The following is a 144,179-nucleotide window of genomic DNA, read 5'->3' on the forward strand; positions in this document are numbered from 1 at the left end:
TATTTTAAAACTAACAAATATATAGTTTAAATAGCTTCAGTCTTTTGTATATCAAAAAACCTCAATAAAGCTATTTAAAAAGCCAACTGAAATAATTTGGATTCATAATTTGGAAAAAAACAAATTTTATGTATTTGTATATGTACACACACTCACTTCCATTCCCCCTACATACACATTGGCCTGGAAGGATGCCCATTATATATTTTAAATGAAAAATCAGTTTACAAATTATTTATAGTATGACTCTATTTTCATAAAAATTAAATTCTTACTAGTCTATGTAGACAACAAAATAATGAATACCAAGATGCCAAAGTATTAGAAGTAGTTTTATAAAAGTGGTGCATTGTGGGAAACACTATTTTTTAAAAGATATTTTCCATATGTCCCTTGTATCAAGGCTGAAGCTAAGTTTCTAAGCTAGTAGAGTGGAATCATTTCTCAAAAGTGCTTTTAGTCACAGCTCACTCTGGCCAATTGGCTAACTCTCTGTTCTCTTATTTAGTGTACCAGTCTTGAAGGCATTTGGGTTTCATAACCCAGCAACCGTCCTCCAGGTAAGCATACCTGCTTATGACCAGCACGTTTACATTTCTCTCTCATATCGATGACAATCTTGTCCCTCCTGGCCACCACTGTAAATGCTATGCTCCTGCTGATTGTTTCTCTATGGCGTGTAACAATGTTGGCATTGAACTGGGACACCGTGATACATCAGCTTTGTGGAGGTATAGCATTCCTGGCCCTCTGAAAGTCTTGCCATAGCCCAGGTAGCTTTCAGCATTTAACATGGCTCATGTTTGCCTCCTCCTCCCCGTGCTTGGGTTTGGGTAGTATCAAGCAGTTTGGTAATAAACATTTGTGATTACATCTCCTAATTCTCCTTTGCCCAAATGTGTCATTGAATAATAACTCATACCTGAGGCTTGCTTTTTGAATAATAACTCATACCTGAGGCTTGTTTTAGATTGACCATTTGGGGGGAATGTTCCTACTGGAATGTTCTATTGATGTTTTATTGAAAGATTCTGGGGTGATTTGTCTGAGAGTAGTAGGAGTAACAAGGTTCTGGTGGCTGTGGCTGGCCTGGAGCATGGATATCATGGTTTACACTTGCTATTGTGAGAACACAAAAGGTTCTCTTTCTCCCAGGCTCACAGCCCATACCATGAACATGGCTTGAACCCAAATCCCGTGCAAAGTGGAGCTCCAACCAGTGGGAGTCCAGCAGGTAGGGCTGCAGTTGTATATAAGAACCCAAAGTTGCTCTGCTTTGGGTGGCAGCAGGACCTAGGCTTCAGGTCTGGGTTGAGGAGGGCATTTATTTAAATATGGCCCACTAAACATGCTCCAGGAATGCTTTGAGGCATGTCATGTATTCTGTCTATTAGGGGATGCAAATAGGGAGATTAGAGATAAAGTACATAGAGGCACTGCCTTTAAGGAATCATTGTCCAGTGGGGAAGAGATAAATGAACACACAATGCATCATGATGAACATTCATGCACACATACCTACCCACATACACATGTGTATATATAATATTTTGATATTACACAATATATTATATGCATAGAGATATCTATATTTCTGTGTGTGTGTGTGTGTGTGTGTGTGTGAGAGAGAGAGAGAGAGAGAGAGAGAGAGAGAGAGAGAGAGAGAGAGAGAGTGTCACACTGGAAAGTAACTAACTTTGCTAGGGTAGCTCACAAAAAGGTTCATAGAAAATGAAACATTTTGGCAATATCTTCAGGATGAATAGGATTTCACAAGGCAGATGATGAGGGGAGATGGAATTTCAGACATAAGGAGCAGCATTACTAGCCATACATAAATATGAAAACAAATAGATGGTATGTTAGAAAACAGCACATTTTTGTAGCTTGAGAAAATGGGAGGGCCTGATTGATAAGACAGTGAGTGTGATAGGAAGATTGGATGGTCCATCTCAGAAAGGGCCTTGGGGCTCAGACTAGCGGGTCTGATGACATAGTGTTCCTACAGAATGCTAACGTCCTGAGAAATTACAGATGTTCTGTGAAATATGAAAGAGTTCTCAGACGAATACATTTGAGAATTCCTGTATATTACACAGTTAAGCCCTCATCGAGAGTCACAATGTCAAACAAATCTGGTAGTAAAAAGAATAAGTAAATAATCTCTTTAACGGTTTCCACAAATGCTTGAAAATTGAAACCTCTCCCTCATGGAACACTACATCAACATCTCTGCGAATGTACATCAAGAAAATTTCTAAGGACACCATTATGGTCAGATGCATGAAAAGCTGAGTACTGGCTGTGTGGAAACTGAATCAGAGGAGGTTACAGTAAAGGCTGGTGATCTGGCGAAGAGGAGAAGAAGTGGGGTAACCAAAGCAAACCAGACTGGGAGTTGTTGGTATTTTGAGAACTCTCTAGAAAGTCTATGTGTTAGGACTTAATGATCAACTAGAGGTGTAGGGCTTAAAAATCATGAGCCATTTCTACAAATTAAGCTTGAATCTAAAAATACCATGATAACCCCCCAAACATGATTCCTACATCTTCCTAAAACCAGTTTCTGCCCTTTTTATATGATATCTCAAAGCCTCAGGAAGAAGGTAAAAAGATTTTCCAGCTACTTAGCAACTTCCTTTTAAAGGAACATATTATCTTTGATAACCAGGACTCTAGAGACAAAGTTGAACCAACTAATAAGGCTGCAAATTCTAGACAAATGGCCAAAATGTTCTGTTAGGGATGCGCAGACTGCTATCCAAGGTGCTGAATCAATTTGTCTAGTCATTGAAACATTGTTTCTGTTGCCCTTCTGCCTTTGACTGTGTCAAACTCGGCTCTCTGACAGAGCAGCAGCCTTGTCCCGGACTGAGCAAGACATTGTATGATTAGCATGTTGGCTGCCTGCCCTTTCCAGGACCAGCTGACTCTGACTTTTTATCAAGAACAGCCTGATTTCTCATCTGGACTTCTGGCATATCAGCCACAGTCTGCACGCTCTCTGTCCACAGAGGTTAAAAATATGCTGAGGGATAAGTAAATACTTCTTCCAAGAATAAAATTGACCATATGAGGGGGCAGATAATTTGTTATTATGAATGATTGCTGAACTGGAGAAATTAATTCTGAAAGTTTCATTTCAACACACCCAAGTTTCAGGATCCCGGAGTTTCACCTTTGCAGGAAGCCTCAATTGGCCACTGGCCTATATTGAACTCAGCCCTTTAAAAGGCACATTCTCTGTCCCCAGAAGTTCAAAATCTAATGGAGAAAAAAATACATATTTCCAAGTACTGTGAAGTGACCTATATTTTGGAGAAAATGAACTAAATGCAGTAGGGACCCCAAAGAGAGAATTTGAGCCTGGTTAGGCAGAAAAAGCCCCATAGAGAAAATGGGAGAATGACCTTGACATTGATGAGCAGGTAGATTTCAGATAGCGAGGAAGATGGTGTGCATATATGCTCCTGGAGTTGGAAATGCCTGTGGCATTTATTTATTTATTTGGGAGACAGTAAATGTCAGATTCCACCTAGTGCTCATTATGTTTTCTGTGCATGGGCCATGTCATTCTCACATTCACATACAACACCACTTGCTTTGTACCCTTTCCATGGATATTATTTAATACAAAAGGAATAAATATCGTTTTCAAAAATATTGTCATCGGAGGAAAATACTTAGATAAGCTCCCCCAACTACTTTTGACCTTTTCTAGGGTCATTCTTCTCCAAGGTATAAGGAGGCTCTTAAGACTTCTGGTCTTCAAACCCCAGCACCAATACCTTCAGCTCACAGGTAGCTTAGGAATGGTTAACAAAATGTAGCTCCTGACTTAAAACAAAGCCTGTCATGGTGCAAACAAGTTCAATTTGTAAATGAACAGAAAGTGAAGGCAGAGAGAAGGAAACCAAGAAGTGTGAGGTCCAATGGGGAAGACTGGAAAACTTCACAGAGAAAAGACTTCAAAGTGTTTACAAGAACTGTTCACCTGAGACTGATCTAGAACTATATTCCGAAACAGAAAATCCTATCACAATTTCAAGTGCATTCTGTGGAGGCATTCTGAATGCAGGATGTGTTTTCAGAGCACCACTTCCCAACCATGATAGGATCCCAGATTTTTGTGCAAGAGAAACAGGCAAGGAAAGAAGTAGAAGAAGAAAGTCATAGAGACTTGACATGGCTAAGGTACATGCTCTCATCTCTTGAGTTGACATATGAGCAGAAGCAGGAGCACCTAGGACTCCCCTTTACTTACTGCATCCAAGGGGGTCACATCAGTGAAGTTCTAGACTCATTTACACCAGGGCTTTTATATTGAATGGATTAATGTATTTAATGAATATGAATAGTTTAAATAAATTCATCAAAAATATTTAGTAGTATTTAACAGCCACTGAGGTTTTGATGCCATGTATAATAAAAACCCTTCAAATAGCAAACACCTAGCAATTCTATCTGCATATTGATAAGTCAAAGGGTGAAATTTTGTGTGAATACAGATTGCAAATATTCACATTTCATTCACAGTTGAGCCCCTCAGCCCCATCCTGTGGAGAGAACCCTGAATTACAACCAACTTTCAAACTGTTATTAAAGATCCTCTGAATCTCACATCCCTCAGTTCTTCAGTAGCTATATTTGTCTTGACAGTCTCTCATATACCTTAATCCTTTTCATATTTCTTGCTCTCAACACTCATTTAATTAGGTCTCCCTCCCTCCCTCCCTCTCCCTCTCTCTCTCTCTCTTTCTCCAAAACCTCAGTCCTTCTTGCTCCTTTCAGTTTTTTTTTTTTTACACAATTTGGCCATTTGTCAATTTACAGAAAGTTTCCTATTCTCATTCAACTCCCTTTGTGCCCCCAAATCATCCTAAGTGCCTTTGAATTTTGCACAGAGCACCATAGCACCATAGCAGGTCTCTCTTGGAGGTCCCTGACCCACTGAACGCACACATAATTAGGTATCAGGTGATCATCTTCAGAAATGCAGGGATTAAAAGGAATGCCCTAGGAATGCTTCCATGCTTAAGAGCTAAAAGAATTGTTTTAGTGCATTATCTGAAAAATGTATCAAGATGGAATATATATATATATATATATATATATATATATATATATATATATATATTTTTTTTTTTTGGCTGATGTTCCCAAATCCATAAAGTGCCAGTGCACTCAAAAGAAAGAGAAAAGGGCTTCTTGGCATTCTGGACAAGGAGGTCTCATGCAACTCTAGATAGTAATCTTGTCTTTTTTATAATGAAGGGTCCTTGCTGAAATGAATAAGGGATAGATGACACCATGAGTAGCACAATTTTGGAACTGAATTTTGCACTTGAAGACACTGAGGTGTAGGGAGATAAAGGGCAGCTGGTGTGATTTCCTCAGAGCAGGTTTAGCAAAGATCTAAGTCATCATAAACTTATCACACACTTAACCTCAAATGTCATATAACATAAAGGTGTATTTTTTTAAATATATGTATGTACCAAACTTTAATTTTCACTTCACACTCAAAACTTCTGTACAAAAAGAGGCAAAGCAGGCAAAAAAAATTACAATGACTTCAGCAAACAACATATAACAACTTTAAAACAGCTTTGGGTATGCAACAGCCTTTACAGATGTGCTGGGAAAACTGGGGTCTAAAGTTTTATGCTCTTGAAATAAAATTCCTGTAGCTATCTAGCATACAAGAATGAATGAGAAGTCTCTGAACTCTATTGCACAACTGAATCCCAAGATTTGTGGTCCTTATTTTTCTTTTGAGAAAGAATGAGATTCTTTTTCCTTAAATGTGATGATGTATCAAAATTCTAGGTTTATCCTTAATGTCTTGATATAATGGTGATGACTAAGAGCAAATATTGATGGAGCATGATATTAACTAATAATTAAAAGATAATATCCATGATCTTCTTTCTGGGTAATATTCCAGACCCAATGGGTCAGTACTATTCAAAACATCTATTTCTACCTTTTTTTTTTAAACATTAATTCCTCGTGGCACATAAAAGTTTTCTTAGAACAGAGTTAAAATGCCAGAACAGGAATGTATATGAGAAACATAATTTTTATGTTGTTGTTTGCCCCAAAATAAATATCTGAGTCATGGAAAACACTGTTTATTTGAAAACTATGAGACATCAAATATGAAAGATAGTTAACATTGACATTGACACTGTCGCTAGCATTTTCCCCTAACCCACCCACAAGTCTTGGACGTGTGTGCATGCAGCACAAACAAACTGATTGTTCAAGGGCTCCTGAGGCCTGGAGGACAGTCTGTTAAGACAATTTGTCTCCCACAGCAGCTCTGGGGTGGACCTTGAGGCCCATCTCCAGGTAGTGATCACAGACATTTAGCCTGTCCTCCTGATGATCAGAGGCAACAATTCAGACCCTGGACTTCCCAGAATCCGTGTGCTGAGTCTCAACTGTGAGACAAGGTGGCCCGGCTAAACTGAAGCAGGCCAGCAGCCCATACATATGTTTGGTCCCATTTGATAGAAAGTCTAATTAAAAATTATAAATGTGCTCAACTATTTATATATATATATATAATATTTGACAGATAATCCCTAACATTTTTTTTTTTTTCATTTAGCTGGCTGAGAGGCAGCTGTGGTGTGGACACATGGCTTGGGTTCAAGTCCCTGGGTCTGGGCCTCAAGAGCCCCATGGTGACGGGCAAGTCCTTTCTTCTCTTCAAACTTTAATCTGCTCATAGTGATGATAAGCACTGCGAACTCTGAACTCCAGGGCTCGCCAGTGTCTGTCCACACAAAGCCCTGGCTGCCATGCAGGACGTCACTTAGGCTGAATATTTAAGGACTTTGCTCATTCTGCATTACCACATTCTCTGGCTTCCTCCGGGGTTTTAGAATTCCTAGGTTTTGAAAAGCTCTTGAAGTCCATCTAGTATTTTTCTGTTTTGATGAGAGAAGCTCCATCCAAGCAGCCATGCTTATTGAACAACTCTAAGGAAAAGGGCCTTGTCTCCGTCGGTTGACTGACATTGACCCATAGACCAGGGACTATTTCCTGCCACTTGACTGCATTTCTTTGTTAAGACAAAACAAAACAGGCATTTGTCCCCTCTTCTTGGACAACATAAATGTATGTATGTACCAAATATACAAGGGAAAGTCAGCTGGGCACTAAAGTCCAGAAAGCAAACGTATCTCATTCCTTGGAATGTTGCAAATGATGCCAAACCCTGATGTACCCGGGCCCAACATCCAGGATTATCATTCACTTCCTGTTTAGGCAACTCTTCTTCTGGCGGAAATAGGCCGGACTGAGTACTTCTCTACAATGGTCCAGTCCCATCCCATAGAATAAACTCACAGGCCATATGGTGAAAAGGAAGACTGTGGACTCAGGAGGGAAGCATCCTGGTATCCAGCCCCACCTGGAGCCATCCTGGATGACCACATACACTGGCTCTCATTTTCCCACTGGAGGTCAGGATAGGCTTCCAAGATTTCGTTCTAACTTAGCTCTGCTCTGCAGAAGAATGACTATAGGCCTCGTAACGTTGGCAGTCAGTGGGGCAATGCTGACTGGCATCTACTCAGGAAGAAGGACGGCAGAGCCAGCCATTTTATCAGCTTCTAGACTAACAGGATTCTTGGAGATTGTCTGTTTTAATTGCCCACTTTAGAGATGAGGAAGCTGAGATGTAGAGAGCTAAGAAAACTTCCCAATATCATACTACGTTTCATTAGTAAGCCAAGGACTAAATCCAGGTACTTAGACCAGAGTTTTCCCACTGCAACAATCTGGCAATGTGAGCAAGAAGGAGTTGTCTCTTAAAAACCAGGTAACCAGAAATGTGGATTTTCTTCCTCTAAATTCCCCCAGTTTTTTGATAACTAAAAACACATCCTAGACTTCTGTTCCCACATGAATGGTCCACGTGGGTAGAAGACAGGGAAACCTAACAGGAGGAACTGTGTCCCCAGACCTGGAGACAACAGAGATCAGCTAATTTACCTATGACTTCAAAGTCAGAGCTTATGTTTCTGTCCCTGTATGCAGAGGGTCTATGCAGACTGGTGCCACCTCTCATGAATATTCTAAAGACAACCACCTTTCTCAGTCCAGCTGTAAGAACGCATCTCTCTACCCCCATGCTCCTTCACTATCCAATTAAAATACAGGTGATTTTCCTCTTGCAAAAGTAAAAGGGTATGTTAGAGGGACACGAACCCAGACAGAAAGTGAATATTCTGATTAATAAAACAGGTGCAAATGGAAGAGTTGCACGTCTAGTTTGCAGGCTGAGGAGAGGGGGCGTGCTGAATTCAGAACACTTGGGTTTGATTCTCCACATGCATTTTTTTCTTTTCCTGGATTTCTCTCTTCCTCTGTCAGGATAACAGTTGTATTTCTTGTAGCTGAGCTGACAAAGGAAATCAAATGCTTTGTGTTTCTATAAGCTCTACTTCCCAGAGAGATAACACATCTAGAATTATAACACAACCACAAACTATTAGGAATTTCTGATTGTTACAGGTGTCATTAAAGGACTCCAGTAGCAAAGATCAAAAATCTCCAAATTGGCCTTTGGAGAAGGGGGTTTTGTTGCAGACATCAAAGGTAAGGCTCTCAAGTCAATTTATGCTCTGCTGGGTTGAGTCAGTCAGGATACAAATTAAGGTCCATATATTTCAGTGACAGGAAGGAAACGGTTATGTAAATACACAAGTATTAACATCAATCTGTATTAAATTATGTAAACATATACATCTTCTGAGGTCAGCACATAGATCCTCTTCTTTGAGCAGTGCTCTACTGAAGCATTGCTCGAATCTGTTTGGAAGTCGACTCATCATTCAAGTGCTTTGTAGTGAACCTGAGTGGGGACAGAAAGGTGGAGGTCAGTGTGTAATAAGGAGTCCAAGAAAGTTTCCCTAATGACATCCCCATCCTTACCTTGGGAAGCTCACTGAGATAAATCAAACACAGGGGCTCACCTCTTTAGACAGAGAGCACACTTCCTGGCATCCTCAGGTAGTTTTAATATCTATCTGATCTTTCCTTCCAAAGGGATTTTGTATGACAGTTATTAAACTAAGTAGATCTTCTGCATAATCAAGTAATTACAAAAGGAAATGCAATCCACCTCATTTTTCAAGGGCATAAATTTTTGACCACTGAGTTATCCCCATTTTCTTTTTTCAATTAATTTTATTGGTGCATTATTATTATGCAAAAGAGTGGAATTCATTGTGACATATTTTTACATATCCCTGTTGTCACAAATTTCAACATGGATTTCCCCAAACTGAAAATGTTGATGGTTGTCCTCATTCCCACCACTAGGGGGCACACACGCAGATGAACAAACCCTGGGGGCCGGGAAGGGGGGTTTCAATGTACAATTTCCCCATAACTTTATGTAGAAATTGTCAGTGCAAAGGAAGTTAAAAAAATTAACAAGATAAAGTCTCAACCATGTCCTAGGCATCCCATAGAAGTTTCTATTTAGTCACAATAACTTTGCAGATGAGATAATGGCCTTAATATGATGAGAAAACAGATCTCAAAGCTAATGATTTTGATTTGTGAACAGTTTGCTACTTTTAAGTTGAACTTGGGTCTGGCTTCCCTGGCAGCCTGTGCTCCTTTCATCTCATCATGTGTCTGCAGGAGACCCAATTCCAACACTCAGATGGGACTCCCAACCTAGCACAGCACCCTGCTCTTGAGAAAGTTCTGCTTGATTGAATGAAACTAAAAAGTTCAGGAAATTCAGAAGTTAAAGTCTTCTTACTGTGTACAGAAAGCCAGCCTCGTGTGAAGTGGGCACCAACGGAGAAAACCTTGGCTAACTCGTGGAATTGGAAGGGCTCTCTATCAATACATGTACTTTGAAGAATGATGGGTTCTGACTGAGCAACTCAGAAAAACAGCACCAACATCAGTGTCATTTTAGTGTGTCTCAGTTTGCTCATTTATTAAATGAGGATAATAGGTCAGCCTTGTGTCTTCGAGTTGGGATGATTAAATGGCACAATGTGATTGGGGCATAAAACATGAGCACTGTACACAGATGAAAGAGCCCTGATCCCTTCCACTTCTGCTTCTGAACACTTGCTGTATGTACATAAGTGGAACTAGGGAAATTAAAGAAAAGGCAGCAGGGAGCATAAGCCTTCCTGATGGCAATCCGGGACTGGATGATTTGCACGGTGGCAGGAGTCAATGAACTCCTGTAGAGGTGCCACCGCTAAAAAATGAGACTCCCCTCCCTGAAGGGTCCTAAACAGACGTGTCCTTGGGACGAGAAGAGGTGTTGGGGCATTACTTGTTAGCAGTGAGCAGCTGGAATGAGCTACAGCTGGGCAAATACTTAGCGGTGTTCTCAGTTCTGCAGCTGCACATTGTCAACCACCTGGGGAGCTTTAGAACAAGCAAGCAAACAAACACAAATAAACAAAAGAGATGCCTGAGCCTCTGGCCCAGAGATCTGACTCATGCAGTCTGGCTCAGACATAACCCACAGCAGCCTTGTCTGCAGCCAGGTGGGGGAACCGCTGGAGAGGAGGGAAGGGGGACCCAGAGACTCTCCCTCTGAGGAGCCCCACTAACCATAAGGTGGCCAGCCAAGAGTCAGGACCATGACCTGTGGGGTCACCCAGACCTGGGTTTAGAGCCTAGCTCGTTCACACGCTGTGTGACGTTTGCAAGTAATTTGACTCCTTTAAATCTCATTTTCCCCTCCAAAAAGGGAATGATAAAATGGTGTTGCCCAAGAGGTTGTTGTTGGGAAGATTAAATGTGTTAAAATATGCAAGGAGGTAAGCTCAGTGCTCCAGCCCTTTGTCCCCAGCAGCGTCCACATTTGAAACAGATCTGGAGGGGTGGCTGCCCCATGTCAGTCCTCCCCAGGGCTGGCTCACCTGAGGGCGTTCAGCAGCCCCTCCACACTGTCTGGGGCCTGTTCCTTCAACACCTTTATGCAGCCTTTCATCTAGGAGAAAGCACAGTGCATTGTTAATATCCTAGTAACTCTGTCCATCCATCATCATCTCACAGAAATCAAACAAAAATGATCAACAGGCTTCCCAACTCCTAGTGCTGGTGAGTTGCTCCTGGGCTTCTAGAGAGTTCTGCAGGATTGTAGCCATTATTAACTTTTACACTATACTGCAGTTGTACATTTTACTTACTTTGGGGGACAAATACTCAAGACTTTGATTTTTCTTTTTGTCTTATATTCATAGCCAAGTGCAAGGATACAAGGGCCTCTACTCAGTCCTCAGTGGAGATTTACTAATTGATTTTATAAACCTGATTTAATGTCTCCAGAACGCTTTTCTCCCCAGTTGTTTAACTGGCAAAACCTTAACATTTTTTTTTGGGGGGGAGGGGAGATGTCAACTGAAATTCTCCAACCCCAAGAAGCTTCTTCTGACCTTATTGTCCTTAGCAGGTAGTGAGAACCACGGCCCATGCATTCCCAATCACAGAACCTTGGAGGATTTAGTGACCAAGTTAAATTGTCTCCTTCACTAAACAGGGAGCTTCTGGAGCTGCAAGTCTCTGTCACATTTGAGAAGACGGTTAAGGCTGATTGTTAAGATCATCAACCGATGAAGGTGGACACTTGGATTTCCGCCATTCTTGATTGTTTAGTATTTGCACGAACTTGGGCAAGTTTCTTCAGTTTTTGTGCCCTGGGAATAAGTTATTTATAATTTGGGCAGTGCATGAAAACTAAATTTATATAGGTCATATTAAATTATGCATACCCTGTAGCTTTTTCTTTATTTGGCAAAGAAAGAATCTATCTGCAAAAACCATCACTCATTTTAAACTCCTAAGTTTGTGCCCTACGTGTACCAGATTTGGTTATTATCCAAGTTCTTTTTTTTTAACGACAGGTCACTTGTAAACTTTTTCGGTAGGCATAATCCTGGCATGTTAAGCGTTTTATCATAAAGGACTGATGGGCCATATAAATTGATGGAGGCAGTCAGGACACAGGGTTGGAGTCATTTGGGGGTCACTTACAGGTTCATCAAGAAAAAAATGTCATGGTTAATTAGAGATGTGTGCCGGGGTTACAGGACTGGCTGTAATCATGCCAGTCATGTGCCACTCCAATCCTGGAGACAAGACATTTGGTCTCTCTGTTAAAGCTCAGGGTCTATGGGAAGACAGAGAGATAGCCCATCGTCACGGTGTGAGGCGTGTTCTTGTAAAACCCCCCAGTGACAAAACAGATGTAGAAAGCGGTGGATACTCTTGAGAAATTTCTAGGTCTGTTTCAGGATGATGACAGCTGAGGGTGTGAAGAACAAGATGCTGTTGGAGACACAGAGCAAGATGCAGGGTGGGTTCGCAGTACATTAGGAACCCGGGGACTTTTACTTGTGGAAAAGATCATTAGCAGGAATGTGGTTAATATGGAAAAGGACCAGAAAGAAGCAGGAACGAGAGCCTCTGAGAGTGTGCAGTTGGGCATAGCAGCAGGCCTGGAGAGCAGACGGAGATGGACAGGAGGACCAACCTGACTGACCACATCTGAGCGTGAAGACCAGGGAAGAAGACAGTTCCAGGGATGACAGTTCTAGGCTAATGGCTACACTGGGCGGGAGAATGAGGAAGCACGCGGCAGGAACTCAAAACGGGAACAGGCTTGTTAGGAAATGAGAATCTTTGGCTTTGGACTGGCCACATTTCAGATGTCCCTAGGAAGTAGGGTCTGTAATTATGGGTGAAACCTGGGCTAGGGATGGGGTTAGGAAGTGATTTCTTATGGGTTTGCATCACAAGATCCTAAGGAAATCATTTGGAAACACCATTTCACCACAACCACCTTTCCTAGCACCTGATTAACATTTATTCTCTAACTGGTTCATCCCCTTGGGGTCTTGGTGATTTTGTTCTGATTATTCCCCTCCCTGGAGGACCTTTCCTCCCCCTTGTCCATTGGGAAAATTCTACATCTCCTTCAAGGACCACCTCAAATGTTACCCTCTTTTTTGCCCCCACACAGAATGGGTTTCTGAAACTCTCTGCACATCTATTCTGCAAACAGGAGCATGCTCTTTATGCATACACACACAGGACCTCTTCCAGGGCCTCAGACTTGATGCCGATACACTAGGACTTATAAATCCAGTCCCTATAACTGCTGAGTTAGAAACAGATTGGTGCCTAGAATAAGGACCTTTTATGTCGTCAAAGAAAATGACCCACTCAAGTATGTGCTGTGTTCAGTAAACCTGAAACTTTCTTAGAGGCACATACAAAATTCATTCTGAACGAGGCTTTCTTAACCTGCATGAACAGATAGACTTTACCAAGACTAACTGTAAAGATCGACATTACACACTCTTTACAACCTCCACAGAAGGACTCAGTAAGACATGTAGAGCCAAGCCTTTCAAAGGTTAGGGATACAAGGCATAATTGTAGCCAGCATATTTGTAACTGTTGACTCTCTGACAAGTTAACAAATGGCTATGGAAGAATGTCTTATAAGTACCAGGTAATAAACTCAGTCCATAGACAAATGATATTTATAGAGTTATTCAGAGAGTTATTTATATTCAATATGTAGTATGTGAATATTAAGGCTTTACAAAGAACATATTTATTGGTATGAAAAATGCCCATAATATACTGTTATGCAGATTGAATATGGTTTAAAATTGCATATCCAAGTCCCAATTTGCTAAGTTTACACACACACAAAGAAGGGACATATGTATGCTAACATATTAACAACGGTCTTCTGTCTATGGTATAATTATTACAGATACATTAAATTTTCTATATTTTGGTTTCCAATATTTTAAATTTCTTATAATAAATATTTATTTTCTTATCAAATAGTTATGATTATAATAAGTGTCATGAAAGTTTTATAAAGAACCATGCCTAGGGACCCAGAACTGTGAGTGAGTAATCCAAGTTATATATTTTGTTGACGATTTTCCTTGTATTCTTCAGACTTGTGGCCCCTCTGGGCTGCAAGCTTTCTCTCGACAGTGCCAGTGCAGTAAACAGGCCATTTTGTGTAGATGGGTGAATACCAGGCACCACCCACATCACAGTACCTTATGACCAACAGGATATACTCTGCACTTAAACATCTGCACACCCATTTAAATCAATGATCATTCATTCATTCAGTAAAAACCTGAGGAACATCTATTTGAGTGGCAGGTGCTATGTGCCAGATACAGTGCAAGACAATGAAGCAGATTTTAGGTATATAGATCATGAGCCCCGTCCTTGCTCCAAAATGTGGAGTTTGTGGGAGGGTCAGAAAATACAAACTGGTGAGTGCTCTGAGGACCACTGGAGAAGGCAGACTCTATTCACGCAGGGCATAAGAAATGTGTCCCTGGATAAGGGGAGAGTTAAAGAGTACCTGAATGGAATCTGCCAAGCAAAGAGGAAAAGGAGGGTCCTCTTGGCAAGGAAAATGGATGATGCATATTGAAATCACTAGAAACAGCAGGTAATTTGGGAGGGGCTGCAGGTAGGGAGTGAGTGATGGGAGAGGAAACTAGGCCATTTGGCATTTAACCATGAGGTCTTGAAATCCAGCATCTCCCAATTCTTTTCACATTAGTGCATCTGCGATAGAAAAAAATTGTACTGGTGGGGCACATGGGGTCAGTGAAGGGGCAGCATGCAGATATGGGACAGGTCACCTGTGTCCTTAGTGTGCTTTTAGCCAAGGGACTGATCAACATCTCAGCATCCTTGTTCTACTTTTGAGATTGTCCTAAACACATGAGCATGAGCAAGAGTGGCCTCTTGCTCTGAGGGGAACCACCCCAAAGGCTTGGAACTTGGAGAGGCCGCTCTCCGTGGGGGATGGGGGATGGAGGCCAGAAGGAGAGAAGGGGAGTCTGTTTGGCCACACTCATGGGCTCTTATTGGAAAAGAACATTGCCAGCTATTCTTACATCAATCTTGGATGTCTTGCAGAAGGCTCCCACGGGGTGCACGTGGTCATAGAGGATGATGACCCCCACCATCACCCTCATGCAGAACATCAGTGTTTCTTCGCTCGTAAACCTACTCCTGTACTCCCTGCAAGAGAGAAGACGTGGCAATGGTGTCACTTCCTCAGCGGAGGAACTTCACAACTGGCTACTCTACTGATGCTCTATGGAGAACAACCCCAGGCCTGCAACAAGCAGTTAGCATGCTCTCAAAAGAGACTCCAGTGATAATTCTTGAATATATCCAGCTGGCAATTCAGTACAAAAATAAGGGAAATTGGAGAACAGTAAATTCTCTGCTCTTCTGCCTTTCAGCAGCCAGCTCATCAGTTATGCCGCTCCCTCATCCATTCATCTTGAATATTTTAAGGCAGGTCCCTTTGGCTGTTCAAGGTTATAGAGAATCATAGCTTCATCATAGGGCAAAAGGGTCAAGCTCATTTCTACAGAGAAGATCTTGTGTCCCCTGTCAGAGTAACTTCCTTTGTTAAGACACAGGCTGCAGATTGAACAGGACTGGCAAAGATATCTCAAAGAAATTATGTGTTCCTTATTGATCTGAGAGTATTTATGGAGTCTGAATTTTGTTCACTTACTTTGATAGGGTCCCTGGTGAGTGAAATGATTCAGGCCAGTTCTAGAGACTTCCTTAACATCTATTTCATTATGAATTGGTCCCACTATGAGAATGATTACTACTTCTGTCTTGAAATAAATCTCAACTTTGGTATACGTGAAATATATGAAATTAATGCTCTCTTACATTTGAAAAGACATCAAATTTGATAAAGGAGGCTTGACACCTTTGGCCTCCCCAACACTCTGCACAGTACATGATATTTGGTCTTCATTAGATGAGGAAACCAAGGAAGGCCCAGGGAGGTCAGGTCACTCAATCATAGGCACAGCATGGGGTACAGACATAAGTGTACTCCAGAATTTTAAGTACAGATTTCCCCACTCCTTTGTTTCTTCATCCTCAATAACCTCAACCATTTTTAAGCCTATAACCTAGTAATTAGCTCAGATACAAAGAAATTGAGGGGATAGAGGGAGAGTAAAAGAGAGAGACAAAGACAGAGACAGGGAGAGGGTGAGATCTATTACCGCTGTTACGACAACCTTACTTCTATTCTTGCTTCTCGTATCTCTGCAGTGTTTAGGACTGCTATCCATCTAGCCCTCCACTAATTTGGTGCTTACATATCTTTTACAGCATCTTTGAGTGGTGGTTCTGCCTTCTAAGAAGGAATGCCACCTTGGGGAAGTCAATCAAGCAATTTGGGCCTCAGTTGCTTCATCTGCAAAATGTACATGATTACATGTACCACCGAGTTCTCTATGAAATTGAAGCAGATAATATACCCATAAATTGTAACATGCTGACTCAAGTGGCATGTGTCCTCATCAGCATCATCTCAACAGGCCCCAGCTCTGCTAACGGTCAACCATGAAGTGACCTCTGAGTTCACTTACGGAGTTTCCAGCATGACTTTACAAACACTTGTCATAGTGCTGAGGCAGTCTGTGGTATTCTCTATTGGCAGGGTTTTGTTCTAAAGAAAGACACAAATGTATGTCAGCCCTGTTAGCAGCTTTATGCACAATTAAGAAAGAAAGAAAAAAAAAACCACCTGTGGCTGAACTTCACTTACTTCGGAGACAAAGTGCATTGTGGCATTGCTAAGGGTTTTCAGCATTGGGGTAGCTTCTGCATAGAAGAGGGACATTCGATTGGCCATCTCATTATTAACTTCATTCTCAATGTCTAGCTGATGAAAATAAGAAGAGAAGATGCAATTATAAAGATAAAGTCAAAATCCTCCAACACTCTCTTCTGGAAGTGGAATGACAGGCAAGGACTCTCTTCTCTCCGTGCCCTCCCTGATGAGGAAAGCCAAAGATGCTCAGATCAGGTGGCAAAGGCCAGGGAGGCCCAAGGACTCACATGCATGTTGTTGATGCGGTTGCGACTTATTGTCCTTCTGTAGTAGCTAAAGTCATTCTGAATGGCTGGGTTTCTCATCTGAAATTCAGAAGAGAGGAAAGATGGTCATCCCTTGGCATCAGGCAGGGATGAGTGTCAGGAGCCCAGACACTGGGTTTCGTAAATGTGCCAGGAATTCTCTTTGTTATTCAAGAGTCAGAACTTCTGGTTAAAACAAGGACCAGGAACTTCATTATTCTAAAATACACCCTGTTTGTACTGTGGGCTAGATTTCAGGGAAAGTATATTTGTTCTCAATAAGGAACAGACACTTGAAAAGGTTTTCTCTTATTTCATTTGGCAGATTTTGAATTTCCATATATAAATCATCATCTTAAATTACTTTTACCACATGGAATGCAAATACTTGCCACAGCACATGTCTCTGGGGAAGGAGCTGTGTTTCACTCCCCACCCCACCCCCGCCAGCAGAAGTGGCAGGTACTCAGTGTGAGCCTGTGTCCCTATCACACACACTTGGCCTAACCTTCAGCTCATCAAATCGAAGGGTAAAATGTAAAATTTCTGCAAACTCCTTTGCCAGGGCCTGTTCCCGTTCCAGGTGCTGGGTTGGTGTGTAGGGCGGACAAGTCAGGGATTCCAATAAACTCTGAAGAGCTTTTTCTGAAAGTCAAAGGGATAAATATAAATATTTTTTGGTGGCCCAGAGATATACCTCAAAAAAGCACAATTGTCATCCCCAGCTGACAGTCTCAGAGACAGCCTGGGTGGGTGCTTCCTCTCCATGTCTTCCCCCTGTCAGTGTGAGATGAGATGCATGTGATGACATAGAGGGTCCTCCCCGACTCAGCAGGCCACCTGCGCTCAGAACGCCCACGGCCACACAGTTTGTAAGTGTCTCTCTAAGCTCAGCTCACATATTTAATACTTCCATTTCCTGATGCTGTTAGAAGACCACAGATATGTGTTTTCAGGTCATGCTCATGAGAACCATTTGTGACACGGGATGCAATGTGACAGCAGCTTTGAACACATGGGTTAGATTTACCTGCTCTACAGAGAAAGAATTCTGTGCATATTCTAGCTTTTTTCCTGCACCTATATTCTAGCTTATTCACAAGAATCTTATTCACACATACACACATACAACATATGTACATATATGTGTATATAGGCATATACATTCATATGTAAAACTATATATATATCAACATAAAGACATTTAAACAATCAATCCTCTATAGCAGGATTTGAAAACTATGGTCTAAATGCTGAATCTAGTTCATTGCTTGTTTTTGTAAAAAAAACCTTTAATTACAAGATAGATATGGTCATAACTTCCTGAGTTGACTAAGGCTACTTTGTGTTATAAATTCAGAGTTTAAGCTGGGCATGGTGGCACACACTTGTAATCCTAGCGACATGGGAGCCTAAGGCAGGAGGTTCACAAGTTCAAAGCCAGCCTGAGTAACTTAGTGAGACCGTAAGCAACTTAGCAAGACACTGTCTTGAAAAAAAAAAGGGGGGGCTGGGGATGTGGTTCAGTGGTGTTAAGTGCCCCTTGGATAAATCACTGGTACCAAAAAAAAAAAAAAGGTAGAGTTTAAGTAGTTGCAAAAACACAAGACTCAAATGTTTACTATTTGGCATTTTACAGAAGAATTTCACAGCGCTGTCTCTACATAGTCCTTACATTCTTTTACAGCCTCTTTACAGGGATGCCTCTAGCCTTTCCTAAATATTCCCCCACCGTGGAAACACACTGTTTGGGGAAGCAGCCAGTTATGCCATGGCCTGGTCTAACTGATGGACCTTTTTCCTTCTCTTGAGCTGAAACTGGGCTCCTTTGGATTCAGTTCATTGGATCTAAATATATGCGTTAAGAAAACAGAAAAAAAATTTGAGTCTCCTTCCCTGGGTCTCAGCTTCTAGTCTTCTGAACACCATGGCCATTATTTCCCCAGAATATTTCAATTTCTAACTTCTGCTTGAAATGTGGCATTCATTTTATGGCGAAAGTAAAGTAGAACATACTTACTGCCTTTTTCATTCTAGAAATACTATATTAACTAATGAAATCTCATACAGCTTTACTGTGGGAACCATGATGACATCATATTGTTGGTCACCCTGAGCCTTCTATCAATCAGACTTGGTCTTACTCTTGTTCTGCAGAGCCAGGTACCCATTCAGGGGTGTGTGTGTGTGTGTGTGTGTGTGTGTGTGTTTTGTTTGCTTTTAATGCTAAAGGACAGGACTACATGTTTGCTTCCTTGTATTTTACTTTATTAAACTTTTAACATGAGTCTAGGCAAATAAGTTCTTTTGGGGTTAGCAGAGAACCTGTATCTTCCAACTTCACCGCTATTCAAAGATGAGATTATCCAACAGGAAACTATGAAAAGTTGGACATAGATGATCACAGACAATGCAAAGTCCACTTTAATGTGCCAGTAGAGAAAGACACACTCTCTAGGTGCGAATGTTTAGGGGAAGAAACTCTGGGGTACGTTAAAAGACATGACCAGAGTTGTAGTTCATGAATGACTTTCATAAGACCTAGTAGGTGGTTGAATATGAAAAGCTATTCCTGCTAAGTTTTCAAGTGGCAAAATAGAACTTCACATGTGGGACATGAAAAAGAAACACTCACCTAGGCGTATAGAAAACTCATAAAATCTCTTTAGCCTCACAACCAGAGGACACACTGCGTTCCAAGCTTTTTCTTGAAGCTGAATGTCGTTGGGGTTTTGAATGGCCTACCAAAAGACATAGTAGAAAAGTTTGTTTAAAAAAAAAGAAGTAATAAGCACCACATCAAAATGCTATAATATGGAAAAATGTTTTAATCTAAAAAATGCAATCCCTGCTGTACTTTGTGAATGTGTACTCCTAAGTTGACAATGACTCAATGGACTGTCCCCCAAGACACTCATTTTGAAAGAAAATTTTAGCTCTTGAACATAAAACAAATGGTTCTACAGATAGATCTTGCTTCATTCTTTTTTGTTGTTATTTTGAATTAAAATTTAAAAAGTATATCTGAATTGGATCAGCCCTCTCCACTATCACTGATTCTTCTAAAGTAGAGTTAGTATTTACTATAAAGTACAAATTCTTGGGTATTTTCTTTTCTATATAATATGCATTCTCTTCCTGCCAGACTGTAACATTACCTAGATTACCTAAATTAAATGGTGACCCCTAAGTAGAAAAACCCTATCTTAATAGCCTGTTGCTTTCTGAGCAAGGCTATCTTGTCTGAGTTTCAGCAGCTTGAGGATTATGAGGACGATGGAGTTCTTTTCAGAGGAATGGTGGCAGTGGCAGTAATATATGTGTGTGTGTGTGCACATGCGTGGGTGTGCATACGTGTGTGTGCACACATGTTGATGTTTCCACAAAACTAACGTGATGGTGCACACCTGTGTCCCAGCTACTCTAGAGACTGGGGTGGGAGGACCACTTGAGCCCAGGAGTCTGGGGCCAGCCTGGGCAACACAGTGAGACCCCAGGTCAAAAAAACAAAGCAAAGGCCCAAATCTCTAATGCTTTCAAGTAAAGGAGCGGGGAGCGCCTTGTCTTGGAGGCATTATGAAGTCCGAATACCCACGCTGGTTATTTTCTTTTTTACTTTGTTGTTTTGTTTCTCATTAAAGAAAAAAAAAACACAACAGCAACTCCGAAGACGACAGACCTACAGTCCACTTCACATGGTGTTTTGTGGCTGCTGTGTGTGACACTGATGAAACCTACCAAAATCATCCCTGAAAGTACATGTAGTCTCAGACACCTCCTAACATGCAATTCAAGTGTTCTTCATAGACTTTATGTGTACGTTTCCCTTACATGGAGTCATTCGCTGATGTTACTGCCCAAGTGTGAGTCCTGCCATAGCAACTGTAGGTTTGGGTAGAGAATGGCTAAAATTGCACATGGTCCCCAGCACTGTGCGCCACTGTGAATGGATTGGAATCCAAGGGGCCATTCATACATTAGGACACATTATGCTCCTTGTTCCTCTGGTACTCTAGAAAATATTAGGGTTATTACTTAACCTGTGCATGTGCACATGTGTGTGTGCTGCATGTGGTTCCCCTCCCCTCCCCGGGTGTCATCCGTTCTACATTATCATTGGCATACGTCTCGGATCTCCGGCCCTGCGCCTTTGTAAGCCTGCAGGTCTGCGAGGATGCTCTCAGAATCCTGGAGGACAGCGCTGATCTGGTTCCATATTTCCCTCTCTCCTTCCGTGGGCTGGGCATCTGCACAGCAAGGAAAGCAAGAGACACAGAGGGCTGGTGGTTACAAACAGCTGTGAAAGAGGGTCAGAGGTCAGTGTACCCACTGGGCACTTGTGCCTCATTCCTGCAGGTCTGATGGTTACTCCTACCACAGAAAGTGCTAGAATGGACAAGTAGCACCATGTTGGCCCAGACCGAGTTCACAACATCACCATCTTTCTGCACCAGTGAAGCCTAGCTGAATCCAGTGGGTCCCCATTTGTCTATTTATCTGTATAGAATACATTTTTTGCACACCTGTTATAGGTACTGAGTGGTAGAAGCAGTGACATTGTCTTTTAGGGCTAACCTTTCTTATTGTCTTTTTATTATTTTTTTGCATTAAAACTATTTTTTTTAAATTGTGGCAAGATGATATACGATTTACCACTTGATCATGTCCAATGTACAGCTCAGTAGTATTTGTAACATTACACAGTCTTCACCACCACCCAATGCCATGACTCTTTCATCTTGTCAAACTGAAATGCTACCTTGGGTCTGCTTTTAACAGGAGAAGCTATAGGTTATTTTTTATATGATTAAAAATCTATGAATCTGAGCAGAGAAAGAAAAATCAATCTCCTTCCTACTTTCATAGAAACAAATTAACAAATTGGGTGATTAACCCTTCAGGGTCATGTCCACAGCACATCATTCCAGGACAGACTGACATGGAGAAAGCACTGAGACTTCCCATTGAATGTGAACAAGAATTTTGGCAAAGACATGCAGGGAGTTAATTTTAAAGACACCTGCTCTCTTTCCAGGTGTGGTGGCACTGTGCCTGTATTCCAGCAGCTTGGTAGACTAAGGCAGAAGAATAGTGAGTTCAAAGTCAGCCTTAGCAGCTTAGCAAGGCCCCAAGTAACTCAGTGAGACCCTGTCTCTAAACAAAATGCAAAAAAAGGGCTGGGGATGTGGCTCAGTGGTTAAGTACCCTTGGACTCAGTCCCCAGTAGCCCCCCCCCCACCCCCCTCAAAAAGACACCTGCTCTCTTTATCTTTGTCTTGATTGTGACTGTTACAAAAAATGTGACACCTTCAAGCTTATCTAAACAAAGGTCATATTCTAATAGCACCAAGCACTCCCCAGCTCTTTACTGATTTCCCACTTGATTATGTCTCCAGAATCTATAGGTTTTTCTCCCACCGGCACTTTGTTCAGGCTGGTGGGTAGGGGCTGAAAGGCGGGCAACACTGGGTTTTATTTCTCTCACAGATGCTATAAAACAGGTTAGCTACCAGGTGCTGGTGAGGAAGTTAGTCTCTCCACGGAAAGCAGAGACGGTGCTGGAGGAGGATAGGAGGCGTCACCTCATAAATTCTATTTTCAAGTGTTCAAATCCTAAGATGCTAACTGCAGATGTCACTAGTGGAAGGCTGAGGCTAGAACTGTAGGGCTGAGCCTCCTCAGATCCAACCCCTGTTTTCACTAATCTTTGTGGGAATACAAAAGGCTGATCCCACAAAAGGGTGTGTTACCAGTTGCTAGTGTTCTTTTGGGGGGTAAAGGGTGGAATCCACACACCATGAGCACTGGTGTACTGACAGGGGGCTCAGAGGCCTGGTCATCAGCAGGGCTGATCTAGGGTGGCACTCCTGTCACCATCTGCCACACCCACAGGCTCCAAGCCAGACCCTTAAGGAGTAACGTCTACCTAGAGTTTTAGACTATGTTACTCACTAGATCCTGCCTAAAACCTAAGAAATTGATAAACTCTCTGGGAAATGAAAGGTGACAGTCATCAGTGTATGGTAGCTCTCTTAAAACAAAACAAAACAAAACAAAACAATAATAGGCTTTCACTCTAGACACTTTGCAAACCATGCTTTCTAGGAATAAGAGGATTTTAGCCAGCGAATAAGGAGGCACTAAAGTTCACGTCAGGGTTCAGAGAAGGAAGAGATGCAGGTGGCTGGAGAGAGTGGAAAGGAAAATGTCGGGGAAGGGCTAAAGCAGGGGCCACAGGAAGAAGTTCTCCATGATGAGGTCACTGTGTGGAAAGAGGGTTGTGGCTGTATTAACGCAGCTAGGCCAGGAGGGAGACCAGCCAGGATAGAAAGCAGAGACTTCTCAGGGCACAGAAAGGAAAAAGAAATGTATCAACCCTTTTATCTCTGTATCCTTCCTTCCTTTCCACTCACACTGGGTAAGTTTTTTCAGGAATGATGTTATCCCGCTATATGAATCACTTTATATTGTATCTTTTTCTTTCTTTCTTTTTTGGTGCCAGGGATTGAACTCAGGGACACTTGACCACTGAGCCACATCCCCAGCCCTATTTTGTATTTTATTTAGAGACAGGGTCTCACTGAGTTGCTTGATGGTGTGCTTTTGCAGAAGCTGGCTTTGAACTCATGATCCTCCTGCCTCAGCTTCCCAAGCCACTGGGATTACAGGCATGAGCCACTGCGCCCAGCTATTTTAGTTTTTTTTTCTGATTTCTCAAAGTTAAATGATGTCTTAAACAGAAAACTAAAAATCCATAAGCTAAGAAGACTATAGCTAGAGAATTCCGGAACTCCAGCTTCCAAGCGGGGAAAATGTTAGAAAGAAAACACAAGAGAAATGTGCACAGTCTAGAAGATAAACAAAAATCAAACACCCATTAATTCCATTCTTCTTTTTGACGAATGTATCAAAAAATCATAAGCTAAATGAATTTCTTATGGAGATATTTATTTGGAGAAGAGGAGAAGCACAAGTCTGTAACCAAGATTCTGAGAACCCAGACTACTGAGTGTAAGTATAAAACGGCCTGAAAGAAGATGGTACTTGGTGGCCAGGAAAGAAGCCTTCTCATCTCAGCTGTCACATGGCCCCATCTTAGCAAATCTTAGGAAAACAGAGTTAAAACTAAGTGGGCTAAAAGAGCTCAGCTGGCAAAACCAAAATACATCCCATTGGTGGTTACTTAAAAACAAAAAGAGAAAGATTTCACATCAATATTTTTTTTTAAATAGAGAAATTTCTTAGGTACTTAAAAATAAATTTTTCCAACAGTGTGGCCTCAAAATGGTGCTGAGTTAGAGACGGTCAGCTCCTCCCTCCACACAGTTGAAGTGACATTGTTTGATACAAATAGACTGGACTTTGATGTGACCACAGAGAGTTGGGGGGCCGTGGTGAGCACCTTCCTTCCGACAGCAACACTGCCCTGGTGCTGTGAAACAGGACCCTCAGCCCCTGTCTCCCTCTTTGGGAACTGTTTCTCTTGGCAGGGTCCCTAGCCTCCCATGAGAAATGTCTCTTGTGTGGTCCTGTTCAGCGGTGATGGAATGGGGTGGGAGAAACCAAATCCGTCATGCTCCCTTTCATCCAGGCTTAAAAATGTGTTGGCTCATTTTCTTCCATAATTTGTTGTTCTTAATGGATATGTGATTTCTTCCTCCTTCCCTGTCACAGAACTGAAGTCACTTCCTCTTCCAGACAATAATCAGACCCTTGGTGCTGGGAGCACAGTTCTGCCTTCTCAGCCAGAATGCGGAAGATTTTTAGGGGATTAAAAAACCAGAAGCATCAGCTTCCCAAGTGGAGAGTGACAGCAGGAAGAAGCTCACGTAGGTCTGTCTGTCTTGCTTTTCAAATGGGAAAAGGAATGCTTGACCCTAGGTCACATTTAAAATTGGCCCAAATCCCTATAGAAGTCCATGACTCATCCCCCTTTCAACGAAAGAATCAGACAATCAGAACTAACTAATGAGAAATTTATTGACTAGATGTAAGACTTTGGTCATATTTATTGCATTTTGACATCATATTTACAGGGTCTAGCACAGTACCTGGTATGTAGGACATGTTCAAGAAAATTCTGCTGAATGGATGATTTAAATGTACTCCTCACTTTGTGTTTTGGGATGGTTTTCCTGCTCGGCTTTGAACTCTGAGATCTTTGGAGAAAAGATCTGTGTTCTTATCCTCCACAGCCACACAATGCCTCACCCACTGGAGACACAATCCATGTGTTGATGAATCAGTGACTCAGTGAGGAAACTGACCAGCTGGCTGAGAAGGGTGGGCGCTGAGAGGCAGGGAGGTAAAGAAGTCAAAGAAGGTGCTGTTGCTTCCAGATCCTCTGTCTCTTCTCCCCAAGATGCTTTTATACTATCACATCTCTTATCATTAAGATACATGCCTTGACCTGCAGTTAAATTGGCTATTCACACCTTCATTAAACACACATGTCAATTATCCACCTACAGCCTCATGTCTCCTTGGTGTGGTTTGCATATCACGGGTGTTTCTTCTGTCTGGTAGAATGAAAAACTGCACTGGGTTTACTCCTCCAATCCTAAAACATTTTGCTTTCTGGAGAATTCCTGTGAGAGGCTTTGGAGGTCTACACTTCTGGCATTTTCCATATTCAGATGTAATTGGCGATCACATGTTAAAAATTTATTGTATTTTCAGATGTCATGAAATGACATCTTGAAAAGGACCCTGAAGAATTAGTGGTTGAAAAGGTCACCTATATTTAGTCCACCTATAACCCCTTAAAGCATTTGCTGAATGAACAGAACTCTGAACCACAGGCTCTGTTTTTCTATTTTTAACACTAAGAATGACCTTTCATTAATGAAGGTATGCACACATGCTCTCTCTCTCTCTCTCTCTCACACACACACACACACACACACACACACACACGGGGATGCACACCAATACTCAAGATGGAAATGATCTCTGTTTCCAGTGGCAGCCAGTGAAATCTTTGATGGCGTTTCCTCTAAGAACTGCATTCTAAACTTCAAATCATCGTCAGTTATTTCATCAAAATTGAGCAGAACAGTTAAACAAAGCTGGCTTACTCCTGCTTCACAATGAAGCTGTTAAAATCCCTGTGATTTACACAGGCAATTTCAGAAACCTATACTGGTAGGAGCCCTGAAGCGAGTGTCTCCCAGCTGGCCATTATCTACGCGATGATTTAAGGCCGTTCTGGACTTGCTGTTGTGCAAAGCATAAAAAGGAGCATGGGCGCTGTGACCTCGCACACACACCTATTATCAAGAACACACAAGGGCCACGGTTGTGGCTCAGTGGTAGAGCACTTGCCTAGCATGAGTGAGGCACTGGGTTCAATCCTCAGCACCACATAAAAAAATAAAAACAAATAAAATAAAGTATTGTGTCCATCTAAAACTAAAAAAATATTTTTTTTAAAAAAGAACATATGAAAGTCCAAGTGTCTGGGATTTTTAATGGAAAATAAATGATCTTGCTGATTAAGATAAGGAGTATTAATCTTGCTGGCAGGGGATGTATCCATCCTCCTGTGGTTGGATTCCCTGATGATGGGGAATGGTTAACCTCATGGTTTTGGTGTCACCAGGCGAGGTGGAAGGTCTGTGGAGGACTCTGAATCTTATTTAAGCCAAATGCTTGGCATTCCACTGTGCTAATGGAGAGGAAGGTGACCAGGTACTTTGTTTGTCAGGAAGGTTTTGGGGAACCACCCAGGGGAGCATCAGCAGGCCTCAAACTGGAGAAGGGCTGTCAAACCAAAGCATTCTTATCTTTGTACATCAGCCCAGGGCTCATCCTGTCTTCAAAAGTACCAGGAGCCCACAAACCTTCTCCTAACAGTCTACTTAGGACTGCATGGAGAATTTGACAGTGAATCAAATTAACCTAAAATAATATGAGGAGAAGACTCGATTTATGAGGAAATGCCTCTGGTTTTGATGGAAGCCCTGGCATTTCATCAATGGGATATATAGCTCTCCCTGTGCCCGGATGACTGCTGGATAAACAATGAAGAAAGTACAGCAAGAAGGATTTGCCAACGCCATAAATTAAATCTACAGCCCTTCTCCCCCACCCACTTCCTCAGTCCTCACTCATCCCTTTCCCCTTCAAGAGGAACTAAGAATGCAAATAATTATCTATTATTAACATTTGAGGATGTAAAATGGTAATGATTTATAGCAGAATACCAACTGCTTATGAAAACAGCATGAAGTTGCAAGGGTCCAATGGAAAATATAAGTGAGACGTGGTTGACATATTTATTTGCACAGGACATTAGTCAGCACACACCAAAGCCCAAAGCCCTTCCCATGGAAGCAGGACCCCAGGGAATGAAAAGAGATGGATATTCTGGAAGAACTGGCTGTTTCCTTCACACGACTGGGATCCCCGGGTTGGGGCAGCACTCCAGGGATGGAATTTTGAGATGTGGACTACAGCCAGCGTGCCACTCACCTCCCAGCCCCCAGGGCAAAGAAATTAACTCCCTGGGCCCAGACCAGATCTTGGTCAAGGAGAGACAAGCTACAACAGCCCTGTCTTCTCCCTACCTGTAGGGTCATAGTGAGAATTATTATATACATTGAAAATAGGAAAAAACAAAAGTGCTCGAAATTGCCATGAACTGCTTCCCTGTTGACTTTTGTCAAGTGAGGATAGTGGACCAAGTGGCCGCTGATCATCTGAAATTTTCCCCCTCTCCCCTTCCAAGGTCTCTAGCCTTCTCAGATCAACTTCAGCAGATGCAAGTGTGTCTGAGGACAGGTGAAAGAAGAGTTCAGTGGTGGCACAAAGTGGGCCTGAGTGAACAATATCAGGCCAGCCTGCCTCTTGACACTTCATTTTATAGAATTGGATGCTGCAGGCCTTTTGAGAACACAAAGATGTGGAGATTGCAGCATTTCCTGACCACCACCCCGGTGCTGCTGCTGTTCTTAGTAGTCCTCTGATATTAATAAATGTGGGTTTGTCTCATGAGAAAACCATTTGTTTAGCCACTAACTTCTGAAGAACATTTTTTTTCAGCCCAATCAAACATCTGCAACTCTTGCTAGCACAGCATCTGCTATCCGTTCCAGCTAGCAGACTTCTTCACTAACACCTGTACCACTGTCTGTCTTATTTCCTCATTAACGTGGAGAACTCCTTGAAGAAGAGGTCCTGTTCTTCTAATGCTCCTCTTCCATGTGCCGTATCTTATCCCTTCAGAGCTCCCAGCCCACTGATAACCCACCTTCACTGTTGCTGCTTCTACCTGAAGAATGCAAAGGATTCTTTGCATATCATTACTTAATTAATATCTATCAAAACCAGTAGTCCTAAGATTATCTTTCATGTCCAGTCTTATGCTGCTGGATAAGACACATAAAAATATAAGCATGTGACACCATCCAAATACTCACCTCCAGGAGAGGTATACTAATGAAGAGATGAATATACACTTGCAGAAGAAAACTAACCATGCTTGATTGCTGATAGTACCTCAGAAAATGGCTGATGTCCCTGCTAGAGCAATTATCGCCATTGCATTTAGACGCCGGCTTTGTCTTCCTCCCCAAAGAGACTGAGAGCTCTGCAGCTATTCACACCCCACTAACAGAGTGGCTGGAACACAGAATAACCTTCAGGATAACATGAATCAGGATCATAGTGACTGTAGTCAGGTGATCCATTTCCACAGATAAAGAAAATTATATCGCAATCATCTGTACTTTGTTACTTTTTTTTGTACTTTTGTACAGATGTGCAATACACACACACACACACAACCCACACAACATGTCAGCTTTTTGTTGTTTTGAACAAAATACCAGCAAGAACAACTTAGAGAAGAAAGGTTTATTCTGCGTCATGGTTTCAGAGGTTCAGACTATTGTGGGCCAAATCCATCACTCTGGGCCTAAGATGAGGAAGAATATCAGGTGAAAAAGTGGAGGGATGCTGCTCACCCCATGGTGGCCAGGAAGCAGAGAGTGAGTGGGGAGGGCATGGCAAGAATAAGCACCCTTCGAGGGAATGGCCCCCATGACCCACCTGCTCTAGCCACACCCACCTGCCTATAGTTACCATCCAGTCAGTCCATTCAAACCTGGAGGAACTGAGTAGGTTACAACTCTCGAAATCCAATCATTTCACCTCCAAAAATTCTTGCATTTACACAAGAGCTTTTGGGAGACACCTCGTATCCAATTCATAACACACACGAAGGAATATTATTCAGTCTTAAAAACAAAGAAATTCTTGCAACAATAATAGGAATGAGGTTATGCTAACTGAAATAACCCAGTCACAGAAGGACACACACTGCAGGATCTCACTAACAAAATGTATCTAAAGAGTGCAACTCATAAATGGAAAGTGTAAAAGGGTGATTGCCAGAGACCTAGGGGAGGGGGAAATGGGGAGTTATAAATTAACAGGTCTCAAGTTTCCTTGGTGCAAAATGAGTAAGTTTTAGAAATCCTGTGTCCAATATTTGCCTATAGTTAATAAAAAATAAATAGTTAATAAAACTATTGTGCATTCAAAAATCTGATAAGAGGATAGATCTCATGGTAAGTGTTCTTGTCACAATTAAAAAAAAAAGGAAAAAGCAATCAAATATATCATATGAATTTGTTTCAACCCTGTGAAGTGGTTTCAATCTTCCATCTCATTTGGAAAAACTCAGGGAAATTTCAATATGTGCTGTATATTAAATGATGTAAAAGAACTAGTGTTAATTTTGTCAGGTATAAATCTGAATCTATGCAATAAAATTTCATACGATTAAGATATAAAAAAAACCCCACAAAGAATATTGCCCTCATACTAACAGAGAACAAGTTAGATAATCTACAAAATCTTGGTTATATTTAACCTACAAGAGAGCTGAGGTTGCAAAACACTGAATGAAATACAATCCAAACAGTAGGCAGACTGTCCTAGGAGGTGAGGCCACAGGTACTTTCACATTTGGCAGAGAAGGGGCAGGGGTGGGAAGCTTTAATAAATGTAGGCCACATGTTCTTCTAGTCTGAAGGATGTGTGCAAACCGGCCTGGAAGCTGAACAGTCTTGGAGTCCTGAGTAGAAAGGGAAGCTATGTCTATCTGCCAGGGTTTTTCCACGGACCTTCACCCAAGGCTAACAAGATAAATTGAGAGCAGGAAGGAAGAGAACACACAGACAGTGCGGATCCAGGGCCCTGGCTCTGCCTCGAGGGATCTCAGATCAATGATCCCACTCTTGGTGCCACTTGAACATGAAGCAGGGGCCACCTGCTCTGAGGGACAAGAGGAGCACCGAGGGAGATGCCCTCTAAGGCTCAGGTGGCCAGAGCTGCTGTAGTAGCCCAAGCAGGAAAGCAAAGTCGTTCCTGTTGAGTTGAGGGAACAACTATCTGCGAGGCTCGGGGACAGTCAATCTACTGCTTGTCTCTACCCATCAGCCTATTCTAGATTTTTCAGTGGAAGGTGGTCTTTGTGACAGGCTTCTTTCACTTAGCGTAGAAGAGCATGCTATAGCACTTCATTGCTTTTAGCTCAATAATATTACATTAAAAGGATCTATCTATCTCATTCTGTTTGCCCATTTATCAGTTGATGGGCATTTACTTTTTTTTTAACTTTTTAAAATTTATTTTTCAGCTAATATAGATAATGCTGTTAAGTTTATTCATATACAAGTTTCTGTGTGGACAAATATTTTTATTTTTCTTGAGGGTTTATGCATAGGAGTGGAATAGCTGAGTCATATGTTAACTTTATATTTAGACTTTTGAGGGAACTTCAGACTGCTTTCTAAAGCAGAAGTACCACTGTACTTTTTAACTAGCCAGTGTATCAGATTCTGATTTCTCCATATCCTCACTGGCATGTTTTATCCTCTCCCTTTTGATGAGAACAATCCCAGTGGGTGTGCAGTCGTACCGCATCGTGGTTTTCATTTGATTTCTCTCATGGCTAATGATAGTGAACATCTTTTCATGTGTTTATCGGACATTTGTTTGTCTTTGGAAAAATGTCTACTCAGATCTCAAAGGAATCTTTGATAGAGCAAATTCCTTACTGATTGGTGGGGGGAAGCTTCTTTGAAGTGAGGTGCTTGTGCATAGATTTTAATCTACTTGAACTTCTATTGTCTCGGAGAGCCTTTACTCCAGGCTGTGGCTCTTAGAACTCCAAAGGTTTCTTGGTGTGGCTCCCCTGTCCTAAACACTAGTGGGTAGGTGAATCACTCCATGCATTAAATAAAGACAGGCCCCAAAGTGGCTGATCCGCAGAAGCACCTGGAAAGGTGGAGAAAAGCAGATTCTTTGGACTGGACCACAGAATCAGAATTTGGGGGTGAGGTTCAGGTAACTATATAAGAAGAGATCCACCAGATGTTTCTAATAATCATTTTGGCCTAGGAACCACTGGTGCCACTTCACTGGAGGGCCAGTGTTTTCACGTGGCGCATTGGGTGCCATCTTGGAGGGTCTGACTGGGCTCTTCAGCTATGTTGGACATGCTTTCTCCTGCACTCTGTCCCTCCAGCTACCATTCACCAGAGAGGCAGGGAGCCATGCTTATCTCTGACCCTTCAAAAGGAAGTAGAACAATGACCAGAATGTAGAGAAAGGAAAAGAAAAAAAAGTAGAGGGATAGAAAAAATAACAAAAAAAGACATTAAGTGTTGTGGAGAAATACAAGCCCAAGGCACAGGAGTAACTGCAAAGGTCAGCAGGAATTTAAATCAGATCTTTGCAACTCAAAAACCCAAGGACAGATGTGTCTAATTTTGTATTACGTTTTGACCCAACCTAATTATATCTATTTGACCCAGTTCAATTATATTCCATTGCTGACTTCAAAAAGAATATTCAATGCTCAAAGCAGAAGTGCCAAAGTCATTTAAGCTGTCGCTACATGCTGTGCAGCCTCGTCCCCCTCTGCCCCTCACCCTTAACTCTTTCCCATGCACCCTTCATACACAAAGCCACACATCTTCCATCTGCTTTCCTGGGGGCCACCAGTGTCAGCTCACTGCCCATTTGATCATCCCCTTCATGCTCTGTCTTTTCTGACCGCCTTGTAGCACCTGAATCATCTTCATTCCTCCTGAGCATGGTGTTCTCCTGTCTGCCTGGGCTGAGCTGGCTCTGAACCTTCTTCTCAAGACCAGCCTCTATTACCCAGGCTCACGTGTGCTCCACACCCCTGTTCAACACAGGCTAAGTAATGGGTCACAAAACTGAGCGAGGCTCAGGCTCTGTCCTCAGGAATCTCAGTTCAGTAAGTTGTCCCCTAATCTCTACAGTGTGGCCTCTTCCCAGGACCCTCTACCTACTCAAGCCCCCTCCCAGCATGAGCGTGCCTAAAGTTCCCATTTGCTCACGTCTTGTCTGCTTCCTTGCTTTTCCACAGGATTTCCACTCTTCTCCTTGAAGAAGAGAGCTGCAGCCTTCAGCTCCTCAGCTTGGCAACTGTACTCTCAGGGTCTAACCCAAGCTAGCCTTCCATTTCAGCCCCAAGTTCTTTCCAAAAGGCATTTGGTGGCTCTGTCTAACTTCTTGCTGTTCTTCAAACATACCCTTCCTATTCCAGGGCCCATGCCTTTAATCACACTGTCCCATCTGTTGGAAGACTCCTCACCCCATCTGTGCCTTCAGAAAACAACTCATCTTTCGAAGCCTTTTCCAAATGCCACCTCTTGCAAGAAGAGACCTCCTGGTCGTTCCGCAGCCTCCCATCAGTTGTGTGTTCTTTTTCCTTCTTTACTCCCATGGCATACTGGGTCTCTCTCCTTAGTTGGTCTTCACCTCTGTGCCTACATCATTCTCCACTCTTGCCTGAGGCTTCATTAGACAATGACTGTTCTCACTTAGCTCTGCGTCCCCAGCTGCGAGGCTTATATGAATGGTCACAGCTACACCCAACATTCCTTTACTAGATTGACCTGAAATCTACAGACTCAAGGGCAAATCATGCCTGCAGCCCATCTTTCCTATCCCTCCAACTTATTTATTTTAGGATAAAAAATACCCAAATTAATATTTTTCCATGGGATGTCTTAGTTTGCGGATCCGTCTCTAATTAGGAAGAGATTATGATGGCTGTGGACTTCCAGGAAGCTGCTAGTGATGAGCACTTAAAGAAGGAGGAGAGCTAAAGAGGCCTGTGTCCCCATTTCAGGTCCCTAATCAGCCTCCATGTGACTTCGGCCCAGTTAGTTATCTTCCCAGACTCTTGGTAGAATAAAGTTAATTTTCTCCCTGGGACTGATGAGAAAATAGACTTTTACACATTTTTCTAAATTTACAGTTTTATATTTTCCTTAAATCTTGTAACTCTAGCCTTAGTGGTGAGCCACCAGACGTGGGATCCCAGTCTATTCTTACTTCTCTTGAGGATATACAAATCTCCACGAATGGATGTTTTGTACCATGAACAGCATCGAAACTTGATTTCTAAATGCTGCATTTTGCCACCATGACCTTTCCTTAGATGAAATGTTCAGAAAATGCCCAGAGTATAAGACGAGCAGACCGCAGTGCTTGGCTAGAAGGGAGGGAGAAGGGGCATAGACCCTCTCAGTGCCACTTGCCTGCTCTCCAAGTGGGGAGGGGATTCCTGAGGCAGAGTCTCAGAGCTCCAGGGACCACCAGTTGAAAACCCCTGCTTTCTCCCTGCAGCCTTTACATGTTTCACTTTAAATGTTTTTATAATTAGACTGGAAAAGACCTCAACCCTGATCTTTTTTATTTTTTTGGTGCTGGGGATTGAATTCATGGGCACTGGAGTTCAAAGAGCCACATTCCCAGCCCTATTTTGTATTTTATTTAGACACAGGGTCTCACTGAGTTGCTTGGCACCTTACTTTTGCTGAGGCTGGCACTGAACTCGTGATCCTCCTGTCTCAGCCTCCTGAGCTGCTGAGATTACAGGCGTGCGCCCCTGCGCCCACCCGGCAACACTGGTCTTTATGGGAGTGTGGAAAGCCAGAGGTCCAAGAACAACCAAACAGGCAAGTGGGATCACTGACCTGTGGCAGGTGCATATGGAATTTAGGGCTTCCAGAAAGGCTACTTTGGGTGCTGATATGCCCCAGAGTTGCCAGTGAACAGAGTATTTCCTTGCTATTTTTAGCCTTGGTGTGCTGAATCCAACAATGCAGAATGCACATGATAAGAAATGGAAGGGTGCAATTAAAAATGTAAATAATAAAAAGGGCAGTAAGACTGTCCACAATTTGTTTTGTAAAAATTCTTTAAAGTTATTGATATATCATGAATGACTCATCCATCCATCCACCCATCCCAAGCCAAAGAGCAACAACAACAACAACAACAAAAGACTGGGTGAAACCAGAAGATATCTGTAGGTGAACATAATCCAGATTATGTTTTCAGATATATGGGTTTTGGGGACACTTTTCCTTTTCAAGTAAACTTTTAAACACACCAAACATCGTGAAAAGATACACCTAAGGAGCTTTCACTTTTTGTTATATCGCCCCTGGGAAAGGTTTTCTAGCACTTAATAAATCTGTTTAATCTATATATAAGGAGGTTTAATCCAAACATGAGGAAGCTCCAACTATTTTCATTAGTATTGATAAAATGCTTGAAAAAAATCAAAACTTAAAGTAGATTAAAGCACAACAATGTTAATACTGAAGAAGAGACATTCAACTGTGCTTGCTATTGTGGAATTATAATTTTAAAAGAGGGTAACACAAGTCAAAGGCAGAAACTTGAGATAAGTTGGAACAAACATAAACATTTGCACATGTTTACCATCAATAAAATAAACTAAGAGTCTGTCGTTATTCTGTCAAGATTCTTAACAATTTTTACCTGAGGGAAAAAAATAATGCTTTTGATAAAAAGACATCAACTTTTTGCATAAAATGTTTATCCCAAATCCTAAAATGATTTTATACAATCAAAAACTCCATAAAGAACAGATGGATATGACTAACAAAAAATAATCTGTAAGCCTTATTTATGGTATTGATCACTTTTTTCTTTCACTTCTAGTGATATTTGTTTTATATTAATCTACATAAATGAATATGCTTACTTTTTTGGATTATGACATAGTAATTCATGCCAAGTTTCAGAAAAGGTGAATAATGATTTATGCTACACCTGTAAAAGCTCATCATTTCTAAAATCAAAGAAAACCAAGGACATTCTAAAAATGTTTTCTACTAGGCTTCCAAAAAACAGGAAGAAAGAGAAATAAACTGATTTTAGAAATGATTTCAGAAAGAAATGCAGAATACCATTTGGATTTGGTTTAAGTATCATATAAAATCTTATTGTTAATTTCCTTACCAACAAGCTATAAAAAGCGAAAAGTTTCCATTATTATGCTATAATTTTTGGAACTTACTTTCAAAATCCAGGAAAAAATGAGGATAGTTTTCAATTTCCCTGGTAAGGACTTTGAGCAGGTTTCCCATCCCAGCAAACCTAGAAAGGCAACACAAAAACAAATCACTTAGAGATATAAAAAATAGACCTTTAACTACCTCTGAAGACCAAAAAGAAGACACCTCCATTCCTGAAGATGAGTAACTCATTCCTCAATTGGTTACAGATAAATATCTCCGAGGTGCTGTATCTCCAAAACATAGGTACATCTGGCCTAAACCATATGACAGTGATAAAAAAAAATGTGTCATAATGTCTCTCAGGAGAATACACTTGCACCTTGTATCTCTTTCACTACATATAAAAAAAATTAACCATGAACATCCTATTAAAAGAATTAGGTATTTCAATTTTAGGAAGTAGAGCTTTGTGTATTTTGCACAATGCTTCCTTTCCCCTTCACTGATCCTCTGAATCCTCACAGTTAATACTCCAGCTCTGCCTCATTTCCATGTACATGGACATTTACATTGTTGGGAACATACCATGTCAATGGATAAGCAGAAAAAAGAGGGTATTTCTAAAATATCTGTCTAGAAAGGTAAGTTTCTTAAAATTCATGGGAAACAATTCAGAAAACACAGATTAGGGGTTCCAGGGACTTGCCAGTGGGTATAAGAAACAAAACTTCTTAGAATGTAACTATAGACAAATCAAAGGTCTCATAATGGGACATTTCAATGGTAAAGAGACTGGACACTTAATGAAGAGTAAAAATTAAAAGGCTAATATCCAAAACTTACCAATGAAGCAGCAGTCTAAGACATTTAAAAAGTGTTTCAAATCAACAGAGAAATAGAAATTTGTTACATATTTTGGGGGGAACTGGATATTGAGCCCAGGGGTGTTTTACCCCTGAGCTACATCCCCAGCCCTTATGGTGATTTTTAAACAGCAAAATTTCCACTATTCTTAGATGTAGACATTAAACTGTCGTCTACACCTCTCCAGACTAAACTCACCCATTCATTCACTCATTCATTCAACACGTGTTTTTGGAGCAGCCTGCAGGCACTAGGTCTGAGCTACTTAGAAAGCAATCTTCTAACTCTGCTACAAATGAACCCTTGTGACTTCCATACCCATTTTTTGAAAGATCAATATAAAAAAATCATGACCAGTGAACTGCTGGGCTGCAATTTTGTATGCTATGGCTTCTGAGAGTAATAATGTTGATATGGAAATTTTAAAAAAATACACCACTACATGAGAAAGATGTATCAAGAGAAAAATGGACTTAAAAGATGACTCTATGTGTGAGAAGATGCAGCAAATATAATCTGGCCTCCTTGCTCTTCCACTGAGAAACCACTCATGCATCTGCAGACCTCCCTCATGGGAGAACCTACTAACACGAAATCAGAAAAGAAACCATTTAGAGAGTCTACTCCTCGCCACAAGGCCTCATCCTAATCCCAGCTCTGCTTCCTGCTACCTCTAACCATGGAGGGCAAGCCACTTCATTCCTGTGATCCTCAAGTTCCTTATCTGAAAAACAAGTTCTTGAAAAGTATCTATTGAAATGATAATGCAAAATGCTTAGTGCAGCACTTAGACAAAATTTTAAAAAAAAAGAGTTATAAGCTCTTGCTACAGGATGACAATAAGAGTTGCCATTATCATCATCATCATCCTGATTATCCTAACAGCCTTCACATACTTATTTAGGATGTTCCTACGGAAGGTGAATTTGATAGACTGTATGTGGCTCCAGGGAAGATAGGATCAATGGGGAAATAAGGAGAAAGGTCTTCATTCAATGTTCTGAAAAAAAAATATCTAGCCATTAGAATTGCCTGAATATTGAGTAATTTGCCTTATGAAACAATGCGCTTTTTCTCACTGGTGATGTCTAAGTAGTATAGCATCATCCTGAATGATGCTATAAAAATGACTTATGTGTTAGGGAACAGGTTGGACTAGATATGTCCTAGACCTCTCCTTCCTTGAGGTGCATGACTACCTGGGCATGCACATGGGTGTGCATGTGTGTGCAATGGAAAACAAGCACCATATTTCCCTCTTCCAAAAGGTCTTCCCTATTCCTGTCATTCTTCCTTTCTCTCCTGCTTTTATGCACATTTCCTTTGCAGATATTCTTGAGCAAAGCCCTGTGTGAAGTGGGTTCTGCCAAATTGAACGGCTGCAGCTGACCCAGACCGTTCCTCCACTGGGCAGCGTTCATGAGCCCCCTGCCTCTCTAGGGAAGAATATTGCCAGTTTAATGAGCAATTTGAGATCAAACCTGCAGACCCTTCTTGCGGGAAGATGATTCCACCATTTAGCAAAAGCCTTGGCTTACATATGTAATGACTTAATGGAAGAAAAATGTTCTTAATTTCCTTATTTCTGTGCTATGAATGTGTCACAAGACACTTTGGTGAATTTAGCTCTCTTGTTAAATTCTGTCCTGGGCATGATTTTAGTGTCCAAGTAGCTGGGTGGGAAATAGGCCAAGCCTTTGAAGTTTGTAACAGACGGAAACAAACATACATAGAAATGCATCCAAGTATTAGCTGTAGAATTTTCTCTCTTCAAAAGGCTGAGTTGACTGGCTAATATGGACAAATAATCTGGAGCTTGACTCTAGCCTTAACCATGTTCAGTCACCTGGAATGCCCAGGATCCTAGATGCGTCATCTATCAGAACATCTGGAGCAATGGCTGTGGGGACCTGTGTCCTGTTAGGTGTTAGGGGTCAAGTCTAGTCCTATGAAGCCTAGAAAACATGCCTTCAAACCCAATGAAAGATCAGTACAGAAGAATTTCATTCCATCTCCTTCATGGCAAAGGAATTTGATGTCCATGCTCTCTGCAAGGGTGAGAAGCATTCAAGGGAGTTTCTTCTGGTGCAGGGAGGCCTTCAAAGTAAGTTGGAAAAGGGGAAGAATAGCGGAATAGTAAGATGAGAAGAGAGAGGAAAGCAGTATGTGACCTACAGGTTATCTGGGCCATTTTCTGGGGATGGTTTATCAATTTGATCTGAGCTTCCAGGTAGTCGAAGCAAAGGAGAAAATAAGCTGGTCTCTTTCAAGGTTTAGTGTTCAGAACACAACATCAGCAGGTTACACTGGGGAAGTACATGGCCATGGTTAAGGGTCAAGACAAAAACCCATCTCCAGTTAGGAGCAGAGGAAGTTGTATCTGAGCACGAGCTGAATCACAGAGATCCCGTGGGCACAGCAGTGGTTTCCCAGCTGAACAGTGGCAGAGTGGGCTGCCTGGCAGTCCAGGGTGGTCTCTGAAATGCTGGGGACTCCGGCTTCAGTGTACTATCAGGAGCTTCCTGGCTACCCTCCTACTGTGACCTGTGCTTATCTGTCCCAGGTAGGTCAGCTACTTGCCACCCTTCTATGTGCTGTGGGGACTTACGTCAGAGGGCACACAGCAGTAGAGCCAGAACTCTGAGTGCCCATGAAGACCTTAACCCAGGTCTCATAGACAATGACAATTCTTACCAGTTTTATAGGTAAAGAAGCTGCTTCAGTAAGTTCAAAGGAGAGTAAGGTCTCCCCAATGACAAAAGAGGGACAGGAAGACCATTTAAAAGAGAGAAGTATGACAAAAAAGTACTTGCAAAAACACTAAAATACAATAGAATCCATAAAGGAGGAGGTGAGAGGTGTCACAGGCTTGTTTACTAATTGACACTAGTATGTTGCTCATATAGTAACAGTCAAGCTTCCTTTCACCACACATGGGCACACATATGTGCAGCACACACACACACACACATCACACACACACACACACACACACTGACTCCTCTGTCACCATGCAAAGTCATCTCTAGTTAAGTTCTAGTTAAGTTCTCCCTGGAATTGATGCAGTCACAGTGTTGTCCCTGATGTTCCAAGATCTAAATTTCCTCCTGTGGGGAGGGTATGACACAGACAAGGACAGAGTACAAGGCCTTGGTCATCAGGTGAAGAGACAGGAACAGATGCACCAGTTGGGTAGGTACACATGAGGAAATGGGGCACTGAACAGAGGCTCTTGGACCCACCCCCTTGCTTGGGCTGCTCCCTGTTTGGAGAACAACACTGGGAGATGGTCCTCTTATCAATGGCCACTTGGGATAGCCTTTTGCTCTCAGAGCTGCCAGTCTTTCCCCATGCCCAGAACTCTCTGGACACCAGCCCTTCTCCACCAAAGTGAAGGTACACAGACATCTGGGTCCTTGGGCTCTGGCAAGATGGCTTCAGCAATTAGCTGGGCCTCTTTTCCCACAGCACTGCAGCCTAGACTTACCCATAAAGATGAACACACAGTCTTGAGAATCTAAAGCATAAAGCAGGTCAAAATAACAAGACCAACCAAGGATGCAAAATCTGTGTATTGTGGAGCAGATGGGCAGGATCATAAAGAGGAGTGCTTGAAAGAGCCCACAAATATGAGGTGCAATCTAACTCCCCACTGTTCCTGAGCAAGTCATTTTGGCTGTGAATCTTGAGTTCCTTATCCATACAACAGGACTAGAACATGATCATTATCATCTGCATCAAACTCTTGCAAAGACTGAACAAATGCTATACGAGCTCCATGTATTCTGTAAACTGCTGTCGAATACCAGCTGTAATTACTCAACATTGAAACACACCCGACAGTCTAAGATATTCAGGGAATCAAGGAAATACATGCAACATCCCCAGAATCATATGATCTGCAGTTTTTCAATCGTTCATGTTGGCTCTCCCAAGATCCATAACCCTTTATGTGTGTCTCTTTCACACCAAGCTATAATCAGGTTAAGTACTGACAGGTGTTAGTACCTGAAAGAGATTTTTCTACATGCCAGACAGTGTATTTTAGTTATATTTCTTATTTAAGCCTCAAAATATGCATAAGAGAAAGATATATTGTTAAGTGATTACAGAATTTAGACTCATTAAAATTAAGTATAGAAGTTAATTGGAAAACACAAATCCATTTGAAAGGAAACTAGATTTTCAGAGAAACAATATTTGCACAAGTCTGTAACAATTAGAGGTCAGGATATTCAGATAATAAGATACCCCAAGTGTAAACAAATGCTTCTAAAAATATGAATACCGAGGTGATTCTATTGTAATGTTCAAACAATCACAAAAAAACTACATTTTTTAACCAAACAACTGTGTTTATATGTGCCCACTTCATAACACATTTAAGGAAAATACAATCACCTAGCGAAGAAAACCTAATCAAAGTGGCTCATGAAATACGTCTATTGAAAAGAAATGAAAACCGGGAACAGTGGCACATGCCTGTAATCCCAGAGGCTTGGGAGACCGAGGCAGGAGAATCACACATTCACAGCCAGCCTCAGCAACTCAGTAAGGCCCTAAGCCACTCAGCATGACCCTGTATTGAAATAAAATATAAAAAAGGGCTGGGGATGTGGCTTCGTGGTTAAACGCCCCTGGGTTCAATTCCTCATAGAAAGAAAGGAAGGAAGGAAATACCAAAGGACAAGGGCTGACAGCCAGCCTTCTAAAGGGACTGGGGCTACCTGAGGGGAGCCATGAGATACACTGACTGTAGGAGCCAGCACTATTTTGAGAACAGAATCTATTTGGGAGCACAGAATACCTCCTAAAACACCCTCCATCTGGACTCTGGAAAAGTGCTCAAAGGTGTCCACTGAATGTCAACATGTGAGAATGACAGCATGTACCTAGTACCCTGAAATACCAGAGTGGGGAGAGTGGCCGCTGTCATATTATGTATGAGAGACAGGCTCATCAGCGCTTTATCGAGGGCCCACTGTGTGCCTGGCAGCACGTCTGGGCTTCCTCACACTTCATTTCCTTCAAGTAGCGATGATTATCTTCACAGTGGAACAGCAGGAGATTCAGAGTGGTCGACCACTCTCCAAAGATCACAAGAGAGTGGAAGAGAGTCTGAGTGACATTGAAAGGTGGGGAACTCACAGTCTATGCTCTGTTCTGCACAGGAGGGGACCTGGAGTTCCAGAGCCCCCGTCTGGGCACGTCAGAGAGCCTGTGGTCTTCCAGAAGGCCTGCAGGACGTTGCGTTGTCGGATAGATCAGCTCACTTTTCTGGGAGAGAGTCTTAGAGCTTCCATCAGATCCTAAAGGTCTGCTCTCCATGAGCACACTCAGGGCAGGTAAGGGGAAGTATGTGTCGCTGAATTCAGAAAAGAGGAAACTGCAGAAGTCTGAAGTGAAGATCCAACAAAGGACACAAGCTCAGGGTGCTGAGCGAGCGCCTGCAGCTGGGGGACATGAGAAGTGAGAAGAAGCGAGGCCAGTGCCTGGGCAGGTACCCCAAAGCAGGTTTATTTCTCCAAGCTGTAAGATTATTTCCAAACAGGACTTTAATTTTGTTTTTCTTTTCCAGAGTCCAGACGGAGGGTGTTTCTCTTGTCACTTTAGGCTGCTGGCACAACTCTGCCAAGGGAGGCACCCGTCTTCACGGGGGGACACTTTTGGATGTACTCGTGGTATTTCCTGTGACCACTGCTTTGGCTCTCGGCTCAAAGGCACATGTACGGGGCAGGCTGTTGCACTACTGGGTGAAACACTGACTCTAAAAAAAATCATCCTCTGCTAATATTTCCAATTTCCAAAAAGAGGAGAGAATTAATATCCCTCCCCCACATACACTATTTGAACTTTATTTATTTTGGATGGAAAAAAATGAAATGATACTATCAGCTGCATTCCCCGAGCATAAAGCCAAATGAAAGCAACCAGGCCTTGTTTAAAAAAGATGTGAGAGTTGTTTGCAGGGAAGGTTTTGTTTTCTGTGAACAAGATACAACAAAGGACACAAGCTCAGGATGCAGAGCAATGTGAATAATTACCTTTGCCTGGGCACACCAAGATTTCAGTGATCAGTTTTCATGATTAAAGATCTTATAGAAACACCCAGAAGATTTATTTTTTTTAGCTATGACTAAGTGAAAGAAGAATTCCTAAGTCAACACCACCTTCTTCTACAACAAAGAGCAGAAGGTAAGAAAATAAATAAAATAGTAGCCCTACCAGGTTTTGTTTTCTAGTATTTTTTCTTAAGGTCCAAGATGACAATCTCAATCCCTCTAGCAGAAGGGGTCAGTTTGTAGCATTTTCCTTCAGCAAGTACCTTCCAGATCCTAGGATAGTTAGTGTCCCTGGTGCAAGAACTTTTAGAAAGCAGACTTGGATGATTTATAACTCAACATTTTGGGGATTAAGAAAGACTAGTTTACTCAACTTTTTTTCTTGACAACGCATTATATAAACAATAACAACATACATTTGTAATATCACATCTTTGCTAAAGATGTGTTGGCCATGTTTATCCTCAACATAAGCATGTATTGTGGGTAGGGGAGGTTTTATTAGACCCATTTACAGACAGGAGCTCCATGACCAGGTACAGTAACTGTCCTTCCCTAGGTCATCCAGATGGCTCCTGGACTCCTGATCTGTAGTCCTAGAGCATCCCCACATTTCATCAGAATGCACCCCACAGCAGAGGAACTAGAAGACTCTTTTTAAAGCTTTAATTTAGAAAAACAAAAACAAAACACACAAACACTGGTCCATGGACCTACAGCACACTACAGCCAAGGAATTAGAGAGACATGTGTTGGCTCTCAGAGCCACACTGACCCTACTGACATATCAAATCCATCTTTAAGACATAAAGCCACTGTCTCAGCCGGGCACAGTGGTGCAGGGCTGTGATTACAGTGGCTCGGGAGGATCATGAGTTCAAAGCCAGCCTCAGCAACTCAGCAAGGTGCTCAGTAACTCAGTGAGACCCTGTCTCTAAATAAAATATAAAACAGGGCTGGGGAAGTGGCTCATTGGTTAAGTGCCCCTGGGTTCAATCCTCTCTACCCCCCCAAAAAAAATAACAAACCATTGTCTCTGGAGGGTCCCTGCTCCCTGGCAGAAGGCTCTGGCTGGAGCATGCCAACACAGGGTGCCCAGGCTCCAGCAAGTGCAGCCCCCTGCTGGTTCCTAGCGGTGGTGCACCCTTCTCTCACCTTGGGTTGTATCACCCCAATCCAGACCCCAGCAGAGCCTGCCCATGTCCTGCCAACAGCTTGCAGACGGCCTTCCTGACCCAGTCCTGTCACTCTCCCACTCGTTCCATGCTGCTGGCAACACCATCTTTCTAAACATAAAATTGATTCATTTCCTAAAATGCTCCCCGATGCCTGCAGGGTCTGTACATGCAAAGTCACACCCTGGGCACAGAAAGCCTGTCCTCTGCTCACCTTTTGTCCCTGCTTTCTCTCCACCTATCCCTGCCTCGTCCACTCTGGACATACCCTGCACTTCCCTCACTGCCTCCTTAGGGCCACAGGGCCCTTGAACATGTGGCTTCTTCTGCTTAATATTCTCCGTGACCTGCAGGCCACAGTAACGACACCATCCCATGTATTATCATATTTTAATGTTCACAACAACCATATGAAATAGGAACTGTCAGTATCTTATTTTTAGAGACAGAGTTAATCTTAGGGATTTAGAACCTTGCTGATGCTGGTACAGGATAGAGCAGGGCCTGACCTCTCAGCACCAGCAACTACCCTCCCCACATGTTCCTCCAGGTATGGCTGTGGAAGTCCGGAAAGAACCTCATGAGCCCTCCCTACTCTTTTGCTCCATTCCAACAAAAACAAAACCCACCCCTGCTTACTTAACACACAGGGTATACTCTGCGATGGCACCCATCAGAAAATACCGTAATTACAGGCTGGCCCCTATGACTCCCTGGACGTGGGGTCCTGCTGTTTACACCTCATTGCATCTATAGCACTAAGAGCAGAGCCTCGTCTGTAGTAAGCACTGGGAGAGAAATTCTGAAGACTTCTCTGTCTGGCAGTTCCCAAGCACCAGTCCAAAGCAAATGAGAAAAACAATGGCTTCCTCATGAATCTTAGAAAGTTAAAGGTGGCCAGCCACTTCTATGTTACAGTGTTGTCCTTTATCTTACAGAGTGAGGCCGACGGTTATATCCAAAGTCTACTTGGAAATTTGACTGGCTTATGGAATCCAGAAGTTGAGGATTGTACAGTCAGTGACCTGCCCAGGGTTGGAGGCAGAGCTGAGTGGGATGCGGGCTCTTCTCTTCCAGACCAGTGCACCTGCGACCTGCTCACCTAGCTCTGTCATAAGTCCAATCTCCTAACTACAAGGGGGCTCCACAATTTGCTGAGGATCAGGAAACAATACCTCACGGTATGTGTGACACTTGGACGTGTTGAGTGTGTTTGCTGCTGGAGAACAATTGACTCTCTGGCCTTCCCCACACCCCTGTCTCTCACCCCTCTTTCCCTCCTGAAGTGAAGGAAGGGGCTTTCTCTCAAGATCCCCCTCCACCTAGGGCCAGGTCTGCCAGAGGATTAACTTGCAGGAAGGAAGACTAGAGTGGACCCCCAGCCTCGGGGAATGCTGTCCTGGCTATTCTGTCCTTCAGGCCCATTTATCTCCCATGAAAATCATTTACTGTTTCTCCAAAATGCCCTACAGCCCCCACTTCCTGCTCCTCTGTGAAGAGGGCACTGAAGCTCAAATACCTGGTCCTTCTCAGAGTTCCACACTTGTGTGACTCGGGGGCACCTGCATGGTAGTAAGTTTGTATGCCTTTTCTCCTGTTGGTCTGCGCATTGCTGGTTTATTGCAGGCCCAAACCTTGAGAGCTGGAGAAACCCCTCCTACTTCCCCAGCAGATCAGAGAAAAGCAGTCCAGTCTGGGTTTCAGGCAAGTTTCTGGGGACTGCATGTGATCTGGGTGGAGTGATGACACCAATGTACTGAGGCTGATAGACAAGATTCAGGTTGGAGTGATCATGAGAGGAAGCCCCTACGGTGGCCGGTGGCCGCTGTCAGTGACACTCCCCATACTGTCCTGGAAGGTCAAGGACACCTCTGGTTCCTCCCATGAACCATTAGCTTGCTTGCATCCTGCATGTTGTCCCCACAGAAAGGGACCCAGCTGACAAATAATATCCACACAGCTCAGGGATACTTCCTCCTGGTACCCGCAGAACCCACTTAGACAACCTTTACACTACCTGTTTTGAATTAGAAGCAAACCAAATCACCAGCTTCTAGTTAACCGTGAGTCTATGTTGTATAGGATGGAAAATAAGCAGTTTTAAGAAAACACTTCTCAATTAAAAGACAGTCGCACTTAAAAATGAGGCAACTAGCTGCTTTTGGTGTTGGGGGCGGGGTGGGACAGACCAATGGAATGAAGCAGCTTATCTTCTCAGTTCCAGGACACGGACTTTACTGAACCAGATTAGCAATATTACGTAGCTGGGTGGGCTGCAAGGCCCGTCCTCATCTGTCACTTTTGTGATGAAGTCATGAGGTTTTCTGTTCCGTTGTCCAATGTGTTGCCAAGAATCCAAAGATGTTTTCCTTCCAAGATGAAGGAGGGAAACTGCAGTGGAGTGAGTCTATTAAGCACTTTCATCTGACAATAAAAATGAGTTAATGGCTCAAATGTGTTTTCAAAATGTTTTAACACCACAAGTAATGGCACTCAAATGGGAAAACGCTTTGAATATTCTCATCGATCATTAATACCACGGTGTCCCTCAGAAGGGCTTGGTGTTCTCTGTGGAATACAAGCTGCTGGAGTCCAGTTGTAAGGTAATCCATGGGAATTCTCCAAAAAAACACCGAGAGACCATTATGGAATTGAACAATTAAGTGCAGGTTTAAAATAGCCCTTTCAATATCTGAGTTCAGTTTTTCTAAAATAGACTATTACCTCATCATAGCTAATTTTCCCATAAACACCAACATTACAGCAGCAAAAAGTCTCCAAGAAATGAGGGCAAATTAGGTTCCTTTTTCAGGGAAAGAAAGTCAACGTGTCCCTCAATTTCAAATGCCAGAGTATGGAAGCAATCGGGCTGGGCTGGGCTCCGGAGCAGCCCACCACCGAGAAATTCTGAGTGAATTTGTTCACTTTCACTTGTGAAATCCTGAGGACTCTGCTTGGAATGCCTGTTGCTTACCTAGGAGGCCCACGGTCCCCGCACACCCTGGCCGGTCCTGCTGAACTGCCAAGGGAAAGAGATGCCCAGGCAGAGCAAGGGGCCCAGAGACCAGGCGCCTGTTTAGGAAATGCCGTTCGCCCCCTGTGTTATGTTGGGCAGGAGGCTCAGGCTGTCTTGGATGGCTGAGCTTCAGTTTAGACGATGGCAGGGCACGCTTGAAGCCACCTAGGGCTTGGGCTGCTCGGAAGCCAGTGAACAGGACGACAGACTGTCCGCTCTTGTGACAAAAAAAAAAAAAAAAAACCCTTTCTTCTTTCTCAGTGGTTTACAAAAATGACAGTCAGGACCCTCTTGCTGGGAGAGCGGACCTGCAAGAGGGGCCTCCCCAGACCCTCCCCAGATGAGATGCCTGCTCACCTGTCTCCTGACTCATCTCCCCGAAGGTGCTGCCCTGGGTTCCACTTCCTCCAACAGCCTTCACATGTCCGGGGTTTCTTTCTTAACCCCTTCTCACCCTCTCTGGCAACACCCTCCTGTCTCCAGATTCTACCCATCTGCGGAGGATTTTGCAAACCAACTGTCCTCAGCTGCAGGCCCACACCTCCGGGTGAATTCCCCATAGGCACAGCAATTTCGGGGTGGCCCTAACACCCTCGCTTTCCACCCTCCCCAGTGTGACAAAAGGCATGCGCATTCATCTGATTATATCACCCAGGAGCCTGGGCACCATCTGCAATCCCTCCATCGGCTTTATCTTCTGGATGATTCCCCCATTGAGCCCTCTCAGTGTAATGCCCCCTACCTCCACGCCTCCTGCTCTCTGGGCCTTCTCCCTCCTGCAGTCATTCCTTATTGTCAGTACCCTCCTCCCTCTCTCGCTTCCCACCTGGGACAATTTAGGCCCCTCAGATCATTCATCAGGATCAGGACATACTGGAATTTCATGTATGAAATAAATGCTGCTGAATTAAGCCTCTTCCGTTCCTGTTATCTTACAATACGGTTTTTACAGTGTTTTCTCCTTCTCTCTGCCTGGCTGCTGCACCATCGGCAGCTGCTGCTTACATCTGTTCTTCCAGTTCCTCTGCCTCCACCCACAGTTCTCTGTCAGGCGGTGACATACGACCTGCCAGGTCAAGGCACCGGGAGTTCAGGTACTCCTGGAAGGCCCCCTGAGGAGTCCAGAAGCCCCTGGGCCACAGCCTGACCTGCCCATGGCTTTCAGATGCCTGGTTTTCTTAGACGGGGGCCCACCTGAGTACCACAGGCAGCTTTGGAATTGACATGTGAACAACATGAGGGAATTAGTTCCTAGTTCAGATGTATTTGGGAAATGTGGGTGTCAAAATTCTGTAAGCATTAAAAAAAAATTACCAAAAGCCATCTCACATGCTAAAATCCTGAAGAATCTGAGGCCAAGGGAAGTTGGCATGCTCCATTAAATCTCCAGCTTCAAGCATGTCCAAAGTGCCCAAACTCACTTGAAATCCCAGAGACAGGTGTGGCTCTGCCTTTGTTCCCAGTCTCTGAAGGAACGGTCGCTTTGGTTTCAAACTACGTTCACTGCAGATAAACCTAATGTTTCAAAGCAGAAGCCCTGGCTGGAGACCCAAGCCCGCTGCGAAGATCCTGGACCTCAGTCTGGGACAAGAAGACGGTCACAGGGACAGTTTGTTGTAGGATGCCCCGAGCTGCCTGGGTGCCAGGCTGCTTCTGAGTCAGACCCCGGAGCGGAAGCACATGGAGTCAGCAGGGCAGAAGGAAGACATGCTTCGGTATTGGGGTATTCAAGGCTGTAAAGTCCGGCCTGATGCTCCCTTTCAAGTTTCCAGCATGCTGCTGAAGCTCCTCTGTACTTCAGTCAAGACACACCGCAGACCTGCCAGCGCCTCCGCCTCCTTCCTGCTTCCACTGTCTCACTGGTGTCTCCTTGGCCTGGAATACCCTTTCTCCCTCCACCCGTGGATGGCCTGTCTGCCTTTCAACAAAACCAAACAGCATTTCCTCCCCAGAACCTCCTTCCAGACCCCCGGGAATAATTAACAGCCTTTTCTGCTGCCGATTCTTTGAAGAGCTATGTCTTACTCATTTACAGAATGTCACCAATTCAGCTACTCCCTTCCCCACCCCACCCTAGCTCCCAGCACAGAGCCAAATCTCTTCATTAACGTGCTCTTGAAATGGAACCCAAGTCTGGATAAACTGCTGGGCAGTGGCCACAAAGATGTCAACTACAAACTGAGAAAACAGGTGTGGATAAGAACAGGTGGAGAAAATAAGCCTGTCCCCAAATCTAAGCATTTTTTTCTGAGAGCTTTGACCCTTTTGTTTTAGGATCCTACACTACTTTTATCAGCCTTCTGATAAAAACACATACATATGCCGACTGAAACATTTTCGGGAGGTGCAATAAAGACCCTGAAGTCTAGGAATGGAAATCCCTCATGTAACCTAAAATCATGAATTTCAGTTCATACGCAGCCACGTCAAAGGAGGAAGGTGTGGATCATGGAGTCAACCATTCCAAAAGAAAGAAAAGGAATCATGAGGAATCAAAAGGAATCATCATGAGCGTTGGGGGCCTTGAAAGAGTCATTCTACTCTTCAGAATCTAAGTTTTCCTTGTTGGTAAAACACAAATCATAATACTTCCATTTCCGTTGTTAATAATTCAGAGGATGTATGTAAAAAGTACCTAGGGTGGTATCTGGTGTGTGGCAGGATCCTCACACCCATGACTAGGTAACACTACTTACTTGCGCCCCCTGCCAGGCATTTAAAAAAACTGCAGTCATTTTCCTTTCAGCAGTATATTCTGCACTGTGGCTTTGGAGTGGGGGAAGAGAGCCCAAGCAAACCACCACGTCAGTGAAGACGGGAAGCTGGGTGCCCAACAGCTGCTGTGGGCTCCTTCACATGGCTATTAATCATACAAGAGCTCATTTATGACAAACACAGGTCACTCCCTTTGCATGACAAGGAGCAGGGGTCCACAGAGCCCCATTATCCAAAAAAAAAACAAAAAACAGAGCATTGTGGGCGACATGGGAGAAGCCGAGTGCACACACACAAGCAGACATTGTAAGGCTGTTTGCACAACCCCGTCGTGCTCCTCGCGGATTTCCTGCCAAGGAGACATTCAGATCTCATGGAGTCGGGTGCAGACATTTGCTCATTCAACATGGCTTCAGGCAGTGGGCTGCAGAAACCCAGTGCATAATGCCCTCTGCTGGCCATCTCTAGAACTGCATGCCCAGGACACTGATGACAAAGCACTCAAGATTCCAGGCTCAAACTTTGTAGAGTGCAATGTGGTAGGAAGGCCTTATGTGGTCTAGAAACCCTATTAGCTTTGGGACCTTGGGAAAGTCATCTCAGATTTTAATTTCCAGATGGAATTCTACAGCACTCATTTGACTGATCAAATACAGAGCGTGCCTGCCCCTTGGCCAGGTGGACTGAATGCCAGCACATACCCTTTTCTGCTTGCTTCCAGTAGGTGGGCATTGTCAGAGTTCCTTTGGAACCAGGAAAGGCAGCCAACAAGTGCCTATTGGTACTGTGTTCAGGGCGGCAAGTGTTTAGAACTGACCCAAGATGGCATCTTCCTGGTGCCATCTCCCTCACTGCTGTCATCTTGGCTTTAGACGTGTGTGTCACTGCTGTGTGTTGGCACAGGCAGCGTCACGTGTTCCTGCATGCCCAGTTCCTCCTGGCATCTGACAGGCTTCACCTCACAACAGGCTCAACTCGAGGCTGCAGATGAGCTGGCAGAAATGCCCAGACAAGCTGCATGTTTTCAAACGGAGAAAAGGCCACTCCATTGATCGTAACTGAGCTGTGATCTGGCTGCCGATGTTCAGCACAGCCACCTCACCCCCAATCTATAGTTCTCTTTTTGATCTCTATCACCATTGATTGATGTAACCACTCAACTTCTAGAACAGGGCCTGACACATAGGAGGAACTCCACATACACACGTGTACACACACACACAGTGTGGAATAATTGAAAACTCAGAAAGACACCATGGCCACCTATAACACCCCCTCTTTAAACAGAACAGGTTTCCTCCTCCATCTCCCAGGAGAGAGGAGGTTCTGAGGGGTGTGCTCTCTCTCTCTCTCTCTCTCTCACTGTTCTAAGGACACCTCTAGCATCGTGTGGGATCCAGCGCCAGTGTGGTCTGAGCAGCAAGCCTCCATGGTCTTCCATCTGGACCCTGCATCTCCACTGGTGCTGCCCAAGATGGTGCTGAGAGTTTTGGCAGACAGAGCACACGGCTCATATGCATTGAGCTACAGCCAAAAAACCATGGAATTGAATGAGTACTGATCCTTTACTTAGCTGGATAATACCAACCGCTTCCATGGAGTGTGCATGTGTTCTGTGGTGGACACTGGGCTAAACACCTCAGAGATTGTCAAATTCAACCCACAAATCAACCCCCCAAGTGCATGCACTGTTCTTGTGTCTGGTTTACTAACGCAAGCTGAGTAAGTTGCCAGGAAGTTGCTCATTCTTCTGAGTAAGTCCCCAGAAGAATGGGGACTAGAATACAGAAAACCCACATTCTAAGCTACCAGGCTTATTTGCTTATCTGGTACTCCAAAGCCATTAGTAGATGCTTTCACAAACAGAAAACAGAACTCATGGCTGTGGCCTCGAGTCAGGGCAGGAGGGCGGTGCTGCAGCCGTCACTAAGCATCTGGGCCTTGAGCTGTGCAGCACTGAGTCAGGTTTCTAAGAGCAAATGGGTGCAGGTGACGCTGGGGAAAGCTTCCTAGATGAGTGACAACAGGATCCGGCATTTAAAAAAAGTAACAGGAGGCTCATGTGGACAAGAATGAAGAGAAGTGGTCGATCCAGGGGAAGGGAAATACGCAGCCAGCAGGCCTGGTCCTCACGAGGGGCAGTGTAGAGCCATAAACAGAAGGTGTGCTGGGGAGGCGCAGCAAAGGAAGAAAAAGTCAGAAAATATTGGCTATTGATTATCTAGGAACTTGCAGCCCAGTAAGCAGGAGCCGAGAGCCTATGGCATATAAATGGGGCTTGGCCCTTGGGCAGGTCAGAAAAGGTTCTTGTGTGGCCCAGGCCTGAGGGACACAGAAGACACCAGTGGTTATAACACCAGCAAGTGCCAGAGTCACAAGCTCTGCGTGGAAGTCCCATTTCAGCTGCTTGCTTGCTGTGAGACCTTGAGGAAGGTCATTCTCCAGCCCTGAGTTTTATCTTTATCATCTGTAACCCAACAGCACCAGGTTGATCAAGGAAACACTCCCTGTTCCAACAAGCCATGGTTTTATCCAAGGAGAACGTCAACAATTCCCAAGTTTGAATTCAGGCCTCCTGATGTTAGACCTTGAGCTAAGTTAATGCGGAACGAGACGCCCACTTGGATTGAAGAAACAGAACTGCACACCAGCAGCCCTTCCACGGGGCACCTGTGGACTTGTTTCCAGAAACCCCCTGTATTTCTAGTTCTTTAGGAAAGACAGCGTGAGAGAGTCTCAGCGCCTCCGAGGGTACCGTATTATGTCAAAATGAGCCATGCCGTCATCCCAGAGTGCCAGAGTTGATCTCTGTGAAGAAGTGGTAATTCAGAAATCATGTGGAATGGATAAACTGCTCTCAAGAGAAGTTGCTCTAAAGTCCTTTTATCCATTTAGAACAAAATGTCATGAGAAGTCTGCCGTGCTCACCACAAGTCATTTCCGTGTATTCAACACAGCAGGCCCAATACCTGGACAGCCTGGCTTAATCTAGTACCCAAAGGTCTCCTGTGATCCTTCTGTAACTCGTATTCTTTCCCTTTGGAATTCTGGAAGCAAATGAGGACTTGTCACGTTCCCAGGCCCAGGAGTTCAAACTAGGTCTCACTGAAAGTGAAACAATATCCAACTGTCACATTAAGGCACTGGCTTGAGGACAGTTTCCAAATACTGAAGCCATGTCCATTGGCTTTTACAAAAATTCCATTAAATTAAAAAAAATTATATATATATATAATTTAAATATATATTTTATATATATATATAATTTAAATATATATAATTTTATATATATATATATATTTAAAAAGGGGGTGCTGGGGTTGTGGCTCAGTGGTAGAGCACTTGCCTAGCATGTGTGAGGGCCTGGATTTGATCCTCAGCACCACATAAAAACAAATAAAATAAAGATATTGTGTCTAACTGCAATATATATATATATATATATATATATATATATATATATATATGACTGAATGGTGCTATTAATAAAGATTCCAAGGCTTTGGAAACCCATCAAACATTGCCCAAGGAATGGAAGACTATAGTTTGAATAAGTCATAAATTTTATCAAAAATTCTAGAAATTATAAGTCTAATTAAAAAAATCATTGTGAACTGGCTCTGCTCTGTTATAGATCTCATATTTCACCTCACATTTAATTCATCCATCTGATCCTTGCTTCCACCCAAACCCAACACCCCTCCTTGCCCTTTCATTTGTACCCAAGGCAGACCTGACCTCTTATTTCTTAAGACCCCAGCACATGGCATATTATCCTGTATATATTTCTATAAAAAATACGGAATATTCACAGGCACATTGAGTGCAGGTCTTGATCAGAGCTCCACCCTCCATTCCTAACATGATTCTTGACACAGTCTAGAAAGCTGTTGGACAGCTGCTGTACACACCTGCTCTTCACAGAGACTACAGCTACATGAACCATGGTCCCTGTGGCCTGGGAGCACCAGCTGGTAAGAGCAAGAAGCCATGTTCAAAGACCACTGTGACGGGCAGCTCCAGAGTGGACCGCAGCCTCGGTAAAGGCAGAGTGCTGGGGAAAGGGGTGCAGAAGAGGAGGAGACACATCTGGGCTGGCATGATCTGGAGAGGTTTCATGCAGAGAGGAGCTCTGGGTTGGATGGAGGAGAGGGAGGTGCTCCTATAAACGCCCGCCATCCATGAAGCCCAAGAGCTTCCGGGAGGAGTCACAGGCCCTTCCCTTTGGCTCTGCTGGGATCTCACACTGGGTGGGGCACATGGAGATGAGGGTCCTTGGAACAACAGCTGAGCAGGCTGGGCGGTGAGACCTGTTGGCAGATAGTCTTCTGGTGAGGATGAAGTGGCTGGACCAGTTTTCCCATGTGGCTATTAAACCTCTTCTGAGGAGATCACGGCAGGCCCTGATGCCTGTCCCAGCTCTGTCCTCTGTCCTCTGGGGTCAATCCCACAGTCCTCTCTCACAGCACATTCCCACGTTCCTAGTCACTCCTGCTTTCCTGCCTGATTCTCCTTCTAGAAGGACAGGGACTGGGACTCCACTACACCGGTGTCCACAGCAGGCTGTCCAGGGCATGTGTTTTGGGACAAATTAAAGCATGAGTGGATGAGGAATGGTGTGGCGCCACAGCTGGATCCAAACGCCTCCTGTTTGAGGTCCTTGTCGCCAATCATTTAGAAAGAGAGAAAACAAAGGGAAGGAGGGGGAGGGAGGATGTGTAGGAGAGGGAAGGAGAGGACAGGAGCAAAAACAAGAAGGAAGGAGAAAGGAAACAGGAAGGAAGGAAGAAGGGATGAGGGTGGGAAGGGAGGAAGGAAGAAACTTGTCCTATCACATTCCACCCTGCTTAATGGCTGGACAGCTAGAGTCGGCTGGGAAGAAGCTGTCTGGATCCCATGCTCTGCTAGAAAGTTCAAAGAGAGAAAACTTGAGTCATTAGAAAAGCAAATGATGTCCTCAATGATGCTCAAATAAACTTCTGAACATGGAGCAGGGTTTGCGAAGAGCCTGCTTCCCACCATCCGGATGAGATGGCCAGCAACTCCTGGGCTCATCTCTAGTCCTGCCTGTGGGCTTTACAAGGCTGAGCTGTGAGAAGTTCCACGTCAGCATCAGGAAAGGCAGAACGGACACCTCCTCAAAGTGGAAGTGGACACAAATTCTGTAGCTGCTCATTGAAATAAAAATGTGCGTACAGGGAGAATGTGTGAGCTGGAGAGCCTGTGGAGCTTCAGAAATGGTGCCTGCTGCTGCCTCTCCAGGGCAGGGGGCAGCAGGGAGGGTCCTGTTATGGTGAAGACATGCACTCTTGGTCCCCTTTCCTAGTACACGGCAGAGCTGACACAGAGGCCCTGATACTGAAGCCCCAGAGACTCAAAGGGTAACTTCACCTCTTCCCACCCAGGCCTCCACTTCAGTCAAATGCTCAGGATCAGATAACCAGCCCCCAGGGTGGAGCCTGAACCCACAGCCTCTGTGAAGCGCTACACAAAGGTCTCTCATTTCCTCCTCACCACGGCGGCCCTCCAACACAGGGGCCTCCAGGGTCTTCAGAGTCCCTATCTTGTGTTTTTCTGCTAAAATGGAGCTTCAATGAAAGAGCTTGCAGTTAGGCCCTTCATCCACTAAGGGGCATAATCCTCTCGCATGAAAAATGCCAGACCTTATCAGGAAGGTTCTTGGCACAAAAGCAGAAGTCAGCAAAAGACAGAGAAGCAGAGAAATCCATCCTAACGTCCTGAATCTGTACTAAAGAACACTCCTCTCAGGAAAAAGTGTTTGAACTCACAATCGTGAGCAATGTTGGCTTCATGGAGACAAACTCACTCCCTCGTTCAAAGTCATTTCAAAAACATTAATCTTATAACCAGTTTGCCAGAAATGGAGCCGATGCGTTTGAAAAGGAAAAAAAGTAATAGATTCAACCATTGGGCTTAAAATTATCCTCTCAAGCTCCTTTGACTAATTATTCTTAAGACAAAGGAAACAGCTGTCTTGTGCCTGGACCAACCAGACTCCGGTTGTGATGTCTAAAGAGGTTGAAGGGTTTATGAATGCATATGAATGTGTGTCTGTGTAGTTTGCTGTGGTGAAGCCTCCATTTAAAATTTTATTTCAGATCTGGAAAATACTCTGGAAATGCCAAGCAGGAGAGGTGGCAGTCCTCAGCAGGTCACCTGTACCCTCAGCCTGCACTCCTAGATAGACAGGCAGACAGAAATATGAGCTGCTTTCACAGAGGAGGCCCTGCAGGAAACTTGCAGTACACAAGTAGATGCAGCAAAGTCCCAGTGGAACTTCCCTGTTTAGATTAATAAACCCAGACCACAATCAAACCAAGCAAACAAACTCCCAAAGTTTATCTCTGAATTTCTGGGGGTGGGGAAGCCCTGCTGCTGATGACTTGACCGTGCTCCATCCTAACTTGAACTTCCTCTGCAGCCCGGGATCCCAGGCTAGCGTCTGCATCATACAGGATGGAATTTGGAAAGCTTTGCCCTTCATCCTCTGCAGGGCTTGCAGGCTGCACAGACAGACCCAGCGCCCTCTGGGCTATTCCTTAAATCCACTTGCAAGTTGCTGGTCAAACACCAGGTCCCAAGCTGCTCCTGAGCTCACTCCCTCTGAGAGCCCAACGCAGGATGGAAAACTCACTGAGGAGGGAGTGGGGAGACAGGGTGACCTGTCCAGCAGCCTTGGCAGGGTGCCTCATCCCTCTTCAGCTGACTCTCCCAGAAAGCCCCCTGGAGGCTGAGCCCACTGATGCCTTTTCCTAATCCCCCATAATCCCCCTGCAAAGTAATTTTTCAGATAAGGTAACTGTGTCATAGTAAATTCTGGAACTCCCTCAAGATCACACCCCCTGGGTGTCTCCAGTAGAGTCTCCAGTGCTCTGCACAGGCAAGAGCTGCTTTTACCCCTGAAGGTGCTTCAGCAATGAATTTCCCAAAATTTATTTATTTCTAACCGTGAAATGAAAAATGGCTGTCTTTTCTTTGAGCTTTCTGGGCTCTTGCCACCGTCAGCATGTCAGATGTGTTTGTCAGCAAGGCAGAATTGCAAGCCCCACCTCAGACCTACTGTCGGCCGGCCAGCAGTTCAGCAGGCCCCAGGTGCTTCAAGTTTGGGAACCACCACACTCGACTATGAATTTGAATTTGAAGTTCCAGCATCAAATCCCTTTTCATCCTCTATCTCCCAAGTGCACGGTTGTTTTAGAAGTGGCCACGACCTCATGTTGGTTTAATATACATTGTGTCTAATAAATGGGTTATTTAATTGATCCAACTTGGCACATAAAAAACATGTAACCAGGGACAGGATTTGTGGAGTCCCCATGTGGGCCAGACCTTGTGCTAGGTCTTTACACACAGCGTCTCCACCCTTGAGCCTGAACCAGGAGGCTAGAAAGCCTTCAGCCCTTCTATGATCAACCTTGCCTCCGCTCTCCTCGCCCCGGTTTACTCACAGGGAAAAAAAAGCATGAGAGAGAAGGTAGACCAGATGGTCTCTCATTTCCCTCTGAATAAGCTTGGATGAAATTTCCAAGGCAAAACTCTCCATATAAATCTTTGTTGTAACAGAAAATCCAGGTGGTTAAGTGCAATGCATGCTCACAAAAAATCAAAACAAAACAGAAAAGAATCAGCCCCTTGTCTGCAGCAATTAATTAGTCTGACCCTAATATTCTGTTGCTCACTGACCAGGCAAGGCAGCTAGCAACTCTCTGAACTGTACCAGCGGCTCAGCACCGGGGCCTGGCCCAGTGTGAACTGGTGCAGAAGTGCCCACCGCAGGCGCCATGTTCCACCCTCCACACAGCCAGCGCGTTGGCATGGTGACGCCGGAGGCAGTCTTCGCTTGATTCATCTCTTCCCTTGCGCTCTATTATCACTGTGTGAGATCTTGCCCCAGAAGGACAGAGAAATCCTGAGGGTGAGGTCTGATGTCAGGGGAGAACAAGCGGGTCTTTGTCGGGCCCTTCAAGGGGACTGGGCTAGCCCTGCACAGGCCGTGCACAGAGGAAGCCTGTGCTCGCTCAGCCTGGAAGCAGCCGCGAGACAGGCTCTGTCCCCTGCAGTGGGGACCCTCCTTGCACCTCCTAACTCCTCTTCTTCCTCTGACACCAGGACCTCGCCTGAGGCTTGCAAGCATTGACGCTGGGAAGACTTCGAGCAGAATACCTGCCCTCACCAGCACCAAAAATCATTATCAAACATTCCCCTTCTCCTTTATAATGGCATCGTGTGCCGGAGTCCCTTAGGTCAACTCCGCCACCTCCCCTGCCTCCTGATTCCACACTGACTCTCGACCTCCTTGTGTCCTCTGCAAACCTCCCTGATCAGAAAATGCCTCTGCTCTGGTCTTCTAATGGCATTCTTGGGTTGTCCCTACGGCAAACATGGCGTCACATGCCAGTGAAGTCTGAGTGTGCACATCACTCTTGCTAATGTCAGCTGTAGAAGCCCATCTAAGACTCACTCTGCACCTGGGAGCTGATAATAAGAGAGGCTTTCAGTGACTCGACCACACCTTACCCCAAGACCTCATTTGCAGGGAAAATTCAACAGAGGCTGGAGGTCAAAATAAAACTAGCAAATGCAAATTGAGTCCTTACTATGTGCCAGCCCCCATTCTGACGCTCACAAGTACTAACTCAACTAATCATCACAGTAACCTGTGAGGGTGGTGTTGCCTGGTTTCACATTAAACAGATGAGGAAATTGTCAGATGGAGAGGTTCAAGAACATGCTCAACATACCAGCCAGCAGGATTCAAACTCAGGCAGTCTGGCCCCAGAGGCTGTGCTCCTAAAGACCCTGCACAGAATTGTATAGTGGCCACACTTTAAATCAATTTGCCTGATCCACTAAGATGCCCCATATTTGTTGTGTAGGATTCTGAATAGCTAGGTTCGTGTGGTGCTGTCTCTGAAAACGTCATCCAATTTCCAGGCTCCTCACATCTGCGTTATGGCCACTACAGGTAGCAGATGAACTGTCATCTCCCTTCCTCCTGGATTAGCAGCATAGTCAAGGCTCCAGGATAGAAGAGGAGAAAGAGCTAACATGCTGGGAATTCCAGGGGCACCCTTTCTGTACAGGAGGCTCTGGCCAAGCTGCTCTCAGCTGTGACAATTCTGCATGACTCCTCTGCCAGTTTGCACCGAGTCCCAACTCTGGGTCTCTTCTTACCAGGTTCAGGGAAGTCTCCAAGCTGGGACCAGTGGGCTGGCAGCTTAGGTAATCCAACAGAGAAAGGCAAGCTCACCCTCAGGGCTCGGCTGAACACCCCAAGCTTGTTCTCGGAGTCTCCAGCCCAGAGGAAGAACAAAGAGCCACAAGGAAGCCAGAGGCCTGAAAGAAAGGAGTGGCCCAGGGATTGCATGCACCTGGGGCTCCCAGCAGAGCCTTATTTTCTGACTGTCTTTTTCCTTTTTTTCTGCTCCCTTCCTGAGGGCACAATGGTCTACAGGAGGGCAGATCAGAAGGTAGAGCGTGGGGAAACCAGAGAAGGTGGTGCTGCCCTTAAGGACAGTGCTACCCTTTCTCTAGGCCACTCCCTCTTCCCTACATCTTCTCTTCCTCTTGTAAAAATCTTTGTGAAGTTCACTTTACATGAGAGGAAATGCTTCCTTCCCCTGGGTTCAGAGGGCGTTAGAGAAAGTTCCAGTCGAGGTCCTTCCTTAGAGAGAGAGGAGAAGAAACCCAGGTCCTGGGTGTTTCCCCCAGCCCAGCCCAACAGAGGCACTAAGAGCTTCCTAAGAGCAAGAGACCAGATGGCTCTGGCTTATGGAGAGAGCAACTGGTCCTGCCCTCAGGATGGAAGGGGAGAAGGAAGGGGAAGGCACGTCTTGAGCTTAGAGATGACTCTGTATCCAGGGAGAGCTGCACCAGGCCGGAACTAGAACCAGCTTCCCTGTAAGGTTGGGGGTTCCCTGTCCCTGCTGCATTCAGAGGGCTTCCAGACAGGAGCCTCCAGATTCCAGCCCGATGCCTCTGCTCTGCCCCATGTGCATCTGGGAGTTCTATGTGAGGAGCCAGCCAGGGTGGAAGGTCAATCACAGCAGGCTCTGTGCTAGATTATAGAGTAAATCTTACGTGATATGTTCATATAAACACATTCACATATCTACAGGTGTGTGCATGTGTGTATGCACAAGCACAAACCCAGACGTGTCTCTGCAGGTGTGTGTGCTGTGCACCCTCCCAAGAGGAAGGCAGAGGGCAGGGAGTTTTCACTGGGGCGAGACTTGGCTCTCCATGGAGCTGCCTTTGCCACCGGGAAGCCACAGTGCAATCCAGGCTGTTAATCAGCATTTCTGGAAGATGGAGATGGATTCCTCCTCCTCCTCTTTCTACTTATTTCTTGGTCCCCCTTATCTTATTCCGTTCCTTAACACCTCCATGGGGTCAGAGAAGAGATCAAACTCATATTAGTCAATTTGCTTCTTTTTAGTCACTATTGAGAACAGGGTGGGAGGATGAGGAGGCGGCGACTAATGGATTCTTAAACAGCAGAGTTGAGGCAGTATCTGCGCATGCTGAGCTCTCTGGCTACTTCCTCCTCACCACCATCACAGAGGACTGAGTGTTGTCCCCTATTTATAGAGTGTAGTTCTGTACCAGGAGTGTCTGTCTTCCAGCTCCCAGCTCCTACTCATCCTTCCATGGCCAGCTCGGTGTCCCTCACATCCCAGGACAGAGAGCATGCTCCAGGGACTCTCTGGGTCCACACCACCTCGTTCATCCGCTGTGTGATCCTGACTATCAGCTCCTCTGTCTCTGAGGACGATGAATTCTCTGAGGACTGGGCTGTGTCTCATCCGTCTCGCTCACAGGTTCAGCAGCATCTGGCATGTGAAAGGTACTTAGGGATTGTCTGTTGAATGAACAAGTGCTTTTTAGAGAGAAAACTCCTGTTTTTAGTATTGAACGGAAAGAAGGTTAAAAGGTGGAATTTACCCATTTGTTTTCTGACAGGAAGAAAATGTGAAGGACCTAAACTCCCTCAACTCTACTGGAAGAGCAGGGCTTTTGCCAGCCATTTCCTCCTACCAGAAGAAAAGCTCAGGTTCTAGCATCTTCCCACAATCTGTACACGTGAAACCCTGGCCAGCTCAGCACTGGCTGGGGCACTCCACGGTTGTCACTACTATTGACAACCACCTTGCTCCATTCACCTTCAGAGGGGACTAGGATCTCAACACAGGGAGGAAGAGAAAAATGAGCATTTAAAGGAACCGGAGGGCAATGAAATCAGGCCCTTTGTTTTCTCAAACACCCGTCTTCTCAGGGTATCCACTTCTGCTTAAAAACTGTTTAACTGATCTATGCTGACCTCGGCATAGGCTCAAACCTCTTGGCTTGGCCGACAGAGCCCCCTGCTGACACCTTCAGCTTCCTTTCCGGGAGTTCCTTGGTCTCAGACCTCCCTCACCTTCCAGTGCACAACCACCAGGAGACAACATGTCCCCAGGGAGCTTCCCTGCTCCCGGTCAGGAGTTCCTCCTCAGGGCTCCCTAGGACCAGCCATTCTTACCACCGAGAAGTGTGTGTCATTTGGTCACTGGCACATCACCCTGTGAAATCATTAACAACTCAAGAGCAGGGGCGAAATCCAGTCATTCATCTCCAGGACTTGGCACCAGCACGGACGTGCAGGAGGCACCCCCAAAATATTTGCTGAATGAATCGATCCTCCCTCCACCCTTAAGGCAAGCCTTAGCTCTCTTACGTAACTGAATTCCAAAAGAAAGGGTAGAAATGACCTGCGGGAGGTTCCAGTGGAAGCTTTCTACTCTAGCAAATTGGCTCTACGATGATCAAATGAGGACAACTGTTTCCTTCGACCTAATTTATTGATGAACTTCTCCAAGGAGCTTTGAACAAGCACCAGGCCAGATCCTAAGCACTGGGCCAAGACTCATTTGTCTCCAGAGGCTAGCAGCCAGGGACCAATAAAGGTTGCTGAATGAACGACTCACGCACCATTGGGTAAGAGCGACCATGTTCGAAGAATGCTTTAAGAACTGAGTCTTTACGATGCGTTGGGGAGGAGAGAGGAAGGACAGAATCTCTGGAAAGAAAAGCCAACCAGAAGATAAACACCGGAGTCCTTACAGAGGCCCTCAAGGCCCGTCCCCTCCTCCTTCCACCGTCCCCTTGTCCCTTCTGCTCTGCTCCCACTGGCTTCTTTCCATTTCACCAAGGCCAAGAACTCTCCCTTAGAACCTTGGTCCCAGGATTCCTTCTCACCTTGTCCCTCACTTTCCTCAGATCTGCTCAAATGGGTACCCTAGCCAACACAACCATGCCCATTTGTCCAACTCCCGAGCTCTCTGGCCTGGCCTTATTCATTTATTTTTGTCTGCTTGACTTTTTTCCACAGCACTGAACACTGCCTACTGTAGTATACCTATGTCTACGACTTGCTGGTGATCCCTGACCCTATGTGGACACTGCTCCCTGAGAACAGAAACTTTGTTTTGTTCTGTTCTGTATCCCCAGCACCAAGCAGAACCTGTCAGGTGCCATAAACCCGTGCTCCATGACCAGAAGGACGATGCCCTGGAGAACGAACAAACGAGGAGGAAGGCCCCGATGAGAAGGTGCTCGAACTGACCTGTCTACTGAGTCCCAGACCAGGACAGCTGCCCCAGGTCAACTGACCTCTTCCACTGGGCCTTGGAACTATGCTGGTTCAAAGCAAATCTGTGGAAAGGGAGTTAGTTCTCGACCAACACCCCAGTGGACCAAGTATAGAGTCAGGGCGAGCAGAGTGTGGGTCCTGAAGTTGACAATGACAGAGGACCTGTGACCTGATAAGGGCACTCCGGTTAAAACCCTGGAGCAGGAAGGCTCTATGGAGGGCAAGCTCCAAAATCAAAGCCTGGTGATAGCTTCTCTCTCCTTTAACAGGCTGGGACTTAATGGTATTGTGGACAAGTCCCACTCCTAGATTCCAGGCACAAGGTTCTAATGGAATCCAGTATGGGATCAGAGGTGTGTTTAAGTCACTCTATAAAAGCTGGGTGGGGAAAGGAACATTTTCTGTGGTCTACTAGAAGCAACAAACCACGCTACTTCAGGATCTCCTTTAACCCTCCCCACCAGCCTATAACACAGAATGTACTGTCCACCAACTTCCAGGTGGGGACTCAGAACAATCTCAGCAAGACCACTGAGCCAATAAATAGCAGAGCTGAGCATGAAGTCAGATCTAGTTGCAAAAGCTCTTCTTTTTTTGAATGAAGCCAGAGCTAACAGACCACTCTAGAGAAAGAACCACAGGAGGAAGAATGGAAGGGAACAGGAGCTCACCCTGTTCACCCAAGAAGGGGAATCGGGTATAAGGGGCGAGTCTCGAGCTAAAGAGTCTGGGAAGTCAGGAGTGGAAGATGCTTTAGAAGTCACCTTGACCTACCTTCTGTCCTAGTTCAGCTGCATGAAATGTTTCAGGTTTTAGCTTTCAAGGAAACTCAAGATCATCACTGAAAAAGAGCTTCAGGACAGAAGACTGGAGCAGGTAGAACCAGCAGCCAATGAATGAGGAGAGGTTATGTGGCATATGCCTGGGCATTTCCTACATGCGTCCTGACATTGTCATTGTGGGCCCTGGAGTCTGCCTGAGGGAGCTAGGTTAACATGCCATAGCCCAGAGAGCTGAACCCCCAACAAACCTTGAGTCAACTAGGAGAGCTGTCAGCCCACATCAGGTGCAAATCCAATGAAAAGTTCAAGCAGATGGGACCATGTCCTTGCACATAAGAAGAAAAAATGTCTCTGACTGGTTGAGAGGAACTGAGAGAGGAGAGGGGTAACCAGAGACAGAAGTGTGCTGGTCTCAGGAGGAGGGTGATGGCGGGCAGAGAGCTACAACCTGTCCATCACAGGGGCTCTTGGGTAATAACTCATGAACTGAAATTGTGTCTAAAAATGTCATAGCAAGCGCGGTGCAAGTCAGGTCTCTCACATGAGACCTAAGCCCTGTCTTGGGTTGGCTGCTAAAGGACTTCTTCTCCTGCTTGTCTAAATTTGGTTGGCCCAGAGGGGCAGAAAGGCACCTCAAGGGTGCTTAAGTGCTTAAGTTCAATCTTGCACAGACAGTACATGACAAAGTCATCACAACTTTGGCTCTAGTCAGCTCTTACCCTACATGTCCCCCTGTGTTTCATGCCTGAACACCCAAGAGACTGAAAATAGCACAAAATCCCACTGAGAATACAGCTGAAGAACTCAGAGTGCTCTGACCACTCCAAATGACAGCTTCTTCAAAATGCATGCCAATTATTATTTACATGCTCTCTTTTTCTTTAGATGTATGTGGTGTTGGGAAGCACAGCTTCTAATCAAAGATGACAAATCTGGTGAGATGACCACCCTTCGTACTTTCAGGTGTTCATATAAGCATGCGTGTGACACCCAGCCTCCATGAACACGTTGGCGGTCACAGTGCTATCTGCTAAAATGAAAGCCAGTGGTTAATTACCTGGAAATCTCTCCTGTGACTCCGATTCACCAAGCCAGGCTGATGGGACGAATCAGCTGAGCAGCTGTCAGGCCTCGGCAGGTGGGGCTTCCCAAATCAGGAGTGGCTCCTCCGAGTCCTTAATGGAGCGATACCCTGCCACAGGGGAATACAAATGATGTTACTATGAGACGCAACCCCTGTCCTCCTCTGGTCACAACACTTTTTTTTAAGAAGGGCAGAGAGAGTCAAAGGATCAGAAATGACCAGGACTGGGTAACATCTATGAGATAATCTTAACCAATTCTTTCATTTTCTACTTGGGGGGAAGTGGAAGCCCTCAGAGAAGAAAATAGCCTCATTCAAGGATCAGCAATTTGGGGGTAGAATCCAGATTGGAACACATCTCTGACTCTCTGACCTTTGGAATTTTCTAAAAAGCAGCCCCATGGGCAGGCTGACTTCTCAAACAAGTGGTCATTGACCCTCAATGGGAAGCCTTATTTTTTAAACAGACTGTTAGAAAGGGAGGTGGCACTTGATCCGGAGTGCTGTTTTTGTAGTTTTATCACAAGGAGCTAAATTAGCAAAACAGTCCACCTCAGGCATGTGGTGGGGTGATTCTTCTTGTTTGTCATCAGAAAAATATTGTTATGGAATATCGTGACCCATGGACACAGCGGTGGGTGGGCTCCACTTTTCCATGACAGCCAGTCAGACTTTCTCTCCATGTTTGAGAAAAACAGAGTAACAGATACGGACTGTCCTCCCAGGAGTGCCATTTCTTATGGGATATTTCTGGCTGCCGTATATTTGAACGGCCACTCTTCTGTGCAGAAAAGCAAATCATGAAAAAAAAAAAAACATAGGGAGCTTTCACTTATTCAGTAAATCAGATCTTCCAGGCATAGCATGTGAATTTTATAGATTTGTCCTCAGAAAATTCTTGTGAGGTACCATTAATTCCATTCTCCCAAAGAACTAGGACACCGAGCTTTCCAGAGCTGCCATGGTCAGAGGAATCATAAAGAGAACACAGGGCCGAACCAGAAAGGAGCCTGCCTCTAACTTCTAAATTTACTTTCTGTCCATCGGAACTGGACTATATTTATTGAACCAAAACACCAGGATTGTCTGTTTCTTCCAAATGCATGAAAACGTTCTTGGGAGGCTGTGGTGGTCCCAAGGACTTAAAGGATTATTCTTATTTTATTAGGTTTCAGATTTGGGAACCCTGATGACCATAGCTTCCTGCTGGGTTCCCCCAGGGGGCTCTGGTGCCCCAGAGAGGCTGGGCTGGCCCCAGCTTTGAGCAGCCACAGCCTGAGGGCACCACAGGAAATCATGATTATCAATGCTCTGGGCTTTGTTCCTGTTCTCAGACTGCAGGGACATGCCAGGAGAGATGGGGTGGGGGTGGAGAAAGAGGAAGAAAAAAACAGGAAGTGAAGGGGGGAGGAGGGAAGGAAATGATAGAGAAAACACAGCAACTTTGAAATGTCCTTGGCCTGATGAGAAAGTGACTGCTGAGCCGACTGTGGGGCTGGGCCTTGTGTCTGGGGAAACCTGGCTGTGACAGGAATGGAGGGTCCCCCAGGAGGCAGCCCTTGGAGTGCACTTCCCTTCACAGAGTTGGCCTGACACAGGGCTCTTCCCACACAGTCAGTGTCGTCACTGAGTGGCCAGGTGTGTGGCAAAGGCTCTGGGGACCAGAGAGAAGCTCCTGCAGTGGCCAGGTGTCAGGGAGGTCAGGGAGAGCTAGCCCATGCCCACTGCTTTCTTTCTCAAATGTTCTTGAAACTGGAACCCGTTCTGGGCATGCCTGGTCCGGCTACCCGGGGCCAGAGTCCTGCTACCTTCTTCCCCCAAACCACCAGCCCCAGTCGGTCAGCTGAGCCTCCTCCACGTCATGATTCGAAGAGGCGGCCAAATGTTTTCCTTTCCATTTCGTCCACTCTACTAACCTGTAGAGGCTTACAGAAGTCCCCAACTGCCAGAGAAGAGGGCCGAGAAACTCAGATACTTAAAAATCGTCTATTTTCACTGACTTGGCTCTGGCCTTTGGGCGAGCACTTGGATAACAGGGATACCAATTCAGCTCTCTCCAGGGCTCCAACCCATCCTCTCTTAGAGACAGATCACAAAGGCAGTCTCAAGGTCCCATAGCTTCCAGGGATCTGCCCGGGCTCTGAAAATCATTCCCTCACTATCCAAACAAACAGAGCAATAAGAAGAAAGTGTGTCTTTGAGAGGAGTCCAAGCAGTTTGAAGTGACTGCCCAGGGTTCACTCTGGGCGCCACCCCTGGCCCCAAGTCCGCGAGGGAGAACAGGGAAGAGGAGGGAAGAAAACGTCTCAGGGGTCTTGCCTCCATAGGGTACCACCTGGCACCCTCCAGCAGCATGTGCTTCCACCATATGGCTGTGGAGGCCAGCGTGGCCTCCTTGTGCCTCTCCTCCAAGCCTGGCAGGGATGGGCACCCCCAGAGACAAGCAGAAGGACTGGCTGCTGTGGCCTCTAGTGACAGCAAAGTGCTTTTCAACGTAACCACCCTTGCTCATCTTATGAGAAGCACAAAGCCAACGGGGAATTACCCCATTCTAAAGATGGGGAAGCTAAAAACCCAGAGGCCTGAAGTGACTTCTTCAGAACTACAGAACCAAGCCTAGAACAGCACCTCCTGACAAATTCCGGTGCAGAGGTCTTCTCACTACATCAGGCCCCAGTCACTGAGCAGGCTGAGGCATTCCACCAACAGGCAGAGGCACAGTTTGGGACAGTTGTGTGGCTTCAAATCTGAGCGGTTCTGCAAGGGCAGGTAGGTCTGAAATACCCCACTCCCACCATTCAGGCTGGGCAGATGAAGGATCCAAGGCCCAGCGTGGGAGCTGACTCAAAGCCCCCAGCTTCCCAGAGCAGAGTGTAGTCTCTGAGTCAGAAGCTCTTTGGGTGGCCTCTCTCCCACAACACCAAAAGCACACACCAGTGTGGAGAAGGAGGAAGGGGCAGGTTTCTAGGCCATTACCAGCTGACAGGCATCAGGCCCCTACTATGAATTGGGACAACCACGCTAGGATGGCACCATTTTTGCCCCTTGCCAGATGTGGGAACTGGGACAAAGAATGGTGGAATCACTTGTGCAGGAACTCAGGGTTTGAGGGGCAGCTGGCTCCAGTTCTAATCTCAGCTACTGGGTAAGACTCCCAGAGCGGTTACAGGAAAAGGCAAAATAGTGGAAAGAAAGAGAATAAAGCAAATGCACTAAAAACAGATGACACTTTGTTCAGAAAGAGAGGAGGAGGTGAGAAGTTCTCCATGCATGGTACACTGAGAGGTGCTCTGTGGCCAGCACCAGGAGTTGATCCCTGGCTTCTCTCCAATGGCAGTTCAATAAGGTCAGCCAGCACCCGCAAATTACAGCCTTGTGCTGAGTATCACCAACTCCCCAACTCATGAAGGAGGAACTTGCCAGGCCAGGAAGGAATAGAGAAGACCTGAGAGATTCAGGGTGAGCAGAAGGGACAGTGCCTTGGGAACCCAGTTTCCATGTTCCAGAAAGACAGAAGAGCTGGATTGGCAGGGAAACAACTCTACTCACACACAGTCCCTGGACTCAGAGCATGCCCTCCCCTGGGCTCCGGGCTCCTGGGGAGTGGACCAGTTTCAGTCTCACAAAGCTGAGAGGCAGGGCAGGATAGGGTCATGCCTCACCATTTCACAGATGGTGACTAAAGCCCCAACAACAATAGTTTGGGAATAATTAATGATAATAACAATAATGCAGCTACCATTTGTCTGCGTCTATTATGGGTCAGGCAGTAGGCTGGACGCCTGACACAGATGATTAATGACTATGCAAACTCTGTGAGATCCCTAAGAGAACTCCTAAGTTATAGCAGAGATAAGCTAAATAATTTCATGAAGGTCAAAGCTGGCCAGCTATGAGAAAGGATCTGAACCACAGTTCATATGACATTTGGGGCCATGATCTCACCTCGCGGCCACACTGTTGTGAAACAGTGAAGTGGCTTACCCACGGCTGTGATGGTGCTAACCCACAGCCAGCTTCTGAGCTGCCAAAGCACCCAGGTACAAGGCTTAAATATATCGTCCACACTGGCATTAACCCCTTCCACTAACGTGGTCACGTATAACTAGGGTGACCTTAAAACTTACCATCCAAACCTGGATACTCCTGAGAGTACAAAGACATCCAATGAATAGGATGGCTAGGACAAGAGGAGCAAACTGGGCCTGTCCCAGACACACAATGACATATTGTCACCTAGTGTGATCCTTAGTTCCTCCCTATTCTGTGTGCAGTTGTGCTGGAACTCTTCTGGACACTTCCCCACTTTCCAATCCACACAAACACTCCTTAGCAACAGCTCATCCTCCCTGTGCACACTGTCTTCCAAGTTCCTTGAGCTCACAGGCCTCTCGCAGGAGCCCGGCTAAGCACCTTGATTACAGGGTGGTCATGCTGCGATTGAAGTGGGTTGGGGCTAGTTTCAGCAAGACATTTGAAAAAGACTGATAGGCTCCTTTTGTCCTGGTAGCCTATAAACTGAACTCCTAGTTGTTCTGATGATCAGCCTCATGGCCCTCCTATCTGGGGAAGCCTCAGGCCACTGGTTGGGCCACCAGCACAAGGAATGGCAGTTGCTACCGCTGCCCAGACCCTCAACAGAGTGCAGGCTACTGCAGGTATGCAAACCCCAGGATCCTCAGGGACCAGGGCATGGCTCCACATAGCCCACCCTGCTCCACTGCCTCCTGTCTGAGAGTGGGCAGCTGGAGCCTCTTTGGCCCCACGGGGCCTGGGGAGGACAAAGGCAGGGTTGAAACCAGCTTTTGTTTTACTTCTACCTTAAGAATCTGCATTCTTAGGAATCTCAGGCCAAGAGGAAGAAAAAATCTGCTGTTCTTTTGAAACCAGGAAATCAATCTTGAATTCAACTTGCATATCAATACAGGTAAAGTAAAATACTAATAAGAATGGGACAGGCATCTGTCCGTCCTCTGAAGGGTCTGTTCCTGACTTGTATGTAGTCACCGGCTATCACAGGACTCAGGCTGAGGCACTAGTAGAGCCTAGCAGCTCTGAATAGCCCTAAGGCTCAGTGGCAGCACCCAGCAGGGCTCAGGTCTTACCTGGGGTCATACAAACAGCAAGGCTTTTTGTTTGTTTGTTTATTAGCCGAGGAACTTCTGCAAATGATGAGTTCCAGTAAACAGACCAGACACTTCTCCAAAGCAGGGCACAAGTGTAGGGTGCAGGAGGCAGTCATGGACTTACCTTCGAATGGAGGTTGTCATTTGACTCACTATAGCTATTACTATTATTGCTACTAATATTTGCATTGAAATCTTAGAGTAGTTTGATTTTCATTTCTCTAACTGCTAGAGATGTTGAACACTTTTTCATATATGTGTTGGTGATAGGGCTTACTCAGTGAGCACTGGCTGTGTGCTGAGTACTAGGCAGATGCGTTCCTGGTGACCCTATTATTAACATCTTACAGATGAGGAAGCAGAGAGCCCCTCAGAGAGGCTGAGATGCACTACCCAGTGCCCACCATGCGCACTGAAGCATGCATATGGAGCCACATCTGATGGACATGCCCAGGCCATGACCTCTGTGATATACTCCAAGGAGGAGGATGCACACCATTTTTTCATATATTTGTTGATCAATTGTATTTCTTCTTCTGTGAAGTGTCTGTTCAGTTCCTTAGCCCATTTATTGATTGGGTTATTTGGGGTGTTTTGGTGTTAAGCTTTTTGAGTTCTTTATATATCCTAGAGATGAATGCTTTATCGGAGGTGCATGGGGTAAAGATTTTCTCCCAAACTATAGGCTCTCTCCACATGTTATGAATTGTCTCCTCTGCTCAGAAGAAGCTTTTTAATTTGCATCCATCCCATTTATTGATTCTTGATTTTACTTCTTGAGTTTTAGGAGTCTTGTTAAGGAAGTCAGATCCTAGGCCTACGTGGTGAAGACTGGGTCTATTTTTTCCTCTATTTTTTAGGCAAAGGGTCTCTGTTCTAGTGCCTAAGTGTTTGATCCACTTTGTGTTGATTTTTGTGCAGGGTGAGAGATAGAGGTTTAATTTCAAACTATTCTAAGATTTCATCTCATTCCTGTCAGAATGGCAATCATCAAGAGTACAAGAATGTTGTGAAAAAGGTACACTCATACATTGCTGATGAGACTATAAATTGGTGCATCCACTAGGGAAAGCAGTATGGAGATTCCTCAGAAAATTGGGAATGGAACCACCATTTGATCCAGTTATCCCACTCCTTGGTTCATACCTGATGCAGCCACATCAATGTTTATAGCAGCTCAATTCACAATAGCTAAACTATGGAACCAACCTAGGTATCCCTCAATAGATGGATGAATAAAGAAAATGTGATATATATATATATATACACACACTCAATGGAACAATGGAATATTACTCAGCTTTAAAGAAGAGTGAAATTATGGCATTTACTCAGTAAATGGTTGAAGTTGGAGAATATCATGCTAAGTGAAATAAGCCAATCCCACAAAACCAAAGGCCGAATGTTTTCTCTAATATGTGGATGCTAATTCACAATAAGGCAGGGGGTGGGGGGACAAGGGATGAATAGCGTTACCTTAGATTAGGTAGAGGGAAGCGATGGGAGGGGAGGAGAGGGGATGTGGGGAATAGAAAAGATAGTAGAATGAAGCAGACATTATTACTGTATGTATATATATGTGACTACGTGACCAATATGATTTTGCAACATGTACACTCAGAAAAATGAGAAATTATATCCCATCTATGTATGATATATTGAAGTACATAAATGCATTCTTATGTCATGTATAACTAATTAAAACAAATAAAGAAATTTTTAAAAAGATCACAAATAATTTCTTGCATACTACACAGATCAGAAACTACATATGGACATTTTTAATACTGAAGTACAAGTTTTTAAACATTTTTAAACTTTTTCTAGTTACTTATACATGACTGTAGAATGTATTTTGACACATTGTACACAAATGGAGCAATTTGGTTAAATTGTCAGGGGGTCTTTTTTTCCCAGAATCGCCCTTCCAGAATCTAATGACCGAATATGTAAAACTGAATTAAATTAAATTAAATCTTCACTGGATGATAGAAAAAGTTAACATGGTAAAGGGAAAAGAGATCTTACCATAAAAATAAAGCTTAAATATAATAATAATGATAATAATAATAGATAGGAGGACAAGGAGGAGTAATGACACAGGAAGGTAGCCTGTCACATGCGATGATACAGCTGAATGTCGAGGACATAATGATTTCAAGGTAGAAGTTCCATGGGTATTTTATAACATTTAGACCTCTTTCTTTTTCCCCAACACTACTATGATATTGTTTTTTCATTTCACGTTGCTGTTAATGCCTGGAAATACTATTAATTTCTGATGTGATATATATCCAGCAACTTTGTCAAATTCATTTATAAACTTGTTGGTTTATTTGTTTGTTAACTCAAGTTTTCTCTATTATTTATAAGTTTATTCTATTATGTTACCTACAATATGTCATTTTTTGTCCTTATATTTAATCTCACTTCTTTCCTTTTTGCATTATTTTAGAAATTAAAACAAATTTTGAATTTAAGCATTAATTGCAGACATGCTTTTCTGAAACTACTTTAAGCATAATATAGCCTTTTAATTTGGGGGAGGTGTCTCTGTGGGTCAGGTTCTATATTTTATTGTTTGATCTATATTCCACATCAATAACATTATCTTTTATTTTATCTAGGAGACAGTTGCATCCATTAGTTGAGTTCTTAAATACTGTTAGAATAGTTTTTCAGTACTAGAATTTCATTGTGTGTGTATGTATTCCAATTATATGGTGAAGTTCTACATTTTTAGATATTTTATTTATCTTTCCTGTAGTTATTTTGTAATTATAGATTTTAAATCACTTCATCATAGCTATAAAGCCTAAATCATCGGTAAATGTCTTTCTGCACCTTGTTTTGGTTGGGAATGATATGCTTATGTGTCTTGGTGTGTCTAGTAACTTTTTACTTAATGCAAGATGTTTATAAAAAAATCTACCAATGCATATTCTACCAATGCATACCTTATGTTCAGGAAAAAACCATATAATATTGCTCATAATAGTAATCTTTATAAAACTTCAACTCTAGATACTTTACAGTGTTATCCAATATGGGATAAATAAATTATAGTTCTTTCATTAAAAAAAAGAAATATTTGCACTGATGTTATTCAGGAGGCACCTGAGAGTGAAAGACGGGCAGGACTTGTCCAGTGCTGCCCAGCAAGCAGGAGGAAAAGCTGGGGCTGGAACAATTCTGATTCCCTGTCAAGCTTCTCAGAGTCTCATGCTGGGAAATTTGTGGTGGCATCCCAGGGCGGGAGCATGCTAGGGACCAGAGAGTGACTGATGGAGGTGGTCCTGGCTCAGGGAATCCTGGTTGGTCAGAGGTCCACCAGCTGATGACGGTCATGATGGTGACAGGGCAGGACTCTGACTTACTCAGTGAGCACTGGCTGTGTGCTGAGCACTAGGCGGATGCGTTCCTGGTGATCCTATTATTCACCTCTTGCAGAGGAGGAAGCAGAGAGCCCCTCAGAGAGGCTAGGACCGACTACCCCGTGTGCACCGTGAGCAGTGAAACATGCATTTGGAGCCACATCTGATGGACACCCCTGCCCAGGTCATGGCCTCTGTGCTGTACTCCAAGGAGGAGGATGCACACTATCCTCGTGGATGTCATTCTGAGTCATAGGATGGACAGGGCAGTTGCAAATGGCCAGGGGGAACAGAACAAGAACAAGAGCAAGGTCTCCACTCTCAGGCTCATATCTCCTCCATTTTCTAGGTTTAACATCTGTCAGATCTATGTCAACCCTGAGTGGCCATTAAGGTGAGTGTCCCCTTTCAAATGGAGCCATCAGGAAACACCACCAGCTCTTCAGCGAGTGCACATCTCCCTCCCCGAACACAATGCAGAGGTGGGTCCTTCTCCTGGGCACTGCATCTCAGAGTGCTCCTTACTCTGGTGGGCAGCAGGGGATCCATTTGAAACCCGATGAGATCAGCTTCCCCTTCTCTGACACTCTGAGAGTCCTGAGCAAAATAACACTTAAATGCCAGACACTAGACATTTATACCATCACATTTGCGGGGTGGTAAGGGGGTACAATGTAAGCAGGTTTGAGACACCAGCAGCTTACACCATGCCTTGTCCCCATTAGCTGGACAGCAATAAGACAGAAACAAACAGTGCAGACTGGAGTCTGTGCCCATCCCCAGGCGACACAAGCCAGGAGGATGCCCACAGCAGAGCATGTAACAGGAGGGCAAGGAGACTGATCTATCCCGAAGTTGGTCTTGGCTGGACTTTGTGACCCTTAGTAACTGTTCTCTGAACTTCAGATAAAAGTTTGGTTAAATGCAGATTATATGGAGATATATGCCCACAAGCCTTTCTGGGCTACTTTGAAGTTCAAATGAACTTGGTCTTCCAAAGTACCATAGCTATTTTTGTTAATATTTTAAGTCCACCTGGATGAAAAATTCCCTAGGAGGACAGGCCATGTCTTCTTATCTATACAGGCTACTGTAAGTAGCCCAGGGCTGTGCACAAATGAGAAGTGCTAATGGTTTAATTTGTAAAATTCAGCTCCTTTGAGAGCACTGAGCAGCTCCGTGTGGCCAGAGAGGGAAGACAGAGGTGATGGAGATACAGTGACTAGTAAAAGAGGCTGGTGTCAGGGTGCAGAGGACGTCACAGTATCAGAGCAGCAGGTATATCAAATGTATTCGTAAGCAGCAGTGGGACCCCAGGGCTGGTGAAAGAGCCCCGGGACCACCCCCAACAGTTTTGTACTTCAGTGTCAGCACCTATTTGAACTTCAGCAAATAGGATGTCTCTAAATTAATGGAGCAAAGGTGCCCTGGACTATCATATGCAAATAAATGCCACAGCAGTTCAAGGGCAGTGTCACCTCAGAGTAAGCAAGTGAGAAACGGTGCATGGCCGCATGCACTGAGCCAGTCTGGCAGGAGGCATTGGTTCTCCAAGTTTCCAACAACTCGGATGTGTTCCTGCATATCCCGCACAGACCTGCAGGACCCACATACCCGAAAGTCACATGGGGGTCACATGACAACACCAACCGGGCCCCACAAGCCACCCCAGAACCCTTTGTGGTCCTGGGCCTCAGCACGGTCTCCAAAGGGCATGATCAGGGGGCTCATGTCAGGTGTGCTATGTAAACAACTTATGCCACAGGGCCAGGGGGAAGGTCAAGCATACCAGGCTGAGAAACAGGGTACCTGGGCTCCTACCTCTTCTTTGACCCCAAATCTCTTCTAAACACAGTGCCAAACCACTCACTGCCATCTGAATAACGTGTTTAGGTTGTGCCATCTTTGAAGCTTGGGACTTTCCATGACTAGAACAGCCCTTTGGTGGAGCGCTTCTGACACTTTGATCTAGGATACACCCTGCCATGTCAGAACAAAATCCTCCTATGAAGCACCATGAAAATGGAGTCCTCCTACAGAATGCCCCAGTTCAAAGCCAACAAGGGCATGCTGAAGTCCAGGGCATCTCGTCTGGCCAGTTTCTGTCTGTACTGTCTCAGGGGAATTGCTTTACATGTCTGAGCCTCAGTTTCCTCATATGAACCTCAAAGGCAAGGATACCTAGCTCATCCCATTTTCCAGCAAACTCTGTTCCCTAACATGTCACAGATAGCCGGAATCTCACTGCACTTGGCCACTCCTGGGCTGCCCATCCTCCACTTTCATGAACAGAGACTGTCCCACTTCCACAGAGCAGGCAGGGGAAATGGGATCCTCCCATCATCACTCCTGGTAAGGGGGAGAGAGTCAGGGGTAATGCACCTGCGACAGCTGGGAGCCGGCTTATCTGTGGTGCTGACAAGGGTCACCCCTGGCCTCACAAACAAACACTGTGATCATGTTCCAGACAATAGCACAGCTGCTCGGTTCCTGAGCTCCCTGCTGCGAGGCAAATCGGGAGTCATATGACCAGCTTCAGTGCTTCCCTCCTCAGGACCTGAGGGGAGTCTGCCTCCCTGCAGCACAGGGCTGCAGGACGTGAGCATGCGCCCTGCACTCAGACCCTCCACACCTTGCCATGGGAAGAAGGAAAGTGGGAGTGGTGGACAGAAGGCCTAGGATCCCCAGAGAAACTGAAGACAGGAAAATGCACTTCCCAAGTGTGACCCGCCCCCTTCTAACAAAACCCACATTCCCAAACCTCCATTCAAGTCCCTGCATAAATGAGTCCATAGGAGTAGGGACCCAGCCTCTGTATGAACTCTCAGCTTAAGCCCAAAGGTGACTTACTGTGGCTTTGTGTTCTCACACCTGTTCTAGAGCCTAGACTTTTACCTCCACCCTGTGAACCTCCTTCAAGGCCACAGCAGGCCCTTCCTCCATGAAGTCTGCTCTGATACCCCCCTGATTCTGTGGCCCACACAAGTTCCTCCCCTTCTAAGCTCTCCTAGCATCTGCTGACTGTGCCACTGAGAATCTGGCACCCACGAGCCCCCTCATCCCTCGCTGACTGGACTTTCACACCAACGTCTTAACTGGTTACATTCCCACCTGGGCGGTGGCCCCGTCCTCTGTGGAAAGAACTTTCCAAAGCACATGTCTGATGATGGATCTCAGACCTCTCAAGTACATGCTATCACCTGGAGGATAAAATCCAAATGCACACTCCCGCCCCTTCCCTGGTCTACCCACATCCCAGCCTTCCAGGCACAACACGTTATTCCCCACAGTGATGTATTAGGTGTCACCAAAGACAGGATGAGAATACAGGCCTCCTGATGACAAGCTGCAGGTTCCTCCCCGATCCCGAGCTCTCCCAGGATAGATGCATACAGAAGATGACCAGGAACAGAGCACCTGGCACCAAGAAAGCCAGGACCAACCAAGTCCCAGTGAGCTCACGTTATTATGACAACCAGCCAGTCTGTCAAGCAGCAAGTGGCCAAGTAAGCATCTGAGACCAGGGGTGAGGTGGTTTCCTTGTTCTTCACATCCACAGAGGAGGGGATTACAGTTCTCCTTTCACAGACATGGACATGAAGTTTCCCAAAGTCCCGGCTCAGATCTGGACTGAAACTCCAGCCAACACCCTTCTCCTTTGCTGGGGAGTGGTCCACCCATTGGCCTTCCCCATGCGGATTCCTCCCACGCCTCTCCTACTCAACACATCTGGCCCTCAGTTTCTGCCCAGGAATCCATTCTGTCCAGTCCCACACCACAGCGGACACTGTATACTTTCTCCTCTAGAACCACAGCTGTCCCACTGGGCCTTGAACTCCTTCAATAGCAAGTCTGTGAAAAAAAAATTTCACTTAATAGACCAGAGGGAAAATTCTACTCTAACTGCTCTATACTCACCCAAAGAGGGGATCTAAGACCCTTGCAGGGCAACTGCTTTCCCCACGGCACACTGCAGTATTAAGTAGGTTAGGTGGGGGCGGAAGAATGAGGTCCATAAGAGAACCTGTATGAGCAGCAGCACACGTGAGTCCAGTGGCTTCCTGCAGCCGGTCAGCACCAGCTCACCCAAGCCAACAGAAAGCTTCTCCTTCCGAGTTATGTTCACTGAGGTCATTGCAAACACCCTGACGCCAGCCTCAGGGGGAGTATTTACACCAGGGAAAGTGGCATATTCCACTTTCAGAGGAATCAGTTTTGTTTTGCTTTTGTTTATCCCACAGAATCAACTATTAAACTTTTACCAGCACACCACCCAATGGATCTACGAAGAGACAGCAGATTTAAATCATAGCCACCGCTCTGTCCCCAGCTCACTGTTTGAATTGGACAAGGTCTGCCTGGTCTTAAGTGTGCCTCTCTGCAAAGGATAGAAAGGAATTTTGGTAAACATAAAAGACGATGAGACGTTGGGCAATGTCTGCAGATCTTTTTGGTCATCACAGCTGAAGTGTGTAGAGATTCTGCCAAATATCCCGCAACAAGGAGGACAGCCCCACACAGCACAGACCTGTTTTGCCCAGAGGTTTTGAAGCACAGTGGCTCATTCGGGCTCCCTGAACACATTGGAATCAGAAGGAAAACGAAAGGAACTGGGGTATGTTGACAGAAACCCTGGAAGGCCGTTGGGGGCAGGACATGGTAATATTTGCTACAGAGTAACAGGGTGTACTACAGAACCTTGGCCTAGGTGCTGGGCACACTGCAGGCTCTGGGCAGTGGGTTGCAGGAAAGGCAATGGGTCTACTTAAAATCATGCTGCTCTCTCCAGCATGGTACAGCCACAGCCAGCTAGGACAAAGCTCAGGCACACCCCCAAGGCGACACAGGTAGAGGAATGTGAGGAGTGTGGCTTGTCACCTCTGGAAGGCAGGGTGTGAGCTCCCCACTCCCAGGGCTTCAGGATGGCAACCCCAGGGGCAATTTTATTCCAGTCACTTTCTAATGTGAGTTGAAACGTCTTGAAAGGTGCGGGTTTCCCCACACCTCAGACCATTGTTGAAGACACACAGCAGGCGGCTTGCTGTCCACACATTCAAACCAAATAAAAGGATTCAGACAATCCTTTTATTCCCTTTGCCACTGGAGACTGAAAATGCATTTAGCAGAAACCACCCAAAGTGGAAACAGCGTTGGGCAAGAAACACCACCCACCCTGCAGCAGGCAGAAGAGAATCCGACATAGCCCAGACCCTCACTGCTCAGACCCTCACTTCCCGAGGACAAGAGCGATGACACACAACATACCTGAAGTGCCTGAGTCTCCAGGGCCTGGAGTGGGTGGTGCTGGGGGTGAAGCTTAGCCAGAGCCTTCCCGGGAAGGCCTGGCAAAACGATTGATTCCAGGGCTTTGCACGGGGAGAGGCAGTAGATGGCAACATGGGGACCTCCCTGTGTGTCTGCCTGAAGATCTGAAGCTGACCATAAACCATCTGACTCACAAAGCCTTTTAATTAAAAGCCCAGGGGCTCCGAGCTAATTCTAGATGTGGCAGGACCCACTGGCTTCTTGGGCACCGGAACTGCGAGCAGAATATTAAGGGGTAATTTTGCCCCTCCTGGCCCACAAATGATAGCTCCCTCGACTAGAAATTAGCCTCCCTGAATGCCAGAGCTGGGAGCCACCTGAGCAAGCGCCTGCCACCCTCCTCTTTGTGGATGAGGTCTGTGGCCTGGGTGGAAGCGGGGCAGACTGCCCCAGGCCTGGAAGGGACTTTCTCACTCTCTGCTAAATGCAGGTTTGCAGGTGTCCAGCACTGAGTCTCCATCTTGTCAGACAGCACTCTTTTTTTTTTTTTTTCCTTTTTGTAAAATTCACTATACTTTCTCTCCAAGGCTTACTTGGAGCTCAGAGCAAGCCGTTTACAAGAAGGTAAAGCCCAGAGTCACGAGAGGGAAGGAGGGCGGCTTTGGGAAAAGAAATTCCCATAAACACCATGTACCAAAAGCCAGCTCTGTCCTTGGCCGGACTTTGCCTCTTCCCTCCATCCCTCATCTCTTACTCATGCCTCAACTGGCAAGGTGGGTCTAATATGCCCAGGCTTAAAGAAATACAAAAGCATGCCTAGCCCAATGGCTCGTGCCTCAAACAAACTCTTTTCTTTTTTATTTAAAGTTGTAATATCTACAGCAACAATATGATTCCTGCTGGGGATTGAATGCTTGTGTTCCAAGTCCATATGCTAAAACCTAAATCCCCAGCGTGACAGTGTGTGGAGGTGGGGCTTTAGGGAGGAATTAGGTCACGAGAACAGAGGTTCATGAATGAAATTAGTAGCCCTATAAGAAAAGACCAAGAGAAATGACCTCTCTCTCTCCCTCTCCCTCTCTCCCCACCCCTCCCTCCCTCTCCCTCTCCCTCTCTCTGTCTCTCTCCACTATGTGAGCATACTGTGGGAAGATAACCGTGGGCACTGGGAAGCAGCCCCTTACCAGACACCAGAGTTGCGGGCACCCTGATTCTGGACCCCAGAACTATAAGAAATACATTTCTGTTGTTTAAGCACTGGTCTGTGTGTTCTGTTATAGCACGTTAAAGTAAGACAATAGGTAAAGGGAAAAATAATTTTCTATATTAATAATAATCCCGATTACTAAATTGCAAGCTTCAAATTTTTCATACTAACGATAGCCAATGTTTCTGTACGTTTTATGTGCCAAGCACTTTACAGAATAGTCTCTCCTTATCAAAATATCTTCATGTAGCCACTCTGCTTTTACTGATAGACATACAAAGGTTCAGAGTGTCTAGATGAATTTTCTGAGATCACACAGCCAATCAGTGGCAGAGGGCATCTGTATCTGAACACTCTGTTCATTCTCCTGGGAAGATCTGCTCCCTCACCAAGGACTGCATGGACACAAGGTTGGATCAGATGCCACAGACTCCAGACACCATCTCCTGTTCAATACATCAGCTGAGAATGGTACTGAGAGCCAGGGCCACTGGGAATAGTGAATAGGGTGGTGGTTATGAACTCATCCTGGGGTTTGGATGTAGCCACACCCTGAATAGCACACAGGGCAGTGACAGAGCCCCACCTGGTAGGTTGGATCCATGTATAGGGGCATGGGGGACAGTGACAGGGAGGAAGGATTTCTCTGATGCCCACCCTGTGGACTCCCACTAGCTTCCTACGTTGCTTCCACCTCTGGACATGAAGATTCTTAGACCAAAGAGTGGTATGGTACTTCACCCTTGTTTGCTAACAGTTCATCAGATACCAGCAAATAATACATCAAATAATTAAATACAGTGTGGCAGTTGCTACGGTGGGAAGTGGAGGCTAATGTAGAAGCCCCAGTGGTGAGCACCAAACCCACCTGCATGGTGGGAATCTGGCCAGGAAGGGCTTCCTGGAAGGGCCAGTGCCCCAGCTGAGACTGGAATCCACGTGGCACTGAGGCAGACAAACGGGAGGGACATGTTCAGGCAGAATGCACCCGGCAACACAAAGGGACAGCACAATGAAACCCCCAGGCTGAGGAACTTCATATCATCAGGTGTGGCAGCAGTGTCAGAATCACCAGAGGGGGACAGGATTGATGGTGACCAGAGGCAGGGGCTGAGAAGACCATGGAGGGCCTGGCAAACCCTCCTAAAGGATCTGAATGTAGGCCTTTGCCCTTCATTATGTGGCAGGGACAGGCTGGTCTTGTCAATTCGTATTTATCCTGTGCCCAGGTCTGTCTCTATCACCAGCATCTACGCCCATATCCCTGCCGTAAGAGAAGACAGCTCAGGCAAGTTTACTTCTCCTTTCTGATGGCCAGTCATTTTCACCTCTAGAACAGGAACACAGAAGAACCACGAGAATAAAGTGAGACAAATGATGAACAATTACTAAAAATTAAAAAAGAAGCCCCGCAGCCAACATAAAGAATCATGCCTGGCTTCCCTCAAGGGTGCAGACAGGAGACCTCGGGACTCTCCAACATTTGCCTGAGCAGAGTGAACCGGGACAGGGAATCTGAGGCATGGGGTGGAGAAGGTGGCATCCAGCCACAGCCATGGCTGTCATTGCCTAGAAGCCTCCGCCCAGCTCTTCCCTGGTAACCACTACTCTGCAGCAACTGTCTCTGGGTTAACTTTCCAATATATGCACAGCAATAAGGGAAAAAAAAACACCAGAATCCCCAAATCCACTGTTCCCACTTATCCAACAAATGTGTCCAATATCAAGTACAAGGAGGATTTTCACAAAGTCTTTTTAGAATCCTAGTTAATAAAGAGGTGGGCAAAGAATATTGGATATTCAGATGATGGCAGGGTCTTTGCCCTAAAGGATGGGCACGGACTGCCCGGCTGCTTTCAGCCTCCCTCTCCATCAGCTCTCGCTCTGAATTTCTTTGACTCCTGATGAATCAGGGCAAGTCAAGTAGAGGGTGGGAGACACAGCCTCGGCCTGAGCACCCGGATCACAGGCAGTGTGTGGGGGACAAAAGCCTTCTTTAAGTAGGGAAGGGTTTCCAGCCATTGCACAACCACCTTTATTAGCATAACATCTCATTGCGCATTTTGTAAAACACCCCTCTTCCAATGCAGTGACAGAAACTGCTGTCCCTAGGGGTGGGGGAAAGGTCTGTAAAATTTAAACCATGGGGCACAGGTTTGAGACGCCTAGGCAATGATCGTCCTTGATATATAATTCATGATAGCCTTAAAGCTTGGCCTACTTCTGACGCAGAGATCATATATTTTGGAGAAGCCAGAGCAGGGGAGGGAGAAAAATCACTTTGCCATCATTCTGTTGCATTTGATCTCTTGACGAAAGCCAGGCAATATTTTGGACCACTCTTTTCTACCATAAGGGCCTCCCGTTAAGAGCTTTTTCATTTTATTTTATTTTTTCTTTCTCTCTTAAATTGAAGAGGCAGCATGTCATCCAGTTTCAGTTTTATCTTCTGTAACACCGGATAAAAGATGAGGCTGAATCCATCTGTTAGCACATACAGGCTGCAAACTGTGTGGAATGAGGCGCTCACGCACACGCACACACGCCTTGCAAAAAGGGGGAAAAAAATCCACGCTTTAAAAAAATTTATTATCAGCCATCCTACCCAATGCCGACCAGATAGCAGCACTTTTAGCCTTTTATGGGCAGATTCAGGAGGAAGCACCCTGGCCTGCCACAAAGACTCCCCCTGCGTTGCCACAGGGATGGGGATGCTGGGGCTGGCTGCAGGCCAGGCCCTTCCCCCTCAGCGCAGGATGCCGACCTCCAGAAATCCCTGAGGATGCCCCTGGGGGCTGTTACCTGTGCGTCCCAGCAGGCTCTAAGAATCCCAGGGCACTGAGCAGGTTTCCATCCTCTGGCACCAAGGCCATTCTCCTGGGTCTGGATTTCTAAGTAAACGAGCAGGAGGCAGTCTGGGCTGAGCTGTATGCAGGTGGACAGAAAGCCCCACCTGCTCCCTTGGTCTTTTCTATGGCCCTGCTGGCCTGGTGGCTCTGTGTACTGCACTCTCGGGGTCTCAAGAGCTGCTCAACAATTCCTGACGGTGCTGAAAATACTGCATCAGAGCAGGAGCAGGAGAAGATCAGAGAGTGGAGGCCAGAGGTAAGGGGAGGATGGGCCTGCTGTCAGGCTCCACAAGTTTTTTTGTTTTTTTTTTTGTTCAAGCGGGCCTGGTGCAGGTGGGGAATCCTGACGTGCACAGGGCTCTTTGGTTTCTTTAACGCAGGAACTGTGCTAACCACAGAGTCCCCAGATAAGCAGACTTCACATCGTCAACTAGGTGAAGCTTGATCACACAGGGGTCTGGGGTGAGGGTGACAGGCCAAGGTCTCTGCACTCAGAGGGCTTAAGTGAATTTCAGGAAGGGCCCTGAGCCCCTGGTCCCTACACCCTTGCGTAGGGTCTCCCATCGGCCCCCTCCTCTTTACTCCACGGTGGTTGCCCTACTTTAGACCTTTATTATCTCTCTGCTGGTCGGTTAGGCACACACAGACAGATGGCTCTTCCTGCAGTGGCACGGCTATCACTCATCACTCCATGGCACAAACCTTTAATGAGTCCCCCTTTGACCAAGAAAGAAAGCCCAGCCTCCCATTCCTAAGACTCTCTTCATTAGGTCCTTAGCCAGATTTCTAGCCTCATCTCCCCACTCCTCTTTCTCCTCCCCACACCATTCTCCCAGGACCTTTCCACCTGCAAGCACTTGCTCATACCTACCCTCTTCCTAAAATATTCCCTCCACTCTGCCTCCTTAATTCCAAATCCAGTTCATCTTTCAGAACCAATCTCAGAGGTCACGTCAGCCAGGGACTCAAATTTGATGCCCAGGAAAATGTCTTTGTCCTCTGCATTCTCATAATTTCTGCTCCTCTAACACATTCTGTTCACCTTGGGGTTTTTTTGTTTGTTTTGTTTTGTTTTTTCAGACCACAAAATATCCCAGGTGGAAGAGTATCCAGTTCATCTTTGTGGACTCACTCTACCTAGCATAGCTCCTAGTCCATTAGGGGTGACCACGATGGCATTTAGAACCATAAGCGGGTATGTCTGCAGGGTTACAGAAGGTGCAGGCAGCCACATAAGCAGACCCATGTCAACTGAGCAGGTAGAACAGGCAGGCTGGACAGGTGGGGTCACAGCAGAGGACAAGACGACCTTCCAATGCTAAAAGCCAATGGCCAACTCTGGTCTCCATCTTTATTAAGCCAATGGTAATATTTGACACCAGGGAGTCATCACTGCTTCTCGAGTCCACTTCTCCTTGATCTCTAGGTCACAGTCTCTGACTTTCCTCCCAACGAATGGCCAGGGGTTCCTTCTCTTTTTCCAAATTCTGAGCACTTCTTCTTCGGGATTCAGTCCTTCAGTCTCTCTTCTCTGTCACGATTTGCTCCTGTAGTTTTGGGGCTTTCCATATCACTATATAAGTCCCAAGCTTATATTTCCAGCTTTGTCCTCTCCCTTGCTTACAGTAACTGAGAGTCAACCAGAAATGTGCACTTGGACATCTAAGTGCAGCTTCACGTGGGCCTGTGGCCTCATCTTGCCTCCCAGTTCTGCTTTACCCACAGACTTTCTCATCTTAGCTAATGACAATTCCATCCATCCAGTTTCTCAGGTCAAAGTACTGAGTCATCTTAGCCTCCTTTTCATGTCATGCCCCACTTCCAATCATTCGGGTGCTTCTTCTGGTTTTACTTTTAAGATATATCCAGTGTCCCTCCCTACCGTTGACTCCTGAGTCTAGCAGGGACATCCTCCCCTCCCCAGGCCTCTGTGATTTTGTCCTTGACCTCTGGGTCTACTTCTCCTACAGTAGCCAGAGGGACACCACTAACAACCAGAGGCAGCCTGGACTCTCCTCTGGTTTAAACAGTCCAGTAGCTAATCTTTTGCTCCATTTAAGGGTACAAGTCCTGGCTCACTTGACATACTGCTCTTCCTCTGTTCTTGGGTTCGACCGCACCGGTCTCCTTGTTGGGCCTCAAGTGCCTCAGCCACACAGTGTTCTCTCTGTCCAGAACACTTTCCCCCAGACACAGATATGCCACAGTCACCTTTAATAATTTGTGCTCAAGTGTCACCTTTTAAACGAGAACCATCCTACCCACCCTTTTAGACTGCAACCTCCCCCCACCTTATTTTATTGCATTTCTTTCCCACGGGTCTTTTGACCTCTAATAGACTAGAAAGTAATGAACATGACTTTATTACCTTTGCCTTAAAAATTTTACTGTTTATATTATATATCATTATTTTATATAATAAGTATTCATAAATAACAAGTTTATATATTACATTCTTGCTTTTTATCTTAGTTATGATTAACATAATATTATTATTATTTTTTAAATATTTATTTTTTTAGTTGTGGTTGGACACAATCTTTATTTATTTATTTTTATGTGGGGCTGAGGATCGAACCCAGGGCCCTGCACTTGCTAGGCGAGGGCTCTACCACTGAGCCTCAACCCCAGCCCTAACATAATATTATTAACATTACTTTAATGTCACTAATGTGATTCATTTTCTACTTTCTTTCATTGATGTTTCACACCCAAGGCCTAGCAAAAAGTAGGCACCCGGTAAACATTTGCCAGACACATGAATTAATGATTCTAGTTCAAGATCTCTCACCGTAGCTTGAACAATGCGTAGCCAGAGTGAAAGGTGGCTGAAAAACACCTGTAGGCAGGTGAACTTAAGAAACAAGTGCCTGGGGACAGAGTCTTCTTCAACCTCTTAAGACTTGATAGTCTTGCCAAAGTCCACCTGAATAATCCGATACCACTAAAGAAGGACCACCAAGCAGTTTCAGACTTGCTCAGATCAAGCAAGGAATGTTTTCAGGGACTTCAATGTACAGCTCTGCTTTTTATATAAATGGAATACATCAAAGTTGATAAATAGGTCAGTTGATAAATTGGTCAGTTGGAGCCCTCTCCATCCCCTCTACAATTCTGTTTATATTACACATTTTTTTCACACATTTCTTTTCCCTGAAATCTTACTAAGACAATATCCTTAGTTCTATCTTGATTCTCTCACAACTAGACACCCTGAAAGCATGCTTTCCGGGCCAGTCCCTTGTCAGTCTTGCTCACTGTCACAGGCTCAGTTCCCATCTGAACACAATGTTTTTAAAAGTATCTGGTGGATGAACAATGAATGCCCTGGGAACATCTACCAGGACCCGTTCCACGAGAGCCAACTATGTTCTGAGACGCAACCCCCCACCAGACTGGCCACCAGAGCAGAAAGCACACAAACGGGGACTCCTCCCAGTGCCTGGCATGGTTTCTGGCTGCAAGAGACATTTGACCAGCCTTTGATGGCAAGAAGTCAAGTTCAGCTACCTGCAGGCCTGGACATGATCAAGGGCACTTCTAGATACACACGCTGGAATCTTGGGACTCTCTACTCTGATGCTGTGGTTGGACCCTAATTAGAGAGCTAATGTGGGGCAGGTCAAACACCCCATTTACTGCAGCGTCCACCTGTCATACAAGGGGGTTACTGTGGGAATCAGAAAGACTCCACTCTCACTCAGGTCCCTCCCTTTAGAGCAGGGGCTGAGGCATGGAGGACGTTTGTTGGTGTGGGATGGTCATCACAGCAGCAAGCCCCCTGGCTGTGGGAGGATTTGTAAGACCCTCGAGGACCGACTTCACCATAGTCTGGCCTCAGATGACCATTTATACTGGGGATATTCTCTGCCATTTCCTCCTGTGAGCTAGGTGGAGCTCATCATGTTGATCCAGGCATCTGTCAAAGGGCTGCTGGGCTAACTACCACTGTCTATCAAAAGCTTCCTTTAACCATGTTTTCATCCCAGATGTTTGCGAAAGACTTGCCATTACCAAGTTCAGAAGCATGATTAGGGGCTTTCGGGCTCTGATTAAAGTCAGGAATTAACTGAGCTTCAGAAGTAACTGCCTTGGAGGCCACGCATAGATAATCACATGGAAGATGATTCCAGGGTCAGTGCATATACTTTCTTCTACCTTTGGGGAGTCTTTAATATGGAAAGGGGTCAATAATTGCTATGGGAAATAAGAGCAAAGTAGAGCATAAAAACAAAGCGGGATGCATGTAGCCTTTACACACACACATACACACACACACACAGGCACAACCACTGAGTTTCCTAGACATCAGCAGCTGATTGGATATACCTCATAAATACAAAACTTCTCAAGAAAAACTGGTTAACACCAAAATGAAAAAGTATTAGGTCCTGTTTTCATTGTGGTAGAAATCAGGGGAGAAAGACTTGGACAGTGACAGCATTCTTTCATCTGAAAGTCATACTTCAACTGAACTGGCAGGCATTCCAGGGGAGAGCAACAGAACAGAATTGATCCACGAGCACCAACATTCTTTTCATTTTTTCCCCCAATATTTTTGTAACCTCAAACAAATATCGCAAATGCCTCAGGTTTTTGCATCAACTCACCTATTCTTAGCTTGTATATTTACTCCACCAACATTTGCTAAATAAGTGAGGGAGTATCCTGGGCTTGTGCAAGGTGTGGCATTTGAAACCAGAGGTCTTGGCTTCAGCTAAGTGTTGCCCTGAAAATGGAGAGGGCTCCAACTGACCAATGCAAGAATCTCAGGAATCAACAGACGCTGGCCAGTGCAGGCGTGATGGGCCATGAAGCCATCCTGTGCTTGGGGCGTGTCAGAGCCTGCTGCTGTGACTTTCCATTGTCTTTCATTCTATCACATTTGTTCAAATGCTCTCTGTGATGGTTCATTTTGTGCATCAACTAGACTGGGCCCTCAGGTGTCCAGATGTGGGGTAAACCTTGTTCTGTGGTGACAGAAGGTGTTGGTAGATGAGATCAACACCTCAACTGGTGGACGGAGGAAAGCAGATGGTACCCCTCAAAGTGGGTGGGTCTCATCCAATTGGCTGAAGGTCCGAATAGAACAAAATGCTGAGCAAGGGAGAATTCGCTCTCTGCACCTGCCTATCTTTCAGCTAGGACCTGGGCCTTCTGCCTTTGAACTTGTACTAGCACTGGAACTCACACTGTCGGCTCTCCTGATTCTCAGCCCTTCAGACCCAGGCTAACTCCACGTATCATTAGCCCTCCTGGGTCTCCAGCTTGCCAACTGCAGATCTTGTAACTTCTGAGCTTCCGTAACCATGCGAATTAATTCCTTAAATTAATCTCTTTATATGTATCTATGTCTACATATATCTCTTATTGGTTTTATTTCTCTGAAGATCCCAGAGTAATACATACCAGATAATAGGAGATGTGTTAATGTTCAAACGTCACAACCGCATCTGGTACATTCCTCCTTCCAAATACAATTATCAGTTGGGTTAATGCAAATTAGCAACTGGAAATTTCATTTCCTTGTATCATATCAGTTGCTACAAAACAGAGAAATGAGCAAATGTATTCAGATATTACATAATCAACAAATGTCTAAGTTTGATGCAGGTCTTGAGTAAGCTCTGAAATTCAAAAGACTGTCTAAGTCATGATTTTGCCATTTATGAGCTATCTGGTCACAGAAAGGTACACAAGCTCTGCTTTCTTACCTCTACCAACTGTACCAGATACCCTGGTCAACTTATTAGAAAGATTATACCCAGACCAAATTCAGCACACTCTATGTCCTCATGTTGTTTTTTCTCTCTCTTTTTAATACCTGTCCTACAAAGCCTATCAGGTCCCATCCACCCTCCTCCCCAAACACACTGCCCTCTTCTGTAAAATTTTGAATTAGCAAAGAACACAATCTCTGGGGCCCTCCCACTTTCTTCCCTTTTGCCTTGGACAACCAACACTTTTCCTTCAGATATTAGCACCCCAACTTTTTTGGGTGCCTGGTCATCAGACTGCCTTCTCTGAGCCAACAGGTCACTCCTACCTCGTTGCACAGCATTATGTCTTCTCAATATATTCTGAGCTCCAGACACCACACTGCCCAACACAACATATAAATGATATGTATATATGCATAAGTAGGTAGTGGCTGGATACCTAGGCACACATACAGAAAAGCAGGAGCCTTGTTTTGTTCAGTGCCAGGAGAACAGTAGGTATACAATAAATATTTTTCAATTGAGAAAATGAACGAACAAACCAGACCCAGATGTCCCAGTCCCTTCAAATTCTCAGAAGTGTCAAGGGGTGGACATTCAGTCTCAGGTAGAAGCTAATGACAGCATAGGTAGGAAGAACTCACCTACTGGGGGGCCAAGTGGGAGGAGCCCTGAGTTGTCCCTGTTCTCCATACAGCACTTTATGGTTGAAACAGGTCCAGGAACCTCTCCTGACCACAGGAGCCTTCTGACACAATCTCCTGGAGCCACATTATAAAGGTGTTCATAAACACTGACCCTTATCCACTCTGGCAGAGGCAGCTGGGGAAATGAAAGTGCCCTTGGAAGATTGCTCGCCATCATGCCACTGACCACCTACGCAAGGCCAAGATCATTATGCCACCGACCGCTACCCTATGCAAGGCTGGATGGAGCACACGCACTGGCTTGGACACACTCAGCACTCAGGGTTCCCCTGAACCCTCCATTTGCTGGTAGTGTGATCTGAGCCAAATGTCTTTGCCTCCAGCCACAGCTCCTCTTCCATAAAATGGGATAAACAGTGAGATATGATTCCCAGGATAGTTATGACGATCAAGGAAGGCAGTGTGGGTGGGTAACAAACTCAAAAATCTGTCTTCATGTCCTCAGAGCTGTATAGAGTGCTTACCACTAACGCTAACAAAAGGGGAAATGGTTAACACATAAATAAAGCCTATATTTGTCTACTTATTACTAAAATACACAGTTTTATTTGATTCATTTATTTATTTATGAAACACAACATTTTGAATGAGCTCTTCTGTCTTGCTCAAACTTGTTAATCCTGGTAAGAAAAGGTTTAGAGATTGAAATGGATTTTGAAATGTCTGGACCCTCAGGATGAACTTATTTCAATGCAATATGCTATAATCGCAATTACAGCATAAAAAGCAGAACAAGATTTTACTATTTTCAAGTTCACACTGGCCTTTGAGGACACTATCAGTCAAGGTCTTAGAGAGAAACAGACAGTGATAGAGCACTCGGTGGCCTTATCTGTCTGGGAGACGCTCCACCACGAGGAGAGCCTCTGCCACACCCACTGCACCAGCTTGGCTCCTGCCCTCGCATCTCTCTGCCTTCGTTTCTTTCTCTGAACTAAAGAGTCACTATTGCTTCCCAGAAAGGCAGGGTAAGGATCAACCACAATTAAACAAGATATGGTGAGGTGTAAGAATTCTGAACAGCCCCAAAGAAAGACACAACAATGGTCAAAAAGTCCTGTGTGATTACCGTCCCTGTCAAGGACATCGCTCATCAACAAGGCTGGGGACCTTGAGTTAAGTTTGCACCACAAGAGCTCTTTGATACAGGACACGAGTTTCAGCAGAAGGGGGAGAAAGGGCTTCAGAGATGCGATCACCATAAATTTAAGAAATAAATTGATAAACCCATGTATCACTCTAGAGCACAATTGAAATTATGCTTTTGCCAAATTTTCTAATCTTAAATAGACTGCAGAGACTTTAATTATACAGTCATGCCTCAATATCCTCTAGGGATTGGATCCAGAACTCCCCTCCCCCACAGACACCACAGATGCTCAAATCCCTTCTGCAAAATGGCTTAGTATGTGCAAAAGCCTATGCATACTTCCCTATTACTTTAAATCAACTCTAGATTCCTGATAATACATGAAGGCCATGTGCATAGTTGTTACAGTGTATTGTTCAGGGAATACTGATAAAGAAAATGTCCATAAATGTCCAATGCAGCTGCACCCACCATGGACCTAACACAGTAGTGCTAGCAAAGTGAAGACAGTAGCAGTATAACAGTTTTCCCAACATATACTTTTTTTTGTACCAGGGATTGAACGCAGGGACACTTAACCACTGAGCCACATCCCTAGCCCTTTTTATGTTTTATTTTGAGACAGGGTCTCACTAAGTTGCTTAGGCTTTGCTAAGTTTCTAAGTCTGGCTTTGAACTTTTGATCCTCCTGCCTCAGCCTCCCAAGCCACTGGGATTACAGGTGTGGGCCACCACGCCCAGTTTTTTCCACTATCTTCCATCTGCATTTGGTAGGATCTATGGTAAGGGCTGACTCTATTTGACTTTCTTGGGTTCCCAGAGTATTGGAGCAGCTATGATCTCATATATCTTTTTAAGACAACTAGTGTGTATTAATTACCTATTGTTTGCCAGGCAGAGTGCTGGGTTTTACCCCTAAGATCCAGGAGTAAATGGTACAAAATTTCTTCCATCACGGAGCTGCTACTTTCTAATGTGACAGCTTCCACTAAAATATCCACACCTGCAGTAAACTCCATTCCCAGGATGCCATCAAATGTTATCTTACTAAGAACACAATGTTCACATCTTCTTCAGTAAGTTGCCAGTTTGTGGATTAGACTGTATTCTTTTCCCAACTGCAAAAGATTATAGGGCTTGAAGAGTTGCTGTGTAACTTGCATGTACACCTCCTCTTCCATGGAAGGGGATGCAATTTGTAGAAGATGACTTGGACAATTGACATGTTTAAAAAACAGAATGTGAGCAGAATAAAGAATGCCACTTCCCAGAAGAAGCTTTGAAAGGCACTTCCTCTCAATTTTCTGCCACCTTGCTCACTCTTTTTACCATCATGAACACAACACAATCCAAGAAGCATCAGCTCCTTCAGCTCAGGTCTCAGAATAAGAAGACATGTGGACAAGGTCAAGAGTCCCCCTACAACACTTTACATGTGATGTAAACAAAATGGTTGTTACTCCCAACCATTGAGGTTGGAAGACTTACTTGTTATTGCAGCAAAACTGACTGATACACCACATCTTCCCAAGTTAAGTGGTTTTCTATGCTTAGGTATTATGTATGAGAAGAAACTATGTCCCTGTGTAGATAAGGTTCCTAGGACCGCACAGTGGGCAAGCCACAGCGCAGAATCAAACAGCAAAGATGAAAGCAACAGGAACAAAACCATGTATTTATCATAGCCTACTGCAAAGAAAAGCAGGCCTGGCTCACCTTTCATGGAGAAATCTCTTCTGCAAACTGCAGATCAGTTAAATCACTAGCAATTATAAAGGTTTCATTGGTCTCAGGATCAGTTCCTGATATCAAGGACAATGGAGCGAAAGACCTACAGGCAACAAAAGCTGCACAGAATCAGAGGACAGAGCTTCTGTCCCCACTAAACTTACAGGCTGGCAGCCTCAGAGACTCTCCCAAGACTGAGCAGCTCCAAGAAGGGTGGCTGTTCCTCCCTGGCCATGAGAAGGTTGCCTGAGCTCAAGAGAAGAGCCACCTAGCACTCCAGGTGCCCGTCACATGCCTGGAGGCAGCGCCAGGAAAGGCAACAATCAGGTGTGTGATTTCACCAGGAAACAAACATCAAGAGCCCCTGACCTTAGGCCTAGGGAAAGGGGCAGGCATCCAGGACAGACGCTCCGGATGATGGGACTGGGTGACTAAAGCAACTGACTTCTTCCTGTTGCTTTCTTTTCAAGTGTCCTTTTCCTTTATTTTCCTTTCCTTTTTACTTTCACTTTAATAGGACGAGTCACCTTGATCACTAATTCAGACACACGCCCGCCCCAGCCTGCTGGTCGATGTGGAAGGGTTCCGCAGCAGCAGAGTTATTTGCCAGGAAGTTCAGTACTGACAGCTATTTCTGGGGGGTCTGAGAGAGTTGGCACCCTGTGTGTGGCTTCCCATGACAATTCACACCTCTGTGGACTCAGCTAGGCTGCTCCTGACACCTCCCTCCCCTTTCTGCCTACAGATGTCTTTTCCATATAGCACCAGGACCCCTCTGGGCTTCCTTCACTACAGTAATAGTAATTCAATAAACAATTGCCCCTAGTCAGCAGGAAAACATGCATGTGTGTGCTTTAAAGAACGGCACTGAAGCACAAATATTATACGAATATAAATCAGGAAAGTAATTCTGGAAGCCCAAAGAAAGCCCAAACAGGCAGCTGTGGACACATCAGGAGGAGCCAAGAAAGCTGATAAAAACCGAGTTGTGAAGAAATGTCAGACTTTATCCCAAACCTCTCACCAGGTATCATGTGTGAACAGAGGTCCCTAACCGGCATGCGATTCACACCCTGTAAACTGTACAGAGCTTTTCACTTGTTTCCAAGCTTGTTATTTCACAATATTCCTGGGAGGGAGGGAAGATGAGCTCCCCTGGAGGATCAGGAGAGGAAGAGAGGCTCTGGGTCCCGGCCTAGAATGGCTGCTCCTTTCCTCCAACATCAGGGGCCTGAGGGCGGTGGTGGTACTATGAATATCACCATTTTAAAAACTTGAGCATGCATTTAAACCTGGGAAATTCAAGTGATCTTCTCACAGGTGCTTTGGGCCCACCATCATGAAGGCCCCAAGAGGTTAAAGTTGATCTGACCCGAGCACCCAGTGGTGCCTGTGCACGGACTGTTCAGTTCTCAAAACAGCTGTTGAATTGGGGGTTGGGGGGGAGACAAACCACCAGCTGAAAGAGAGTAACTTTGCTCCCAGCTGCTCTGTTTTGTAACTGGCATGCCCTCCTGGGTATGCACCCTCCGACCAGAAGTCCAGTTGGTTCATCCCTCCCTCATGAAGAGGCCCTAAGGGCTCCCTACAGACTTCGGGCTTCAGGATGTCCTCTAGCTCCAATCTTCACCCACACTACCCCTCAAGCTGCTCTAAGTTGCTGCACGTTGCTAGAAGCCCCTTTGCTGAAGGACGCGTGATTCCGACGGGAAGGGATGTGGAGTGGAGCAGGCCTCCTAGAGGCTCCTGAGCCTGGAGTTCCTCTCTCCCCCTCTTTAGCCCTCTGCATTCCCTGGTACTTCCTGCCTGAGAAGAAGCTGAAGCCTCTCAGAGACTCGTGCTCTGTCTGCAAGGGGAAGGGCCCTGCCAGGGGACCAGGAGTTTTTCTTTCTGGAAAGGTCTCCGGAGACAAGGCCTTCTAGGTCCTGTGGGCTCCCCCTGCTCCCCTCTGAGTCACAGAGTGGTGAGTGGAAAGTCCTGGCTGAAATCCCGACACGCTTTAGGGTTTCTGCAGAGCCTCCTGGTTCCAGCCTGCGGTCACTCTTTATAAACACAAGTCCCCAGCAGCTGTTCATCCCTGGGGCTTCTGGAGATGTCCTCTTTCTCCAGTTAACCCTCTCCTCACCATGCCCTTTATTCCTCCTTCCTATCCTCTCCTTCACTATTCTACCTGTCTGGCGGCTGTCCCCCAGGGAACTGGCTGAGTGGGGCTTAGAGCCCACATTCTTTCAAAATTCCCAGGTTTCAAATTTAACTAGGACTTGTAGCCTTTAAAAGGGAAAGAAAAAAAAAAGGAGTAGAGGCATTAATAAGAGCTGAGCTCTCTCTCTATCGCAGGCCTTGAGCTATGTGCTGGGGTTGTGACAATTAAGGACAAGCCCAGACCTGCTGTCTGGGTGCTCAAGCTAGTGTGCGACAGGCAGCGAACCAGAGACAGGAAACATAAAGTAAAGGCTCTTGGTCAGAGAGAGCAGCAGGAAACACAGCCCCCTCCACCTACCACTGGCCACTTGGCCACTCAGCTATAGCCCCAGGCCTCCTTGCCGTCCTCTCGACAGGCCAAGCAACCTCCACTCCTGGCTTGGCACTGGCTGAGGCTCTGCTGAACACAGTTTCCCCTGATTGTCCACAAAGTTCATTCTCTTACTTCCTTCAGGTCTCTACTCAATACCACCTGCCCCTGAGGCCTCCCAGGCCACCTTGCTTAAAAGAGCATCCCTTCCCCACTCTCCACCTTTACTCCTCCTCACCTCGACACCCAGCTCTGCTTTGAAACTTATCATCATCAAACATAATACTCATTTGGCTTGTTTATACATTTATGGTCCATATTTTCCTATCAGCTCCAGGGGGCCAGGGAAGGACCTGACTCATTGTGGGTACTCAATAACTATGTGTTGAATGAGTTCTTGGATGGATGGATGAATGGATGGATGAATTTGGTGACCTGCTGGGGAAGGTTTCCAGGAGAAGGGAACTCTGGAGCGAATCTGAGAAATCTGTCTCAGTAAAGAAAGAGCATTTTAAAAAGAGGATGCAGCTCGTGTGTGGTTTTGGATAAATAACATTACCATTTTCTCTTCTGTAATAGGAAGCTAATGTATAATATTTGCAAATCTATGATAAGCTATGAAACCAAACAAAAGAGAGTTTGAGCCAATAAAAGTGAGCTACCAATGGTGCAGGCTGATGCATCCTGGGGAAAGACAGGGGAAGCCTGTCATGCTCCACAACCTTGGGCTTGACTGGTGAGTAGCCGAGGGAAACTGGGAAGCCCAGCACAGCGAGGGGGGCGCTGGTGGGCCAGTGAGACTTGATCTTGTGTTGACAAGGGCGCCTCAGTTCCAGGCCAAGGCAAAATCCCAAGCACCCTGCGGAACTGTGCTCTCTGAATTGTTCATTCACAAAGCAAACCCAGCGCCTGGCATGCGATCTGCCTTTGAGTGAAGGATTCCATGGCTCTGAGTCCTGGTTTTGCTCTCTGTGTCATGAAGGCCACATCTTCTCCCATTAATCGATACATGGGAAAGTTTTCAGAACAGTGTCTGGCACTTCCGAAACACGCAGCAAGAGTTCATTAGATGGAAACAGACGTTACTTGCACAAAGCTTACATCTAGGCGGGGAGAGTCCTGCAACTCCATGCTGGAAAAAGGCAAAGGAACCGATCTGATGGTTTTTCTGAGGCTCAAGGGACTCTAATCATGGCAGAAAGGATTTTATTACCTAAAAAAAGGTATGTCCTAGAAGCAGCGTGAGCTGTATGGTACAGGAGCGTGGAGGACTTCACCCAAACCCTGGTGCTCTGTGTTCACTGCCATGTCTTAAGGAAAAATTTAAAAAATGTTCTTAGCATCAACGTCTTTATCTTCAGAAAAGGAATAAAAATATGTGCCTTGCAAGGTGGTCTGTGGGTGCAGAAATGTCTACAAAAAGACTGGCAATATAGTGTCAACGGGTGTTAACTGCATTCTGAATTCCATGATTCATTTTTATTAATGTAATTGAAAATTTGAGAATACTTTGAAAAATGAGGGGCCACATTGGGTCTGAGTAACCTGTAAATCGTTGGTTAGAAAGAAAGCAAAAAAAAAACTATGTGCATAAGCCACAAAATAACAAGCACACTGTAGCTATTTTAGTTTATATAAGCCACTCAAACTATTTCCTGAATCTGAGGTTTAACAGATAAACTTACACAACCCTCTACCTTACCAGTGAGTAGCAGAGTATACAGTAGAGAGGGAACAGGGGGTACAGGGCCTCTGGCACATGGCAGATTTAAGGGGGACACGAGGGGGGCATGTGGAAACCTCAATCTGTACTCATGGGGAAGAGGACTCCTGGTTACGGTCATTGCGGCCACCACACCACAAGAGAGCCTCTGGCCTAGCTTTAGAGGGCACCTTGTCTACCCGCTCATAGAGACAGAGGAACTGAGGCTCAGCGAGGGGCGTAAACACAGATCCAGTCTCAGTGCCTCCACCCACACTGGACAGTGCTCTCTCCTCCACCCGTGGGGTCTTCCTAATCGTCACCAGCTCAGGAAGCAAAGCTGTACAGCTATGGTAATCCTGCTCTCTCCTTCCCCCCCGTCCAGTTCCCCTACTCTGCTAAGCCCCATGTCTGAGAAGACTGGCAGGGACGTAGGCACAGCAGATCAGGCGTGTCCTGGTCCCAGGGGCTGAGGCAACTCAACACTTTCTCCCTCTGAGTTTCCCTTTCTCCATTTCTTTTTCTCTTTCTCTATCTTTTCCTACCTCCCTGCAGCTGACGATATTAAATAAAACTGAATATATTTTTGTCCCTTATTTTTTGAAAACTTGCGTGAGATTTTTCTTTCATCTACTTTTACTTTTAAAGCAGCATATCAAGTGATCTGAGTTATTTTTAATACATCTAGAAAAGAGTTTATAGGGTTCTATGTTTCTGAAGCAGAAGAATCCGAAATTTCTTCCTAACGAGCGTAATTTAGTTGCTTCCTGACACTTAATTGATCTCTCCATGGTCATGGATCCCTCAGCCTCAACCTGCAGGAGCACTTGAGAAGTCGGCTGTGTTCAGGAGCCACACTGGCCAGGGGCTGGCCTGAGCCACAGCCTGGTGCAGACAGCACCCTTCAGGGCCTTGCTTGAGAAGCTCCCTCTGGAAGGACCTCCAACCCAACACGCTCATGCCCACAGCACACCCATACACATGCTCACACTCATGCACACGCACTCACACACCACCCACACTCAACAGCATGCTGGCTCACATACACCCACAGCAGAGTCACACACTCTCAAACCACACACACGCTCACCCCTGCCCCACACAACACATCCATACAATCTCTCACACACCCCACACCTGCCACACATTCACACTCACACCCACTCAACACACACAGTCAAACCATGCACACACCCACCCCATACTACATCACCCACCGTACAAGCACACTCACACTCATACACTAGGCCTCTCCAATTGATGAGGGCCACCCCAAAGCAATCTTCATCTCCTTATGCCCTGATGTGACATATTTAACGCCTCAGTGGCTTCAGCTGTCTGCGCAAACGGAAGGCCTTAAAGATGCTGCACTCCCCTGTCATTTCCAAAGTGGAAATCACCCTCTGTGGTCAGACCCCTGGTTCCTGTTCTAGTTGCTGATGGGGAGAACCTTCCAGAGAAGCAGGGTGGAACCTCAGAGACATGCAGGGCCACTGACTTGTCAAACTTCATCAAATTCTGGAGGAAAGTTAAGCTTTCAACAGGGCGAAAGACAGAGTTATGTGTTACATAGCATAAACTCAAAAGGCAAAGGAATTAAAGGGGAATGGGAGGGGGTGGAGGTTGTCCACCGTTTGTTCTCCAGTCTCTTAAATTCTCCATGGTTCAATACCATACAGCCACAGACCAGAACAGCACATGCCTCCATTTCCTTGGGCAGATGTTGAACTGGTCCTGTGTTCTCCAATAAGGAACTCTGACACTCCTCTGATCCCCTGAGCAGTGCTTAGCCATAGCCTTAATTATAGGCCCAGAACACAGGGCAACCACTGGTGACGGCTATTACCTTCACGGCTATGGTCATCCTCCTGCTTGGTCCAGTGGCCAACAGGCCCTTGCTGGCCTCAGAAATATGAATGGCAGCAGAGGTGCCATCAGACACACACAGCCAAAGGCAATGAGAGATCAATCTCATGAAAGAAACAAAGAGCCTGGCGGAAACCAGGGCCAAGCCCTGGAGCCTCTCCTCAGCCCCCTGCAGTAGTCTGCCTGGAACGGAGCAGGCAGCTCCGTGCTCCCGGTCCCCTCTCCCCCTGGCCTCCACTCTAGACTCTCAGAGAGAGAAGGAGAGGTCATCTGCTTAGAAACTCAGTTCCCAGGGGAAAGAGAAGTGGCAACCCAAGACCACTCAACAGAAGCAGACCCAAGAGCCAAGGCCTTCTCGCACCCCTCTGGGACCTGGGGCTCCTCACTTCCCCATGCTTGCTCTTCACGCCCTGGTTCCTCCTCACAAGCTGAAATGATGAGTCAGAATGAAAAAGTCCCATCTACCTTCCCCTAAGGCCAACGGTGAAACTTGGTTATAGGCCACACACTCAATCAAAAATTCCCAGCTTATTTTTACTTCTAAGGAAGCTTTAAATATATATATATATATATATATATATATATATATCTGTACTGGTGAAACTTTGGAACCCATGTTTTAACATATTCTTATTGTTTTGGTTTTGGGTCAAGAATGGTCATTTTGATCATTTATTATTGTTTAAGTTGATAAAATATAAAACTGGCCATGTTTGGTTTTGATCAGCACAATATGAACCATGTCATCACACTCTAAATCTCCAAAGGTGGGATTCTTGCCTCTGTCTCCCTAACTCTAGGGGCACTGGGACCACCTTAGGCACTCTGCAATGGATGCATCAATTTTTTAAAAAACTCTTTGTCCCAAAATGCTTCAGAATACAGAATCCTTTACACTCTGAAGAGGCGGCAGAATGCATCAACCATGTATTCCATTCACCCCCAGGAGGGTCTGGGACACTGTCTTTCTGCCGAAACACTCATTCATCCTGAGTGGGCTAAATAAGAGCTATAAATACTCTCGCGTAAGATGGAGCCAGCTTTTGCTTTCAAATGACTGATGAAAAGAATTCGTTTTCAGAGCTTTTGAGATTTTGTACGTAACAATAAGAGAACACGTATGCGTCAGAAAACAGCTTCCAAAACCCATGATTCAAGGGCCCAGATTTGAAACCTCCATACTTCAGAAAAAAACACATTTCAGAAATAAAGGAGCAGAAGATCACTAACACGGTACATACAGAGCTTGATTCTTAGCCAACCTTGTCACAATCCAGTGAACACTGCAGAGGGGTTTATTTCAAGTGTTGAGTGAAGACCCCCAGGCTAGAGACAGGAGTCTGCAGAAATGGGCTTTGGGGGGCATTACCTGAGGTGATTCAGAAAAGCATTATCAGAGGAAGTAGAAGGAGAAGCTCCAAGTCATTTCCCACTCAGAGCAATAAAGAGGAACCTAAAGGACATGGCCAGAACTTTTAAAACAAATTTTATTCATAGGTCAGGCAAAAGGGGAGGCTGATAAATATTTAATTCATTCATCCTTCACAATATTCCTGAGACACAAACATTACAAACATCAGTCCACAAATTGGAAAACTTGGCAAATGTAGGGAATTTGCCCAAAGAATGAGCCAAGATTGCATCCCAGGTCTGCTCTCTGCACAACATGTGGCTCAGCAACTTCAAGGTACACATGCCATTTGTCTGGATTTCAGAGCTGTAGAAAGTTCGTGCCCCCTGCCTGGGAAAAGGCACTGGTCTCAGTCTCTCTCTCATTCTCTCCCCACCCCTTTCATTCATCTGTTTCTTTCTTTCTCTCTTTCCCTTTCTTCTTTCTCCTTCCTTTCCTCCCTCCCCCCCGTCTCTCCTTGCCTTTCCATCTATACATCTGTCCATCCGTCCTTCTATCCAATGACCCTCAATTTCTACAGAACAAAGGGGTTACACCCTGGGGTTCACCCACATGTCACTCTGTCATTCTGTAAGCTGAGAACACAGCTGTTTTGTGATCCCATGATCATAAGCTGTCCCAGGAAGCATCTGAAAAACAAGTTATATAGCACCTGCCTCAACTGGGAGGATTCACAGCTCAGCAAGGCCATATGCTTCAGGCGCTCCAGGCACAGATCCTTACAGCTGGATGGCATCTTCTGACAAACTGGCCCAAGCAAAGGACACCCTGAAGGATGCCAGTCAGCCACAGAGAAACACTTAAAACTCAAGCCGTATTTTATTTGACTTCAATTTGAAGGCATGGAGGCACTATGGCTACCATGAACTTCCACCTCTTGGAGATGAGCATTTTACCACATCACATCTTGGAACCCCATGCTCCTCATGCACATGTGGCCTTTGTTGTAGTGTGGCTGGTGGAGGAGCAGGCTGTGAAGGTGCACACCATGGTTTCAGACACCAGCTTGCAACCTCGGGTGGGCCTTTGTAGCGAGGCAATGTCATGCATCTTCCTTACAGTGGGGATAACATCTGTTTTGAACACTCTTCAGAAGATGGCTAAAAGTGGGTACTAAATGCTTGCTACTATCATCCTGGTGGCAAGACCCTATATTGTTCTGTAGGTACTGCTGCTCATGTTTTACCAAAGGGGACATGACATTCAGCAAGATGAGACACCAGCCAAAGGCCAAGCTGCTTGTGAATAGGCAGCATGGGCATAAGATCCTGGGCCTTCTCTGTCTCTCTGTGCCCCACCCCAGTATGCTGCCTCTCTATACTGGGTGATTGGAACCAGGGCTCCTCACTGCTAGCCAGCATCTGGTTGCTAGTAGGAATAAGAACTTGCAGAGTGCTCTGATAGGTGTGTTGGTCACTGATCTTCATGATCAGGTTGTGCATTTTATTTAAAACACAAGAATATTTTATTTAAAACACAAGAACATCAAAACAATTTTGTAAAAGACATTAATTTACAAGAGAAGAGCACATCACAGAGAGGCATCTGTGCAGTTGACTCCCTTTCCTATTCATGTGAGTAAAGATTCTGGAACATGGGAATACCTTGGTGCCTCTGCTGGGCTCCTGCATACTTTCTGGACTCTTCCTGTTAGCATCAACCTTGATGTAATCACTTATTGGGATGTTCAATCGGAAAGTGGTTCCCTTTCTGGAAGGAGAACAAGGTTCCTCTGCTCTTGGAGAGGATTCTGTGAGAACACATGGGGTTCTCCCCATCCCCAGCTCTCTCAACAACCATGCTTATGAAAGCTGCCACATTTTCTTTCTTCACCTGTCACTCAGAAAAATTAGCCCAAGAGCTTATTAAAATCATCAGGCTAGATGCAGAAAGGTCCTTTTAATTCATTGACTCAAACCTTCCCATTTTACCAACACTGAAACAGAGCACAGAAGCCTTTCCTTCCCTTACCTGGGAAGTGAGGCACAGAATTAAGAGCTGAGCCCAAATGATCAGCCCTCCATGATACATGCTTTTCTGTTTCATGCACTTTGTGCAAAAAAGCAGAGAAACCTTGGTCTCCCTCCCAGAAAGGAAACCACTTCCTAATTGAGCATCCTGATAAATGAAAGTCAAGGCTGATGTCAACAGGACGAGTCCAGAAAGGATGGCCACGATCCACTTGGGCATGTCCTTCCTCTGCTGAGTCCCCCATGGAGAGAGGGCCACCTGAGGGCAGGCAGGGCAATGCCACATTGACCACTGCACGCTTACCTTCTAGCGCGGCATAGGACAAGGAGCCACGCCATACACATTTGTTATATGAATGACTGATTCCATTTTCATGCTTGATCCATCATAAAACTGCAATTACACTCTTTGGGGCACTCTATTTCCCTAGTTTCATTTTAAAAATCTAATTATCTATGCCATACAGAATTTTTATTAGAAAGTGAAGTCATTAAATAAGCAGACATCAGACTCAGGCCCTGAGATAATTGCAAATAGAAACACATCTGTCTGCTGCACTGAGCTGAACCTGGTAAACACACTGCTGGGAAACACGGTGCCTCCTTTCAGCACTTGGGTTGGTTAAGGCAACAGGATTCTTAAACCAAGGAAATTAGACTCCAAATTATCCAAGAAAGGCTAGGGAGCAAATCTGTAATCTTCCTAGACATGAACCCACATCATCCTTGCACTTGAAGAGTCAACCACCCCCGTGGTCTAACCTTGTTGAGTCTCCCCCGTCTCTGTATCTCAGGGAAGCACCTGTCAAGCTTTCCATTCAAATGTTCAATTACAAAATCTTGGGCTCTCCAGAGGCTCAGGTCATTTCAATGACAACCTAGCAATCCATTCTTGTGCTAAGGAAACTACTTCTAGAATCCTCAAATGTTTTCTCTTAACGCAGACATGTCAAACTCCTCTTCTATTCACTTATAGGAATAAATCCTCAGCTGACTGCAGAAAGTCTCGTTAATGTTGTGCTGAGAGCAAAACCCTAATAAAGTCTCTAAATATTTACTATGAGTCTGAGTTACAGCACTGACCAGTTCCACCCCTATTAAAATCCGCTTGCATTCTCCAAACACAATTATTTTAGGTCACTGACATGCCAGCCAAGGAAATGACAAGACTGTGTACTTCAGCACAAAGAGCAAGCAGGACCTAGTTTTAAATTCTGGCCCTGCCACTTCTAGCTGCCAGATGCCATGCAAGTGACTTTTACCTTTTTCCCAGTTTCTTTAACTGTAAAATGGGGACAATGATACTAATGTCACAGAATTAAAATGATGATTATGGAAAATGCATACATATATATGCTAACTTAAAAGGGGAGGTGGTGAAGCTAAATATGTCCATAATGAAAAAAACATGAAGCCTTCATTTTAAACTGTGCTCACAGACAAAGCAGGTTTCTGAAATTTAGTGGGTCTGCTGCCATTTCCAATTTCTTCCTCTCTGAGAAAACAAGTATTGGAGATTTTGCCTCATTGTGAAAATAAACACTGTTTATCTGGTAAGAGAGGACTCCACTAACCAGTAGTGGCAGTGGCCTGAGCATGAGCACTTTGTAACCTTCCCAGATGATGAATGGAGCACCAAAGGCCACAATTCATCCAAAGAGCTTCCTACCAGGGTTCTAACGAGGACCCAGGGTATCAATAACTGAGAATGTTTTTCTAATCAATAGAACTAAAAAACAGCAAGTCTACTGTGAGGTGGGCACCATGCCAGACCCTACTAACATGACATTTAATTTCGAAAAGGCAAGTATAATTATTGCCATTTTACAGATACAAGCATTGAGGTCCAAAGAGATTAGATGTACCTGTTGAGGATCTCACAGCCAGAACAGAGCAGGAGGGGAGTTTCCACTCATGTCTGACTCCAAAACCCTCTTTCTTTCCAATCACCATGTTGCCTTGACAGGAAATTCATTCAGCTCCATTGAAGTAGAACCAGAGGCTACTAGGAGTGGATGAATGAAAACCCAGAATCAGGCAGGACTGGCTCCCTGCCACCTGCTCCTCTCCTGCTCTGCTCACCAGAGCTGAATGAGGGGCTCTCCAGCAATCACCCCACTGCCATGAGGGCTGGACCAAGTTTCCCACGTGGGCAGTAGAACTACTATGCTTCACAAAGCACTGGCCACCTAATTCAACCCTAAGGGGTGACCTGGTCAAGAGGCCATCATTGGGCCCAGTATCATCCTTCCACTTATCATGCCACCTTTCTGACTGTATTGCAAGAACTTCTTTTTCAGTTCTATCTTTTACACCCAACTATATTCTTTGAAACCAGAAATGGTGTTCATATTTATAATCCCCAGTATTTGTTAGACAGAGTAGGAGCTCCACACATGTGAGGTGTGTAAATGAAGTATGGATTGAATATCAAAGCCAGAAGAGGTGACTTCAGAGGATGCCTCTAACTCTGAGGTTTTATGGCTTAATTATTTTAAGTCAGTTATGGACCTCCAGACAATAGTTCAGGGGTCTCTTTAACACTGAGCTCTCCCAACAGAACCAGACATTATGGGTCCTTTAGCATTTCAACCATCCAAAGCACTCCCTGCAGCCTCTTCCATTTCACCCCCATAGCAAACAGCCAGCAGGAAAGATGCTCTCAACTCTTTTAGAAACTGAGGTCCATATGAGTGAACGGACTTCCTCATGGCCAACATTTGACAATGAGGCTACTGATCCCCTTTAATTTTCAAGCTGCCATAATACATTTTCAGCCTTTGATTACCAAGCCCGGAGCATGTCGGTAGAAAGAAGGAGAGGGACAGGGGTGGAACAGAAGAGAGTGCAATGGAGAGAAAAATAACCAGGAAGGGAGGAGGCAGCTTCACTGGAGTGTCATTGACAGGGGACAGTGGGTGACCCTATGGCCCTGGTGAGCTCAGAGCCCTCACCCAGGGCTGGCTCTGTGTCCCTGACTCATCCGGTTGCATGGAGGCCCTGGGAGTAGAAGCAAACTGAATTCTTCTCAGTGCTGAGTAAAAAACAGGAAGTCACAAGTGGCTTCCCTCTGCAGTCTGCCTTCAACCTGGGTTTCCAAAAGTTGGGGTCAAGGGTAAACAAAGGACATGACAGGCAGCTCCCTGGTGGCATGCCTCCACAGGGGACCAGAATCTCACCTAAGGAATTGGACTGGAGGAACTCACCAATGAACCTCTAGAAGCATGGGTTTAGGGGGCTGAGGCCCTGGGAGCAGAACCTGGGAACCGAGCAGGGTGGGAACCAGGGACATCCACATACCAGTTTCACTTTCCCTTCATTCAATAAAAGTTGAGGGCTGACTCTGCTAACATTAGTTGACCACAGGGAAAATTTCCCTTGATCTGAGCTTAGTTTCCCCATCTGCAAATTGGGGATAGCCCCTCCCCAACAGCACTATTTTGAAGATGAATGGAAAGCACATCAGTGAGCTGCCAGCCACTGTGCACCATTTGGGATCTATTATTACCACCCAGGCAGTGTGCTACCCACTGTGTACTCCAGCCCAGGATGCTCTTGAGAGCAGGAAGGAGTGCGGGCAGATCTGACCCCACCTCGCTCCCCTACTCTCCCCTCACAGGATAACAGGAGCCTGGGCAGCAGGAGGTGAAATTCTGCCAGCCCCCAGGCAGGGCCCAGTGCCCATGTTTATGACTGTTTATTTCAGAGCAAGTAGAAAGGAGAAATTAGAGCCATAAAAGACAGGACAACAGACCAATAAAAACCAGCTCCCAGAAGAGTCAGAGGGAGGAAGAGAGGCAAAACTGTCACCATAGCAACACAAGACAGTCAGAAACACGCAGGAAAAACAGCCGCTGCTCTGCCTCTTCTCTTCCCTGCAAAGAAGCCAGAGAACCCCACTTGGAGCCATGTGAGAGACAGCAAGATCCACCCTAGGACCTCTGGCCTCCAAGCCCAGACCTGGCCAGTGGCCACTCTCCTCTTGCTGCCCAGCCCAGGTCCCAGCCCTGTACGGTCCCAATCCAGCTCTCTGTGCCCTGGGAACACAACACTGTGCAGATGGCCAGGCCCATCCAGAGAAGGTGGTGGCCAGTGACAGTGGGGAAAGTTTCTAACAGGGAAAGGAGGGAGGGCTGAAAAGCTGTGGGGGAAGCCAAGACTTTGAACTCCAGTCCCATGACCTTGCCCTGGGTTCCCTAGGGAGCAGAGGCGGGGGGGAAGGACATGGGAGGGGAGACCAGGCAGACCCAGACTCCAAAAAGGTGGCTTTGTCAGTACTGGGTCCTGTATCCCCAATAGGGCTTGGGGGAGTTCTGGGTATCAGAATTCTGGGTGGGTGAGCAAATGGCTTTGGAAACCTTAAATAACAAAGCTCTTGGACCTGGCATCTAGGGACACTGACAGCAAGTCTAAGCGGGTTGGAGAAGGACCCAGGAGTGGCTGGCTCGTTTTGATAGAGGTGTTCTTTAACTGGCAGACAAGACAGGTGTCTCCAGCAAAAAGCGTGACTGGCCAGAGAGAGAACAGCCTCTTGGGAAGTGGGTCAAATTGTTCCCGGAGCTTAGGATCAGAAAATCTCTTTTTCCAGCCTGGAGTTCTGCGTTCTGAAGGAAAGGGGGAGGGCACAGACGGCAAGCAGGTTGGGTCCTAGGCACAGCAGCTTGCACACTGGCTGAGAACCTCTGCGGCAGGTGGCAGCAGAAGGGTCCAGGTGTACAGGGGCTGGGAAGGGGGGGTTCTTCCCTGCCTCTGGGGCTGTAGAGAGTGATAAGGAGCAGAGCTGAGCCCCTGGTGATGGGAATGGGGAGGCAGAAGATTGGGGTCTCCTGGAAGAATGGCTTTGGAGCTGAAGATACCTGGGGGGGGGAGTGGGAGTGGCTGACGGGCCAAGGGGGTGATCTGGAAAAGGAACACATCAGGGACAGCCCTTGAAGACAGGGAGCAGACCGTGCACAGAAATATCTCTGGCGGGCAACCGCTGGAGAGGGGCTCCAGGAGAGGGGCTCCGGGACCCGGTCCTCCACGCCCGCTCGCTCCCTCCCCCAAGGCTGCAGGGGCGTCGGGAACCGGGCAAGGGTGGCGAGGGTCGCCTGCACCAGCCCCGCCCGCGGCTGCCCCGCGCCTCCCGAGCACTCCGCCTGGGATCCCGCCCGCGCTCCCCGGGCCTCGTCCGGGCCGCGCTCACCGAGTCGCCGCCGCCCTGCTCCACCGCCCGCTCCGCCGCCGCTGTGGAAGCCTCTCTCCGCGGCCGCCGCAGCCTGCGAGATGGCCCGGGAGCCCCGCCCCACCCCGCCCCGCCCCGCCCCCAGCCCTGCCCGCCGCGGCCGCCCCGCCCCGGCCCGGACCCCACCCCCGTTGTCACCCGCGTCCCCAGACTCGCTCGCGCGACTCCTTCTCCTCCCAGGCTCTGCCCGGGGCGCTCCAGGGCTGGTGATGACCCTTCTCATTCCCTCTCTTAGCCTTGGACACTTGGCCTTGCCCTTCAGGAGGAAGCCTGCACCAGCCCTATGCCCACACCCCGAATTCCTTCATACCCATTATTCCCCTGCATAAAAAGAGAAATCCCCGCAATCGAGGCCCGCACACCCATCTTCAAAGGCATCCAACCTCTAGCCCTGCTCTAAAATTACTTTGGATTCTGCAGGAAGCTTTGCTCCCAGACCTTTGCTGCATATCTTACTAACAGAATCCCAGTCTCTTTCCAGGGTTGCAGTTATCTGATGGAATCACCAAAACAGTATTTCCAAATGCTTAATATAAATAAATAAATAAATAAATAAATGTGATTATCCTAAAGAGTAAGTCTGCAAAAACACTTTTTAAAATCCTATGATGCGAGGAGAAAGTGGATCACACATCATTGTCATGATCATTGTTTTAAAACATCTGCCATAGAGGTTTTTTGCAATACAGAGAGGGAGATTCAGGAAACCAGAAAGGTCTAAACTGAGCCAAACAGGTTGTGAGTCAGAGCTCCTGTTTGGGGGTGGGTGCAGACCCCAGCCTTGCAGCTTCCTTTCCCAATCAATCAACTAGAGCACCATCCAGCTCTTATTAAACCTTCACAGGTATGCTCAGCAGTGTGTTGTGCCAGTAGCTGAATTCCTTGGGAAGTATGTGGGCTGGGACCAGAAGGAGGCAAAGCCCAGGTCAGGAGTGTAGGAAGCATCAGGAGAATTTCATCAGTCCCTTGACTTCCTAAGTTTCAGTGTGTGACCCATGGAAGACTTGCTCTGTCCAAGCCTCCACAGGGTCTTGACAATTCATGTGTCTAAAAGGCTTTCATGAACTGACTGGGGAGGCTCCTACTCAGATTTTGGTAGGAATTCACAGACAAGGAGCATGAAGTCACAGCCTAGTTAGAATAAAAAAGCTTACCAGTTGGAAGGGGTCCTTGGGATCCAAATGAATACTTTCCCCTTCCTCTTTTGAGTCTCTCAAGGCCCTCCTTCCCTGGCCCCACTTCTGTTGTCAATTCCTGCAAAGATAATTTATAAACACACACACACACACACACAAAAGAATTTCTCACTCGGTTCACCTTGAGCTTGCTGGACTTTGGAAAGGGTAAACTCAAACCAGTCACAGCTGCCACTCATCCTTGCAAAACACTAACATTTCGGAACATGGCCAGACTTTACACGGTCTGTCTCTAATAATATAGCTTATGTCGGAAAGCAGAGACTATTTGTTGTATGAGATTTCACTTCCACACACTTAGAGATGGCTTCTGTTTCTATAATTGAGGGATACCTGCCCGGTAAGGCCTAGCCCATTGTGAAATAATAGGGTTTTCTAATTATTGGTGTGGAATTTAATAATCAAGTGTTTCCTAAGACACAATAATCAGATGAAATAGTCTTTCAACTTCATCAGTAATGCTAATAACAAGCTTAGAAGTTAAAGATTACAGTGAAATTAAACTGTCATTTAGGGGGACAGGTAAGTTCAGATTGAATTCTGAAGGTTTTCATTCACATTATAAGTTGGCTAAAATGAACCTTACTATCTCAATTAAATGATGTGTAAATAGAAGTGTTCTAGTTGCAAGGACATTTTTCCTTGTAAACTTATTTTTCTTTTCTTTTTAAATTTTCTTGCATCACTCTAGGCAAATTCTCCACCGCTGAGCTACATCCTCAACCTTGTGAATTTATTTTTCAGGAGAGATCTATTGAGCATTAACCAAGTGCCAGACACCACGTTAAATGATGGAATAAGGACACATGTCCCTGGCCTTGAGGGCACAGACAGGCTGCCAGCCTGGCTATGACAAGGCAGAATAAGAAACAAGCTAAAATGGAGGTATTTTCTGGGTGGGTCCAGAAACAGAAGGAACTCATTGTGCCTGGGGAAACTAGGAGCAGGTTCTGAAGAAGACAGCTTTTAAGCTTAACCCTGAGAGGTGAGCAAGACCTCAACAGGTAGGAAATGAAACACGGGCACTGCAGGACAAGGTGGAGGCTACAGTCCAGGGGACTACACAAAGGGTGCAGGACCAGAGTTTCCTGAGAAAGCCTGGGAGCCTGGGTGGCCCCAAAGTCATGAAAAATGGGCATCTTCTCTAGAGACACAGCCACAGAAGCTGATCCTGTCTTCGGCTCTTCCATACCCTCTGAGACCCAGCCTAGGGCAAGGAGAATATGTCCTCTAAATCTCATATCAAATCAGATCTGCCTTTCTCAGCATGGTACCTTTGTTCCCTGCGGGATCATTTCTGTTCCTGAACCTCTACGTGCATACCCACCAGGGATGGCTTCCTCTCTCATCTCTAGCTATCAAGGATCATCTGTTCCAAGGCTAATGATTCTTTGGGGACAGAGCAGCACTATGAGCTCAGACTTCTGTCCTCTGAGTATTCCTAATAAAACTGACAGTCTGGGCCACTAACTCCTCTGACACTTCACATGCCACCATATGCACTGGCATTGGGACTTTTCACATATGCAACTTTCTGAGGTCAGGGATCTTTTCCAAGGCAAGCTTTGGAGTCAAAGCTGAACACACATTGTGATTCTGCCAGTCAGTGGCTATGTGAACTCAAAAAGGTTACTTAATCACTTGGAGTTTTGGTGTTTCTTTTCCATAAAATGAGAGTAATAAAACCTACTTCCAAAGGCTGTTACAAGGCCTGATATAAACTGCTTTGTATTTATAAATGCAAAAAGCTGTGTAAAATCTTCCACACCCTAGTATGTGTGTGTCACCTTGGGATGCCTTAAACTGTGCAGGGCATACAGTAGGTGTTCATTTCAGACTTGCTAGTAGGCAGGTTCATTCACAGATGAGGACAAGGTGTGGACAGCAAGGGCTCCGGTGTCCTGCAGCCTCGTGCGGCTTCTCCTTGCTGTGCTATGAGAAAAGAATCTATTTTTGTCCTCCCACCTTGATGATCTTTAGCAAAAATTATATAGTATTTTTTCTCTGGCTTTACTAGAGTGGCCTCCCAAGGTGGTGGGTTTTCTTGCCAATCACTGTTCAGGGACCCTTTTCATAACTGGGGGTTTCTACAGAAACATGGGCCCAGCTTCAGGAGAACATAATGGATTTGATTATGAATATTGAGCCAATTTTCACAGCAGATATTCTGCATCCTTCTTTATGGCAAAAGCCATAGCCTGAATTATGTAGGGAAACTTCATATGGTTGAAAATTCTTGCCTGCAACCAAGTCAATGCATGGGTCTGAATTGCGCCAACTATCACTCCGTCTGATCCCTCAACATGTCAGGTATTTCAGATCTCTCTTCCTTTCTATGTGGTTCCCCTCTGCATTGGATGTCCTTCCAAGCCTGTCCACTCGTTGAGTTTCTCCTCATTTTCAAAAACCTGTCTCCAAAGCATTCCTTCCATACTGATGCCTTTAATTCTCCAAAATCAAGTCAGTTGCTCTTTCCTGTGTGCTTCTGTAGAATCTCATTCACACCCTTACAGTAGGTCTCACCAAGCTGTGCTGATCGGATTAGTCCATGCAGTTGATTCTTTTTTGCAGTGGCTGTGTGCTCTAAAGTCACCATGAACACAGAATAAGTATATTCCAAACCACAGCTTCCATGAGAAATATAGGGTTACTTTCTTGTGAGTCTCTTGTCACATTTTGCATCAACTAATCAACTGGGAGGCTTGCTTTATATGTGCTTCTGTTTCAAGACACCGTACTTAACATATATTGTTGATTCATTTGCATGGAACTCACGGTCAACAGCGCCGTCACTCCTGCCTGAAGGAAGATCTTCCAAAACATGTATTTTCCCTGTAAGGAGCATCCCAGCCTCCTTGTGTTTAGGAACACTGAAAACCTTTCAGCACTGTGCTTTTGAGTGGTAAAAACATGACTAAAAAGCACAAAAATGAGAAAAGATGTGGCACAAAAACAATCACACCGTATGAGAGCTGAAAGAAGAAGGAAGAACAGTGGCTTGCTCAGCCTCACTAGGAACATGTGCACCAGGTGACTGAAGTGTCCCCTGCATGCTGCATAACAGCAAAAGACCCCCCCCCCAAGTGCTGAGACTATTGATTCAAGGGGTACTTGTAACTTTCAGCAAATAGGCAAATTCACAAATATGTAATCCTCTGATAATGAACATCAACTTATGTGCCTTCCCATGAGATCATGAACTCCGTGAGGCCAAGATCTCTGCTTTATCGGTCTTTGTATCTTCCCAGCACCTCAGAGAGGTCCTGTCACATAAAAAGTTAAGAGTCAATAAAGGCTGGTTGAATGAGTGAATCAACCTGGCCTCACTTTTCTTGACATATTTACAAACAATTTACAAGCTGACATGAATAAAGAAGGAACAGGCTTGTCGGTTCTCCCACAGGAATGTCAGAGACCTGATTTTCTCCTCTCCCTCTACCCATTATTTGACAAGAGCCCTGAACTCTGAATGTCAGGGGCATGGAGTAGATTTCTTATGTGTGACACATCTGAGTAGTACAGGTGGTGGCTCCCAGTCAGGTGGGTAGTATAAGCACCATCCATCCACCCATGTGCCCTGAAGAGAAGAGTGGATCTGGAAAAATGGGTCTAATGACAGTCAGTGTTAGAGAAAAATCACATAGCTTAGGAACAGAGAGGGACACGATTGACAGGGTGTTAACAGGGGAGGAGAGTGGACTCCTGGAGACAGAGAAGTCAGGGGACTAAGCCGGAAGTTTGCTGTAAGGCAAGATGGGCTCTTCTTCCGCACTCTAAGTAGCAGGGCTTTGGATGGGTTTCTCAACTTCACTTGGCTTGGTTTCTTACATTTACAAACTGTCGATCACAAAGGGTTATCTATGCCACAAAGGGTTATCTATGCAACTGATGCTTACTGAGTGCCTACTGTATGCTAGACAGAAACATGAATGAGATTATAAATGGGCAGGTAAAGAATAAGTACTGAGTACAGTGTCTGAAATTACCTAGCTACTAAATCTGTGATTGTAGTTATTTTCACCCATAAATTTATTTTTGCTCTTTTTCTATTTAGCAAGTTTCCAAAATATGAATTCTCTCTTCTAAGTACAGATCCTTTTATAATTTTTCAGAAGTCAGTTGATTTCAATCTTTGGCTGGCCAGGTAAATCCAGAAATGACTGATTGCATCAATTTAGGGTGCCTTTGACGGATGAGTCATTCCTCTAAGAGACTCAGCCTCACCACCCGCAAAGCTCACAGTCTCCCAAATCACTACCAACAAAGTAATGACACATCTAGGAAAGCCTTTGAGCAAAGGCTTAGAGCATTTTACGGGCATATCTACACAGTGTCATGAATAGGTAAGTAGGTGTCTCTTTCAACTATACCCATTTTATAGCTATGGAAATTAAGGTTTAAAGTAACTTGAGTTCATGTCATCAAGTGTATCAGAGCCCTAGCCGAGAAAATAAAGCCGTCATGACTCACAGTTGAGAACCATGTCTTAAATCCCTTGGATAACCACATGTTCTTCCTTTTCTTTGCAAATAGTTTATTTGCTTTTCAGGAAATATTAATGAGCAATTAGGCAGGTTTGATTCAGACACAGGCCAGCAGGTTCTTTCTTGATATCATGGATATTGTCAAACTTAAGCAACTGAAAAGAGTACACCGTGAAGACAATGCTAAAATTCTCATCTAAGTGAATGGTTGTCACCACAGAGCTTCTTTGCAACCCATGTTACCAATATATTTCACACTTACATGCTCATAGCCCTTGGTGATAACTACATAAATGGTTATGTAAGTGGTTTTCAACCTTTTGTGTTTGCCTTCTAGCCCTTTATCCCCTTGGGAAATGCCTTAGCATCGTGATGCTCACAGGGAACACACTATGTTTAAAAGTCATATTTATCTTCTTCTTTACCCTCAGTCAGTGCCCAGGTCAACCCCTTATCAACTCTTGCCTGAATCATTTCAAAGCTTTCTGATAGGTCTCCCTGCCTACGTATTAGACCATCCATGCTGCCTCTCCAGGGATCTTTCTAAAAGACACATGTGATTATGGAAGCCCTACCACTCCTCAGGGGCCCCACGTCGTACTAGGACAGCCTTGCATTGTCTGTGGAACTCATATCGACATTTATAATCTGCCTTTGCAGGTTAATTCTGCTGCATTTCTTTCCAATCTTAAAATCAAAATATTACATCATTCCTGCCTGCTTTTGTACCTTGTGATTTCTCTTCTGGGAACCACCCCTCCTTCTATTATCAAATGAATAAATTCCAACTTGTCCTTCAGGCTGCTGAAATATCACCTTGTAATGAAGTCTTTGCTGAACTCTGGTCCCCAGTACACCTCCTGGTGTTTAACTCTGTCTATTACTTCCTGAGCTCTAGGAATTTAGAAAACACACACACACACACACATGCATACACACACAATGGCCTCAGTACTTGACATCTAATATGCACTTAATAAATACTCACTGATGAATCCTCAAGACCCAGACATTAGTAAAGTTTTTTCATTCAAATTATTTCTGGAAAAATAAAGGATAATCAAGCCTAGAAGAATATGCAAAAACTTCCTAGCAGAAGAGAGATGTTAAGTTGGTGTATTTCTTTTCTCCACTACTGGTGAATAAAACAATACTCCCACAATGTTGTATGATCCAAAAATAAAATCCACATTAGTGATAATTAATCAAATCCAACAAAGAGTTCTCAGCTTCTGATGTCGACGCTTCCTGTTCTCATATGCCAACACCTCTACATTTTCTTTGTTTTAATTATACTAAGCGTCCTTTTGTTCTCCCTGGGACATTTGCCTAGGAGACTGAGGCAGGCTATAAATAATAATCATCATCATTAGAAGATATATTATTTACACGGCCTATTTTTAGAGCTGATGACTAACCCATAAATAAGCCCACTGTGACCCTGGCAGAGCTTTGGTGGTTTCTTGAGGCGAGTCTTGGGCTTTTGAATATTTCACCTGTCTCATTAGTGTCACTCATGTGGTGTGACTGCTAAGATGACAGCTGCTTCATCTGATCAACTCCATCAAACTGCGTCCCATCTGTTAATGGGAGAAGAAGTGGAAGATGGTAGAAAAATCTGGCAGTTTTTATGTTTTTATATATAAGTGCCATTTTCTAATTTACATTCCGTTTATACCCAGGCTTCAGTGAATCTATTGAATGAGATATGTGTGTGTGTGTGTGTGTTTTCTAGAAGGAAAAGGGACATTACCTTTTATTGCACATATTTAAGCATTTTGAGGTCTTTAAAGAATCTCAGAGAGGAGAAAGGGCTTTGCAGATAATCTAACTCAATTTATTCATTTCACAAATGGATAAGCTGAGGCCCAGAGAGGGAAGGTGAGGTCCTGCGATCAGGAAAAAAATGGCAGAGCTGAGCTACAAAACCTGCTCAGCTGGATCAGAGCTGCTGATTTTTGCCCTCCCTGACTCTGAACACATATTCACTCCATCTCTGATTTGAAGGAATACAGCTTGTTGTGTATCTAGCATTCTTGTCTTCTGTTTGTAAATCACCAAGTTTATGCCACGATTTTTAAAATATTTCCAAACTACTCCATGGGCCTGCATTGGATCTTGTCTCCAAATGGGATATGTGTCCAGAGTGAAAGGATTAGGACAATTTTGGAGATAAGAATCTGAGACTGCCATCACCAATTGGCAGAGCAATCTGGTAGGAAAAGCTTATCACTCCAAAACCTGGATTTCCAGAGCAGCTCTGCTTGGAATTTGTTGTATGATTTGGGCAGGTCAGCAAACTTCTCGTCTCAATGTCTTCATTTATTCACCATGGGTAATAGGTACCTGCCCTCCATCCTCACATCTCACAGGAATGTCAAGAGAATCAAAAGAAGTGACAGATGTGAAGAGACTGAGAAAAACTGCTTGCAGAACCATTTTTCCTGTAACAACAGAAACACAGAGTATTTTGCCTTTATCTGTTGTCAAAGTGGCATGCATACAAATTCGATTCTAATTTTCTGCAGGTGGTCAATTTTTCTCTCTGGCCATTATTTTTATTGTCAATATATCATTGACATTGGGGACAAGTTCTATATTTTCACATGTGTAGGTTGAATACTGAGTGATCCAGGGGAAACAGGGGTGTTAGGAATGATAACAAATGTACCAGGATGTGAGTTTACTCAGGACAGTAAGAATAATTCTGACTAAAGCAATGGGAAATGAGATTGTTGATTTAGACAGTGGTCCTTACAGATAATTTGTTTAGTACATTCTAAGGATCTTATCCCGATTATTCAAAGCAATGAGGAATTTTTCGGTAACAAAAGTTTGAATTCAGCCTGCATCTACTTGTTTTCTATTTCATGTCCTGATCTAACAAGACTGATAATCTAATTCATACTAAAGAGTAATGATTTAGAGAGGAGCTTTCCCTAGTATAGGGAATATATAGATAAAGATGAATATAGCAGGCATCCCGTGTTCCCATCACACAGAATGTTAATATTTTGTTATTTGTGCTTCAATATTTTTCTATTAAATAGTAGAATATTAATGATCAAATGAAAATCCTAATGCCCCCCATGGCAACCCCATACTAGTACCTTCTAATACTAGATTTCTTCTAATACTAGAACACATTCTGGGTGCTGGGAAGACTGTATTTCCTTGTTATCTTTGCAAGATCATGTGACTGGTCCTGACCTGTGGCAGAGGGCAGTCCTAAGTTACTCCTGGGCTGCAACATGTGCAACCCTCTCATTGCATTTTGGAGTTGTTGTTACCGCATAGCCTTACCTAATCCAACTGGCCCATCCTCCAACCCTGTTCCCATTCTTCCCCATCTATAACAACTACTCTAAAGAAATTGTCGGCAATCTTTCCATTTTCTAAACATTTCCTGAATAAGAATGCACATTTAATATATAGCATAACATTGTATAGATTAAATATTTCCATAAATCCTATCTTTTTTTATCATAAATCCCATTCTTTTTTAAATGTTTCTTCATTCTCAGGTATGGATTTTTACAACTATCCATTATGATAACTATATAATTCTGTAGACTATGTACATATTCAGTTTTACCAGATATTGACAGATTTCCTTTTCAAAATAATCCTATGATTTTAATACTCATAGTCCCAATATTTGATGAAATTAATTAAATTAAATTAAATATCAGTGTGCTGACTCACTCATTTTCCAATAAGAAGTTTTTCTATTGTCAAACATTTGAGTACTTTTTAATTTTTGAAGCATCGTTTTATTGTTTTCATTAACCCTTTCTTGATTACTAATGAGACTGTCTTAGTCTGTTTTCAGCTGCTATAATGGAATACCCAAGACTTGGTAATTTATAAAGAAAATAAAGTCACTGGGTTCAAGATACTGGAGGCTGGGAAGTCCAAGTGTTACAACTCTGGCATCTGGAAAATGCTTTTGTGCCACATCATTCATGATGGAAGGTGAAAGGGAAAAGAAGGCTAAATTTGTGTTTACAACAACCCACTTTCACAATAACTAACCCAAACTTGAAAGAGCAACATTAACCAATTCATGAGGGCAGAGCTCTTCTGATCTGATCATTATTAGATTCTACCATCCCTCTGCTGCATTGGGGATTGCACTTCCACGCATGATCTTTAGAGAACACATTCAAGTCATGGCAGAAATTAAGCATCTTCTCAAGTGTATTTATTTTTCAAGTTTTCTCTTCTGTATAACATCTACCTGTCTTCTGCAATTGTATCTATTGTAGGATATATGATTTATAACTCAATTGTTTATTATTTCCTTTGCAAGAGTGAGAAAGTGGCATTCTGAATATTTATCCATTGTCTAGTATATTCTTCATCTAAGCTCTGGCTTCTCTTTGAACTTTGTGGTATCTTTTATCGTATAGAAGGAATTAATTTTAATGAAATCAGCTTACATTCTTTTTATAATTTTTTTCTTTTCCAGTTTCTTTCTTAAGAAAGCATTTCTTGAAATATTTTCCAATATTTTTCTGTAATAGTGCTAAAGTTTATTTTTCACTTTGGTACATGTGAGATAAACACTTGGGAGAATGGTGGAGAAAATGGACCTAATTATTTTCCTGTAGGAAAAGGCATTTATTCCAACACCATTCTTTCTAGTATTTTTTCTAATACTTCTCCTAGAATAGCTGGAGTCCACATCTCCCCCTGTGGTATCTGCTGCTGGTCAGCTGTGATTACTTGGATCCACCTGTGTCTCTGATTCTTAACCCTGTGACCTCATTCTCTGATGACTTATCAAGGACAGAAAGATTGTCCAGTTTGTTCAACGTTTCCTTGTCATGTGGATGCTCATGAAGACATCTAAGATCTGGCCTGTTGAACTACAAACTGAAAATCTCTGACTTTAGAACATTTAAAAAAAATGTTTAAATTTCATCTTACTTGCATCTTAGTCAAAGAAGATATTCTCATTTGTGTCTTCATACATAATTCTAGAGATGATTCTTGTGTACTTGAAAAGAGCGGATAGTCTCCATTTTTGTTTTGATTTCTGACTTCGAATTCCAGAATTTATTTTCCTTTCTTCACATTAGCTTTTTATTACATGATTTCTATACACTCCTGTATTTCTGCAAATACAGGATGCATTTAATAATAAAATGTTATTTTATGGTCTTCAAAATCGGTGCAGTTTTCTTCAGGATTATTTATTGTTCCTCTTGATCGTACTCTGTGGTCATTCTTTTTTTGAGAGAGGAGAGAGAGAGAGAGAGAGAGAGAGAGAGAGAGAGAGAGAGAGAGAGAGAATTTTTTTAAAAAATATTTATTGTTTAGTTTTCGGCGGACACAACATCTTTGTTTGTATGTGGTGCTGAGGACCGAACCCAGGCCACAAGCATGCCAGGTGAGCATGCTACCTCTTGAGCCACATCCCCAACCCCCGTGATCATTCTTTATATGGCTAATAATCTTGGTGTGGGCTCCTTGACAGGAGGCATTTTTCTTTGGCAAACCATGTGATTTGCTTTGGATGATGGTTTCTTATTTATATCTGCAGGGACTTTATGAGCTTAATTGTATTGGACAAATATTTATGTTAATTTATTTATTTCCGGTCCTGAATTATGCAGGTGGCTTACATTTGGCCTCTTCCTGTGTTCCTATTTCTTGTAGGTGTGTCTGTTTTCATCCTCTTGGCCTGGATGGATGGGAAGCTTCATGTGGCTTTCTTGGGTTAATTAGGTGTGATTTTCTTACAAAGGGCAGTGCTAGTGGCTGCAGAATTAATTCAGGCCACTCAGTTCCAGCTGTCCACCCACTTGGGGCTGCTGACTGGATTTCACTCTCTGTGTGGCACTAATCCCTAATCCCAGCTGTGCTAGCCTATAACAGATTCCAATTCCACTGTAACACTCTCTAGTTTTAACTCTCATTTTCTTTTTTTGAAAGTCCCTCATTTTTTTTTAATGTGGAATTTTCCTTTCTTGATCTCAAGTTAGTCTATGAATGTGCAGTTGAATTTCTGTTTTTAACTCAGATTTCTCTGATGTTTCAAGTAAGGGGAGCATCAGCTCAGTTTGCCTTATTTTCCAGAGGACCCAAGAACACACATACCGTGGAAGGAACACACAGAAAGATTCTCTCGCCGGCAGGTCAGACATTTGGAAGGTCCCCGGAAAACACTGGGCTGAAGCTGGGTTATTTTTGACTCTTCAGTTATTTTATATATTTAGCAGCGGGGCAGTCCTGCCTGGTTACACAAGTCCTTCCCATGACATCTTTCTTCTGGCTGCTGAAGTCACTGAAGTTTGTCTCTCTGGGCCAGTCCAGCTCAGGACTTCTCTAGGAAGTGCCCATTTTGGCTTGTGGGAGACTCCTCAGTCTCCTGGGTGTGCCTAGCCATTCACCCTCCAGGAAAACTCAGCGTCTCCCTATGGAGCTATGGCCATCGTCATTATCCTAAATGGACCTGCCTTTTGAATTGATGTCCTCTTTTTCTCAAATCTGGTTCAATCCCTGGGCTTAATGACTTGAGCAAGAACATGTAATTGAAGTTAAAGATAGCTGAAGATATAGAATAGACTGGTTTTTGACTGCAGAATTCATAAACTTGAAAAAAAATTATCGCTCTGGTTTGATAACTTCAGGCTTTTAAGTATATGTGTCCCTTAAGTCCACATTTTAAAAATTTGTTTGAAAAATTATCCATACCCTGAGGTTACTAAGTAATGAAAATAACACTGTGTGAGTTCATTAGTTTCTAATATGATTTTTCTTCTCATTTTATTTTCCAGTAAGGGAAGCTTTTCAGATGATGTATTTCAGAGGTCGAAGAGGAGGAATTACATTTTTTTCTTCATGGCTATTGCCAACCATAAGAGAAAATTTCAGCTAGTTTGCAATTTTCAAAGAAGTGCAGAGATTACTTTGTTAATGCCTATTCAGTTCATTTTCTATTTGGGGAATTGAAAATTTGAATGTGGTTGCAGAGAATGGCTGGAGAAAGCTTCAATTGCAATATCCTGGTGTTGCTCCCTCTGCAGAATTTGTCTGCAGTTGCTTGCAGTGGATAGGAGGATGTGAGGAAGAATGGCAGTCTTGCTCCCTAGAGTTTTACAACTATCTTAAATGAAGGTTTTTGGTAATAATGATTATCTTTAAAAATTGCATTAATTGATCATCTGTGCACAGTTCTTTACAAAGCCAAAAATAATAAAGGCTTAATTAGAGAAGATGTATGCATTTTCTAATGTTATTAAAGGTAGACGTGGTGATCATGTTACTCAAGGGACATACAGACACCTGAACAAGCAAATAATTTACATAATAAATGGGAGTATTGAAATTCTATATAGGTCAATGGGATGTGCTGGGAAAACCATGTGAGTGGGAGTCAGGAGACCTGGGGTTCTTCTTGGCGGTGATAGTACTTAGCCAAGGGAACTTGGGAATCACCCAACCTCTTCAAGCTTTATTTTCCTTGTGTGATTTTTTAGGCACAATTAGGAAGTTGTTATTAAAGAAAAATTCAAATATGGTTTCTTTACTCACGCACAACAAAACATGTATCCCTGCCTCCACGAAACAGTCTATTCAAGAAAAACAGAGATCCCAAAGTATCTTGACTAAGATCATGACAAAGGTAGAAAGAATTCTTGTCAACTTTACTGAACTGCTACAAAATGGACATGGAGAAGATGGTTGAGATATGGCCTCTAGAAGACGTATTGGAAATTGTGTCTGGAGCTAGGAGAAAGTTCTCCAGGCTGAGTGACAGCATCCGTGGAGCCTGCAAGGCACTGGGTTATTATGGGCCAATCAGAGGGCATTGATCCTGAAGAAGGGAAGGAAAGTCTGGGGACCCATGCAAACAGCTTTGTAAAGTGTCCTGCGGAGGACATCCATGGACCAGAGATAGACATTAAAGGCAGCTCAGCAAGACCTACGGGAGACTGTCATGACATGCTCATTTGATTGGAGGATAGTGGAGCTATTCTAGGCCTCAATTTGTCCTGACTTGCTCAGTGATTTTGCATGGTTCATTGTAGCTTTATGGTATCATCCATGAAGCATGATAAATTTGCATTCTATAAACTTTACAATGTCTTTTCAAATTCTATTGACTTTGAGAAAGAACTTTCTTTTAGAATTGCACAAATTCAGAAGAAGAGTTGGTAGGGAGCTGACTGTCACAGGACACAGTCTGCCATGGCTGCATGGCCACCTTGCAAGGGTGTTGCAGGGAGCAATTTCTATACATCTGGTCAGCTTCTTTGGTTCTTGAGGTCCTCTGGCTTAGAGTCAGAGAAAGTGGGCAGGTTAGAGAGGGCTGGCGCAGGGAGGAGTTGGATCCTGTGGGAGCCAGGTCTGAAAAGACATCGTTGGCAGCCGCCTGGGATCAAAGGGGTCAGAGTTGTGTGGGAGGAAGCTGCAGCTGCCTGGCTGGTAAGGACCTGGGATGGGGAGGCAGGTTCTGGGAAGCTCTGGGAAGAGCAGAGCCAACTGGCTGAGAACTCCCGTATAGAGAGAAAGGGAAAGAATGACGGGCGTTCCAGGAATGGGAGGAGGGCTCCTAGTGGGAGACTCAGTACAGGGACGATGAGCAGGGTCCCTGCCAAGTTCTCTGGCAGTGAGATGGAGCTCCGGGCTTCTGATTCCATTTCAGAGGCTGTAAAAGCCTGTTCGGGGCATTACTGTAAGGGCACAGACACAGCCCACCCAGTCCTGCCACACAGAGCTCAGTCCTGTGAAGGAAGACAGCCCACACACTCAGGGCCAGAACATGAGGCCACCAGGGACCAGGCCTAGCTGAAGACTGAAGTAGTATATTTTGATGCCGCCAACTTGGTATACCCTGCAGGCCTAAAAAATGTATACCTGGATTCTGATGTCAACCCTCAGACCTTCCCTGAAGGCTTGGGGAAGGGTAATTACCAGGGAGAGATGAGACTGAAGGATGATGGAAAGGGCTTGTTCTGCCATTCCTTGGGAAGGAAAAGAACTTTAACTTCAATAGTTTTCAAGATAGCTCTTGGGGTACCACATTAATGTCCTCAAGAATCCTGAGAATTGTCTCATAATCTTCCTGGCAAAGTAACAAGGACACTGTGGATGAGTGAATATCATTCTGGAGGGGCACAGAGCAGGGCAGGTCTGGGAGTTGAGGGGCTGGAGCCGTGCATGCACAGCATGAGCCAGGCTAGATTCAATTTAACAATTCAGTGGAAGTTTCCTGGAGATTCATTGCTGACCCGGCCATTTGCAGCACCCACAGTGGCATCCATGCCATTGATTGTGGTATAAACACTCTCCTGCCCGCGTGCACATTGGTATAGGGGCCTTTAATGAAAACCCCCTTCTGCCCACGCTGCAGTCAACAGTCCACAGAAGTTTCTTGAGTTGCTGATAATGAAACTTGCTCTCAGTCACATACACCTGCTGCCGAGATCCAATGTTGTACCAGCCCAAAGCCTAATGCCTGGAAAGAGAGAAAGATGAGAAGCAACTGGGGAGAGGCACCATGGATAGAACATTCTGGACTTCCTGAAAACAGTCCCAGTCGGTCTACTTCCTCAACTCCCAGCTGTGACTGTTCTGCACAAAGGCCATTCTCGCGTCCCTTGAAGTGAGTCCCTTCTCTTGCTCCTGCTCCCTGGTTCTTATCTGATCCCACGTCTGCCCGGCTGGCGCTCCAGTTTCTCCTCATCTCCCCTTCCAGTTCTCATTCTTTGTGCCCACTGAGGCTCGAGGCTCGGCCCTGGACATGCAGAGTCCCTAAACTGGGAACCGTGAGGGGGAGAAAAACGGGCTCCAGCGAGGTGCTCAGAGAGGGGGAGGAGGTAGGCCTCGATTCAGGTAGAGAGTAACTGTCTAATTACAGAGCCATAGTGCGTTTTCAGAGAGAGTCTAAATTTAGAGGAACTTATCCTTGGGGAAGGGGTTGGGTAGATGAAGAGAGGTTCAGACAGGTCACAGTCAGTTAGACATCAGGTTACATCATTTCTGGGGATTGTATTCCAGTTTTCACATGTCTTACTCTTCTTTCTCCAATTTATTGAAAGGCAACTGTGGGACAAAGTCACAAAGCTACTCTCCCAATGACTTGTATTTGCAGAGAAAATGGTAATTAATTTTAAAGATTTATGTGTCATTTAGGGGCCCAAATCTTTATGTGCTGCTCAGTCAGAAGACAACAGAACACACACACACATGTGTACACACACAAGAACACAACAAAACACACCTCCATACTAAACACAAGTGTGTCTATGCCCACAATATAAAGCAAAGCAAAAAGTACCAAAGCCTATGTTTCATTTGGGTATAAAGCTTAGTCTGATCCAAAAATTTAAATAATCTTTGGATATATTTTTCAGTCTCTCAGTGAATAAAAACTGCTTCATTATTTGGGGACCCTTTACCAGTGGCCCCACTCCTCTGCCCATCCTCAGAGTTGCCCTGGGAGGTACCTTTGGTATTGTCTCCTTGGCTGCCAGGAACTCTGGTGTCTCCATGTGTGGCCACAGCTGATGGGCTGTCCATACTTAAGCTTCAGCAGTGCTCCCGAGGAGACAGTGGTCATTCCGTTTTGCAGAATTAGCCTCCCTGGCCCTCACAGATGGCATTCCTGTGGACCTCCGCTTTCCTCTGTCAAGGCTCCATTCAGTAGTCCTTCGTCCCCGGCTCCTTCTGAGATTTAATCTTTTTCTACAGTAATTGGTCCCTGATTCTGAAGCCACCAGCCCCCTGGAACAAGGAGCTGCCTGGAAATGTTAAACTGGGTGGGGCTCCTCTTCTCTGTGTCATAGGCTTCTTCTTTCTGACTGCAGGAAAAATTAGAGGTGGAAAAGAGTGTTTTCCTCCACCCTTTGGAAGAAATGTATTTAAAAAAAGTTATGTGAATTTGGTTCTCAATATGCCAATGTGAAAGAAATGCACACTTAGAAATTTCTCTGAAGGTAGTGGTCTGGTTGGGGGACCATTGTCTTCCTTCATATTTCTTTTTCCATTGCAATATGCCACAAATTCTAATCTCCAAACTATCTTTCTGCCTGTCTCTTTCTCTCTCTTACAAACACACACACACACACACACACACACATACTGCAATCCCTAGAATACATTCAAGTGCTCATATTTGAAAAAGCCAAAGAACAAGCACATTTTTAAATGTTCAAAACAATACCTTTGCCTTTCCCAGGGCCTGGAGCTGAACTGACATGGTACCTGGTCTCACTGAATCTTTTTGAAGTACAAGGGAATAGTTTTGTCCATCTTACTGGACTGAAAGGGTTCAAGTACCACTCGAAGTGTGTAGACAAGAGAATGAAGTTCCCCAGCCTGTAAGGGAACAAGGATGGAGACCAGGAATCTGGGGCAGAGTCTATGGAAATAGCTGAAGCCCCTCTGAGAGGTTTAGACCTTGGCTCAGGGCTGGGACTGGAGAGGAGGTTTAGGGGTGCTGGGGGCAGGAAGGGAGCTTCCCAGATTCACAATTGTGGTGCCCTAATAACTGGTGCCTTGGAGAGGACAGGGGGAGAATTAAGGGAAGAGGGGGAAAGGAGACACATGGGATGAATGCACAGCTGTGAGTGTGTGGGCCTGGCTGGATTGTGGGGGGGCAGAAGGCAGAGAGAACAGGCTGGGGGGAAAGGGATGAGGTTGGTCTCTGCATAGATTCCTTCTAGGATGCAGAGGAAAAACAACATAAATGTATGAAGAGACAGTGTATAAACAAGTAGATTTTAACAACTCTGCAATAAAGAAATTGCATTCAGTGATAATGCACTGTAACACTAGCGGTGCATAATTAATAACCAGGCATATTCTATTCCCAAATCAGCAATCCTAAGAGAGGTGATAGGAGCAACAGCAACGACAGCTTTTTGCATTTCTAAAGCATGAACGGGTTCCTCTTTCTGGAATTCCCTGCCTGCCGTGGACTGGTCCATTTCCTACTGGTCTATTAAAATTCAGTCAGGTCGGGCATGGTGGCGCATGCCTGTAATCTCAGAAACTTGGGAGACAGAAGTACTGCAAATTCAAGGCTTGCTCAGAAACTTAGTGAGGCTCTAAGCAACTTAATGAGAATCAGTCTCAAAGTAAAAAGGGCTAAGGATGTGACTTAGTGGTAAAAGCATCCTTGGGTTAACTTCCTGATACAAAAAAAATAAAAGTTAGAGTCAGCATTCACCCCTCTTGGGGATGTCCCTGGTTTCATAGTTACTAATATGGCATTATGTAAAAATGTGAATGTGTAATCGAAGTGATTCTGCAATCTGTATTTGGGGTAAAAATGGGAGTTCATAACCCACTTGAATCGAATGTATGAAATATGATATGTCAAGAGTTTTGTAATGTTTTGAATAACCAATTAAAAAAAAAAACAACAACATTCAGCCTCCCCTAGCCTGAGGAAAGGACTCTGCTTTGTGTGTTTCACCCCCTGCTAAGTCTCAACAACCCTCCTCACACATTTCATGGGCTGGTCTTCAGTGTTAGACCAAGAATTTCTTGCGAATAACAGAGTTGAGCTTTCTCAGAATCCCTCATGCCTTGTACATCACAGATGTGCAGAAAATGCTGTGTCTGTGGTAAGTGAATGAGTGAGTCAAGCACGTATGAGTTTCCAAATCTTTAGTGCACAGTTGTAATGCTCACTTCTCATTTCTAAGAAATTCCTCTTTTAACATCTCCATTTAACCAATGAAGAACTATGGAGCCACAGGTCAGCACATTTGGCCTCCTGAGGTTTCCTCTGTCATGATATCCTTGTGTTCAAGGGTGGTCTAGTTTTGACCTCGTATTCTCAAAATAAGTCTTCTGTCATTTAAATTGGGATGTTTTCAAATTTTTAATAATTAATATTCTGGGTGAAGACATCTAGATCAAAAAGAGCAAAGGGCCAGCTATATGGGGGCCAGTTCCGGCCTCTTCATCGTTATGTCCCCAGTCCCAGCCAGGGACCCCCACTGGCCAGCTCTCCCTGTCATTGTGGCTGATGGTCCAGGCGTCGTGCGTACTGAAGGAGCCTCATGATCCAGGCCAGCCAGCAGCCTGCCAACGAGAGGAAAGCACAGGGAGTGCAGTGCCCATCTGTTAGCAAGCAAAGCACGTGCAGATGTAAATGAGGGGGACTCCAGGGCAGTTAAAAATGCACAGAGAGCTTCGCCCGCCTGAGATGGGCAGCAGAAAACAGATCGCTCACTCCTCTGGCTACTCCTGATGTGGAATGTCTCACCTAGCCATATATCATCCCTTCCCCCTTCCCCACCAATGGCTTATTTACTTAATCATCCCTCATTAGTTTCAGATTAATGTATTTATTCCCTATTGGAGAGATTCCTCTTTGTCAGACTATTATACAGTTCTGAGGATATGGAGAAGACCCCCCCGCCCCTCACCCACCCTCACTAAGACATGGCTTCAGAGATGTAGAGAGACCCTTCTATAGTAAAACTGAAACTGAAGGTTTTGGGGTGAGTGGTTTCTCATCAGGAAGACAGTGGAAGAAGGCTAATATTACCCCAGCAAAGGGAAGCAGGGGAGAGGAATGGAAGAGTAGTTAATTTGGGATCATTTGACCCCTTGGCAAAAGGAGATGCCCGTAATATTACACGTCAAATTTTTTATGTATGCCTACTTTTATGAGAATGTAAAGCACAATTTGTATCAGATTTTCAAAGGAGTTATTCGCCACTTGCCCCACTCTCTCAAAAAGCCTTGGTCAAGGGAAGAGAAGGAAGCAGTGGGTACAAATACCCAGGCCAGGCCCGACACCATGTTTGCAGGCTGGACACAGAGAGTCCAGTCCTTTGTCCGACACACACAGACTGTGGCTTCTACCTAATTTTCATTAATGTAAGGGAATTGATAAACCTTCTCCAAAGTTGACAATGGATTATTATGTTCTTGATAGAAAAGGTTGCATGTACATTGACCCACATGACACTAATTTTAAAATGTTCACATTCCCATTCCAAAATCTCCTACTTAGGCTACTAACACCATTTACTTAACTTTCCTAACGAAATATTTTTCCTCCTCAACCTCCGAGAGTAAGAAGCCAGGGCTCATTTCCCACTTGACGGAGGCTTGCCTTCTGCAGCTTTCCATGGCACAGAACAAATTACTACACATTTGACAGCTTATAACAAACTTGTTTATTATCTCGCAGTTCTTCAGATCAGACATCTGGGTGTGCTTGGCTGTGTTTTCTGTCTAGAGTCTCACAAGGTCAAAATTAAGGCATGTGAGCTGGCTGGCGTCTTATCATGAGGCTTGGAGAAGTTCATTTGTACTGTCAGAATCCGGGTGCCTGCGGTTTGGGTCTGAGGTGTCTCTTCTTGCTCACTGGCAGCCTGGTCATCTTCAGACCCTTGAGGCTTCACAGTCCTTTGCTTGTGGCCTCCTCATCTTCAAAGTAGCAGTGCTCCATTGAGTCCTTCCCTTGGCTCCAGAGTTTCTGACTTCCCCTCCTTTGTCAGCCAGAGAGAGCTCTATCCATTTAAGGAGTCACGAGACTGGGCCAGACCCACCTAAATAGTTTCTTAAGTTTAACTGTAGCATGTAGTATACCATGATTATGGCAGTGATGACTCAACAGACACAGCTTCTAGGGATTAGAATGTGACACCTTTGGGGGCCACTCTGCCTACTAACTTCTAAGTCTCTGTTTCTTATCCAATAACTTGTCTCCTCTGCAGGTGATGGAAAGCAGGACTGTCCATCATTTCAGAAGAAATAGGACACATCACTCCCTTCAGAAGCTAAAGGAGGGACAGAGTTCTGAAACCTAAAACTCAAGAAATATTGCATGGGGAAGGAGTGGGAGGGGGAGAGAAAGTGAGGAGGAGGGAGGGGGAAGGGGGAGGGAGGGAGGAAGGGAGAGAAAGAAAGAGAGGTGTATGAGGGAAGGAGACATCAGAACAAAAGAACAGAGAGCAATCCTTCAAACCTCACAAAGATAGAAAAAAGAAATCAGAACACTTACAAAGGTTGAAGTTTAGATTATCACTGTCTGAAAGTCCATGATTCATGTGGATTACATGATTCTCTTTGGCAATGTTGGATGCTAAAAAAGAATGGAACAAGTTTTTTCAGAGTTATGAAATAAAATTGTTTTGAAACAGGTATCCTAGATCTGACCCAAACTAACATTCAAATGAGAGGGCAAGGCAGATGGTTTTGGTAATACAAAGCCTCACAAAATTTACAACTTAAGAGAAGCTTCCAAAAGACTTGTCTAAACACAGATTCTGGCAAAATAAATAATAAATTAAAATAAGAGGAAGATAAAAAAAAGGCCGTTTTTTTTTTAAAAAGACAACATCATAGCAAACAAAAGTGCAGCATGCAAACCCCAGCAGCCAACCAAGTAATTTCTTTTGCATAATATAAAAGTATTTTAGCACCAATCTGAATCTTAAAACAGAAGGAGGTTAGGATTAGAGAGAAGCAGAAGACAAACGTTTACTGAGGTTATGAATAATGACTGTTTCTAGAGATTGGTGCATGGTAGAGAGTGATTTAAGAGTTTTTACCAGCAAAGTTTAAGTAGGACATACAAACATTAAAATACTAGGGGACTGAAACGAATAAAAAAAGCTCCTTTGAAGAAAAAATGGGACAGTGAAATAAAAATAAGTACTCAGAAAGTTTATTAAATAGAAAATGAGTACAAAAATATGTCCAAAAGATAAAAGCACAAAGAATATGAGAGAAACCAATCCTCAGGTGGGTTAATAGCTCCGTGCTGTTTCCTACTGAAACAACTGAAACAGAACAAAACATAAAAGGCAAAACTTAAATGGAATCTTTTTTACCTCTCGCACACAAACCAAAATAGCAAAGCTAATTTTAGTGAAGAGAGAATTTGAAGTGAGAATTTCTAAGGAAAATTAAAAGAGATAAAATATTAATAAAATGATAATCTATAAGAGTCACGGAATCCATAGAAATTATAGATATTTAACAAAATATGGAAAGAAAACATTGACGAATTATAAGGAAATGGACAAACCCACATTCATGTGTGACATTTAATGTATGTCTTTTCTGAGTCGAGCAGGTTAAGGAAACAACTAAAGAGGGCTGAGAGCAGAGCTTCCCAACCCTGCCCACAGCGGTACACCACAGATAGCTCACAGAGGTGCTGAGATATCGATCCATGTGGCCAGGGGTGGCCTGGTGGGGCTGCGACAACCACAGCCTACAAACAATGACTTTTGGCTCCCAGCAGCATGGATGGTGTCCTAACAAGTCTGTGTGAGCTGTGTTCCAATTTGAACCAATTTTGGAACAACCAAAGCCAATTAAATATGGCTTGATACCTGATACGGTGGAGGTGTATGTGTGATATCATGCATATATTTGTATTATATGTGTTTGCATATATTTTCTATGAAACTGTGCCAGTAAGAAGAAAAACATTTTCTCTCAAAAATGTGATTATTTTAAAAGTGACAATCTTAATAAGTCTTAATAAGATATAAAAATAAAATATCATATAGATCTAATTCTCTTACTATAATGTAACAAAATCAGAAAACCCCACATCAAAGGATGGCTAATACTAAAAAGTTAGTAATTTGAAATTTAAAAATTTCTAAACACAGTCCTGAAAAATTTTGTGCACTTTTCTGTAAGTATAAATAAAAAAGTCTATGTAAAGGGTGCTAAATAAGTTTTGAATTAAAGAGGAAATTAAAATATACTTAGCAATAAGTTACAATGAGCAACTACATTTTAAAAGATATAGAATGTTGACTTAGTATTCATGGACTATGTTGCTATTAGTTAGGAGAAAAAAGAGGAAAAGAATGAGGTGAGAATACAATTAAACCCATCAGAACAAGTCCAAAGAAAATAAAAATTTGACAAAGATAATTAAAAAAAAAAGTAACAAAAAAAAAATTTGAACAATGAAATTAAGAGACCAGTTTTTTTTTTTTGGAAACCAATCAACAAAAATAGAAAATCTATGACAAATTAATCCACAAAACTCCTAAAAATTAGAAAAATGAAAAAGAATAAATATGGAGATTATAAAATAATAATAAAAATGATTAAAAATAACAAGGAAATGATAGATTCCTTTTTGGCAAAAGCAGAAAACTTGAAAACAGGGAATTTTCTAATAGCATATAATTTAGCAAAACCAAATCAATAAAAGGTAGCACACAGATCTATTAATGCAGGAGAAATGGAAAAAAGCAGAGAAGATCCAGCCTTATACAAGACTCCTACCCTGGTTGCTTTTTAAAATGAGGTCATTTCTGCGTTATATTAACTGTTCTAGAGCACAGAAAAAGATGGACATTACTTAGCCAGTGTGTGTGTGGGGGGGGGGCACTGGGGATTGAACCTAGGGGTGCTCTAATACTGAGCTAACCCCCAGTCCTTTTTTACTTCTGTTTTGAGACAGGGTCTCCCTAAGTTGATTAGATCCTTGCTAAATCACTGAGGCTTGCCTTGAACTTCCTGAATCTCTGGGATGACAGGTGTGCACCATTGTGCCTGGCTCATATAGCGATTTTAATGATACCCTGGAACCGCTTGATCAGCCACCCTCCCCCCATCACACTCACACACACACACTCACAGGTCTTGGCCAATCTCACAAACATGTATACAAAACTCAGAAGTTACACACTTATAAAATTGGATTTTGCAGTGAGTTAAAAGCATAATGCATTATAAATATCTAAGATTTCTCCCTACGTACACTTGCTATGAAATAATGGTTTCCTCTCAGGAAAACAATTAATGAAAGGCACTCTTGAGTACACATGAGGACAAGAGTCATGAGACCACCTTAATAGATTTCCTACAAGATTCCTCATCCCTGTGCCTCTCTTCCTGCCGTGTGTGTGTGTGTGTGTGTGTGTGTGTGTCTCTCTCACATGCACTTGTGCACACACAGTTTCAGTAAGCTAATATAAGGAAATAGTCTCAGTCTCACTCCATAAGTTCAATCTACATAGTTACATGGTTCTGTGAATGTCTTTAAAAATCAAAGAATAAGAAGCATAAATGTTACAAAAGAAAAGTAATATTAGCAGAAAATTTATTTATTTAAACGTTAAAATTAATATAAGAATCAAAAATTTTGTTACATGACTAGGTTCCAGATCAACAACAACAAAAAAATCCACTATGAGGCAGGTATTGTTTGCAAATTAAAGTAAAAGAACACATGCATTCTGGTGACTACAAAAGTGAATTAAAAATTAGGCAGGGAAAATCTTAGCAATAGCATCCATCGCCTGTGAGAAGTCGATTAGAAAATGATCGAAGGATGTCGAAAGAACACTTGAATATTAAAGGACAATATTATGGGAATTCAACTTCTCCACAGGCCAGTTTATAAATTGAATGTGTCTCTACTTGGAATCCAGCAGCACTGGGAATTTAATTTTGACTTTCCTGGGCTGTTATCTCACTCCTCCTTACTTGGTAGTCCACTTGTTTTCAATTTTTCTTGCTTTTTAAAAATGTTTTTATTGGGGCATTATAGTTATATACAATAGTTGGGTTCGTGCTGACATAATCATGGAGTGTAATTTACTCCACTCAGTCCCTGGTGCTTCCTCTTTCCCCCCCCCTCCCCTCCCATATTCCCTTCCTATGCTCTTCTGGTCTTTTCTTTCTTTGTTTTGAATTGGTGCTTTGTAGATAGACATAAAGGTGGAATTCACTGTGGTGTATTTACACAACACACAGAGCATATTTTTTTCAAATTCTGATTGATATACTTGGCCTGGTATTCCTGAGTACTATTTTAACTACATCTCAAAATTTTAATTTTGAATCTATTCATTTATAACTATTAAGGAACTTCAACTTTTATTTTCCTTTTGATCCATCAATTATTTAAAAATGAGTTAATAGTATCCAATTTTATATATTTTCATATACAGTTTGTTTTAATCTTTACCGTCAGTAAAATTTAGACTTTCTAAAATGTTTCCTCATCTTAACTCACTTTCTTCCTAATCCACTTGTCCTGGTGGTGCTCATAGAAAGGCTTCTGAAGTGATAATTAAGGGTGGCTTTGTTTGGATCTCTGGGTTTAATAGCAATGCTCCCAGAAAACTGTCTGAAGAGGAAGGAAGGAGAGCAACTTCCCTTCACCTAGCTCCTCCTTCTGAGCCGCATTTGCACCTGTGTTGGTTACAAAGAACATCCCAAGGTCTTAGTTCTCTGTGGAGGACTCGAGTGCTTCCTGCATCAGTGAGGGTTCGGGCAATTCTGGTAATTAGTGGGTCTGATCAGTGTCTGGGGAGCCATCAGATGGACTACAGCCCAGGAAGAGTCTGAAGTATAGGCTTTTAATGTGGAGAAACCAGAATCAATAAGTCAGCCAGGTTTTTTCTTTCTTGTCTCTGTGTGCATGCCTGTGTGTGGTCATCACTGTTATGACAGTTGACATATGCAGTAAAGTTAGAGCCTCCTGGTCCATTTGGGATTGTCTGAGTATACTAAAGCCTCAGTTGTCTTTAAGAGGACATTATGGACTTTGCAGTTTGGAAATGGCCATAGAGATGAACTCATTTAATAGTTTCTTCATAGAGATGGGGAAACTAAGGCACGGAGAGGGAAACTCCCAGAGGAGCAACATCTAAGTTTTGTTGTTCTGAAAGAAAAGAGACTGCCTTCTCCAGTGCTTAGACTATTTTTTTTTTCCTTTGAGTCTCTGCAGATTAACTCCTGTCTTCACTACTCACCCAGAGAAAGTAAAGCAAACCCTAGTTCTGACTCCTTAGCCTTGCAACGAGACCAGGTTAAATACAATAGCTGCTTGGAAATCATAGCTGTTTCTGTTTAGGAAGCTGGTGTTGATCAAGGAAAGGGGAGAGAGTCTGAGAGCGCTGCTGTCAGGCAGTGGGTCCCCTGGCAGAGCCCAGCAATTGCAGACCCTTCCTCACAGTGCCCCCCACCACCCCACCTATTCTGGCAGGCCTCTTTAGCCTTGTACTGACTTTATGTCTTGACCAACTCTTGAAAAATATACCCTCAATTTGTTTTAAACAGGTATGTTGGACATGAAGATATGGAAATGACTGTCATGAAGAAATAAGCTTTTCTTTCAGTTCTCTGGAAATAGGAAGCACAGACACCACACATGGTAGGTTTGAGGTGGAAGGATCAAGGTAGAGAAGAACCAGAGCTTTATTGTGGTTTCTGCTGGGAAGGCAAAGCACAAGACCGGCAGATGTGGGATTGGCTGCTCTGAATCATTTCAGTGGGCTCTGGGGTCTAGAGGCTGCCCCTCATTATTGCAGGGGGGGAGAGAAACAAAGGCATTAAATAAATTAATTAATGTTAAGGAAGAGGGTGGGATGGAGGTAGTATTCACTCCACTTTCTTCTTTCTCTCAAGAGAACACCGTGCTTCATTAAAAGATCTCAGAGTCATTCCAGTAAAGCAAACTTATGTAGTTCCAGTTCGTTTTTTGTAAAGTTTTCCTTGCACACGAATATTCAGTGGACTGAGTATGCATTCTCTCCAGCACAGGTCCTGGCACAGAATAGGTTCTTGGTAATTATTTTTTGTTCACTTCCAAAGAATTAAATTTTCAAGAAAATTCATCTCTTTTTCTTGGGTGGCATCCAAAATGGAAACAATTCTAGCCACTGCAGCAACCCTATACCCCATGTTCCCAGGCAGAAGCCTGGATGTTTCCAAACCAAGCAGTCTCAGCCCTGGTAAGTCAGTTTGCTAATGAAATTTCCATCATTCTCCTGCTGTTCCAGCATTTTCACTCACTCTAGGGCTTTCAGAATTGAAGATGTACTGCTCACACAGCGGAGGGTGTAAGAGGCTGCTGGATCAAGGACATTGTGGGACTGTGCAGTTGTCTTGGTCTAGAATAAGCTCTGGCTAGACAAAAAGGAATTGGCGTTAAAATGAGTTAATTAAGGAAACAACTTTATTTTTACATTGTTCTTACAGGAATGCATCACTACTGTAAAGATTTCAACAAGGCAGAAGTGTGCGAAGTTAAAAGCAAAAGACCAACATATTCATGAGTGTATGCAACCTATTTTATTCCCCAGGGGTAATCACAAACACCTGTTTCATAATTGAGAACTTATGCTGTGCATTTTCATTCATATATATAAAATACACATATATACATATATAATATACATCTATATTATATATACACAAAGATACAGTGGTATTAAAATATGTATATATGATTATATGTAATGTTTTGTAACTTCTTTAATAAGTTGACTTTTTCATGTTAGTGCAAATAGACATATCTAAATATTTTTAAATATTAACCTTTTATTCCATGGTAGAAATCTGTCATTCATAGTTTAATTTCTTTTAGAGGAAAAAATTAGATCTGTTTCCAAATTTCTCCTATTCAAAAAAAAAAAAAGCTTTAAAAGATATACACATTTCTTTGTGCAATTATTATTTTTTTTTCTCTAGGAGATTGTTTACATAAGTTTCTCATGGCTTCCATTAAAAAAATACCACAGGCCATGTGGCTTAAACAATAGAAACTAATTTTCTCACAGTTTGGAAGCCCCAAGGAGTCCAAGATTAAGATGCCTGAAGCATTTGGTTTTTGAGAAGTCTCTCTCCTTGGCTTGGAGATGACTGGCTTATCCAAATATGAACAGATTCTTAGGTACTGGGAATTAGTACTTTAATATATGTTGGATACAATGCAGCCCATAATAATGTTTTGGTTACCATGGTTGATTAATGAATTGCTATAAAATGCAGCATCTTAAAGTATCCATTTACTTAATCTCACTAATAGCTAAGTATCCATCAGGGATAGCTTCTCTGTGTTACACGATGTCTGAGGCTGAGGCTGGAATTGTTTGAAAACTCCTGTGTTAGATTTTTCTTCCAGACCCTTGACACTCCCCAGAAAGAAACAATCTATTTCCCATCCCCATGAAGCTGATCAGACATTGTGACCACCTCTGTAGAATAAAATATGGTTGAAGTGACATGGTATAACTTTTGAAGCCATCTCAGAAAGACAGTATGACTTCGACATTTCCCTTTCTCTTATACTCTCTCAGGAATCTTCTCCCTGGAACCCAGTCAACACAGTATAAGGAAGCCCAGAGTATCCCAGATGGAGAGGAACGGAGGCTTTCAACCAATAGCCAGACTTAATCTCGTGACATGAAGGCAACGGGCCTCCAGATCACTCCAATTCAGCTCTGCTGGGGCATGACTGCATTCAGGAACCAGAAAATCTGTGATCATATGGATTGTTGCTGTATGTCATTAAGTTTTGGAATATTTGTTACAATTCTAGTAGCAGGAGCAGCTTGTTTTCTCCTGTGGCTGATTTGCAGACTAAGAATTCTGACAGTCCTACATGTGGCCTCTCTATGGGAGCTTGCCTTGCTCCCACAATAGAAGCCACAGGGTTATTGGATCTTCCACATAGATTTTTAGGGCTTTACCATGGGTGTCTCAGTGAAATGGGAAGAAGCCTCATTGACTTTTATGGCTTTGCCTTAAAATTAACATAGAGCCACTTACACTGAACTTCCTTGATTATAAGCAAATCCAAGGCCTTGCTTCAAAGGGAGCAGGCAGAAAACCACCTCTCAGTGATATGGAGTGTCAAAAAGGTGGTAGAAGTGTTCTAGAACTCCTACCCAGTGCATGCCAGAGTTGGCCCATTTTTTTCTTCTGGACCATTTTTCAAAAGTCTACAGGCTGAGCATTTTCTTGGCTTTCCCTACTGCTCACTAATTTGGGAATTGTCCACATCCACTCTTTGACATTACTCCATCCTTATATTTGACTTTTAATTTCAGGAATCATGTTTTTATGTTTTTAATGTCCCCCCAACCCTGCCTTATTTTCTACATGGCTCCTTTGCATAGGAACTTTTACTCATTTTAGGAATACAGGGTTCTCTCATATTTCTCTGAAGATAAAATTTCCCTTTTTTAAAAAAGTTCTCTTTCTTTAATCATCAGTTGTTGTTTTTTTTTTTTTTTCTGGAGTAAATTACCACTTGCTTGCTCTTAGACTTTCTTTCTCATGCTGCCCACCATCTGCAGCTTCGGTTTGCCTTTTTAAGGTATGAATGGAAGCCCAGGTTCTCTGGTTTGGTTTCCTTTGCAGATTGGGCGTAGGTCTGTTTCTCTAATGGGCTTCTTCCATGCTCAGAGGCTTGGCTCCAGGCCATGTGTGGTAGAGAGTATTAACCCACAGTCTTGGTTTGGGATGCCTGGGCATCCTCAGTGCCTGGGAATTCAAATTAAGGATGACTTTCCTCTGGCAAAAAATTGGTAATTTCACTGAAATTGAGGTTGACCAGTTTATTTTCCCTCCTTCCCTAAATGTTTGTTTGGGCTAAGAATTTGAGGTTGAAAACATTTTTTTTCCCTCCTAATGTTAAAGACATTTGTGTCTTTCTTCCTTCCTTCCTTCCTTCCTTCCTTCCTTCCTTCCTTCCTTCCTTCCTTCTCTCTCTCTCTCTCTCTCTCTCTCTCTCTCTCTCTCTCTTTTCCTCCCTCCCTCCCTCTCTTTCTTTCTTTCTTTCTTCTTGTGTGGTCTTTTTTCTAGTGAGTTTGTCATAACATTTTGTATCTTAAACTTAGGTGAAACATATTCTCTCCTATTTCTCTCCCTTTCTTGATGTTTTTCTGTTTCGAAATGCTCCAAACCCTTTTGTATTTTCTAACTTTTTCTTTTTCATATGAGCTTGTTTTGAGAATGCAAAGTCCTCTCATACTTCTCTGAAGATACAGTGTATCTCTTCTTGAAAGTTCTCTTTCTTACTTGCTTCTCCAGTGTGGTGATGTTCTATGATCCTTACTTTGATGTTGGATCACTTGCTTTATTGAGTTGTGTAAACAATAAACCTTTTCAAAAGCCCAAGAATCTCAGTTGTGGGAAATTTTTAAAATTATATTTTAATGATTCTTCCCCCATCCAACTTTCTCTCAAAATCTTATATGCCATCTGTTGAAATCCGTAAACCGATTCTCTGATATCTCTTATTATTCTTCTTTATGAAATCCTTTTTTTCTAAGATTTTCCTTGAATTTTTCTTTCTTATATTTTTTGTGGATCATACTAATTTTATAACATTTTATTATATTCCAAGAATATGGTATTTTTGAAATTTTTTAGGATATTGTTAATCATAGATATTTTTTGGTTTCTATCTCCTACAGGTTGACTATTTCTATCTCTTTGCTTCGACACCTGCCTCCCTATTAGAAGCATCTACAAGTTATCTAGTGCTCCCTGCTCTCCATCATTACTGAGATATGGACAGTGGCTCTACATGAATGGATGAGACTGGCTTACCTGAACTTCATCAAGGGTAAGGAATCCCCGTTATATTATATGAACCTGGGACTCATCCTGGGAACCAGATGGGGGTGATACCCAGTAGTCCCAACTTTCATTTTGTATACTTCAATTAGTCCCTTTTCAGTTTGGTAGCAATGTACTCATCTAAGCCTCATGTTCCCTCTCACTCAGACATCTTCATCTTATCCTCTTTAAAAAAGGAACTTGTTTTATTCCTGACCTTTTGGGGAAAAAAAGGAGGGATTCAGGGATTTAACTGTTGAATAGGTTCTCAACCAATTTCTCCATTTTGGGCCCAGTTTGCACCCCCATTTCAAAAAGTACCTAGGGCTACGGGTTCTTAGTTTTTGAGTGTTCTTTATCATTTTCATAAGGATGTTCCTCAGCTCTCCCCATTTTTTTTCAACAGATTTGCCTTTCTAGGTCTGCTGAGCCAATTTGTATGCCTCAACCTCCTTTTCCATTTCCATGTGTCTATTTGGGTGTCTAGTCGTTTTTTTGTTTTCATCTCCTCTTCCACCCATTTCTTCCCTAGGGGTCACTGCCGTTTTAAACAGGATCTCTTTGCTCTTATTTTAGTTGTTTTTCTTGGGAACGAGCCTCATTGATTGATGCATATTTCACCTACCATCCTGAACTAGAAGATAATGTAAATTTTGTTTGTTTAATAGTTACAAGTGTTTTTCAGGAAACAGCTCTACATAACTTCATCACTTCTAACACTCTGATAGGGGAGGAAATCTTTAATCATCAAATAATTCTGACATCTGAGTTGGTAGGGTTTGCTTGGTTATGGGAATGAATAAGGTAAGTTTGCCTGAAGTTTATAATAAAAATTCTGTGGATAAGAGTGTGGTCTATTTTAGTGAACACATAATGAACACATAGTATACAACTTTCTCTTTGACTTCTATAACAAATTACAACAAACTTGATAGCTTTGAATAACAAACAATTATCCTGACCCTGTTCTGGAAGCAAGAAACCTGAAATCAGTATCACTGGGCAACAGCAAATTATGACAGGGTGGTACCCCTCTGGACCCTGTTGAGGACAGTCAGTGTTTACCTCTTCCTGACTCTGGTGGTTGTGACTGCTACATCACTGCCAACCCTTCCTCCACGGTCATATTGCTTTCTCCTCTCCTATCTGAATTGAATTCCCCTCTGCATCCTTTTAATAGGATACTTACAATTGCATTCAGAATACAGATGGATACAGAGTGATCTACCTATATCCTTAATCATACTTGCAAAGTCTGCCATATAAGGCAACATGTGCAGGTTCTAAGAATTAGAATTTTATATTTTGGGGAACCATTATTCAGCCTACTATCTACTGAACTCTGGTCCCCAGTGATTCACATCTGTCCCACCAGCAGCTTATATTTACCTTATCCTTATTTCCAACAGTAATAACCCATTGAAGCAAGAACCTGGAGTTCCAAAGTTTATGTAATGTTATCAACTCAAAAGTTTCTAATTTTATTATCTATATCATCTAAATCAGATATGGTGGGACTCTGGGTATGACCCAACCCGGGACAAAAGGTGTTTGGTTCTGTGGGCCTGTGCACTAGAAAAGAAGTAATCTCTGCTTTCAAAATTCAGTGATGGGACAGGCATAGACAGACAGATTTAGATACTTCTATTTCAAAAAGGGGGAAAGGGGAAGAAAAAGAGGGCTCCTGGTTCTAAATAATTCAAAAACCCTACAGGGGAGATTTCAAAAGGTTTCCAGGCCTGGAAATAATCCTGTGTAACTGAAGCCTCTGCCTTCCAAGCCTGCAGCTTCCTATGGCTTTTCCTAGAACAGGCATTGAGAACAAATGACCAATGTCCTCTGATCCTGTCTTATGGAAAAAATGCAGGGACTGTGAGTGGGAATTTACAAATAGCTAACAGAATGGACATGACCCAAGACACTGCCCTCCCCTTAATCTTTATGCTACTTTTAATTTAGCATCCAGAGAAAAATTTCAGAGACCTAGTGTCTAGCATTCATTCTTTCATGCACACATTCACTCATGAGAGATTTATGGAACAAGTTCTGTGTGCCATACAGAGTGGTGTCCTGGGTAGGACCTGGAGTCCTGTGTTACAGACAATGAGGATTTTGTCTGAATCATTGAACACTAAACAAAAACACAGTTTTAGATATTAATAAGTATTTGGAAAAATGGGAATATTGTAGAGTATTCTGGAGAATACTCTTTAGACTGGTGCATAAAACCTTTTCTGACATAAGGACATTTGGCTTGATACCAGAGAGATAAGAAAAAGCCACTCTACGAAAATAAGGCACAGTGGTTTTGCAAATGAAGGCACAATGAGTTAAAATACCTCGGAGTGTTTTAGGAAGGGACAGACGTTATTGTGACTAGAGACCACTGGGTGACATAGAGAGCAGTTCAAACTGTCTTAAAGAGAGAAGCCAAGGAGAAATTCTGAGACTGATGAAGAAGTTCAGATTTTATTCAACTTCATTCGGAAACCACCAGAGTTTTTTAAAGAATAGAATGACATCATCTGATTTACATTTTAGGAAAATCTTTCTGCTTGCTCTGTAGAGCAAGAGTGGAAATCAGGAGAACACGGACAGGCTGTGAAGTGACCAGCAGCTCATCATGGTGGCTTGGCCAGGATGATTGTAGCATCAGTGGGGAAGAATGGAGAGACTGAACAGGGGTTTCAGGGGTAGAACCACTAGGGCTTGCTGAGATATGGGACTTGAGGACCAAGAAGAAGAGCCGAGTGTACCCAAGGTCAAGTGTAGTGTTTGGCTTTGATTGAGTGAGTTGGATGGACTGTGATGCCGTTAGATGGACACAGAGTCCTGTGTTTGAAGAAAAAGACAGAATGACAGGTTGTCATGAAGGAGGCAAAGATCTTGCAGCTTGTTTATTTATCCTATTTTCGAAGTCCATTAGAAATTTAAGCAAAGATGTTGAACAGTTAGTTGGAAACCTGAGTCTAGGGGTCAGGACCAGCAATATAAATTAGAAAGTGATCATTTAAATATTAAATACACATTATTTAAATATTAAGTATATAAATATTTAATATACAAAGCCATGAGTCTGGAAGAAACTAACCACAGGGAAAATGTAGCTAGAGAAGAAAATATGCCCCAGGGAGAACACAGGGTGCTTTAATGCTTGGAGGACAGAGAAAGGAGGGAGAAGATGTGAGAAGGAGATGGCAAGGAAAAGAAAATGGTGGAGTGCCATGACCTGGAAGGAGTTTTCAGATGGAAGTCCTAGTAACTGTGGAAGCTCCTTCTCACAACTCACATTAAACCGGACTCCAGCTTACTTCTATGCACTGGTCTCAGCTCTTAATTCTGGGAATCATACAAAAAAGGTCGAAGGAAATTTTACAAAAAAACTTGTTTAAATCCCTGGCCACCGGTGACCTGTGTAACTGTGGACAGATGTCTCAGCCTCTGTGAGCTCCGTTTTCCTCACTTCTAAAGTGAGAGAGGGGCACTTACTTTGCAGGGTCATCATGAGGCTTAGTAAAAATATATATTCCAGACCCCGTCTACAGGGCATGCTCAATACATGGAAGCGTCCTCGGTTGGTCTTCTTTCTGGTGCGAGAGCCCTCGCATTGAGGATTACCCCATGTTCCTCTTGAGGCCCGGGATGACATTTTCCCACCATCTCTTCCTTTTCTTCAGCCTCCTCTCCCATGTGGGTCAGTTTTCCTGATGTCAAAGAACTCTAAAAACAAACAAGAGAGACCCGTGTTGCCAATACCCTTCTATAAATACAGTGGCGGGGCCTGCTTTGGCAAGTAGGATGCTGCTTTCAGGAAACTGAATGCACTTGTCAAGAGCTCAGATTCTTGAGTCCTATTATATGGGATTTAATGCCATTTTTAACACTTAGAGGCTACACGGATTTGGGTAATTTACTTAAAACTTTCTTGTGTCACTTTCCTCATTTGTAAAATGAGGATAATAGTGTCTATCTCGTTGGGTTGTTATAGGATTACATAAATTAAAAATTAAAATGGGCAGAATGCTTAAAAGTGCCATGTGCTCAGCGTTGAGAAGGCATCAGGACTGCAGGCAGATGGCTGGTGCCCTCTCTTCCAGGACGTGGTGCCAAGGGATTCGTGCTTCAAAGACGTGGGTGGGATGACTTCTGAGTCCCTTCTGGCTCTGAAGTTTAGGGTTTGATAACTAGTGAGACTCCGTGGCTGGGAGGATAGGCTACCTCCAAATATGAAGTGGGACAGGAGTATCCTGACACACGGGAAGTTGAGATATGTCCAGGAAGAACCCTGAAACTGGGTTAAAAAGTCAAAACCACTTCAATGTTGAATGATGCCTTTTTATTTTAAGTGTTAAATGTCAGAACTAGGAACTGCTCTCTTGGCACATTTTTTCCTATTCAGATTTCAAAATTTGCTGTGATAATTCATCTTCACCTGCAGAAAGGGCTTGATACACAGAAAAGACTGAGAATTCAGAGTCAACTCTAAATTCGACCTTTAGCGCCTCTGTTTACTACAGAATGGCTGACTATCTCTGAGCCTCAGTAGCCCCGATTTTAAGAGGTTATAATAATAGCTGCCTTGTAGTGTTACTATGAGAGTTAAGTAAAATAATGTACATAAAAGACTCAGCAAGGTAGAAATTATATTATCTTCCTTTACCTGTCCTGTTGGACTATATAACCCCTGTCCCTGCATATTTCCTGCAAAGTCCAAAAATATCCATGCAGATGGCTCTTTTTGAAACTAGGGAAAGTATATCATATGTACTTGCAGCAGAGCATCCTGTTATTATATGATATTTATATCCTTACTGAAGCCAGAAATCATCTGAATTAATAAAAAAAAGAGTAGTTTCCACAAGTTCTAAAAACATTACTCAGAAATAATGCTCCTTCCAGACCCCTAATGCTGAGTATGGCAAACCTAAGTTCTCAGTTTATAGGCCACTGATAATTCCTGTTACGCCAATGGGGAAATTAGCTAGTACCAAGATATTTTTAACTGGTCTGAACAAACACATCTTCATTTGCATCCAGCAAGACGTAACCTTAGCAACAGTGTGTATTTTTGGACTCCTTTTCATTTAATGCAAATGAAGCTCCTCTGATATGCCAGGAATCTGATGACAGAATTCAACGTGACCAATTCAAGTGTCTGAGGTCTGCAAGTCCCCTAGTCAGCCCCACCAGATTCTGATGTCCTGTCACCAGCATGAATTGTTATGACCCAAACAGAAATAATTTTAGAGCACTGGATTTTTATGTTTACTTTCAAGTCACATTTGATCCTCACTTCTGTAATAAGTGGCCTAAAGTGTGGGGGAAACTGTATACTGTTGGGTAAAGAACTTAGGTTTTACATTGTGAGAGAGAATTAACAATGTGGTTATGCTTCTTCACATATGGGTCTCAAAGCAATTCCCCTTCCTTCTCTGAGCCACAGTGTGCTCTGTAAAATAGAGGCAACCACTGATTTGACATATTTCCTTCCTTGTAAAGTTGTGAACACTAAATATAATATTTGAAACTGATTTAAAATTTCTATTAGTATTTTTTGAATTTTTTATTTTGTTGTATGCATTTATGGGATATGACATGATGCTTTGATATTTACAATGTGGAATGATTAAATCAAGCTAATTAACAAAACTTCCCCCACAGTCTTACCTTTTTTTTTTTCTTTCATTCTTTTTTTTTTTTTAATGGTGAAAACACTTAAAATCTACTCAGCATTTTTGAAGATGTAAGAGGTACTTCAGTCCGAGGCATGCTTTGACAATATGCTTCCTTCTGTCCTGATGTCATGATTGGTATATAATATTGTTGGTACTCAGAGCTGAACCAATATGTCTTTTATAGGTTGGAAAAGGAGGTGGAAGAGTTAGATCTCCTTTAAGGACTGGTACCCTCCACTCTCTGTAGTAACTGCATAGTTTGTACTGATGTTCTTGGGCAATTTTCATATGGATGCACATGGAATTTTTGTATATGTTAATGAACAAGAAATTCTCATTTCCCACCCAAAGTAGAGAAACAAAACCCTGTGTGGCAGAGGCTTTACCAATCCTGTTTGAATAGTGGGAGTTTCCTGGCACTTGCTCTCTCTTTCCCTACCATTACCATTCCGGCTCTTCAACCTTGTTTAATTATTGAGTGCCAGAATAATACATGAATGTATGGAAGATATGGTCAGGAATTTGTCATCATGACCCCTGGTTATAGGTCACACTTGATTAAACTGGCTCATAAACAATGGATTGGGACAGAGGGCTCAAGAGTAGAAATTTCAGTGTGTGTGTGTGTGTGTGTGTATGAATGTCTGAGAATGGATGTGTTTATGTGTCTAGGTCCATGAGTCTGTGCCCATGTCACCTTGTAACTAGAGTTTGTAGGCATATGTGAAAGTCTGTGAGCTCATAAGACAGGTCTATATAGGAGTGTGTTAGTACACTTAGACATATATGTTGTGTAGGAGGAAGGGAGCAGCAGCTGAAGATTAGGAGAGGATTCATTCATTCATTCATTCAAGAAATACTCATGGAGAGATGAGAGAGTCCTATTCCAAGTTGTGGTCTGGGTTCAGCTCTAGGAAGGATCACGCCTACTGTAGATGGAGAAACATGGTCTGGTATGTTGTACTTTGAGCAGCACCGTGGCCAGTTCCTTTAAGTGAAGGCCTAGGTAGAAGTCTGGGGTCCATGTAGCTCTTCAATGATCTTCAGGGTCATGCACATTAAGGCAGAGAGGGTTCTGCCTCCCATCCTCTTTCCTTCTTGGCACATCCCTGTCCAGTTGTTGGAGCGTCTGCTCCCCCTGATGAAGGCCTAGGACATCTGTAGCAGCCCATGAAGTTCAACCCATTTGACATTGTGTTTCTAATGCAAGGGTATGCAGAAACATTGGTACTGCCACAACTGTCACTAAAGTGGCATGTCTGAGCACTCCAGGGAGCAGAAAACAAGCTCATTATTCCCACTGGTGTCAGAGGGAGCATCAGGCAGAGAGCCTGCCTTTGTGGTTCTTTCTGCATAGAAGAAAGGAGGTCAACACCTACCAGAAACAAAATGTGTCCCATCCAGGGCCTTCCAGGGGTGACCAGTGATGGAAACCCAGATCAGACAGGTTAATCTCTTTCAAAATCCCCTTTCTTCTGTGAAGTCTCCTTGCTCTCTTTTCCAGAAGTTTTTAGGCAGATCAAACACACACTGAGCTGCCTCTGTTTGCAGAAAGAGTACTTAAGGCTCAACTCCACATACACCCTGCAACAGCCCACAGCTCAGGAGCACTTTGGCCAATGTCTGCTCTTTTGTATGATCCTCACGTGCACCATGTGGAAACTAAGGCTTCAAAAGATGGATGGCAAGATGCCAAGCTAAGGACTGGTACCCTCCACTCTCTGTAGTAACTGAATCGTTTTTCAGGTGCCCACCTCCCTGAAGACTGAATTATTAGAGAGCTGGTGTCACATCTTGTCTCGGTGAATTCAAACCATTGAGCTTGGGGCCTGGCTTGGTGTCTAGGTGGTTTCCCCAGGAACCAGACTCTGAACCTGGAATAGGGAGCCCTCGGGCATATGCCCAGGATCAATACCTGTGGGGGAGGAAGGGCAAAGGGAGTGGGCAGGAGAACAGCAGTGTAAAAGCATTTTACTGCAACGTACTTGTAAAAAGCATCTCAGCAGGCCTGAGCTGGCCTTTCCGAGTTGTGCTAAGCAGAGGAAAAGGGTTGAGATGGCTTAAGTAAGTGTTACCCACAGGGCTATATGTTAAAGACTATGTTCCTATGGTGGGGCTCTTGGGAAGTGGTGGAACCTTTAGAAGATTCCTTAGTGGGAGGTCCTTAGGTCTCTGGGAATGTACCATTAATGAAGACTGTGTGTCATTGGCCTTTTCTTTGCCCTTTAGCTTTCTGCCTCATGAGATGAGCAGTTTGTTCTACTACAAGTTCCCCATCATTGCCACCTGACATATCCACTAGAGGCCCAAAGCCATGGGCTCACCTTCCCTTGGACTAGAACCTCCCAAACTGGGCCAAAATGTGCGTTTTCTCTTTACCAATGATTTATCTCAGGTATTTTATTATAGCCACAGAAAGCTGACTAATGGGGTCCAGACATCTACCTGTGATTGGCCAGCCATTCGGTATGAGCTGCCCCCAGGGAAGAGTATGGCCTTCGCTCAGGCGATTCTCCTTAAGAACAGGCAATTCAGGGATTCAGGGAGAGGGTCTCAGCTGAGTTGAAAGAACTCAGAATCTTCTGCTTTCAACACTCTTGGTAGCTGGGCGAATGAGTGATTCAACCCCAAGGGGAGATGTGGGTGACACACCACACAATGTCACTATGTGATTGTAAAATTGACTCTTCTGTGACATGCTTCTCTGTTCTCTTACCAGCAAACTATCAAATCTGATTTTTCTTGCACTGGAAGCCCTAGATCTTGGACATTGCTGACTTCTATGCCTCAGTTCCTACTGTGATTGTGTTCTGCATGTCGTGTGTGTGTGTGTGTGTGTGTGTACATGCGTGTGCACCCAGGCCTTCTCACCAGCCTATCTCCAGGCTCACTTCTGTGTTAGTCCCTCAGGCTGGAACTCCATTTCCCCAGCTGCCTTCCCTCCTGCAACAGTGATGGAAGCCTCTGAGCACAGGCTCTGCCTGGCTTCTGTACTCAGGGCATCACCCCCAACATGACCTTGGGAGTCTGCCAATACTCTTGAGAGCAGAGCCCCACCAAGTGGGAGCATGACCCCAGGCTCGCTGGGGTCAGGGCCCAAGGGAGGGGCCCAGATGGGGGAGCACTGCTCTGGCA

General features: G+C 44.2%; 1 protein-coding gene across 1 annotated transcript; it reads right to left on the reverse strand.

Annotated features, from left to right (window-relative positions):
- Nucleotides 1–6,118: 6,118 nt before the first annotated feature.
- Nucleotides 6,119–105,432, reverse strand: Cyria (CYFIP related Rac1 interactor A). Its single transcript, XM_046441299.1, has 12 exons — nucleotides 105,336–105,432; nucleotides 63,597–63,731; nucleotides 35,333–35,412; nucleotides 21,079–21,200; nucleotides 19,589–19,694; nucleotides 17,462–17,598; nucleotides 16,936–17,013; nucleotides 16,643–16,759; nucleotides 16,464–16,543; nucleotides 14,949–15,075; nucleotides 10,920–10,990; nucleotides 6,119–8,869 (listed from the first exon to the last, which is right to left on the reverse strand). Exons 3-12 carry the CDS (start codon nucleotides 35,400–35,402, stop codon nucleotides 8,806–8,808), a joined length of 972 nt encoding a protein of 323 aa, XP_046297255.1. The 5' UTR covers nucleotides 35,403–35,412; nucleotides 63,597–63,731; nucleotides 105,336–105,432; the 3' UTR covers nucleotides 6,119–8,805.
- Between the last annotated feature and the right edge of the window lie 38,747 nt (nucleotides 105,433–144,179).

The sequence above is a fragment of the Marmota monax genome, unplaced genomic scaffold (assembly GCF_021218885.2).
Source record: "Marmota monax isolate L192 unplaced genomic scaffold, Marmota_monax_Labrador192_F-V1.1 WCK01_AAM20220418_F8-fsc00010, whole genome shotgun sequence".
Classification (NCBI taxonomy): domain Eukaryota; kingdom Metazoa; phylum Chordata; class Mammalia; order Rodentia; family Sciuridae; genus Marmota; species Marmota monax.

Bases quoted from the DNA above. Each gene is read 5' to 3' on its own strand.
- Cyria (XM_046441299.1), bottom strand. From the start codon at position 35,402: ATGGGAAACCTGCTCAAAGTCCTTACCAGGGAAATTGAAAACTATCCT. The intron at 17,599-19,588 runs GTGAGTGTTTCT...TTTGACTTTCAG, and splicing joins TGAGTTTTCTATACGCCTAG to AAAAAGCTCTTCAGAGTTTA. The intron at 17,014-17,461 runs GTTAGGCCAAGT...TCTGAATTTCAG, and splicing joins TTCGATTTGATGAGCTGAAG to ATGAGAAACCCAGCCATTCA.